Source organism: Ovis canadensis, chromosome 1 (genome assembly GCF_042477335.2).
Source record: "Ovis canadensis isolate MfBH-ARS-UI-01 breed Bighorn chromosome 1, ARS-UI_OviCan_v2, whole genome shotgun sequence".
Classification (NCBI taxonomy): domain Eukaryota; kingdom Metazoa; phylum Chordata; class Mammalia; order Artiodactyla; family Bovidae; genus Ovis; species Ovis canadensis.
In genome coordinates, this window is record NC_091245.1 from 89,072,545 (window position 1) to 89,194,440 (window position 121,896).

The 121,896-nt window shown below is 40.0% G+C and overlaps 3 protein-coding genes across 17 annotated transcripts; 1 reads left to right on the forward strand and 2 right to left on the reverse strand.

Moving 5' to 3' along the window:
- Positions 1-29,095: 29,095 nt before the first annotated feature.
- DRAM2 (DNA damage regulated autophagy modulator 2) lies at positions 29,096-59,257 on the reverse strand. Of its 7 annotated transcripts, none has more exons than XM_069599788.1 (9): positions 58,613-58,779; positions 58,176-58,232; positions 49,865-50,009; positions 45,757-45,824; positions 43,039-43,178; positions 33,680-33,857; positions 32,958-33,040; positions 32,251-32,343; positions 29,096-31,730 (listed from the first exon to the last, which is right to left on the reverse strand). In XM_069599788.1, exons 3-9 carry the CDS (start codon positions 49,993-49,995, stop codon positions 31,623-31,625), a joined length of 801 nt encoding a protein of 266 aa, XP_069455889.1. In that variant the 5' UTR covers positions 49,996-50,009; positions 58,176-58,232; positions 58,613-58,779; the 3' UTR covers positions 29,096-31,622. The 7 variants fall into 7 exon arrangements, 6 of the variants coding, with proteins under 6 accessions (XP_069455889.1, XP_069455899.1, XP_069455880.1 ...); XM_069599798.1 differs by having other exon boundaries at positions 57,851-58,232; positions 58,613-58,689; XM_069599779.1 differs by lacking the exon at positions 58,176-58,232 and having other exon boundaries at positions 58,613-59,257.
- Positions 58,459-96,627, forward strand: CEPT1 (choline/ethanolamine phosphotransferase 1). 4 transcript variants are annotated; one of them, XM_069599743.1, is made up of 10 exons: positions 58,786-58,889; positions 63,476-63,531; positions 65,316-65,725; positions 70,913-71,060; positions 73,892-74,033; positions 79,214-79,298; positions 93,595-93,726; positions 94,245-94,403; positions 94,895-95,020; positions 95,848-96,627. In XM_069599743.1, exons 3-10 carry the CDS (start codon positions 65,387-65,389, stop codon positions 95,965-95,967), a joined length of 1,251 nt encoding a protein of 416 aa, XP_069455844.1. In that variant the 5' UTR covers positions 58,786-58,889; positions 63,476-63,531; positions 65,316-65,386; the 3' UTR covers positions 95,968-96,627. The 4 variants fall into 4 exon arrangements, with proteins under 4 accessions (XP_069455834.1, XP_069455824.1, XP_069455844.1 ...); XM_069599753.1 differs by lacking the exon at positions 79,214-79,298 and adding an exon at positions 86,296-86,380; XM_069599733.1 differs by lacking the exons at positions 63,476-63,531; positions 79,214-79,298 and adding an exon at positions 86,296-86,380 and having other exon boundaries at positions 58,459-58,889.
- Positions 96,628-99,158: 2,531 nt separating this feature from the next.
- Positions 99,159-119,193, reverse strand: DENND2D (DENN domain containing 2D). Of its 6 annotated transcripts, none has more exons than XM_069599653.1 (12): positions 118,937-119,193; positions 113,900-114,075; positions 112,939-113,051; positions 112,191-112,260; positions 111,432-111,509; positions 109,963-110,103; positions 107,704-107,852; positions 104,285-104,462; positions 101,159-101,200; positions 100,712-100,796; positions 100,135-100,374; positions 99,159-99,681 (listed from the first exon to the last, which is right to left on the reverse strand). In XM_069599653.1, exons 1-12 carry the CDS (start codon positions 118,992-118,994, stop codon positions 99,605-99,607), a joined length of 1,407 nt encoding a protein of 468 aa, XP_069455754.1. In that variant the 5' UTR covers positions 118,995-119,193; the 3' UTR covers positions 99,159-99,604. The 6 variants fall into 6 exon arrangements, with proteins under 6 accessions (XP_069455754.1, XP_069455785.1, XP_069455734.1 ...); XM_069599684.1 differs by having other exon boundaries at positions 100,135-100,377; positions 118,937-119,184; XM_069599633.1 differs by lacking the exon at positions 118,937-119,193 and adding an exon at positions 114,650-115,188 and having other exon boundaries at positions 100,135-100,377.
- Positions 119,194-121,896: the final 2,703 nt, after the last annotated feature.

The following is a 121,896-nucleotide window of genomic DNA, read 5'->3' on the forward strand; positions in this document are numbered from 1 at the left end:
AACAAGGACACATCTAGATTAAAATGTAACTGAAATGAGAGTCCTGAAATAACCCCACACATCTAAAGACAACAGATTTTTAAACAAAGATACCAAGCCCATGAAATAATGCTTCTATAAATAAATTATAATAGGCAACTGGATAGCCACATGCAAAAGAATAAAGTGGAATTATTTCTTAATATCATATACAACAATTAACTCAAAATGGGCAAACACCTAAATGTAAGAGTAAAAACTATAACACTCTTAGAGGAAAACATAGGAGTAAGCCTTTGATACCTTGGAATTGGTGAAAGAGTCTTACATATGCCAGCAAAAGCACAATCAACACCAACAAAATAAGATAAATTGGGTTTCATTAAAGTGAAAAGCTTTGTACGTGAAAGAATATCATCAAGGAAGTAAAAAAGACAATTATAAAATGAAGAAAATATTTGCAAATCATATATCTCAGAGTAAATTTATATTGAAGAAAGCTGAGCACTGAAGAATTGATTATTTTTAACTGTGGTGTTGGAGAAGACTCTTGAAAGTCCCTTGGACTGCAAGGAGATCCAACCAGTCCATTCTGAAGCAGATCAGTCCTGGGTGTTCTCTGGAAGTACTGATGCTAAAGCTGAAACTCCAATACTCTGGTCACCTCATGCGAAGAGTTGAGTCATTGGAAAAGACTCTGATGCTGGGAGGGATTGGGGGCAGGAGGAGAAGGGGACGACAGGGAATGAGATGGCTGGATGGCATCATTGACTCAATGGACATGAGTTTGAGGGAACTCTGGGAGCTGGTGATGGACAGGGAGGCCTGGAGTGCTGTACTTCATGGGGTTGCAAAGAGTCGGACACGACTGAGCGACTGAACTGAACTGAACTGAACTGAAGTACTCTTCCTCGAGAAGGGCATGGAAACCCATTCCAGTATTCTTGTCTAAAGAATGTGGTTGAAAAGAGTTGGACATGACCAAAACGACTTAGCATACCAAATACTTTTCCAGCTCAATAATAAAGACAATAGAATGTTGTTAATGGGAAAATAATTTGAACAGGCAACTCTCATATGAAACTGTGATCTAATCATAGGACTATAGAAACTTTATTTCGGGTTTCTTTTACCTACTATGTCCATTTTTGGGGACAAATGTTACAAAACATTCTAAAAGAAAAAAAAATAGGTGAAGCAACATATTATCAAACCAGACTTAGATATGGCACAAATATTGGAATAATTAGACCAAGAATTTAAAGAAACAAGCAGCCGCAATGGCTGGCGCACTCCTCAGTGCGGCAGAAAGGAGCTATCCCACGTTCGAGGTCAGGGGCAGTGGCCGAGAGTGCCAGGCTGCGACGGCGCAGGAATGGCCAAGAGGAGCCACCCTGCGTCCGAGAACAGGGGCGGTGGCTGGGAGGAGCCACCCCAAGTCCGAGGTCAGGGGCAACGGTCTGGAGGAGCCACCTAGCATACGAGGCCAAGGTGGGGGGGTGGGAGGAGCCACCCCACGACCGAGGCCAGGGATGGCGGCTAGGAAGATCAACCAACATCCAAGGAGCGGTGGCTGCGCTGGCACAGGAGGGTCTAGAGGAGCTATCCCACGAAGGTCAGGAAGGGTGGTGGTGAGGAGATACCCTTTGTCCAAGGTAAGGAGCAGCCGTTACGCTTTGCTGAAGCAGCCGTGAAGAGATACCCCATGCCCAAGGTAAGAGAAACCCAAGTAAGATGGTAGGTGTTGCAAGAGGGCATCAGAGGGCAGACACACTGAAACCATACTCACAGAAAACTAGTCAATCTAATCACACTAAGACCACAGCCTTGCCTAACTCAATGAAACCAGGCCATGCCCGCAGGGCAATTGAAGACGGGCGGGTCATGGTGGAGAGGTCTGACAGAATGTGGTCCGCTGGAGAAGGGAATGGCAAACCACTTCAGTATTCTTGCCTTGAGAACCCCATGAACAGTATGAAAAGGCAAAATGATAGGATACTGAATGAGGAACTCCCCAGGTCAATAGGTGTCCAATATGCTACTGGAGATCAGTGGAGAAATAACTCCAGAAAGAAAGAACGGATGGAGCCAAAACAAAAACAATACCCAGCTGTGGATGTGACTGGTAATAGAAACAAAGTCCGAAGCTGTAAAGAGCAATATTGCATAGGAACCTGGAATGTCAGGTCCATGAATCAAGGCAAATTGGAAGTGGTCAAACAAGCGATGGCAAAAGTGAACGCCGACATTCTAGGAATCAGCGAACTAAAATGGACTGGAATGGGTGAATTCAACTCAGATGACCATTATATCTACTACTGTGGGCAGGAATCCCTCAGAAGAAATGGAGTAGCCATCATGGTCAGCAAAAGAGTCCAAAATGCAGTAGTTGGATGCAATCTCAAAAACAACAGAATGATCTCTGTTCGTTTCCAAGGCAAATGATTCAATATCACCATAATCCAAATCTATGCCCCAACCAGTAATGCTGAAGAAGCTGAAGGTGAATGGTTCTATGAAGACCTACAAGACCTTGTAGAACTAACACCCAAAAAAGATGTCTTTTTCATTATAGGGGACTGGAATGCAAAAGTAGGAAGTCAAGAAACACCTGGAGTAACAGGCAAATTTGGCCTTGGAATGCAGAATGAAGCAGGGCAAAGACAAATAGAGTTTTGCCAAGAAAATGCACTGGTCATAGCAAACACCCTCTTCCCACAACATAAGAGAAGACTCTACACATGGACATCACCAGATGGTCAACACCAAAATCAGACTGATTATATTCTTTGCATCCAAAGATGGAAAAGCTCTATACAGTCAGCAAAAACAAGACCAGGAGCTGACTGCAGCTCAGATCATGAACTCCTTATTGCCAAATTCAGACTTAAATTGAAGAAAGTAGGGAAAACCGCTAGACCATTCAGCTATGACCTAAATCAAATCCCTTATGATTATATAGCGGAAATGAGAAATAGACTTAAGGGCCTAGATCTGATAGATAGAGTGCCTGATGAACTATGGAATGAGGTTCGTGACATTGTACAGGAGACAGGGATCAAGACCATCCCCATGGAAAAGAAATGCAAAAAAGCAAAATGGCTGTCTGGGGAGGCCTTACAAATAGCTGTGAAAAGAAGAGAAGCAAAAAGCAAAGGACAAAAGGAAAGATATAAGCATCTGAATGCAGAGTTCCAAAGAATAGCAAGAAGATAAGAAAGCCTTCTTCAGTGATCAATGCAAAGAAATTGAGGAAAACAACATAATGGGAAAGACTAGAGATCTCTTCAAGAAAATTAGAGATACCAAGGGAACATTTCATGCAAAGATGGGCTCGATAAAGGACAGAAATGGTATGGACCCAACAAAAGCAGAAGACATTAAGAAGAGGTGGCAAGAATACACAGAACAACTGTACAAAAAAAGATCTTCACGACCCGGATAATCACGATGGTGTGATCACTCATCTAGAGCCAGACATCCTGGAATGTGAGGTCAAGTGGGCCTTAGAAAACATCACTACGAACAAACCTAGTGGAGGTGATGGAATTCCAGTGGAGCTCTTTCAAATCCTGAAAGATGATGCTGTGAAAGTGCTTCACTCAATATGCCAGAAAATTTGGAAAACTCAGCAGTGGCCACAGGACTGGAAAAGGTCAGCTTTCATTCCAATCCCAAAGAAAGGCAATGCCAAAGAATGCTCAAACTACCACACAATTGCACTCATTTCACACGCTAGTAAAGTAATGCTCAAAATTTTCCAAGCCTGACTTCAGCAATATGTGAACCGTGAACTCCCTGATGTTCAAGCTGGTTTTAGAAAAGGCAGAAGAACCAGAGATCAAATTGCCAACATCCGCTGGATCATGGAAAAAGCAAGAGAGTTCCAGAAAAACATCTATTTCTGCTTTATTGACTATGCCAAAGCCTTTGACTGTGTGGACCACAATAAACTGTGGAAAATCCTGAGAGAGATGGGAATACCAGACCACTTACCCTGAGGTCAGGAAACAACAGTTAGAACTGGACATGGAACAACAGACTGGTTCCAAATAGGAAAAGGAGTAGGTCAAGGCTGTATATTGTCACCCTGCTTATTTAATTTATATGCACAGTACATCATGAGAAACGCTGGACTGGAAGAAACAGAAGCTGGAATCAAGATTGCTGGGAGAAATATCAATAACCTCAGATGTGCAGATGACACCACCCTTATGGCAGAAAGTGAAGAGGAATGAAAAAGCCTCTTGATGAAAGTGAAAGAGGAGAGCGAAAAAGTTGGCTTAAAGCTCAAGATTCAGAAAACGAAGATCATGGCATCTGCTCCCATCACTTCATGGGAAATAGATGAGGAAACAGCGGAAACAGTGTCAGACTATTTTGGGGGGCTCCAAAATCACTGCAGATGGTGAGTGCAGCCATGAAATTAAAAGACGCTGACTCCTTGGAAGAAAGTTATGACCAACCTAGATAGCATATTCAAAAGCAGAGACATTACTTTGCCGACTAAGGTCCATCTAGTCAAGGCTATGGTTTATCCAGTGGTCATGTATGGATGTGAGAGTTGGACTGTGAAAAAGGCTGAGTGCCGAAGAATTGATGCTTTTGAACTGTGGTGTTGGAGAAGACTCTTGAGAGTCTGTTGGACTGCAAGGAGATCCAACCAGTCCATTCTGAAGGAGATCAGCCCTGGGTGTTCTTTGGAAGGAATGATGCTAAAGCTGAACCTCCAGTACTTTGGCCACCTCATGCGAAGAGTTGACTCATTGGAAAAGACTCTGATGCTGGGAGGGATTGGGGGCAGAAGGAGAAGGGTACGACAGAGGATGAGATGGCTGGATAGCATCACGGACTCGATGGACGTGATTCTGAGTGAACTCTGGGAGCTGGTGATGGACAGGGAGGCCTGGCATGCTGCAGTTCGTGGGGTTGCTAAGAGTCAGACACGACTGAGTGACTGAACTGAACTGAACTGATGTTAGAACTCTTATAGGATAATTTACAATAGGTTAGAACACATCGGTAACATAAGCATAGAAAGTGAAAGTGAGTGAAGTCGTTCAGTCCTGTCTGACTCTTTGCGACCCCATGGACTGTAGCCTACCCGGCTCCTGTGTTCACAGGATTTTCCAAGCTATAGTATAGTACTGGAGTGGATTGCCATTTCAAAGAAGTAACCAATGAGAAATGCTACAGATCAATATAACTGTAATGGTAACTTAACTTTGATAGTTTCCTTAGTAGATGAGACATGGCTGAAGAATACCTGATATTTAGAATGTATCAATAGAAACTTCCAAAAACTAAAAAAGCAAAAGAATACACCAGGAAAAATAACAGAATGTCCAAGAACTTTGGGAAAACCACAAAAATTGAAAGGTACACATGATAAAGGTACCAAAAGGAAAAGAAAGAAGAGAAAAGAAAAAATATTAGGAGCAATAATACAAGACAACTTCCCCAAATTAATGTTAGACAGTACATCATAGGTCCAGCAAGATTAGAAAACACAAAGCAAAATTAATGCCCAACTAAACATAAAACCCTACAGGCAGGCATCTTGTGTTCAAAGTGTAGAAACATGGATAAAGAAAAAAAAAAGTTGGAAAGAAAACACAGAAAAAATTACAACTTACTTTTCCTCAGAAACCTTACAAGCAAGAAATGAGTATTCTGTATCCTGAAAAATTATCCGTCACCATGAGGGAAATACAGTCTTCTAAGAAGATGGCAGAGCAGAGAACCAGAAAACTGTGTCTCCACCTAGCCAACTGCTTGGCAGAATGTATCTGGTTCATCTATGACTGAGTGAGTGAAGTCGCTCAGTCATGTTTGACTCTTTGCGACTATAACTATATTGGTACTATTTAACTATAGGTTTAACTATATTGGTACTCTGAAGTGTGTTGAAGACTCAATTTTCAAGAGAAGTCATGGATGAAAAACTGCAGTTAATATTAATTTCATTTATAACACAGCGGAATTTATCCATCACTCAACCATCAGCCAGTGAAAGGCAGTTGTGAAAGTGTTCCTGGAGGAACTTGCACAAAAATTTCAGGAGCCAAGGTCAGCAAAATGAAACATGTCCTCCAAACATTGGGCATCCGTGCTGTGATCACTGATTGCTGCTTCAATTCACAAAAATGTGAAGAAAAAGTCTGTAGTCATAGTTGTTGCAACTCTCTCTATTGTTGTAAGCCCCTCCTCTTTTGGCTGAATTGAACTAGAGGGGAATTAAAGGTCAGGATATTCCTATCCCTTTCTTTTTCTATTTTCCTATTTTGGCAGACATTAAAAACGTTAAAAGCAACCATATATGTGAGGAAATTAGAAAGTCACGATGTATGTTCAAAGGAAGGCACAGGCTCAGAAAAGACCTTAACTTTGCAACATAGAGACAGACTAAAGCAATAAAAACAAAAGCTAAAAAACTGTGGGGGAGAGGGAAATTTTGGTTTCCAGAGTTACCATATTTTCAGATTTAAATGTCTGCTTTTCAACAAGAAAATCATCAGTCATACAAAGAAGCAGGAAAATTCAAAGTAAAAAGAAAAACAGAAACTGTCCCTGAAAAAGATCTCATGGTGGACCTACTAGACAAAGATTTAAAACAATTATCATAAAAATACTAAAAGAACTAAAAGGAGACGTGAAGAAATTCAAGAAACAATGTAAGAGCAAAATAAAGTATCAATAGAGAAAAATCTTAAGCAGTAATTAAAAAGAAATGCAAGAGTTGAAAAGTAAAATAACAAAATTTAAAAAAAAATCACAGTGGAATCTGAAGGTCAATTGAATTATTCAGAAGAAAGGTGACCTTGATGATAAAACAATGGAAATTATCATATATGAGGAGGCAAGGAAAAAAAAAAAGAGATTGAAAAAAGTGAAGAAAACCAAAACCAAAACCAGTACAACACCAACAAGAAGACCAACATATGCACTTTGAGATTCCCGAAGAGAAAAGAGGAATCAATTCAAAGAAATTGACACTGAAACAAAATATAATCAATCTGTCAAAAGTCAAAGACATAGAGAATTTAGGAAATGCAACTCTTTACATGTAAGAGATCTTCAATAAGATTGCAGCAGATTTCTCAACAAAACTTTGGAGACTATAGCCTGGTATATCTAAAGAGCTAAAAGAAAAAAACATACCTGCCAAACAAGAAATCTAGATCTGGCAAAACTCTTTCAAAAGTAAAGAAGAAATTAATAAATTTCCAAATAAAAAAAGTTGAACAAGCTCAATTAGAATTGCCCTGAGAAATACTATAGAGAATCCTGAAGGCTGAAACAAAAGGAAATAGACAATAACTTAAAGCCATATTAAGAAAGAAAGATTTCAGTCAAATTAAATAAAGTGAAAGTGAAGTTGCTCAGTCATGTCTGACTCTTTGTGACCCCATGGACAGTAGCCTGCACCAGGCTCCGACCCCATGGACAGTAGCCTGCACCAGGCTCCTCCATCCATGGGATTTTCTAGGCAAGAGTACTGGAGTGGGTTGCCATTTCCTTCTCCAGGGAATCTTCCTGACCCAGGGATCGAACCCAGCTCTCCTGCATTGCAGACAGACACTTTACCATCTGAGCCACCAGGGAAGTTCAGTAAAACTAAATACATAGGCAATACAGTATTATAAAGCAAAATAAAGTAAAAATAAAATAAAAAAGTATTGGGATTTCCCTGTTGGTCCAGTGATTAAGAATCTATCTTCCAATTCAGGGGATGTGGGTTTGATCCCTGGTTGAGGAACTAAGATGCCACAGGTTGGGGAACTAAGATGATGTGGAGCAATCAAGCCTGTGTACTGCAACTAGAGAAACTTGTGCACTTCAAAGAGACACTTTGTGCCACAGCAAGAGAAGTGCACACACTGCAACTGAAGAGAAACCCTCACACTCTGCATCTAGAGAAAGCCTGTGTGCCACAAGGATCCAGTGTAGCTAAAAATAAAAAATAAATTAAATAAATAAACATTAGTATTATTGTAACAATGGTATATAACTCCACTTTTTATGGTAAACATGATTTAAAAGTCAATTGAAAATCATTGTCTAAAAGCTAGCTTTATCATAAATTTGGATTGTAACTCCACATTTTCTTTTCTACATAGTTAAAGGGACTACTGGATTTAAAAACTCTTTTGTTTTGGCTATACAATGTATAAAGTTGTAATTTTGTGACACTAACCAAAAGACGTGGGGACAAAGCTGTTAAAGAAGCAGAGTTTTTGCATGTTATTGAAGTTAAACTGGTATAAATTCAAATTAAGATAACTTTAGGATGTTAAATGTACTCCCCATGGTAATTACAAAGACAATGACCAAAGAATATACGTAAGAGGATATTATAAAATAATTTAGCAATTTCACTATAAAAAATCAACTAACCACTGAAACTGAAGAGTAGTACAGGAAATACGGGATAAAAGAGCCACAAGGACTATAGAAAACAAATAGGAAAAAGACAGAAGTAAGTACATCCTTAATTTTAATTTATACCTAATTAATTTAGGTATAAATGAATAAGCTTTGCAATCAAAAACCAGAGATTGGTGGATAGATTTTAAAAATACATAAATAGGTTAAAAGCAAAAGAACAGAAAAGGATATCCCATGTAAATAGTAACCAAAGGAGTTGGGGTGGATATATTAATATCAGACAAATAGAATTCAAATTAAAAGAGGTAACCTGAGATAAAGAAGTATATTATATATTAGTAAAAGTTTCAATACATCAGTAAAATAGACAATTATAAGCATTTACATATCTAATAACAGACTATCAAAATATCTGAAGCAAAAAGGCAGAACTGAATGGAAAATAGACAGCTGTACAATAATACTTAGAAATTTCAACATCTTATGTATATTAGAAAATCCAGACAGAAGTTAAAAAACAAAACATAGAGGACTTGAGCAATACAACAAACCAGCTAGATCTAAGAGACCTGTACAACACATATGATGCAATAAAAATGGAATATATATGCTTCTCAAGTATTTGGTACATTTCAACCAAGTATAGACCAAATGTTAGGCCATAAATTGTTTCTATTGATTCACGAATTAGTGGTAACTTAACAACATACTCTTCTAAAACAGATGGGTCAAAGATATAATCACAAGAGTAATTAGAAAGAATTAGAGATGAATGGAAACAAAACACAAGTTACCCAAATTTGTGTGGCATAGTAAAAGCAGTCTTAAGGGGAAATTTTATAGCCATAAATAATTATACTAGTGACAAATATCTCAAGACAACAAACTAACATCACAATTTAAGGAACTAGAAAAAGAAGAACAAATGAAACAAAGCTGCAGAAATTAGGTCAGAGATAAACATAAGAGAGTAGAAAAATAAGAGATAATAAACAAAACCCAAATAAGTTCTTTGAAAATTACAATAAAGAAAGGACAAATGTTTAGGTAGATGGGACTGAAAAAAAAAATTTCAAATTACTAAAGTCAGAAATGAAACTGGGGACATTATTACTGATTCTCCAGAAATAAAAAGAATCATAATAGAAGATTATTGGCAATCACATGGCAATAAATATGATAACCTAAATGAAATGTTCAAATTTCTAAAAACATAAAATCTACCCAAACTGAGTCATGAAGAAATAGAAAATTTAAACACATTGATAGTTAGGAGAGTAAGTCAGTAATCAAAAATCTCCTTACCAAGAAAAATCCTAGACTTGATGGCTTCACAGGTGATATCCACCAAACATTTAAAGACTTAACAATAATCACAGTGATACCAACAATTTGGTGAGAATATTCTCTAATTTTACAATATCGCCATTACAGTGATACTAAAGCCAGAGAAAAGCACTATCAGAAAACTATTGACCAATGGCCATTGTAAACACTGATGCAACAAGTCTTAACAAAATACTCACAAACAAAATTCAGCTACATATTTAAAAGATTACATGGCACAAGAAAATTAAGCTTATGCCTAGGACATAAGGATGGTTCAACAAACAAATATCAATGAATGTAATACAACACATTAACAGAATGAAGGGAAAAAGCATGATCACCTCATTCACTGATGCAAAAAATAATCTGATAGAATTGAACACACCCATTTATACTGAAACACTCAGCAAACTAGGAATAGAAGTAAACTACCTTAACATAATAAAAGCCATAAATAATAAACTCACAAAAAATATACTAAATGTTGAAACACTAAAATATTTTCACCTAAGACTGAAACAAATCAAGGATACCCACTTTTTGCACTTCTATTCAACACCATACTGGATGTTCTAGCCAGAGCAGTAAATAAATAAATAAATTTAAAGTATCTATATTGGAAAGGAAAAATTAAAATTATCTTTGCACACGTTATAATCTAATATATAGAAAACAGAAAATCCTAAAGACAGCAAAAAAAAAAAGCCCTTAGAATTGATAAATTAATTCAGCAAAGAAGCAGAATACAAACCCACACACAAAAATAAGTTGCATTTCTATTCAGTAACAATGAACAACCTGAAAACTCCAAAAATATTTCATTTGAAATGACATCAATTTAATAGAAATAATTAGCCAAGGAGATGAAAAACTTGTACAATGAAAACTACAAAATACTGCTGAAAGAAATTAAAGGAAACATCAATAAATAGAAACATATCCTATGTTCAAGAATTGGAAGACTTACTATTGTTAAAATGTGAATACTGTCCAAAATGATCTAGACTCAAAGTAGTCACTATCAAAACTCCAATGAAATTTTTTTCCAGAAGTCAAGAAACTCATCTGAAAATTCATATGAAATCTCAAGGAACCACAAATAGCTAAATGAACTCTGAAAAGTAAGAACATTGGACTACTCACATTACCTGAATTCAAAACTTAATACAACCTTACAATAATGAAAAGAGTGTTGCACTGGCACAAGGAAATACAGACTCACAGAAAAAAAGGGTCCAGAAATAGACCAGCATAAAAATAGTCAAGTGATTTTCAACAAGGATACCAAGACCTTTCAATCAAGAAAAGAAAATATTTTCAACAAATAGTACTGAGAGACACTGAGTATCCACAATGCAAACAAATGAAGTCAGATCCTTACCTATCACCATATATAAAAATTAACTCAAAATAGATCCATGACTGATCTAAATGAGACTTAAATCATAAAATTCTTAGAAGAAAACACTGGAAGACAACTTCATGGCATTGACTTTGGCAAAGATTTTTGGCATATGATACCAAAGGCACAGGTACCAAAAGAAACAACAGAAACAACAGAAAATTCAACATCCATTAATAATAAAAACTCTCATCAAAGTTTGTACAGAGGGAATATATCTCAACATAATACAGGCCAATTATGACAAAACCAAAGCTTACATCATATTCAGTAGTGAAAAGCTGGAAATCTTCCTCTAAAGTCAGGGACAAGACAAGGACGCCCACCCTTCCAACTTCTATTCAACACAGTCTTGAAGTCCTAGCCACAGCATTCAGACTGTGAAAGAAAATAATAAAAATATCTAAATTGGCAGAAAGGAAGGAAAACTGTCACTGTTTGCAGATAATATGGTATTATTTATAGAAAACCCTGAAGTCTCCACCAAAATACTAATAGAACAAATAAATGAATTCAGTAAAGTTTCAGGATACAAGATTAATATACAGAAATTTGTGGGTTTTTTTGTATACATTAATAATGAACCCGAAGAAAGAGAAAGCAAGAAAACAAGCGATTTAAAATCTCATCAAAAATAATAAAATGCCTAGGAACAAATTTAACCAAGGAAGTGAAAGACTTATACTCTGAAAACTATAAAACAATGATGAAGGAATTTGAAAATGATACAAAAAAGTAGAAAAATATTCCATGCTTTTGGATTGGAAGAATTAAAATTGTTAAAATGATCATACTACTCAAAGTGATCTATTGATTTAATGCAAATTTGGTCAAAATAACCATGAAATTTCTCACAGAACTAGAAGAATTCTAAAATTTATATGGAACCATGAAAGACCCCAGTCTGTCAAAGAAATCTTGAGAAAAAGAACAAAGCTGGCGGTATCATCCTCCCAGACTTCAGGCTACACTACAAAGCTACAGTAATTAAAACAGCATGGTAATGGTACACACACACAAAAAGACAGATCAATGAAGCAAAATAGAGACCTCAAAAATAAACTCGCTCAGTTATTAGCAATTAATATAGAACAAAAGTGGCAAAACTATACAAAGGAGAAAAGACAGTCTCTTTAATAAGTGGTTCTGGGGAAAGTGGACACTAACATGTAAAAGAAAAAAAAAAAAGAACATTTTCTTATATCATATACAAAAGTAAACTCAAAATGGATTAAAGACCTAAATATAAGACTGGAAATCACAAAGTTCTTAGGAAAAAACACAGGAAGAACACCATTTGAAATAAACTCCAGCAATATTTTATTCTGGGATCTGGCTCCTAGGGCAAAAGAAAAAACAACAACAAAAATGAGACTTAGTTAAAATTGAAAGCTTTTCACAACAACAAATATAACCATCAATAAAACAAAGAGACAACTTACACAAAGGAAGAATATATTTCAAGTGATATGAACAATACGGGGTTAATATCCAAAATATATTGTTTAGATCAAATAACTTTATATCAAAGAAACAATCAAATTAAAAAATAAAAACTGGGCAAAGAGTTGAATAGACAATTTCCAAAGAAGACATACAGATAGCCAACAGGCATGTGAAAACATTCCTGATACTACTATTCATCAAAGAAATTGAATCAAAACAACAAAAAGGTTATCACCTCACACTTGTCAGAATGGCTATAATCACTGTGTCCACAAATACCAAGTGTTGGTGAGGGTATGGAGAATATGGAAAACTTTTTACACTCTTAGTGGAAATGTAAGTTGGTGTAACCACTATGAAGAATAGCACAGAAGTTCCTCAAGATACTAAACATAAAGCATACTTTATGATACTAAACATAAAAACATTATATGACCCAGAATTCTACTCTGGGGTATTCATCTGAAAAAAAGATGAAAACAGTAATTTGAAAAGATACATGCACCCCCATATTCATAACAGTATTATTTATAAAATATGGAAGCAATCTAAATGTGCAAAAAATACAAGTCTAAAGAAGATGTGTTTACATATATGTCAGTTCAGTTCAATCACTCAGTCGTGTCAGACTCGTTGCAACCCCATGAATTGCAGCACGCCAAGGCCTCCCTTTCCATCACCAACTCCCAGAGTTCACTAAGACTCACGTCCATCGAGTCAGTGATGCCATCCAGCCATCTCATCCTCTGTCGTACCCTTCTCCTTCTGCCCCCAATCCTTCCCAGCATCAGAGTCTTTTCCAATGAGTCAACTCTTCGCGTGAGGTGGCCAAAGTACTGGAGGCTCAGCTTTAGCATCATTCCTTCCAAAGAAATCCCAGGGCTGATCTGCTTCAGAATGGACTGGTTGGATCTCCTTGCAGTCCAAGGGATTCTCAAGAGTCTTCTCCAAAACCACAGTTCAAAAGCATCAATTCTTCAGCATTCAGCTTTCTTCACAGTCCAACTCTCACATCCATACATGACCACTGGATAAACCATAGCCTTGATTAGACGGACCTTTGTTGGCAAAGTAATGTCTCTGCTTTTCAATATGCTGTCTAGGTTGGTCATAACTTTCCTTCCAAGGAGTCAGCGTCTTTTAATTTCATGGCTGCACTCACCATCTGCAGTGATTTTGGCACCCAAAAAAATAGAGTCTGTCACTGTTTCCACTGTTTCCCCATCTATTTCCCATAAAGTGATGGGACCAGATGCCATGATCTTTGTTTTCTGAATGTTGAGCTTTAAGCCAACTTCTTCACTTTCCTCTTTCACTTTCATCAAGAGGCTTTTTAGTTCCTCTTCACTTTCTGCCATAAGGGTGGTGTCATCTGCATATCTGAGGTTCTTGATATTTTTCCCAGCAATCTTGATTTCAGCTTGTGTTTCTTCCAGCCCAGCGTTTCTCATGATGTACTCTGCATATAAGTTAAATAAACACAGTGATACTATATGGCCTTGACGTATACCTTTTCCTATTTGGAACCTGTCTGCTATTCCATGTCCAGTTCTAAATGTTGCTTCCTGACCTGTATACAGATTTCTCAAGAGGCAGCTCAGGTGGTCTGGTATGCCCATCTCTTTCAGAATTTTCCACAGTTTATTGTGATCCACACAGTCAAAGTCTTTGGCATAGTCAATAAAGCAGAAATAGATGTTTTTCTTGAATTCTCTTGCTTTTTCCATGATCAGGTGGATGTTGGCAATTTGATCTCTGGTTCCTCTGCCTTTTCTAAAACCAGCTTGAACATCTGGAATTTCATGGTTCACGTATTGCTAAAGCCTGGCTTGGATAATTTTGAGCATTACCTTACTAGCATGTGAGATGAGTGCAATTGTGTGGTAGTTTGAGCATTCCTTAGCATCTCCTTTCTTTGGAATTGGAATGAAAACTGACCTTTTCCAGTCCTGTGGCCACTGCTGAGTTTTCCAAATTTGCTGGCATATTGAGTGCAGCACTTTCACAGCATCATCTTTCAAGAGTTGAAATAGCTCAACTGGAATTCCATAACCTCCACTAGCTTTGTTTGCAGTGATGCTTTCTAAGGCCCACTTGACTTCACATTCCCAAGACGGGCAGTTCATGGTGAAGAGGTCTGACAGAACGTGGTCCACTGGAGAAGGGAATGGCAAACCACTTCAGTATTCTTGCCTTGAGAACACCATGAACAGTATGAAAAGGCAAAATGATAGGATACTGAAAGAGGAACTCCGCAGGTCAGTAGGTGCCCAATATGCTACTGGAGATCAGTGGAGAAATAACTCCAGAAAAAATGAAGGGATGGAGCCAAAGCAAAAACAATACCCAGTTGTGGATGTGACTGGTGATAAAAGCAAGGTCCGATGCTGTAAAGAGCAATATTGCACAGGAAGGAATGTTAGGTCCATGAATCAAAGCAAATTGGAAGTGGTCAAACAGGAGATGCCAAAAGAGAATGTCGACATTCCAGGAATCAGCAAACTAAAATGGACTGGAATGGGTGAATTTAACTCAGATGACCATTGTATCTACTACTGTGGGCAGGAATCCCTCAGAAGAAATGGAGCAGCCATCATCGATAATAAAAGAGTCTAAAATGCAGTACTTGGGTGCAATCTCAAAAACGACAGAATGATCTCTTTTCATTTCCAAGGCAACCCATTCAATATCACAGTAATGCAAGTCTATGCCCCAACCAGTAATGCTGAAGAAGCTGAGTTGAATGGTTCTATGAAGATCAATAAGACCCTTTAGAACTAACACACAAAAAAGATGTCCTTTTCATTATAGGGGACTGGCATGCAAAAGAAGGAAGTCAAGAAACACCAGGAGTAACAGGCAAATTTGGCCTTGGAATGCAGAATGAAGCAGGGCAAAGACAAATAGAGTTTTGCCAAGAAACTGCACTGGTCATAGCAAACACCCTCTTCCCACAACACAAGAGAAGCCTCTACACATGGACATCACCAGATGGTCAACACCGAAATCAGATTGATTATATTCTTGGCAGCCAAAGATGGAGAAGCTCTATACAGTCAGCAAAAACAAGACCGGGAGCTGACTGTGTCTCAGATCATGAACTCCTTATTGCCAAATTCAGACTTAAATTGAAGAAAGTAGAGAAAAACACTAGACCATTCAGGTATGACCTAAATCAAATCCCTTATGATTATTCAGTGGAAGTGAGAAATAGATTTAAGGGACTAGATCTGATAGATAGAGTGCCTGGTGAACTATGGATGGAGGTTCGTGACACTGCACAGGAGACAGGGATCAAAACTATCCCCATGGAAAAGAAATGCAAAAAAGCAAAATGGCTGTCTGGGGAGGCCTTACAAATAGCTGTGAAAAGAAGAGAAGCAAAAAGAAAGGACAAAAGGAAAGATATAAGCATCTGAATGCAGAGTTCCAAAGAACAGCATAAAGAGGTGAGAAAGCCTTCTTCAGCGATCAATGCAAAGAAATAGAGGAAAACAACAGAATGGGAAAGACTAGAGATCTCTTCAAGAAAATTAGAGATACCAAGGGAACATTCCATGCAAAGATGGGCTCGATAAAGGACAGAAATGGTATGGACCTAACAGAAGCAGAAGATATTAAGTAGAGGTGGCAAGAATACAGAGGAACTGTACAAAAATGATCTTCACAACCAAGATAATCACGATGGTATGATCACTCACCTAGAGCATATGTAACAGAATATTATTCAACCACAAAAAGGAATAAAATTCTGCCATTTGCAACAACATGGATGGATCTGGGGGGTATTATGCTTAATGAAATAGAGAAAGAGAAATACTATAATTTGTACTAGGTGTAGCTGTTAGGCTCCTCTGTCCAGGGAATTCTCCAGACAAGAATACTGGATTGCATAGCCGTACCCTTCTCCAGGTGATCTTCCTGATCCAGGGATCAAACCTGGGTCTCCCACATTGCAGGCAGATTCTTTATTGTCTGAGTCACCAGGGAAGCCCAACTCAAAGGACATGAATTTGAGCAAACTCTGAGAGATAGTGAAGGACAGAGGAGCCTGGCTTACTGCAGCCCATGGGGTCACACCGATTCAGACATGACTTAGCAGCTGAACAACTACAGATTAGTGCTGTTGAGCACTTTCTCATGGTTTATTGAATATACCATATATCTTCTTTTTAGAAATGGTTGTTCATTCCTTTTCTCATTTTTGAATGGAAAATTGGGCTTTTGTTATTGTTTTAGGAGTTTTCTATATATCCTGTATATTAACCCCTTATCAGATATATGACTTCCAAGTGTCTTCTGATACTATGTGGGTTGCCTTTCTACTCCATTGGCAGTGTCTTCTAATGTATCACTTTTTAAAATAATTTTTTTAAGAAACACAACTTGCCTATTTTTTTCTTTTGATATCTGTATCTTTGCTATCACGTTCTGGAAACCATTGCTAAAACCAATGTTTTAAAGGTTTTGTCCTGTTTCTTCTAAGAATTTCATACTTTAGGTCTTACATTTAGGTTCCTGATACTTAATAATTTTTGGATATATTGTTAAGGGTCTAACTTTTTTCTTTTACATAGGGATACCCAGTTTTCCCAGAACCATTCATTGAAAAGACTGGCCTTTACCCATTGGATGACCATAGCACCTTGTCAAAAATCATTTGACCATATATGTAAGGATTTATTTCTGGGCTCTCTCTTCTACTCTATCAGTCTATATAAGTCTGTCCTTATGCCAACACAACACTTTTGGATTACTGCTACTTTGTAATAAGTTTTGGAAACTCTGACTTTTTTATTTTTCATGACTGTTTTGGCTTCTCAGGTTCCTTGAGATATATGATTTTTAGGTTTTTCTATTTCTGCAAAAGAAAAAAATACAATGCCATTTGCATTATGGTAGGGATTACATTGAATCTGTAGATCACTTTCAGTAGTATCAACAATTCAAAGTAGTAAGTCTTCCTTCCAATCCATCAATATAGATGTGTTTCCATTTATTGACATTTCCTTTAATTTCTTTCAGCAGTATTTTGTAGTTTCAGTATACAAGTCTTTCATCTTTTTTTGCTACATTAATTACTAAGTAATTTTTTGTCCTCTAAATTTTTTATTAGTAAACTTTAATTTTTAGAACAATTTCAGATTTACAGAAAAATTGAGCAGATAGTACAGAGTTTCCATATGTCCTATCCTGTGTATTATATTTTCAAATTAATTACTAAGTATTTTAAAATTCAACTTCAAACTGCTTTTATAATATCCCTTTCAGATTGTTCATTGTTAGTGTAAAGAAATGCAACTGGCTTTTGGGTGTTGCTTAGCATCCTGTTCCTTTGCTGAATTAATTTATTAGTTCTGAGTTTCTGTTGAATGTTTAGGGTCATTTACATATACATTAAATCATATAATATGCAAAGCCATTATTTTACTTCCTTCTTTCCAATTTGGATATCTCTTATGTTTGTTTGTTTGTTATCTTGCCTAATTACTCTGGCTAGAACTGCCAGTACTGTTTTGAATAAGATATGTTAAAAGGGCATCCTTGCCTTGGGCCTGGTCTTATAGGAAATGCTTCTCTTCTCTCACCAACAATTTTCACAGTGAATTTTTCATAAATGGCTTCCACTTTGTTAAGGTAGCTTTCTTCTGGGCTTCCCAGGTGGTGCTGGTGGTAAAGAGCCCACCTACCAATGCAGGAGACATAAAAGACTCAGGTTTGATCCCTGGGTTGGGAAGATCCCCTGGAGGAGGGCATGGCAACCTACTCCAATATTTTTGCCTGAAGAATCCCCATGGACAGAGGTGCCTAGGGGGTCACAAAGAGTTGGACATGACTAAAGCAACTTAGTAGGCATGCACACAGCTTCTTTTTACTCCTAGTTTGTTGAGAGGTTTTATCATGAAAGGGTGTGGAATTTTGTCAAGTTCTTTTCTTGCATCAAATGAGATATTCATGTGGGATTTTCCCCTTTCTGCCTATTGATATGGTGTGTTACATTGATCAGTTTTCATATGTTGAACCATCCTTGCTTTCCAGGAGTAAATTCCACTTATGATGTCCAATCCTTTAAATATGTAGCCAAATTCTGTTTCTTTGTATTTTGCTGAGAATTTCTGTGTCAGTGTTCACAATGAATATTGGTCTGGTTTTCTTATATAGAGTTTGTCTTGGATATAAGAGGGATGGGGGCACAGAATAAGTTAGGAACTGTACTCTTCTATTCAATTTTATTTATAAGTCTGAGAATTGCTGTTAGTTCTTCTTTAAGTGTTTGGTAGAATTCACCAGTAAAGCAAACCATCAGGTCTAGGGTGTTTCTTTGTTGGGAGATTTTGATTACTGATTCAATCTACTTAATACTTTTAGGTCTATTCAGATTTCTTATTTCTTCATGGTTTAGTCCTGGTAGATTTTGTGTTTCTATGAATTTGTCCATTTCTTTTCAAAAAAATTTAATTGGATTTTAGTTGATTTACAATATTGTTAGTTTCAGGTATATAGCAAAGTAAATCAGTCATACATATAAATATATGCACACCTTTTTTAGGCCATTACAGAGTATTGAGTAGAGTTCCCTGAGTAAGTGATGAACTTGGATATTTAACTGAGATTTCTACTCAAAGTGTTGAAGTGGGCTGGTTCCTCTTTATAGCTTATGGTAAAACATGAAGAAAGGGATAAAGTGAAGATGAAGCTGATAAGCAAAAAGTAGCCAGGACTTGATAATTTTGAATAGTCTCAGCTCATCCATAATTTAAAAAAGCAAAAACAAAAAAAGCAAACATGCTTTGACAGAACATTAAGAGTGTGGCTGAACAATTATTTGATAAAGAGGCTACATGTGTGCTATAGACTAAGTGTTTGTGTCATTCCAACTCATATGTTGACTTCACATGATATTTGGAGATACAGCCTAAAGGAGGTGATTAGGTGATGTGGATGGAGCCTTCATAATGGGGTTGGTGTCCTAAAGAAGACACTCCAGAGAGACCCCCTTCATTTTTCTGCCATGTCAAAGTGTCAGTTGCTCAGTCGTGTCTGACTCTTTGCAACTCCATGGACTGTAGCCCACCAGACTCCTCTGTCCATAGGACTGTCAAGGCAACAGTGGAGTGGGTTGCCATTTCCTGCTACAGGGGATCCCTACCACACAGGGTTCGAACTCTGGTCTTCTGTATTGCAGGCAGATTCTTTACTGTCTGAGCTACCGGGGAAGCCATGTGAGGACACAACAAAAAGACAATTATTAATCAGGAAAAGGATCCTTGCATGCACATGTGCTAAGTTACTTCGATTGTGTCCAACTCTCTGCGACCCTATGGATTGTAGCCCATAAGGCTCCTCTGTCTATGGATTATCCAAGCAGGAATACTGCAGTGGGTTGCTATACCCTTCTCCAGGGGATCTTCCCGACCCAGGGATCACACCCATATCTCGCATAGTCTCCTGCATTAGCAGGTGGGTTCTTGACCACTAGTGCCACCTGGGAAGCCCAAAGATGTCCTTCAGTTCAGTTCAGTCACTCAGTCGTGTCCGACTCTTTCCAATCCCATGAATTGCAGCACACCAGGCCTCCCCGTCCATCACCAACTCCTGGAGTTTACCCACTCATGTCCATCGAGTTGGTGATGCCATCCAGCCGTCTCATTCTCCTGTCCCCTTCTCCTCCTGCCCCCAATCCCTCCCGGCATCAGAGTCTTTTCCAATGGGTTAACTCTTGGCACGAGGTGGCCAAAGTACTGAAGTTTCAGCTTTAGCATCAGTCCTTCCAATGAACACCCAGGACTGATCTCCTTTAGAATGGACCGGGTGGATCTCTTTGCAGTCCAAGGGACTCTCAAGAGTCTTCTCCAACACCACAGTTCAAAGGCATCAGTTCTTCAGTGCTCAGCTTTCCTCACAGTCCAACTCTCACATCCATACATGACCACTGGATAAACCATAGCTTTGATTAGACGGACCTTTGTTGGCAAAGTAATGTCTCTGCTATTCAACATGCTATCTAGGTTGGTCATAACTTTCTTTGCAAGGAGTAAGCATCTTTTAATTTCATGGCTGCAGTCACCATCTGCAGTGATTTTGGAGCCCCCAAAAATAAAGTCTGATACTATTTCCACTGTTTCCCCATCTATTTCCCATGAAGTGATGGGACCAGATGCCATGATCTTTGTTTTCTGAATGCTGAGCTTTAAGCCAACTTTTTCACTCTCCTCTTTCACTTTCATCAAGAGGCTTTTTAGTTCCTTTTCACTTTCTGCCATAAGGGTGGTGTCATCTGCATATCTGAGGTTATTGACTATTTCTCCCAGCAATCTTGATTCCAGCTTGTGCTTCTTCCAGCCCAGTGTTTCTCATGATGTACTCTGCCTATAAGTTAAACAAGCAGGGTGACAATATACAGCCTTGACGTACTCCTTTTCCTATTTGGAACCTGTCTGTTGTTCCATGTCCAGTTCTAAATGTTGCTTCCTGACCTGCATATAGGTTTCTCAAGAGGCAGGTCAGGTGGTCTGGTATTCCCATCTCTTTTAGAATTTTCCACAGTTTATTGTGACCCATGCAGTCAAAGTCTTTGGCATAGTCAATAAAGCAGAAATAGATGTTTTTCTGGAACTCTCTTGCTTTTTCCATGATCCAGCAGATGTTGGCAATTTGATCTCTGGTTCCTCTGCCTTTTCTAAAACCAGCTTGAACATCTGGAAGTTCATGGTTCACATATTGCTGAAGCCTGGCTTAGAGAATCTTGAGCATTACTTTACTAGCATGTGAGATGCGTGCAATTGTGTGGTAGTTTGAGCATTCTTTGGCATTGCCTTTCTTTGGGATTGGAATGAAAGCTGACCTTTTCCAGTCCTGTGGCCACTGCTGAGTTTCCCAAATTTGCTGGCATATTGAGTGCAGCACTTTCACAGCATCAGATACCAAAAATGCTGGTCCTTTGATTTTGGATGTCCCACCCTCCAAAATTGTGAGAATTATGGTATTTTTATAGCAGCCAAAATGGACTAAGAACACCAGTATTATTCATGGAAGTAATTAGCTGTCTCAGCTTAAGTCAGGAATAGAGATGGATTATACTCATTACTGCTAGCGTGGACTAAGGGGAGACAGAGATGAGACAAAATGAAAGCAGGCTATTAGACTTCTGTTCTGGGGTACTATAGAGTTGAATGGCAGAGTTGTATATCTGTCAACATGATTTATCCTTCAAGAAAATGGAAGAATTACTTAGAAGATAATTCAGAGATCAGTACAGGGCTGCCTGACACTGCCACTGTTGTATCATAGGGCACAGGTCCAGGTGTCAAGATTGTTTCTTCTTTGATTCCAAATGGCATAGCCACCTCCATGGTTTCTGCAGGCCAGATTGCTGCCCAAGGTTGTAAGGAGAAGACTGACATCTAGGCGTCAGGCTGGACAACCTCCCCAATGGGCTCGGAAGACAGAGTACTGAGCCAAACAGAATTATTCTCCAGTCTTAAAAAAATCTAATGGAATGTTACTTGCTAGGTTTTCATCTCATTTGGAAGCAGTGACTCCTGTCTTCTGATTTCTCCTTTTTAGAATAGAAATGTCTATCCGATGTCTGTTCCACCATTGCATTTTGGAAGCAGATCTTATCTGATTTCACAGGCTGACAGTTGGATAAGAACTTTGATTCAGAGTGAATTAGACTTTGAGTCTTGCTAATCTGATTTAGATGGTATTTAGTTAAGATTTGAGATTTAGAGTTGATGATGGAATGGTTAAGATGTTTGGCTGTTGTGATGTGGACACATGTATTTTGCATATGAGAACGTGAATTTCAGAGGTCTAGAAAGTGGAGTGCTATGAGCTGGACTGTGTATCCTCAAACTTCATATGAGCTTCCTAGGTGGCAACAGTGGTAAAGAACTCGCCTGCCAGGGCAGGAGACATGAGACACAGATTCGATTCCTGGGTTGGAAAGATCCCCTGGAGAAGAAAATGGCAACCCACTCCAGTGTTGTTGCCTGGTGAAGCCCAGGGACAGAGAAGCCCGGTGGGCTACAGTCTATAGGGTCACAAAGAATCAGACATGACTGAAGTAACTTAGCAGGCAAACCGTATGAAATCCTAGTCCCGTTCCACAAAACATGACTGCTGTTGTTGTTATTCAGTCACTCAATTGTGTCTTGGAGAAGGAAACATCAACCCACTCCAGTATTCTTGCCTGGAGAATCCCATGGACAGAGGAGTCTGGCATGGGGTTGCCAATAAACCACCAGTTGTGTCTGACTCTTTGCAACCCCATGGACTGCAGCACACCAGGCATCCCTGTCCTTCACTACTTTCCAGAGGTTGGTAAAACTCATGTCCATTGAGTCACTGATGCCATCCAACCATCTAATCCTCTGTCATCCCCTTCTTCTCACACCCTCAAACTTTTCCAGCATCAGGGTCTTTTCTGATGAATAGAATCTTTACAAGAGGTGGCCAAATTATTGGAGCTTCAGCTTCAGCATCAGTCCTTCCAATGAATTTTCAGGGTTAATTTCCTTTAGGATTGACTGGTTTGATCTCCTTACTGTCCAAGAGACTCTCAAGAGTCTTCTCCAGCACCACAGTTCGAAAGCATCAATTCTTCAGTGCTCAGTCTTCTTTATGGTCCAGTTCTCACATCCACACATGACTATTGGAAAAACCATAGCTATGACTATATGGACCTTTGTCAGCAAAGAGATGTCGTTGTTTTTTAATATGTTGTTTAGGTTTGTCATAGCTTTCCTTTCGAAGAGTAAGCATCTTCTAATTACATGGCTGGAGACAGCAACCACAGTGATTTTGGAGCCCAAGAAAATTAAGTCTGTCACTGCTTCCATTTTTTCCCCATGTATTTGCCATGAAGTGATGGGACCAGATGCCATGATCTTAGATTTTTGAATGTTGAGTTTTAAGCCAGCTTTTTCACTCTCCTCTTCACTTTCGTCAATAGGCTCCTCAGTTCCTCTTCTCTTTCTACCATAAGGGTGTTGTCATCTGCCTGTCTGTGGTGGTTGTTATTTCTCTTAGAATTGTTGACTCCAGCTTCTGATACACCAGCCGGCATTCAGCATGATGTACTCTATGTAGAAGTTAAATAAGCAGGCTGACAATATTCAGCCTTGTTATACAGCTTTCCCAAACTTGAACCAGTTCATTGTTCCATGTCCAGTTTTAACTGCTGCTTCTTGACCTGCATACAGGTTTCTCAGGAAGCAGGTAAGATGGTCTGGTATTTCCATCTCTTGGAGAATTTTCCACTTTGTTGTGAACCACACAGTCAAAGGCTTCAGTGTAGCCAATGAAGCAGAAGTAGATTTTCTGGAATTCTTTTGCTTTTTCTATGATCCAACGAATGTTGGCAATTTGATCTCTGGTTCCCCTGCCTTTTCTAAATCCAGCGTGTACATCTGGAAGTTCTTGGTTCACATACTGTCAAAGCCTAGCTTGAAGGATTTTGTGCATTACCTTGCTAGCATGTGAAATAAGCATAGTTGTGTCATAGTTTGAACATTCTTTGGCATTGCCCTTCTTTGGAATTGGAATGTAAATTGACCTTTTCTAGTCCTGTGGACACTGCTGAGCTTTCCAAATTTGCTGGCATGTTGAGTGCAGCATTTTCACAGCATCATCTTTTAGGATATGAAACAGCTTGGCTGGAATTCTGTCACCTCCAATAGCTTTGCTCATCATAATGCTTCCTAAGGTCCACTTGACTTTGCTTTCCAGGATGTCTGGCTCTAGGTGAGTGATCACATCATCGTGGTTACCTGGGTCATTAAGACGTTTTTGACACAGTTCTGTGTATTCTTGCCACCTCTCAATCTCTTCCGCTTTCATTATGACCTTACCATTTCTGTTTTATTGTGCCCATCTTTGCATGAAATATTCCCTTGGTATCTCTAATTTTCTTGAAGAGACCTCTAGTCTTTGACATTCTATTGTTTTCCTCTATTTCTTTGTTCACTTTAGAAGGGTTTCTTATCTCTCCTTGCTATTCTTCAGAGCTCTGCACTCAGTTGGGTATACCTTCCCCTTTCTCCTTTATGTTCTGCTTCTCTTCTTTTCTCAGCTATTTCTAAGGCCTCCTCAGACAATCAATTTGCCTTCTTGCATTTCTTTTTCTTGGGCATGGTTTTGGTCATCACCTCACATACAATGTTATGAAACTCCATCCATAGTTCTTCAGGTACTCTATCAGATCTACTCCCTTGAATCTGTGTCACTTCTGCTGTATAATCATAATAAGGGATTTGATTTAGATACCTGAATGGCCTAGTGGCTTCCCTAGTTTCTTCAATTTAAGTCTGAATTTTGCAGTAAGGAGCTCATGATCTGACCCACAGTCAGCTCTTGGTTTTGTTTTTATTGACTGTATACAGCTTCTCCATCTTCAACTGCAAAGAATATTATAAATCTGATTTCAGTACTGACCATTTGGTGACATCCAACTGTAGAGTCATCTTTTGTGTTGTTGCAAGATGGTTTTGCTATGACCAGTGTGTTCTCTTGGGAAAACTGTTAGTCTTTGCCCTGCTTCATTTTGTACTCCAAGGCCTAACTTGGCTCCAGCTGTCTCTTGACTTCCCACTTTCACATTCCAATCCCCATGATGAAAAGGACATCTTTTTTTTTTTTTTTTTTTTGGTGTTAGTTCTAGGTCTTATTGGTCTTCATAGAACTGTTTGACTTCAGCTTCTTCATCATTAGTGGTTGGGGCATAGACTTGGATTACTGTGATGCTGAATGACTGTAGATCATATTAATTAAAATGAGGCTGTTAGATTGTGACCTAATCTGAATGGTGTCGTTATAACGAAATTTGGACACATTAAGATATGCCAGTGATGTAAATGCACAGAGACTATGGGTGAAGACATAGCAAGAAGGCACCGAACTAGAAGCTAAGCAGAGGACTCAGAAGAAATCAAACCTGCTGACACTTTCAACATGAAATTCCAGCCTCCAGAATTGTTAAAAAAAAATAATAAATTTGCTATTCAAGCCACCTAGTCCATGGTATTTTGTTGCGAAAGTATTGGTAAAGTAATACAGATGTACACCTCACACACAATTTTAGTTATTTTGTTTTCCTACCAATTTATACATAATGTTAACATTCTCTATTCTATGGAAATTGGTTGCTTTAAAATTTCTATTTCAGATTAAATCAATTTTGATAAATTACATATTCTTGAGAACTGTTGAAAATATCAAATTTATTTCTATAAATTCATGCAAAGTATTCTCATTAACATTTTTGCTTTTTCAATTATTTTTCCTGAACAGTTCTCATTTTGTACGTTTTAATATTTTTAAAAAGGTTAGCTAAAATTTTATGTATTTTACTAATTTCTCCCCACAGCACCAGCTAATTGTCTGTTCTTCTATTTTCTTCTTTTATCTTTTCTTACTAGAAATAATAGCTCAGTATGAGGAACTGATAACTGTATACACCTATCATACCATCTACTTCAAGATGGAGAATGTTTGCATCATCCCCAGTAAAAAAATTTATATTAGTTTACTGGGATTGCCATAACAAAATATCACAGACTAGGCAGCTTCAACAAATTTATTTTTTCAGTCGTGGACACTAGCAGTGTGAGACCAAGGTGTTGGTAGGGTTGGTTTCTCCTAAAACCTCTATCTTTGGCTTGTGGATGGCCATATTCCCCCTGTGCCATCCTATGGTCTTCTCTCTGTATATGTCTTTGTTCTAATTTCTTCTTATAAAAATGTTAGTCATATTGGATTAGGCACACCTTAATGACCTTCACTTAATTATCTCTTTAAAGACATTCTCCACATAGATTATCAAGTCTGAGGACTTCAAAGTTAAAAATAGAAATTGTGGAGAGACACAATCAATCTACAACAATCTCCTAAACCTCTTTCTAGTAAATTTTTCCCATAAGGATCACTTTCTGACTTCTGTTTACCATAATTTCACCTGCTATTTTGCTTCAAATAAATATAATTATACATATTTGTGTCTGTGTGTAGTTTTTCTCCATACAATGCTTTTGTGATTCATACATGTCATTGTACATATCTGTAGCTTATCTCTTTTTACTGCCAAGCAGTATGCCATTGCATAAATATACCTCAACTTATTTATCCATTTTCTTACTGATGGTCATTAAAGTTATTGTCACTCTTTAATTATTATTGATTGGTGGGAAGATCCTTGTTGGTTTTCTTGTGAACATGTTTTCATTTAAGTAAATTCCTATGAATGGATTTTTCAGGGTCACTAAGTAGATATAGTTTAACTTTAGAAGAAACTACCAAAGCATTCTCCCAATTGGTTTACCAGCAAGACAAGAGGTCCAGTTTCTCAGTCTTACCAAGATATGGTGCTGTCAGTCTTTTTTATTGTAACCATACTAGCGGGTCTATAGCAGTTGTGACATTTATTTTCATTACTCTGATGTGTGCATCCTTTTCTTGTGTATTCATGTCCTTTATTTCATGAAGTATCTTTCTGTCCTTTGCACATTTTAAAAAAACTGAACATGCACTTTTTATGTTCTCTATACATTCTGCATACAAGTTCTTTGTAAACTGTAGATATTGTGAATATGCTCACCCAATCTGTGGTTTGCCTCTTCAGATTCTAAGTGGTATCATTTAAAAATATTTATTTTGGGTTGTGTCGGGTCTTTGTTGCAATAAGTGGGATCTTTTGTTGTAGTGGGTGGGCTCTGCTGTGGCGTGCGGGCTCCAGAATCCTTGGGATCTGTAGTTTCTGGCATGTGGACTCTCTAGTTGAGGTGCCTGGGCTTAGTGACTGTGATGCATGGGCTAAGTTGCCCTGCAGCATGTGTGATCTTAGTTCCCTGATCCAGAATTGAACTCTCATCCTCCGCAATGGAAGGCAGGTTCTTAACCACTTGACCACCAGGGAAGTCCCCAGGGGGTATGTTTTGATAAACAGAAATCTTAAATTTTGAAAAACATCCTTCATATAATTTTCTTTTGTGTTGCTAAGAAAGCTTTGCCTCCCCTGTGTCACCAAGATATTTTCCTAAATTATCATCTAGAAGCTATACAGTTTGGACTCTTTCTTGTAGGCCTGAGATAAACCTTGATATGTCTATACAGGACCAAGAAAAATGTTGCAGCTCACTGTTTTCTACTTGGATATTCTGGTGTAAGATCATCAGTTGTTGAAGACTTTTTTCTCATTACCTTTTCTGGGACTCCATCTGAAAATAAACTGACTATGTAGGTATGGTCTATTTTAGGATGCTATCCCATTTTACTGGTGTATTGGTCTATCTTTATGTCAATAACTATACTGTTCTATTTAACATTATAATACATTTTGAAACCAGACAGCCCAAGACATGCAATTTTTTCAAGATTGTTTTGACTATTTTAGACGCTGTGAATTTCAAAATTTCACAATCACCTTGTCAATTTCATCATAACTTATTACATCTGAAATATCCTATTTCCAAATAAGGTCATATTCTGAAGTTCTGGATGGACGTGACTTTGCGAGAAATATCATTCAATACAGTGTATCAGTCGGCCTAGGTGTTTATCAATTTTATAATTTCCAAAGTCTCACTTTTGATTTTGTTGATTTTCTGTTAATTTCCATTAACTTTGCAAATGTCCTCAGTCAATACCTTTCAAACATTTCTTCAGTACCATTTTTATCTTCTGAAACCCAATTATAAGATTAAGATCATATAAGTTTGCCTTCAAAACTCAGACATTCAATTCTTTTTATTTTTGCTTTTTTCTTTGGTTTCCAGGTTTTATACTTTCAACTGCCCTATCTTTTAGTTTACATCCTTTCCTCTGCATAGTCATATCATACTCTAGAATTATTTTGCTTTCCAAATGAACATTTCTCTGCTGAAATCCCCCCTTTTCATGCATGTTTTCTACTCTTTTTACTAGCTCCTTCAGCACTTTTATCATAGTTATCTCCCTCTGATAACTGCAACACCTGAGCAATCTCTGAGTTTGCTTCTGTTGACAATTTCCTGTCTGTATCAAATTTTTCTGCTCCTTTGAATGATTGTGTAAGTTCTGACTATATGCTGTATATATTCTGTAAAAGAACAGTAAGTATTAAAAATGGCAGTTGCCTCCCAAAAGGGGAATGCCTATTTTGTCAGGTATATAGAATGGAAGGTTAGTTAACATGATTTACAGTTGAGGCGGAGATGAGCTTTGTTACTGCTAGTTTGATTCACATGATTCTACTGGAATCTTTGTGCTTTTCATTTGAGCTGCCAGTTATCCAAACATGGGGAATTTCTCTCTGCCCTACATTCTGACTATATTTTAGAATTTCTGAGGCATTCTCTTTATATTCTGTTCAAGCCTTCTGAGTAGGTGAATTCTCAGGTAAACTGTATTTCAAATTACCATGCCTTGTGGAGGATACAACTGTTTACGTTGCTAAGACCAATAATGCCTCAGAAAGACCTTTCCTTTGTCTTAGATCTATTCTACATTCTTACCTTTCTAATAAATACACTGTTTTAAAAACCAGCACTCTGGCTGGTTGAAAAAAAGACAATATTAGGGCAGTAATCCAACATTTATTCAATTTCATTTCATGGCAAGTCTGTATAGAACACTGCACAAGAAAAGTTGTCTTTCTCTTTCATAAAGCCACTGAGTATTTACAGCATGACACTATTCTAGAAATAGATAATCTTGGTAAGCAGGATAATTAAAAAGAGTTCTTACATTATATTAGATATCTAGGTTGATATTCTAAAATCTGATTAAAAGAGAATTAGTTCAGGCTCCTACATGTTAGTCTGCCATCTCCTAAAACCCTGTTCTCATCAATAAACAACTGATGTAAGGAGAAAAAACTGGGAAACAGCATTCTCGTTTTTTAAAATCACAATGCTGAAATAGACACATCCATTTCATTTACATTTCATGACTAAAATTCATTCTTCTGCCTATACTTAACTAAAAGGGAAATGTTGTCTTGCGTGTCTTTAAAAACACAGGAAACAGTATCTGTGGATTTTGTCAGCTTAACCTCCTATTCTCAAAAGTCTACATGCAAAACAAAATTCATTGAACTACCTTACCCATTCATTCAAGTTATTAATACTACTATCTAACAGTGTTGGCAAGGCACACTTTGAAGGAGGGTATGGTTAGCTTCCATTACTTCAGGCTTAAGATAAGGGATGAAGGCAAATTCAAAAATTTCTATTTATAATCTCTTTTAAAACATTCATATTTTCAGCCCATGTTATTTCTAAGGGTAAAAGTTAAATAATGAAATTAAAATACTATTCAAGTAATATTTTTTGTTTTTAAAATAATTTAAAGTTGTTAATGTACCTGTAAGTTCTAATATGGAAGCACAAGTCCATGTTCTTCCTTGTGCCATCTTGCCCCCACATAAACTATAATTTTATTAACTTTATCTGTTTCCTTCTTACCATTCTGTGGTCCTTCACAACTTAGATTACAGCCTCCTTGAGGAACAGCAGTCAGGACTAGATACTGTTTCACAGATATGGTTGCATATGATGTGGTTGCACATGATGAAAATCAAGATTTTCAGAGGCATGAAAAAGATGTTTTATGGTTTGTACTGAAAATTTTTTTCAGTGATGTCAGATTTCAATCAGTGTTTACTGAAATGTTTCCCATGTTCACTGTTGCTTTATATAGCTAAACAGTATTGTATTCCATTTTCTACAAGTATAGAAGTCTTCAGAAACATTTACCTTTTTACAACCAGAAAGCTTTTCATAATTGAGATCTATGGTTCTACTATATAACCATCTTCCCTTAATTGCTCCCTCTTACACTTTAAACTTTTCCTTACCATCTTTTATTCTGGCTATGGACCCACTTCTTCTAAAAAGAAAAACCTTGTTAATTTTCTTCAGAGATTCTTTTGCAAATCAGCTGATCACTGGGCACCTTCCAGATGAGTGTTTTCTTCTTCTGAATTTTATCTGGGATCTGTAAACCATTCTTTATCTGCACAGATAAGGATTCAAGTAGAAGTACTCCAATTACTTGCATGTCCAGAGAGAAAATAATTTTGGTGGGTACATGTATCATAATTACTCTACACCTAGTTTTTCCGGATTGCTGTTTCTATCCTTTAGAATTGGGGTTCTACAAAGATTACATCCCATTAAAAAAGGTCCAACATCTGTTCAAGGTTTCTTTTTCAAATAATTATAATTTGCTATAAATGAAATCTTATGAAATTCTTGAGTGCAGTTTGAGGTGACTTTTATATTAATTATACTTGCTGTTATTCACAAACTTCTCAGCCTTGTGTAGGAACATTGACCACTGTTCTATACAAAATGCAACTGGAGTACATTTACCTATAGCTATTTTTTCTCATTCACTAGTAATTAAAATTTCACATCAGAGACTAAGCTTCATGAAACAAGTGTGAGCGAGCATGTGTGATAGACCATTTAGCGTAGTATCTGGCCTTGTGGCAGGAATCAAATCAATATCCACAGAATATCTTGTGCAAAGCTTATGCAATTAAAGTGCTCATGTGAATTCAGGTCTACTTCCCTTTAAAGTTGGATTCCAGAAGAAATAAATTTTATAAAGACTGTATGAAATGTATTAATATGGTAAACCTATTACTTCAAAACCCAATTCTAAAGGAGCTGTTGAGCATTGCTGATTATTTGGGGTCCTGAAACATTTCTCTTATGTAAGTGCTCCAAACAAAACACGAGTTTTAATGGTTTTAAAAATGTGAAAAATTGGATTTTGCAGACTGCTTGGTGCAGTTCTGGTTGCTTCTCTTTAAAAAAAAAAAGTAGAAAAAAAATATACAATTTTGTAGTCCTTTGGTTTTACTTTCTGGGCTAAAAAAGTATAGGCATAAATGTTTTTACATGATCCTCTTGAAGATGTCCTTTAAAATAACATCAAATGTCTTAATTCACATCTCTTGATTATCAGGATTCTTTCATGTCATAGTCAGCCTTGATTAAATGGTTGAAAACTTCAGAGCAGAATAAGTAACTTTCACGAATATCTCCCCAATCCCTGAGAATCATAATCACCAAAGGTATATTTTCTCGTTTCATCATACATCTCTGGAAAGTAGCCATGTTCGCTCATTGTTAACAGGGCAAGGAGCAGTGTCATAAAGGGTTAATCCATGTAAAGTGGCTTCAACCCGTAAAGAAATTTTCTGGAACAGAAAAGAAAATTACATATAGAAGTTTGTTCCTTAAAGACAGATCACATGTTCAGTATATTCTGGGAATATCTTGGGATCCGGAATGTAAACCAATTCTAATGAAGAACAAGAGAAAGATGGCTGCTGTACTGCCAAAAGTATCGTCCGTAGTACAAACAGAATTGTGAAAAATAAGCTTCTTTCCTCAGAAGTTCCTTGGTTTTCTCTGGTTTCTACGAAGAATCAATAAAACTAAATGTTGAGGATGGCCTATATAAATGTAGCCTGAGTTGATAAAAACTCTGAGAGAATATCTGCAAATTTAATTGTTTTACAACCCTATTTTCAAGGCTTAACCTTGCTAAAAGAACACTATTTCTCAAAGCACAGAAACAAATCACGTTAGAAGCTCCTCTTCTGGCTCACTCCTTAAGAAGTTAATTTTTGAAAAGGCGAGAGAGTTGCCTATAGAAAGTTTCTTATTCCACCAAAGGAAGTCTGACAGCATATATCTAATTCTATATTTTCTTACCTGAAAATCACGAATGTAAGTCAGGAAAAAACCAAAGAAGGAAAGTGACATAGACCATTCTGCTGCCGTAGTAATCATGTGAAGCACATAACCCTTAAGTGACAACAACAACAAAAAACAGTTCTGTGAAATTTCATTCATATGACCTCAAATAAAAAACCTGTAATATTTATAAACCAATCAGTATTCTGAAATATCAACCCTTGATTTATTTGACATATCTCTAGAATTAAAGGTGGACATTAAAGACATCCTAAATGACCTATTACATTTTCATTTATAGCAAGTGAAATTTTCATTCAAATAACTAGGAACAGGAGAACTTAACTCTACAACCAAGAAGTTACTGCCTTTTCCAAAGTCATGAGCCATTAAATGCCACTAAAAAAGTTTAAGTAAACAATGCTCAGGTTAATAGGTTGCTCAGTGGTATAAAGAATCCGCTTGCAATGCAGGAGATGCAGATTCAATCCCTGGGTCAGGAAGATCCCCTGCAGAAGGGAATGGCAACCCACTCCAGTATTCTTGCCTGGAAAATTCCATGGACGGAGAAGCTACAGTCGACAGAATCCCAAAAAGTTGGATATGACTGAGCAACTGAACATGAACACATGCAAAAAATGCTCATGACAAACTTGATACTACATTTTGAGCATTAAAATATGGATTCTGATTAGAAGTATCTAGTAAATTATTTCAGTTCTTACTTTGTCCTCAGGGTTCCAATGGAGTTTCTGAACTATATCAGCACCAAAACTGCCATTGTACAAAAGTGATGAGCAAGTCAGCACTATTAAAAAGAAATAAGTCAAGGAAGAATCTCAAGGAAGACCTGTAAGTTTAAGTTAAACTCAAAATTAAAAACAAGGGGAGGGAGGTGGGAGGGGGGTTCATGTTTGGGAATGCATGTAGGAATTAAAGATTTTAAAATTTAAAAAATAAAAAACTAAAATTAAAAAAAAAAAACAAAAACAAAAACAAATATCTTCAAAGATCTGAAAGGATCACACATGTATTTGTTTCCAAGGCTCAAAACCATTTTCTTAAAGACTTCATATTACATGGCATTAGTAAAATTTAAAATGTGCCCAGATTATTATCAAATGCTTTGCAGAGTCAGTTTCTCTTTGCTCAATAAAGTCTTAGTTCTATCATAAGCTTTTGCTACACAATTGTTCTTAAGGAGGGAATCAACTCATCTTTCCTATCTTTGAAGTGAGTATGATTAGGCTAGACATTATCTTTGTTTCTCACTCAGTTACCATGTCCCAAGTAAAAATTTGAATTTCATGATTCAAATTAATTTAGGATTCAGTAAACCAAGAAGCTCACCCACAAAAGGCCTGTTTACAACATGTCAACAGTGTTCACTTAAATGTTGTTGTTCAATTCCCTTTCAAGGATAGCCACATTTTACAGCAAAGGATACTGCTAAATGCACTTACTCCACACCAGATAACCAATAACAGTCTGATCCAAAAGACTTGTTTGCCATGAATTTTGGGCTGCATTTGGTAGGAAAGGATAGTCTGAACAAACATATATAACGAGCCCATACCAAATGTGAGCACAGCTCCACACACATGTACAGCAAAAAAGGTGGTTTTCTGAGAGGTAAAAGGAAGAAATAAGTCAATAAAAGAAACTACAAAATCACAAACACAATATTTAAAAACACAAGTCCAGCAAATTCAACAGGACATTCACTGAGTAGGAAAGCTATGTAGAATCTACAGATTATTTCCTGAGATAATTTTCTCTCAGTACTCAGCATAAACCTGAAAATTAGTCATCCAAATTACTTCATATGCCACTAGTGAAAACATGACAGTAATTACTCATTTACTCATGCTTATTTGGGTGCCACTTATGTGTCAAGCTACTGTTCTAAGCATTCAGATATATGAGTGAACAAATTAGATAAAAATTTGGCCCTCACAGCTTACGTTCAAGTGAAGGAAAACAAACAATAAAAAATAAACTTTAGAAATAATTCCATATATGTTAAATAGTGATATGGGTTATAGAAAAAGAGTAGAACAAAGTAAAGAGAACTAGGATGGCTGGGAATGCAGGAGGCAAGGAGTATCAACTTAAATTTAAATAAAATCTAAATACAATTTAAAGGTTCAAGAAATTAAAACATTCTTCCTTGTTTCTAGTTTGACTTGTTTTGATAAATTATACACTAAGGGATTAGCATAAATTGCAAATTTTTTCTCTGTTGCCTTACTCTTTGTTTTTGAATTAATTTATTGTTTTCCTTTGCCTTACTCTCATTAATATCCCCTTACATTTTACTTTTTACTATATATGCCCCCACTTAAAAGTGATGACAGTAACTCCCCAAAAATTCTATTATCAAAACCTTTGGTTGAAGTATTAGGTTGGTGAAAAAGTAATTATGGTTTTGGACCACTGCAACTAGGCTCAAACATATCTTTATTAATCAAAATAAGAACCATCACAATGATACATTTTTACCAATGAGAAATAAGTTTGTTTATTCCTGTAGCATAAAAATTCTTGCCGTGAGATTCAGTGAACTCTTGGAAAGCATTTTCTGCTTCCTGCTAGTTGTGGAAGCATTTTCCCTGCAAAAAGTTGTTGAGATGCTTAAAGAAGTTGTAGTCAGTTGGCAAGAGGTCAGGTGAATATGGCGGATGAGGCAAAACCTCACAGCTCAATTTGTTCAACTTTTGAAGTGTTGGTTATGCAATGTGCAGTTGGATGCTGTAGTGGAGCAGAACTGGACCCTATCTGTTGACCAATGCCAGCTGTAGGCACTGCAGTTTTCAGTGCATCTCATCTATTTGCTGAACATACTTCTCAGATGTAATGGTTTCGCTGGGATTCAGAAAGCTGAAGAGGATCAGCCAGGCAGCAAGCAGACCACCAAACAGTGACCATGACCAAGTCTGGCTTTGGGAAGTGCTAGAGCTTCCTTTCAGTCCAGCCACTGCACTGGTCATTTCCCATTGCTGTATGAAACCCACTTGTCATCGCACATCACAATCCAATTGAGAAACGGTTTACTGTTACATAGAATAAGAGAAGACAACACTTCAAAATGATGACTTTTTTTTTTTTTCAGTCAGCTCATGAGATACCTTACTTACTGAGCTTTTTCACTTTTCCAATTTGCTTCACATGCTGAATGACAATAGAATGGTTGGCACTGAGTTCTTCGGCAACTTCTCGTGTTGTTTTAAGAGGATCAACTTCAGTGATCCTCTCAATTGGTTGTTGTCAACTTCCAACAGCCAGTCACAGTGCTCCCCATCTTCAAGGCTCTCGTCTCCTTTGCAAAATTTCTTGAACCACCATTGCAATGTATGTTCCTTAGCAGTTCCTGGGTGAAATGCGCTGATGTTGCAAGTTGTCTCCACTGCTTTACAACCCACTTTGAACTTGAATAAGAAAATTGTTCATATTTGCTTCATCTAACATAATTTCCCTAGTCTAAAATAAATATAAAAACAGCAAGTACTAAGTCATTAGCAAAAAAAAAAAAAAAAGTGTATAACATAATCACATTTACTTAAGAATGTATTTCAATATCAAACAGCAAAGTTCAACAATGCAAAATCACAATTACTTTTGTACCAACCTAATACAGTTTTCTAAACTGATGCTGCCTGTGTCAGTTGGTTGACAAGATACCACACAGCAGGTGGTATGAGGGTATGACTCCCCAGTATTCACTGCAGCACTATTTTCAATAGCCAGGACATGGAAACAACCTAAATGTCCACTGACAGATGAATGGATAAAATATGACACATATACACAATGGAATATTACTCAGCCACTAAAAGGAATGAAACAGGGTCATCTGTAGAGACGTAGATGGAATGAGAGTCTGTCATACCAAGTGAAGTAAGTCAGAAAGAGAAAAACAAATATCATATAGTAACACATATATGTGGAATCTAGAATGGACATGTAGACACAATGGGGAAGAGGAAGGTAGGACAACTGGGACAAAATGGGATTGACATATATACACTACCATGTGTAAAACAGACAGTAAATAGGAACCTGCTGTATAGCACCGGGAGCTCAGCTTGGTGCTGTGATGACCTAAATGGGAGGGATGCGGGGTGGCGGGGGCGGGGAGGAGAGGTGGGAGTGCGGTCCAAGAGAGAGGGGATATGTTCCCTGGTGGCTCAGATGGTAAAGAACTTACCAGCAATGCGGGAGACCTGGGTTTGATCCCCAAGTTGGGAAGATGTCCTGGAGAAGGGAATGGCAACTCACTCCCATATTCTTGCCTGGAAAATTCCATGGACAGAGGAGCCTGGTGGACTACATACAGTCCATGGGGTCACAAAGAGTGGGACATGACTGAGCGACTACACTTTCATAGCTAATTCACTTCATTGTACAGCAGAAACTAACACAGCATTGTAAATCAATTACATTACAATTGAAAAAGTAAAATTTACATTAAAAGAAAAAAGAGGGTATGACTAAGGTAATAGAAGAGAGATTAGGTTAGGGGTTGGTTCTCTCCTATAAACAACTATGCTAATTCACATACAGTCTTTTTTAAGCTGAAGGTGTAAGAAGTCTCAAGTATAAAGAAATAAAGAAAACAAGTTATTTGGATTCCTTTGGAGAAAGTGCTACTTTGATAAGGTTTGGGATGTTTTAACTGGCAGTAAGTTACGGGCACTGGGAAGGGAAAAAAATCGTTACTATCACCTTGGGTCACAAAGGAAAAAAAAATTCAGCACCCATAAAACAATACAAAATGGTAATACAAAATGGTATCTTCTTGGTTCATATGAATTTACCAGTATATACGGATACAGGCTGCAAAAATGAAATTGATTTAGGGCTAAGAGCAGGATTTTTCTCCTTAAAAATATTCTCACATATATTTGTTGACTGAAAAACATGCACAAGATAAAAGTTGAGTGTGTGCTGTGTTTAGTTGTTCAGTCATGTCCAACTCTCTGTAACCCCGTGGACTGTAGCCCACAAGGCTCCTTGTCCATGGGGATTCTCCACGAAAGAATACTGGAGTGCCACACCCTCCTCCAGCATCTTCCCAACCCAGGGATCGAACCCAGGTCTTACTGCAGGCAGATTCTTTACCATCTAAGCTACCTTGAGAGTTACATTTTATTTGGAAGACTTTCTGAAGACTTCAAGTCCAGGAGGTAGCCTCTCAGATAGCTCTAAGAAACTGTCCTGAAGAGATAAGGAAGGAGCCAGATACATGTAAGTTTTGCAACAAAGATGACTACTATTAATTAAAGAAAACCAGATATCTCAACTTAGTTTTGTGCTTTTCTGTATATGGAAAGATGCAAGAGCCTGGGCTCACTGAAATCATTCCTTTGATAAGCACCTTAACTATCTATGTCCAGTATCCAGTCCCCATCCTGAGTCCCCTCAGGGTACACCGCTGGGCGGTGGCTGCAGTGGCTGAAGGCTTGGCAGCTGGGAGCCCATTTGTCTCCATCCTGAGTTTTCTCAAGGCTCACTGTTGGGGACGGCTGTAGTGGCTTGATGACTGTGATATCCTTTGTTTACTGACGTGGCAGGCAACATTTTTCATTCACATATTGGTGAAGCTAAATACAGATAAGTCTGATCAATGCCCACATGTGATCAGCACACAGTTCCATCAACAAAATCCCACAGTTATAAGAAAAAGAATGGAGAGCATTCACTACTATGTTTATAATCAGAATGGAGGTGTATAAAGCTGATTTTAACTGATAGTACTTCAGCTTAATCCATTTAATTTTGTCATTTAGAGACTAGGGAAACAGCAAAAGATCTTGAAATGGGCAACAGATACCCTTTCAATAGAATGCTAGAGCCTGTGGGAATGATTCTATAGAAATGTTAATTGTTCTTGGCTTTGATTAGGCTATTTTGCAGAGAGAACTGGTACAATGATAGATATTATGTGTAGAGATAAAAGTTAACTTATTGAAAATGCATAGTAACACAAGTAATCAATGTGAATAGAAAGGCGTACTGTGTCCCACTGAATGCAACTGACTTTCATTTTGTGAATAATGACCAGTTTTGTTAGTTTAGAATCTATTTGTAAATTCATTTGAGCATTTCTTTTCTGACTTATAACTGTATGGCACTTTGACTTCTTTTTGAAGTGGTTTGCAATATCGACTATTCCTCTCATTAATTAATAAATTAAATGCAATCTTTGACACATGTACCACAACAGTCTCAATTTTATCTTCTTTAAAAATATATTTAGGACTTCCCTGGTGCTCCAGTGGTTAAGAATCTGCTTGCAATGCAAGGGATACTGGTTTAACCCCTGATCCAGAAAGATCCCACATGCCACAGAGCAACTGATTCCATTGGCCACAACTACTGAGCCTACATGCACCCTATAGCCCATGCTCCACAACAGGAGAAGCCACTGCAATGAGAAGCCTGTGCACTGCAACTAAACAGCAGCCCTCGATCACTGCAAGTAGAGAAAGCCCTCACACAGCAACAAAGACCCAGCACGGCCAAAAAATATATCAATCAATCTTAAAAAATATATATATATATATATATATATATATATCAGAGAAGGCAATGGCACACCACTCCAGTACTCTTGCCTGGAAAATATATAAAATTTAACAAAAACAAAAACATACTCCTCGACAAAGACAAGACAAATTATAGAGGTATGTGTGTGATCAGGGGCAAATGTTTGCTACAGAAATTATAAACCCTGTAATCTTCACCTAAAAATTTTAATGAAACTTAAAAACTAGTCATGTATGGATGTGACAGTTGGACTATAAAGAAAGCTGAGTGCCAAAGAATTGATGCTTTTGAACTGTGGTGTTGCAAAAGACTCTTGAGAGTCCCTTGGACTGCAAGGAGACTCAACCAGTCCATCCTAAAGGAGATCAGTCCTGAGTATTCATTGGAAGGACTGATGTTAAAGCTGAAACTCTAATACTTTGGCCACCTGCTGTGAAGAGCTGACTCATTTGAAAAGACCCTGACGCTGGGAAGGCAGGATGACGAAGGCAGGAGGGGAAGGGGACGACAGAGGATGAGATGGTTGGATGGCATCCCTGATTCAATGGACATGAGTCTGAGTAAACTCCGGGAGTTGGTGATGGATAGGGAGGCCTAGCGTACAGCAGTCCATGGTGTCACAAAGAGTTGGACACGACTGAGTAACTGAACTGAATGATATTCCTTCCAAAGTCTCCTTGAAGATAAATTTTCTAGGAAATAAGAATGCCATGTGATAACAGAGGCATAAATTACAGTTATGCTGCCACAAGCCAAGAAAGGCCAAGAATTACTAAAAGCTGAGAGAGAGGCATGAAATAGATTCTCCCTCTGAGCCCCCAAAAGGGAACCAACTCTACTAACATCTTGATTTCAGGTTTCTGGCCTCCTGAACCCTGAGAGAATAAATTTCTCTCATTTTTAATATCCAGCTTCTGGTATTTTGTTATGACAGCTCTAGAAAATCAATATAGATTCCTGCCTAGTTATCCCTTCCAAGTTTTCCTGAGGATAAATTTTTCTAGGGTCAACTAAAGAATGTCACTCACCATCTGGACCTATGGGGATTAGCCCTGGTAATCACTCATCTTCAACACACTCTGAACAGAGCTTAGGGCAGAGATCTGTAATGAGGCACTCTGTGTGCTGGGAAAAACTGGCACAACAGGCCTTCAGAGATAATTTTCAAGAGATAATTTTATGAACCCAAATTCTTGTATCCTCTCATACTTAGAAAAGCACTAACTTAGATAGTCCTGCCTTATGACTAGCAGCAACTTTCTATGAGACGTGTGTTTGACTGAATATACTCTTTTTCCAGTATCACATATATGCTGATGGGAGTCCCCTTAACTTCTCTGGAGCAGTTCCCCATAGCTATCTCAGAGGATGCCTCCAGGCTATCGTCCTCAGTGAAAGTCGCTCAGTTGTGTCCAACTCTTTGCAACTCCGTGGACTGTATAGTCCGTGGAATTCTCCAGGCCAGAACACGAGTGGGTAGCCTTTCCCTTCTCCAGGGGATCTTCCCAACCCAGGATTGAACCCAGGTCTCTCGCATTGCAGGCAGATTCTTTACCAGCTGAGCCACAAGGGAAGCCCTCATAAGTCCCCAAATAAAACTGCAATTCACATCTCTCACATCTCTCACATGGTATATTTTTATTTCAGTCGACACACTAGGATGGGAAAAATTCCTAAACACTGAGGACACATATTTGTTTCGCTGCATTTTTTTTTAATTGTTTGGCTGTACGCTTGCAGGATTTTACTTCAACCAGGAACTGACCTCAAGCCCTCTGAAAGAGAATCTGTCTGCCAATGCAGGAGACGCAAGAGACGTGAGTTCAATCTCTGGTTCGGGAAGATCCCCTGGAGCAGACAGTGGCAACTCACTCCAGTATTCTTGCCTAGAAAATTCCATGGACAGAGAAGCCTGGCTGGCTACAGTCCATGGGAGCGCAGAGAGTCAGACATGACTGAGTGACTGAGCACACACATACAAAAACTTTGGCAGTGAAAGCACAGAGTCCTAACCACTAGACCACTAGGGAATTCCCTTGCTGGATCCTTTCATACACACTTGTTTTCAGAGAAATTAAATAATGTATTTTTTTAAGTCAGAGTTTTCAAAGGCCATATTGTAATTATTAGGTCTCTTTAAATGCAGACGATCACAGTAATCACAGGGAATTTTTTATCTATCCTGCTTAGTTCCTTTAGCCTCTCTCAGTAAGTTACTAAATATTAATACTTAATATGAAAGCATGTCTGTGCTAAGCACTATGTTAGGTGCTGGGTATACAATGGTGAATGAAACCACTGAGCTATACTTAATGGAGAAATATATCAACTTAAAAATTAAAAATAAATTTTAAAAAACATAAATAAGAGATTATACTACCAGAAGTACTGCAAAGAATTAGTTTCCAGAGGATTAGAAAACACAAAGAAAGAAAACCTGAAATTTACAAGAGGAAATCTACTGACAAAAAAAGACTGCCCTGAGGAAATAAAGTCTGCCTACATCTATCTAGGCTTGGTTTGTACTATGTGCAACAGAAGAAACAATGCATGAAACAGTTAAGTAAACCTTATTCAAGGAACACAGAAAGATCCCTGCTATGTATAATATAAGGACGGGCAATGATGCAGCATGAGGCTATACAGGTAGGCAGCAGTCAGATCTCACAGCACCTTTACGCAGCTTGGTAGTTTAACAAATTATTTTTTTTTCCCTCTCTTGATTTCATCTCTTTTCACGTGACCTTGGACCTGTGAGCTTTAAGCAGGGGTACAAGGAAACAGGAATGAGGTATATATATATTTCTAAAAGATTACTTTGGCTGCAGCATCAAATTAAAGGGATGTAACACTGAATGCAGAACTATTAGGGAGACTATGGCAGTAATCCAGAGGAGAGGTGGTAAAATCTAAACTGGCTGAGAAGGAGATGTAGAGACAGTTGGGGAAAAAAATGGAGAAGCAGATGATTTCAAGAAATATTTAAGAGATAAAACCAACAAGTCCCTATTTTAAAATAAAGTGCTTGTCTCTCTTCCAATTTAAGCTCTGCACCTATAAATCCTTTGTAGACCTGGTTTGTGTACAATTTTTCCTATATGAATCAACTAGAGTTTGTCTCTGCAAGAGAGAAGTGGGGAGAAGAGAAAGAGGCATTTAACTCACCATTTTAAATAAGCAGTGAAAGTTTACATTAGAAAGGAAGGAAGGAGAACTGTTTGCTATGTGAGTAATGCTACAGGGTTTGCTTATAAACAGGCAATGAAGCCATAAGTAAAAGATGTAGAGCATATTCATTCAACAGGTCCAAAGCTGCATGAAAATAGATATTATCAGGAGAAAAAGTAATTTGATTCAAAATTATAAGGTCAAAGAGACCCTTGTGATGAATGTGAATTAGAATGGAAGCTGAAAATAAAGAATGTATACAAATATAAACTGTTTTAATGGCTGAATGAGATTAAGGGAGAAAGGCAGTTTTGCATGGATGCTATTAGGAACTCCCACTGGAATTCACTGGGCTGTGTATAAAAGTATCAGCTACTAATAGAAGTAGCTATGTTAAATGTAAAGGTCACTTTGCAATCCATTTTTACTAAACAGTGATTAGAGAAATATTGTTAAATTGATCAAGGGATAACTGGAGCAAAGAATCACTATCCAAATACTAAAAACCTCCAAACACATTTTTAAACACTGAGCTATACAAACCAACTACAGAAGGCATGACCCTATTTGTGGTAGACAGCTAGCTAGCTGTCCACACAAATTTCTGTATCCCTTCCATAGTACAGAGTTGCCCTGGGAACTGCTGCCCAGCAAGATTTTATTTTCCAGCCTTTCTTGTATCTAGCAAAAATGAATGTGAATAGAACCATGTGAGTCACTGCCAGGTCAAAGTTTTTAAGAAGCAGGTGTGAATTTTGCATGTTCTCTTTGTTTCAGGCAGCTAGATGCAGAAGACAAAAGAGTCTTAAGGATTTGCAAGGCCCAAAGATTGGCAGTGTGTGGACTTTAAATCACTGTGGAGGATAAGCCATCTACCAACCAAAAATACCAGCATGTGATGCATCTATGTAAAAAATAAACTTTAATTGTGTTAGGACACTTAAATTTTGGACTTTGTTACAGCAGCAAGCATTACTCTAATATCTGCTTATGTATTATGCATTATGTAACTGGATGTTTAGGTTTCCTTTTTTAGCATGTATTTTTCTGTACTTCAGGAAAATACTTATGCTAGGCTAAAACACAAACCTGGAAGTTTGCCACAAGAGAAAGTCCTAAACAACTCAGTAATCCAAGTACAAGGCCAGCCTTGTTTAATCTGATGATTCGATTCTCTTCCGGATTCAGAGCATGAACTTGCTTATAACGAACATAAATGGTCGCAACACCTGGGAAAAGACAATCGGAAAAACAAAAAAGTAATAAATAACTAAGGAATAAAGTTGCCAATAAAGAGCTCACAAAAGTCAGTGGTATCTAGAAACATGGAGTTACCCCCCCCCCCCACTCCACCCCTTGACCCCACTGCACGTGGGATCTTAGTTCCCTGACCAGGGATCAATCCCATGCCCCCTGCATTGGAAGCTCAGTCTTAACCACTAGACTACCAGGGAAGTCTCAAGAAGCATAGTTTCCTTTTAAAGATAATCTGAAAGAAGAAAAAACAAAACAAGCAAAGAACCAGCTGTAGTTTCTAAAGAACTTTTAAGATTGTACTGTAGAGAAACGCAAATCAAAACCACAATGAGGTACCATTTCATACCAGTCAGAATGGCTGCGATCCAAAAGTCTACAAGCAATAAATGCTGGAGAGGGTGTGGAGAAAAGGGAACCCTCTTACACTGTTGGTGGGAATACAAACTAGTACAGCCACTATGGAGAACAGTGTGGAGATTCCTTAGAAAATTGCAAATAGAACTGCCTTATGACCCAGCAATCCCACTGCTGGGCATACACACCGAGGAAACCAGAACTGAAAGAGACACGTGTACCCCAATGTTCATCGCAGCACTGTTTATAATAGCCAAGACATGGAAGCAATCTAGATGTCCATCAGCAGATGAATGGATAAGAAAGCTGTGGTACATATACACAATGGAGTATTACTCAGCCATTAAAAAGAATACATTTGAATCAGTTCTAATGAGGTGGATGAAAACTGGAGCCGATTATACAGAGTGAAGTAAGCCAGAAAAAAAAACACCAATACAGTATACCAACACATATATGTGGAATTTAGAAAGATGGTAACAATAACCCTGTATGCGAGACACGAAAAGAGACACAGATGTATAGAACAGTATTTTGGACTCTGTGGGAGAGGGAGAGGGTAGGATGATTTGGGAGAATGGCATTGAAACATGTATAATATCATATAAAAAATGAATCGCCAGGCTAGGTTCGATGCAGGATACAGGATGCTTGGGGCTGGTGCACTGGGATGACCCAGAGAGATGGTATGGGGAGGAAGGTGGGAGGGGGGATCAGGATTGGGAACACTGTGGTGGATTCATTTTGATGTATGGCAAAACCAATACAGTACTGTAAAGTAAATTTAAAAAAAATTAAAAAATAAAACCAAAAAAAAAAAAAACAACCTTTCAGCAAATGAAAAGACTGCCTCAAAATTAATTTAAAAAATTGGGAAATGTTAAAAAAAAAGATTGTACTGTAAAACTACTATTATCTCTGTGTGACTGAGCAAGTTCTTTGCTTCCTGTGGGCCTCATGGTAAAAATATTTTGGAAAAATTTAGGAGGTGAGTTTGATGTTTTCTGAAAATCTCTAATAATACATGTTATATAAAGCACCAACTGGGGGTTTCCCAGGTGGGGCTAGTGGTAAAGAACACACCTGCCAATGCAGGAGATATGAGAGACATGGATCCCTGTGTCAGGAAGATTCTTTGGAGGAGGGGATGGCAACCATGTCAATATTCTTGCCTGGAGAATCCCATGGAAAGAGGAGCCTGGCAGGCTACAGTCCTTGGGGTCCCAAAGAGTCAGATATAAGTAAAGCAACTTCACACAAACTATTACATATGATTAGCATTAAAGTCTAAAGTAATTAGTTTGAAGAATATGGATAAGATAGAAATAGGCAAAAAATACCAAAGGATTATTTGCCTCACTCTCATTTCATTTCAAATTGCTACAACTTGGCTCAATCAGATACAGTAGTCAGTAACACAGGAAAAAAAAACAAAACCCCACTTGACTGTCCTTACTGGTTAAGAAAAGGCCAAATTAAACCTTCCATTGCAAAAATATTGCCAAAGAACTAAAAGTGTAGGAAACATAACAGAGATATACTCTTGTAGAGACATATTTCTGAAAACTTTAGTTCTAAGATGAACTTCTATACACAGAAATAATTTTTTTAACTTTAGTGTTTGCCCTGAGCAAATAATAAACATGATATGGAAAAATGCAAATATTTAAAACAATCACAATCGGTGGAAAAAGCATTATTTTAGTAAACCATTAATTAAAAAATTAACTCAAAAAATAATGAAAGGAATGTAAAATAGTATGGTAGAACTCCATTTCTATGGCATTAGAATATCACTCAAAAATCAAAACAGAGTTTCATAGCTATTCTCAAACTGCTCAATTGTTTATCTTAAAGGAATTCTGTTGAGGTTAATTGTGGTCAGTGTGTTGATAGCTCTTTGTCCTCTACTGGTTGCTTAAGAAATCCCCTTAGGACCTCAAGGAATATTTGGTTATACTTTACAGCTTCTATTTGCATGAGTAGTCAAGTAGCTCCATAGATATTTTTAAAAGATATATTTCCATAATTTAGCATTTCTAGACATTGTTTTTACTTTAAAAGAAACATATCTGTCACAATAATTTAGTGATGATAACCTTCCTTCAATGTAACTAGCAAGTAAAACAAGGAACCCAACAGCAAAGGGCAATTCAGCTATAAATTTTGATTCCCAAAATCATTCTTACTACTTACATAAAACTGCGGCGATATTTAACATTGCCCCAAACAAGCATTTTTCTGGAGCCACTGTACCAGTGTCACTAGAAAAAGAAAAAAGAAAAAAAAAATAGGTATGAGGATTTCTCATATTAGATTTAGATATACACGTGTATTTCTTCTAATGGATAAGAAACAAAAGAGGTTATTTCAAATCCTTTATCTTTTTATAAATTCCATGACTCAACCCTTAATTTTATAATGAGAACATGACAATTTCAGCTCTCAATATATGATGTTCACTTTTTTCTCACATCACTTAAGGTTATTTCTTTTTCATATAATAGAATTCACTATAAATTGATAAAATAGCTATCGTTGTCATGTTGAGGTTGCATCTGCATTACTAACTTACACCAGTCAGGCACCATGTTTATCTGTCTCACCTGAATATTTCCTAAATACCAAAGATCCTTTCAGATCCTTTGGGCATCTGTTGTTCTCTGCCTATAATTAACACCTAACATGTTTTTCCATGTATTATTCTTGATTACTTTTTAAAAATATTTATCAAGCACCTAACAGGATTGTCAGACAGCATTTTAGGGACAAAAACACTGTGGAAATAAAAGAGACAAAGCCCTTGCCTTTGCCCTTCTGGAGATTCCACTCAAGGCCAACTCAGTTGAGTTCTCTCCTCTCTACAGCCTAGGTGACTCACACAGCTTCCACTCCAGACTTCTATTAAAATCACAGACCACACTGTATTGCAATGTGTCTGTTTACAGGCCCATCTTTCAGTGCAGGATGAAATGCATAGATCCTGATTAACACCCTACCATTTACTAACTGGGGAACCTTGAGTATGTTCTATGTATACCCACGGTTGCCCCCTATCTAAAAAACGAAGCTAGCAATTCCTTCCCAGACTCATCAGATCAACATAAGGAAATGAAACTGTGGTCATGCATGCAAAGTATCATGCAGCATAGCTGCAGGCACACAGAAGACACTCTGTGAATGTTAGTTCCTTCCCATTTCCTCAAACTACTGAAAAGATTAAAAAGACAAAGTTTTTATCCTCAAATTGAAGTAATATAGGAAGGAGATAAGAAGGATCTCAACCCTGATAATGGTAATCAAAAAAAAGAGGAAAGTCATATCCGCTAAGGAATCAATAATAAATATCTGGTGAATATTTGGATCAGGTTTAGGAAAGTAAAGTATCAAATACTGATTCAAAGGACTGCTCCTTCCAGCTCTAAAATGTTTCTTAAGACACAAAAGATTTTGTTACTCTTTGATCATCTTCAGAGAGTGGGGATTGTCTTTGCTTCTACCTTTCAATTTTTCAAGAATAAATGCATATGTATTATTCTTATAATCAGAAAAAAATTCATGGAACTTCCCTGGTGGTCCAATGATTAAAACTCTGTGCTTCCAAGGCAGGGGGCATGGGTTTGATCCGTGGTTGTGGAACTAAGATCCCACAAGCTGCATGGTATCACCAAAAAATAAAAGTAAATTAGAAAAAAAAAATCCATAATTTTAACTGTGGTATTCCAAATGATGCTCCTGTTTTAGATTACCCATAAGTAAGTAACTTATGGGGCTTCCCAGGTGGCTCAGATGGTAAGGAATCTGCCTGCATTGCAGGAGACATGGGTTCAATCCCTGGGTCAGGAAGATCCCTCGGAGAAGGGCATAGCAAACCACTCCAGTATTCTTGCCTGGAGTATTCTATGGACAGAGGAGCCCGGCAGGCTACAGTCCATGGGGTTGCATAGAGTCAGACACAACTGAGTGACTAACACTTTCACTTTCAAGTAAATAATAGCATGCACTTCCAAGATGGCTGGCTAAGTGTGCTCTGGATCAGAATGACAAACTGGCCTACAAATAAAAATAGCCAAGCCCATCACCTCATCAGCATCGCATTTCAACCTAGTGGTCATTATGCATCATTAAAAAAAATTATCTGATCACTATTATATGTTATTTATATTATTATACATATATTAAATACAAGTTCTTTTCTTTTTTTGGCCACGTAGCGTGGTTTGTGGGATTTCAGTTCCCCAACCAGGAATCAAACCCAGGCCCTTGGTAGTGAAGTGAGGAGTTCTGACCACTGGACCACCAGGGAATTCCCAAATAAAAGTTTAAATATTTTGAAATATAAAATACATAGACATTCTAACAATTTCTTCTTATACCCCAGTGGCTAGTCTCATGCACCCTACCTACACATTCATAACTTGAACCAAGAGAACACCTGAAGCACACCTGCAGAATTGTCTCTGAACTGTGAATTATCCCTGAGGTGAAATTTATATTTGGTTGTATGTCGTTTGGGGAGTTTAACAGTGAAGTCTTGCAGGTAGGGTCTATGAGCTGAAAGGAACTTTGCAGAGTATCTAGTCTAACTCTATCATTTTTCAGATGAAGACAATGAGCCTAGGAGAAGTAAACTTAAGTACCACAGAGTTTACACACATTAAAATGTCGGAGGAAATTCTCCAGATAATACTACCAAGTTCATTAGCAAAAAAGAATTAAAAGGCAGCAGAACAGAGACAGAAAAGGAAGTGTCTAGTGTTCTATCAGAAAATCACACGCAGTACCATCAGAGAACTGAAACTCATAAAGAACTCAATGGCCTCAAATTATAAAGAGCTCTTTGAAATGAAAAGCAAATTCTCTAAGGGGAAATAAAAATGACGGAAGACTCTCACGAATATGTACGCTCTCTTGGGGTTACTAGAAAATGAACTGGCTCTTTAAGCTACAGGTCCTTAGATCAGAGTGGTGAACACTGGTGACTTATCAAAATTATTCCTAGAACTGGAAACTTTATTCTTTGGATTTTATAAATCTTCTTAAAGTAGACTCAATCTGTTGGTGACCTGTGTGCTACACCATACCATTGTGGAAACAATAAATGAAATGGCACTGCCCTGATCTCTTCTTGACATTTAAAACAGATGAATTTAGCCTTTAAGTCTATCACCTTTAAGAAGTGCTCTATTTTCTGTGTTGGAAAGGTTATTTTTCAGAGGGTACACAAACAAATGAAACAACTACAACAACCAACCAAACTGAGAGGAAATCAACCAAGTCGTTAATCACTCCTGGAGGAGCAGAAACTAGAGGGAGGCTGGAAAAGACTTTGAATTTCACTTTTATAATCACTCTAGTACTGTTTAAAATGTGTTATAATAAAAACGTATTGCCTTTATAACTGGAAAAAAAAAAGATTATGGACATAGCACATGTAATCAAGTACCCATATTGAAATCACAAGTAGTTTTGATATTTCAAAAACATTATCAACAAATGTAGATACTTAGTGTGTCAGAAAAATCTAGGCAACATGTCATAAAGAGTAAGATCATAGTCTCTAGAATCAAATGGCTCGCCTGGTCAAACTGAATCTTGGTTCCATCAATTACTGAGTCATATGCCCTTGAACAAACAACCTCCTTGGACCTCTTTTCTTCCTCTATCAAATGGGGGTAATAGTTCCTAACTCAAAGGGTGGCTGTAAAGATTCAATTATTTAAGACCTATTTAAGAAGAATGCTTAGAACATTACCTTATACACAGTAAGCAAATCAATTGATGTTTGCCATTACCGTTATCTTTGAAAGAAAGTGAAACTGTCAGTCACTCAGTCGTGTCCGACTTTTTGAGACTCCACGGACTGTAGCCCGCCAGGCTCCTCTGTCCATGGAATTCTCCAGGCAAGAATACTGGAGTGGGTTGCCATGCCCTTCTCCAGGGGATCTTCCTGATCCAGAGATAGATCTCGAGTCCCCCACATTGTAGGCAGATGCTTATTACTGTTTTTCTAGTATTGTTGAATTGTAAAGGGAAAACAATTCCAACTCTATCTCCTGAAACCTTGAATACTTATTTGGAAAACAGGCATTGAGGTGTCACAATTCACTAAATAAACCTTAATCATCTGTCTCCATATTTCTCTATGACACAGAAAGAACCAAATACAACTTCCTTTTTCTGCTTTTATTATTGTAATATCAAACATAAAATTTGAATTTCAAAATGTTAAAATTAAATGTTGCATTCAATATTAAAACATGAATGATACATACCATTCGCCACAAGAATACATTTCACTGACCTGATATAAGGCAAAACAGGGTCAACATGGTGAAGTGTGATAGCAGTGATATATGAAAATATGAAAGCAGCCGCCGTCCAAATTACAAGGGCTGAAGGAAGGAAACTGAGGCCTTGCTGAAACCACCACATCTCAAACAGGTCTCCTGAGGCAGAAAAAAAAAACAAATTAGGTAAGATTATTCAAGAGTATCTCATCTATTCTACTTCAGTCATCCCATCCCACAAAATTGTACTTTTCATCCTCAGCTGTTTCACTTCTGATCAGTTCCCACACCATCTACTGACACCTATTCTCCTTCAGTTTCGTAGTAAATGGAACCAGAAATCAACCACTTTCTGCATCCAGACACTATCTCTCTACCCCATCTTTCCACACATAATCAATTACTAAGGACTATTAATTTCACCTCTTGGATTTCCTCAAATCTGCCCCTTCTCTCCATCTTCACTGCTACTACTCTACCTAAACCACCATCATTTCTTGACCAGATTATTATTATAACCTTCTAAATGGTCCTCCCTTAGTCTGGACCACAACCAACCCAGACTCTACTATATTTTTAAAAAAGCATTCTAATTCTTAAATACCAATCTGACCACTTTATTCTCCTCCAGAGAACCTTTCAGTGCCTCCCCCCATGCCCTTACAAGTTTTCTTTCCTTCTTAACATGGCCTATGGTCTTTTTATTGCCTGATCTCTATTTATTCAATACATTCCTCTCTGGCCACTTCTCTGTCCGCTCCCAGTTCCCTGCCCTAGCTACCATCATCTTCACCATCTATACAAAAACAGTGCTTACTGTGTCAGCAAGCCTACTAAGTACCTTAAACATATGATCTCCTTTATTCCTCTGAACAGAATCATAGAAGTTAAGAGAACTGCCCAAGGTCATAGGGCTGCAGTAGAGACAGTATTCAAACTCAGGCAGTTCCATTCTAACACCAATCATGATGCAAATCTCTTTCAGGTTGCCAACTGTGTCATGCCCTCTTGCACACCTTTGAACCTTTGTTTTGTCTGGCTACAAACAGTGTCACACCTCCTCCTCCACTACCACACATTAATTGCTATACATTTCAACTCTCAACTCTTCTAGCTTCATCTGAGTATTCCTGTTTTGTTTCCAACAGCACCCTTACTTTCTCAACAAGGACACTGCTTGTTTGGTTTTCTTTCTCACTTAACTTTAGAAGGCCTATCTATACTTATACCATACATCACCACTTTCTCCCTTAAATTCCAGACTGAGGATGTTGGTGAGTAATAAGGTGTCAATAATATGAATTAGGAAATATTAATTTATCTCCATGCATTTAATTTTTAAAAATATAGAAATACTTTCAAATTATAAGAAATTACTATTACACATGTGAAAATAATTTCATATTTGAAGGAGTATCTTCTCATAGTGTGACAGACTGCAATTCAGTATTTCCCATGAACTCTGTAAAAACTTACACTCTTATCTCCACGATCCTTGAACATGCTCAGCTTCCTCATCTCTGACTGACCTTCCAAACAATGAAACATCAGCCATTTTTGACTTGTACTTCTCCTTAACTCTGATCATCTGACTTGCTACTAAATATGTACATCTAAACCTTGCTAAATAAGTTTCTTTTCCTTTATCCCTAGAGTCACCATTGTACACCCAATTTGAGTAATTTCCTGTCTGAATCATCATAATCTCCTCTTTTCTGTTCTTTCTTCCTGTCATCCCTTAACATTCCATCAATTTTACTCCTCTATTTAGTTAATCATGCTAGTTCCCTGGGGCTTCCCTCGTGGCTCAGGTGGTAAAGAATCTTCTTGCAAAGCAGGAGACCCAGGTTCAATCCTTGGTTCAGAAAGATCCCTGGGAAAAGGAAATGGCAACCCACTCCAGTATCCCTGCCTGGAGAAATTCCATGGACAGAGGAGCCTGGTGGGCTACAGTCCATGGGGTCGCAAAGAGTCGGACATGATTGAGCAACTAACACTTTCACACTGGGTGTCTTGCTTGGGAACTCTCCCTAGGCAGTAAATTGGAGCCATTGTTTCCCATCTCTCAGGGATCACTCCCAGTCCTTCTTCACCTGATGCCAATTCCTTGCGAAGTTCCTATAGGACTTTCCCCAGCATGTTTCTGGACAATAATTCTTAATTTCTATAAATTTTCAGTAACTTCTAAAAATCTGAATTTTAAATCTTTAGGAGTCTAGTTTCGAATTTGTTGGTTCTGATAGCCCTTGCACACATTTTTTTTTCCAATTTTTGACTATGAGCTCCTGTTTGAAGTGAAAGTGAAATCGCTCAGTCCTGTCCGACTCTTTGCGACCCCATAGACTGTAGCCCGCCAGGCTCCTCTGTCCATGGAATTCTCCAGGCAAGAATACTGGAGTGGGTTGCCATTTCCTTCTCCAGGGGATCTTCCTGACCCAGGGATCGGACCCAGGGATTGAACCCGGGTCTCCCGCATTGCGGGCAGAGGCTTTAACCTCTGAGCCACCAAAGAACCTGTTTAGATGATCTTAATTGGGAGTATTCTAAAAGGTTTAGATTAAGGGTGAATCATTCCAGAGAGTCTGTATTTTTTCCAGGTACTCTGGCACATTATGAACCTGGGTTGACTTTAATTTCTTGGCTTCCCAGTTTTTCAGATCATGTATACAAGTAAATTTAAACTTTGAATCTGAGTGATGACAGGCCCTATAGTTTTCAGTTCTTATGTGGTATCTTTATTCCCCCACCTGGAGCTGTGATAAAAGGAACAAATTTGTGATTCCTCTCTGCCAGGAAGGAGATATTTCTTCCTAGCCCATCTTTCATTGAATATGTAGATTTTTGAGGCTCCTGGTTGATTTGAGGGAAGAGGTGGTTCTCCAAGGCCACGAGTTGTACAACTGCAAATGGGAATATTTACACTTTTTTTATGAAAAAGTCATCCCCTGACACACAGGCATCACCTACACAAATTATGTAACATGAATGGTGTCTCTGGAAGTTATACATCCGGGAGGTCAAAGGGTTATGAATTCTCTCTAACTTGGGTGGTAACAGGGGTATCATTTATCTGTAATTGTACTTTATTTCAAAGCCCCCTCAAAAGACACACTACTAGTTTACGACCCTGGTGTCAACTCTTCGACTTTTTAGCCCTGGGAATTTTCCCTTCTTTCCTATGAGGACTGCTATACATTTACAAGGCTAATATAATTTATTCAGCATTTGGGTATTTTGGCAAAAGGGATTTTCAAAAGATTTTGTCCACCCTATTGCTAGAAGCATGACCTCTTAAAAAACAAACAAACAAACAAACACCAAAACTCCCAGAATCCCAAGGGCTGTGTTAATCTCAGGTATGTTGGAGGCTGTGGTCCCAGTCAAGTTCCAGAATATGGGATAAAGTCAGAGAAGAGAGTAGGAGTGCTGGAGATAGATGATTCATTTTGTTCAAAGTTAGGGAAAGCACTGTCTTTGTCCAGGGAGAATGGGAAAGCCTATTTTATTTTACTTTTTCGGCCTTGCCACGCAGCTTGCACGATCTCAGTTCCTGGACCAGGGAGTGAACCCAGGCCATGGCAGTGAAAGCCTGGTACTCTTAACTACTGGGCCACCAGAGAATTCCCACATGACCTCTTCCTTTAATTGTTTGTACATGTCCAGATCTTTCCTGTTCTTCAAAATCGGGCTGAGATACCATATCCATACAACCTTCCCTAATCCATTTGTATCTGGAAATAAACATTCCTTCTTCTGAGAACACCTGACTTGCACATCTCTTACAGCTCATTTTTTTGACAGTATAAAAATTGGGGAGGGTGTCTGAAGTGGATAAAATCCTTGATGAGGAATTCCCCTTCTCTACTCACAGAATAGGGACTTGCCCATAAAAAAGTACTCAATAACCCAAACCAGATGCTCATAAACCCCAAAAAGGTTCATGAATTTTCTATTTCAGTTAACAGTACAAGCGATCCCCAACTTACAGTAGTTCATCTTTACGATGGTGCAAAAGCAATTTACATTCAGTAGAAATCACATTTCAAATTTTGCCCTTTTCCTAGCCTAGTGATATTCAGTACAATATTCTTGTGACAAGATGCAGCTCCTGGTCATTTGCAACCATTCTTATTCCTAGCTACCACTGCTGCTGCTAAATCACTTCAGTTGTGTCCGACTCTGTGCGACCCCATAGATGGCAGCCCACCAGGCTCGCCCACCCCTGGGATTCTCCAGGCAAGAACAGTGCAATGGGTTGCCATTTCCTCAATGCATGAAAGTAAAAAGTGAAAGTGAAGTCACTCAGTTGTGTCTGACTCTTAGCAACCCCATGGACTGCAGCCTACCAGGCTCCTCTGTCCATGGGATTTTCCAGGCAAGAGTACTGGAGTCGGGTGCCATTGTGCCTTCTCCACTAGCTACCACTTTAAACACTCAAGTACGATTCTCATTTCTTTTGGCCTGTGTTTTTCCTTCCCCTCCATCCATTCTACATGCGCTGCCAAATTAACTTTCCTAAAACATATTTCTGCTCAAAAACTTCTTTAAATAAAATCGTGTGAACTTGGGCAAGCTCCATTAATTTCTCTGAATCAGTTGCTCCTTTGAAAAATGACAATAATATTATCGGCAAAGGCTGTACTGTCCAATACAGTCAGTACCAGCCACAGGCGAAGAGCTGACTCACTGGAAAAGATACTGATGCTGGGAAAGACTGAAGACAAAAGGAGAAGGAGGCGGCAGAGGAGATAGCATCAGAGACTCAATGAACAAACTCGGGGAGACAGTCGAGGACAGACGAGCCTGGCTTGCTGCAGTCCATGGGGTCACAAAGAATGGAATAACTTAGTGACTGAATAACAACAACAAAGCCACATGTGACTATTTAAATTAAAAATTGCAATTCCTCAGTTGTACTAGATGCATTTCAAGTGCTCAGAAGCCACAGCTGTAGCTACCATACAGGATGGTGAAAACATGGAACATTTCCATTATCATGGAAAAGTTCTGTTGGACAGTGCTGGATTACTATTACAGGGATTACACTGACATAGCACAAGTAAAGAACCTAAACACTTACTGATACTGGTACCTTTTAGTATTAACTGTTAAATGCTCTAAAAGAATGCCTGCTTCAGAGAGGTTTCCTCAAGAAGTAAATGAGATAATATATGTAAAGATGCTCTCACGGGTGGTCAGTAAACATTTGTTCCTCTTTTAGAATGAAAAAGATGAAAGTTCACAAAATACCAGTCTTCAAATATGCCCAAACTTGCACCTTTTTGTAAGTCCTGAAACTCACATATAAACAAAATAGAGGCTGTTTCAACCCACGTCTTTAAAACATGTAAAATTTCAAGTCAATGCACCAATATTGCTCAAGGGTAGAGCACTATGCTATTAATTTTTTCTTTAAAGAGATATGTGTGTATTTTATAATAATATAATATATAGAATTAAATAATATTTTAAATCTGGGATTTCAATTTTCTCATTCTTTCTCACATTAGACACCTTTCACTGATCTCAAAAAGGATAAAATTAAATGAAGAACACTGAGTTCCCTTCCACAGAAGGAAAAACAATAACGAGGAAAAAAATGATAGCTTATTATTAAGCCAAATACAGCATTGACCAGTCCCTGAGATGCAATGGGAAGAACACAGTTGTAAGATCAGATTTACGTAAGTGCAAATCTCAGCTTTATCACATCCAAGCTGTACAATTTCAGGCAAGTTACTTAGCTTCTCTGAGTTTCAGTATTCTGATTTGTAAAGTAGCTATTCCTTAGAGTAGTACAGAGTAAACATACAAATAATCATGATGCTCCTGCTCAATCACTAAGTCATGTCCAACTCTTTCTGACCCTATGGACTGTAGACCACTGGCTCCTCTGTCCATGGGAATTTCCAGGCAAGGATACTGGAGTAGGCTGCCATTTCCTCCTCCAGGGGATCTTCCTCACCCAGGGATGGAACTTGTTATCTCCAGGGTTCCCTGCACTGGCAGGTGGATTCTTCACCACTGAGCCACCTGTGAAGCCCCATAATAATGATAGGTGATTTATCAACTCTGTACAACCACAATTAGCCACAGGGATGGGGAATGACAATTCTTAATTCCTTGTACATGTGAATCATCTTAGATTCCTATCTCCTTAGGTTTTGAGAGTTCTAGTTATCTAAATTGACAATTGAGAGGAAAAGCAGCAGCAAATGGTTGTTGTTCAGCTGCTCAGTCATATCCAACTGTTTGGGAGCCCACGGCAGTATGCCAGGCTTCCAGGTATTTCACTATCTCCTGAAGTTTGCTCAGCTCATGTTCACTGAGTCGGTGATGCCATACAACCATCCCATCCTCTGTCACCCCCTTCTCCTGCCCTCAATCTTTCCCAGCATCAGGGTCTTTTCCAATGAGTCAGCTCTTCGAATCAGCTGGCCAAAGTATGAGAGCTTCAGCTTCAGCATCAGTCTTTCCAATGAACACTCAGGTTTGATTTCCTTTAGGACTAACTGGTTTGATCTCCTTGCTGTCCAAAAGGCTCTCAAGAGTCTTCTCCAGCACCACAGTTTGAAAGCATCAATTCCTTGGCACTCAGCCTTCTTAATGGTCCAATTCTCATATCCATACATAACTACTGGAAAAACCATAGCTTTGACTATACCAACCTTTGTTGGCAAGGTGATGTCTCTGATTTTTAATACTCTAAGTTTGTCATAGCTTTTCTTCCAAGGAGCAAGCATCTTTCAATTTCATGGCTACAGTCACCGTCCACAGTGATTTTGGAGCCCAAGAAAATGAAGTCTTTCATTGTTTCCATTTTTTCCCCATCTATTTGCCATGAAGTGATGGGACCAGATGCCATGTTAGTTTTTTGAATGTTGAGTTTGAAGCCGGTTTTTTCACTGTCCTCTTGTACCTTCATCAAGAGGCTCTTTAGTTCCTCTTGGCTTTCTGCCATTAGGCTAGTCTTATCTGCATATCTGAGGTTATTGGGCAAATGGTTTACCAGTTTGCAAAGGTCCACTGAGAAATTTAAGTGCACCGAGGTGAGGAAGACTACTGTTGCCTGTGTATTATCACACTGAAAAGCTGGAAGCACTGCCAACCAAGCAAACTTGTAATTTTAATGCTTAATAATTTAAGAAACCTTTCAAGATTCTTGAAAATATGCAGGAATAACCTTCACATAGCAATGACAGAAACATTCAACAAAATGTTCTTGCATTTCTCATCTATCTTATCTCTGCTTTCCTTGAAGACCCCTGAATCAGAACTGCATCTACAAGTTTTAAATTCTGCAATATTTAAATGCCACCGGTAAAAAGATGAATTCTTTATGCTGTCTCCTCTAAGTGGTGACTGCTTAGGGACAATAAAAAAGTAAATTCTGGATATTCCAAGTGAAGAAAGAAAGCCACGGGTACACAGAATTATGCCCAAAGCAAAGCATAATAGTAAATGGTTATTTTTCTAAACTCTAATTTGGCCTTCTGATAAACATACTATTCTCGTAATGATTAAAAATTAAATAGTTTAGAAATTTAAGTAACACTTTTACAAGTCAGATCAAACATTACAGGGAGAGAAGTCGAGGGAGAATCTGATGGTGCATGGCAAATTAGAGCTGTATTTAGTATTGGTTTATAAATTTAAATTCGGGAGAACTGGAAAAATGTGGAGTTTTACAAATGTATCCTAATGTAAGCACAGTTGTGAGGATACAAAGGACTAGGTATTTACCTTTCTATACTGGACTTTCCTGGTGGCTCAGACGGTAAAGAATCTGCCTGCAATGCAGGAGACCCAGGTTCGATCCTTGGGTGGGGGAGATCCCCTGGAGAAGGGAATGGCTACCCACCCGTATTATTGCCTGAAGAAGTCTATAGACAGAGGAACCTGGCGGGCCCCGGTCCAGGAATCCCAGAGTGGGGCACGACTGAGCGACTAACATACACACCACACACAACACACACACACACACACACTACTCTGCTCACCCTAAGGCAGACAGGAGCTTCGGGTAAACACAAAATGAAAGTGAAAGTGAAGTTGCTCAGTCGTGTCCGACTCTGCGACCCCATGGACTGTAGCCCCCAGGCTCCTCGGTTCATGGGATTTTCCAGGCGTGAATACTGGAGCGGGTTGCTGTTTCCTTAACAAGTCACCACAAAAACCTTCCTCCCCTACCCCACCCTTCCAAGGAATCCAAGCCCGGGAGTGACAAAGGGAAGGTGTACTCAATCACATTTTTTTGTGGGACTGGGGCAAAGGTTCTCGATAACCGCTTAAAACAAATAAAACCAAGGAATTATTTACACCCACCGCTGCCTTCTTCCGGAGGCACAAAGAACTGGGACGAAGAGCTCGATTAATCCGTGCCTGAGGCAAAGAAAAGATGTGGAAGGCGGAGGCTTGGTAGGGCTTGAGGCAAGCGAGGCGTGGAGGAGTGCGGGGGAGGGGGAAAGACCAAGAACTCACACAGAAAGGTGAGGCGCGGAGACCTGAACCCAGCCTGCACCCACTCAAGACCCCTCCTCCCCACTCGGACTCCCAGCAGTCCGTCCGCGCTCCGGCTGCCATCTGGTCCCTCTCCCGCAAGTCGCACAGCGTGGTCCCTGGAAGCTGGACGCCTCGCACGCCCGCCACGGGGTTGTGGGGCTCCTGGCAGCATCCCCCTCTCTGACCCGCCAGATCCCACTCTCTAATACACCCCTACTTAGCTGGGGCTGGAGCCGGCTCTCATCCCCTATTTGGCCTACCTCGCTCAGACGACCCTGCCAGTACGGGCCGCCGGGTCTGGAGGCGTCCGGCTGAACCGAGATGGGGCAGGGCCCCGAAGCGCGCTCCCGAGCAGCCAAGCCGGTCCCGGGGCACGCTCACTACTCGGAGGTGCGCGCTCGCGCCGCCGCCTGCTCCGACACTGTATCCCTTTACGGCAATCGCGAAAGTGTCGTGAACGTGCTGCCGCGGATCAGAGTCACCCAGTCGGCTGGAGTCGCAGGTCTTAATTCTAGCGGTGTGCTTTTGCGGGCCGTGGTAAGGTTGCGAGGCTCGGTCCTGGGGAAGCAGCCAGAGTATAAAGAATGTGTCGGGGGCCACGATTCTCAAAAGGGGCGGAGAGAGGGCTGCAAGTTGTGGGGTGGGGCATTGGAATATATCTCTGTATGGACTCGCGCGAGGTGAACGCAGTTTCTTCCTCGCGCAGTTAGCCTCGCGCGCGGGCTTGTGGGGAGGGCGAGGGGCTAGTGCTCCTCTGACCCTGGATGGAGAGATTGAAGTGGCGCATTGCCAGCGCGAGAGCTCGGGGGCTGCTGTGCTGGGTGTAAGGCTGGAGAAAACCTCGGCGGCCCGGGCTGGGCGGGCCGAGGGCTAGGGGCGCTGCCTGCGCGGAACCGACCTTGCCTGTCAGGTCCACACCCTCCTGCTCAGGTGTTGCTAAGTCCACAAACCGTGTTGAATCCTGTGCCGAATTTGCCTTCCGCTTGGAATACGGTGCTGGTGATTCGTGGCTAGGGCCACACTTCTTGGTCAGCAACTTTTCTAGAAATCTCAGAGTATACTGACGATCTCTAAGGTTGCCACCTAGGATTTATTTCAGAAGTATTCTTGGAAGGACGGAAGGGTTTGCTTGCTAGTCTTTGCCGGTGTCCCTAGAACACTAGATGAATGGGATCTTTAAATGTTGCTGTGTTTAACTTGTTTTTACTCCAGTTCGGTGATTGGCGTTTTTGTGTCATTTATGACATTTTTCATCATTGGTATTAACATATATGTATGATTTTGCTTTAAGTCTCTTAGTTCATTGATGAATCCCTGTTAACGGTAATAGGCAAGTTCATAATTATCTTTAAACAAACGTTAGGGTCGTGTGTGTAAACAAGGAATAAAGATTCTGTTTCTAGTCTCGTACTGCTGGGCATGTGTTCAGTGGAGGTGTTGAATTGAGAGCATTTGGACCATAAGAACTTAAGAACCATTGGCTTTCACGTAAAATTCCAGATATTCACGTTCTAAAGGCATTTTGCTACCTATTCATTTCGTGCTGAACAAAAACTATTTGGAAGCCCCTTGTGCAACTTGTCTTTACAACCCTTGCATTTAGGAAAAAAGCCAGATAAAGCTGCCTCTTGTATTAACCTGTTCTGACAGAGGTACCTTCATTTGTTGTCCAGCTATTAGATTATTATTGAATATTTACAATTATGGTTTCATAAATGCATTCTTCTTCCTCTCCCATACCCAATCTCTTAAAAATTTACTTTATAAACACTATTATATGTTTGATATTTAAATATAAACTTGTTTTATAACCCCCGTTAGATATTACTGCATAGTCAGTGTGTTTTCTAGGCAGCAGTAGACTTGATAAGGCTAAAAGTACCGGTGACATTCTTTTTGAGGGTCATGCTATGCTGTCTCTTTTAAGGGAATAGGAAAATAATCCACCAAATGTTAAGCTTTGGCTTTTTTTGCTTGTTTGTTTGTTTCTGAAAGAAATTGTTTCCTTTTTTTTTTAAGGAATGCAAGGTTTCACTTCAGCAAAGCAGTAGATCTAAATTGTGTTACACAGTACTGTTTTAGCTTCCAAGTCTTCTGAAAAGGCTTTTGTTTTTGGTAACTTGTTCTGTGTATCACTTGTTAAATAATGCTGAATGTAATCCTGTGATCCTTTTAATTTTTTTAAGCTTGATTTTTTTATAGTTTGCTCTGCCTCCCAAATATTGTTCACCATTGGTATTTTCCTTTAATAGTGCCATAGAAGTGGAAAGAGCTGTGTAGTCACCAATTCCTGTGAAAGGGTTGTAAACATACTGCTGAATCAGTGCAGCTCAAAACTTGGCACTCTTAGACAGAGGGGGGATGGGAATTCTGGAATTTCACACTACAGGTTGGATATTGTGTAAGCTTACCTTATGCTCTGCTGAGCGGTTGGAGATTCCTTTTTTAGTGTGATACTTGTCAGATTTTCACCAGTGCTGAACACTGGAATATTGTAGGCAGCATGTTATTATCTGTAGAGCTATAAGCACAGATGTTTTGCATCACAGACTTAAATATTAAGGTCTACAAATTGTGTATAATTTTAGTAAAGATACTTATTAAATGTCTATGATTTTATTTTTGTACCTTCATTGGACTTTTCACATAAGTACATGTCTATGCAAAGAGGAATTTTGTTAGACCATATGTGCACCCTTCCCTGAATTCCCACAGCAGTTTGTTCATAATATGTTATAGCTTAGTTATTTACAAGACTCCCCACCACCACTTTGAGCTTGAGGGCATGGATGGCATATTTCAGTCTTTCTGTTCCCTCTAAGATCTAGAACAATCCGGTGCTATTAAATAACTAGATGAATCACATTTGTTCATTGTCCCACAAATAAGTACAGATCACCCACCTAGTGTTAGGTATGGTATAAGATTTTGGGAAAAGAATGTTAAGACATGCATGGCTCCTGCACTCCTGTGTCTTACATATCAGTGTGGGGAAAAGACCAAAAAAACCCAACAATTAACAAAAAAAACTTCAAAATGTGTTAAGTGCTATGAAAGAAGTATCATGTTCAAGCCAAGTTATAGCAGAGGAGGGAAATTTGCTGATTACAACTGGAGAGGTTACATAGGACAGTGATCAGTATTATTGTAATCTGAATTCCAGGTAATGAGGATTTTAAAACATTTAAAATGTTCACTTTTATTGTTATAATTTGTTAAAACACTTTCTCAGTTAATAAACTGGCTGTGCTGCAAAATTATAGATTCCTTTATAGGTTAATTGATGGCTTTCTATAAGATCAGAATAAAATATTAACTCCTTGCCACAATCTATAAACCTCTGCATTGTTGGGCTTTTCATACTCTCCTTTATCTCACTCTTTCATATGGTTTACTGTGGTCCAGCTATAGTGATCCCACAGATATGAATAAGAAAGATAAGCTGGATTTTGCCTCAGGGTCTGTTTTCCTTTCTTGAACTGTTCTCTTGCTCTTGGAATGGCTCTCTCCTTTTCCTCTGAATTTAGTATGTGAAGTGAAAGTGAAGTTGCTCAGTCGTGTCCTACTCTTTGCTACCCCATGGGCTGTAGCCTATCAGGCTCCTCGGTCCATGGGATTTTCCAGGCAAGAGTACTGGAGTGGGCTGCCATTTCCTTCTCCAGGGGATCTTCCCAGCACAGGGGTCAAACCTGGGCCTCCTTCATTGCAGACAGACACTTCACTATCTGAGCCACCAGGTATAAATGCTTCTTTTTCATGGTCTTCAACCACCTTATCTACAATGTTCGTCTTCAACTATTTTCTGACTCCACATCTTGTTTTCTTCATACTGCCCACCACATTGTGTAAGTGTGTAATGTCATTTGCTTATTTGCCTTTTTTTACTTATTTTTCCATTGGACTTGGGAACTGGGATCATGTCTGTCTTGTTTACTGCACTCAGATATTGGCTGAATGCATTTGAAACTTGGAATCCATTTTCTCATAAAAACTTGTCACTGGTGGCTGGGTTTCTAAGCTAACCAGCACTAGTTTTCATTTCTTGCATTAATTTTTTAGTTCCTTGTAGTGTGGGTAGAAAATGATGTTTTCTCCTCAACCTTTTGGTCATAGGCTTGACTCTAGATAAAAATCTCAGGTAGCTAAAATAATTTTTGTAATGTTTGTACCTCCTTTCCATACTCCTATCTCAGATCCTTTCCCCTTTCTCTCCATGGAGTCTCCTCTTCTATTGTAGCAACCTTCTCTGTCTTGCTCCCTTGATATGCTTGCTTTTCACTTGCTGAAATTCAGAAACTCCTCTTTCTTTTTTCCTGAGATGGTTTTCCTGGAAGTTGCCTCCTGGTTTCAGGTGTGATGGGAGGAGGGAAGAGTGGAGCTGGATCTGTGGCAGTGTCAGCAGCCTCTTTGGCTACCTGTGTGGAAAGCAAAGGGCAGCGTGCATCTGAATTTTTATTTGCAATCTTGTTGCTAGTAAGCTTCACAGAGATAGTGTTGCTAAATTGAAATATCCTTTTTACATGTATGTATTATATAATAAGTAGGTCTAGGAAGGTTGGTCAAAATGTAGATTTTTCTTAAATAGAAGGACAAAAATCTAGGTCAGAAGGGGAAAACACTTAAAAGGAAAAGTATCCAGTTTATCATATAGTCCTGCCAGATGCTCAAACATAAAACCATTAGGATCAGAAACTTGTAGCTGTTTAGTGCCAAAAGCAGGCCAGCATCCTCAATGTGTCACTTTTTTTTTTCAAACTATGGGAGAATGGGTCACTACAATAATAAAATATAAATTGAGTTGGCCAAACTTTTTATTCCCATTTAAGTGGAAATCTGTAAGAGCTGATTGATTATAGCTCGCCAAATATGAAAATACATCATTCAGTTTGACTTCTGAAAATTTGGCCGCTTGATAGTACAGTATTTTGGTGGTCATTGGTCTGTTATTTCATCATCTAAAATGATTTTGTAACCAGATGTTTGACATTATATAGATATTACTTTAAAACACTTTAAATCAGTTTCTTTATGATACAATTGAGTGTGTGAAAGAATTCTTTGAATAGTAGAAAATTAACTTTGGTTTGTCTTGGCTTGAAATTATTTTGTTATTTTTATTTCAGAGCACTTGAGTTAGTTAAACTGGGCTACCAGTGATTCTTTCGAAATTTCTGAAAATGTAAGTCAGTTAATAACTACAGTAACTATTCTCTAAACCAATTATTGAGATACAGGATTAACTGAGGTTTGGGATGCCACTTTAGATCATTAGTGACACTGGAATTTATTTATGGGAATAGAGAGAAGTTGTGGGCATATTTTGATACTAAGTTCGTTGCTGAGTTGTCCTAGACCCTGTATCACATTCTGTATTCCCATAGTGCAGCATTTCTGGGAATTTCGTACTGTGTTCTGGATAGCTTTATGCCAGATCAAAGTACACCTGTGTTGGTCAAATGCCACTATCCTTTTAGTTCTGTTAAGATTTTTTTTTTTCTTTCTTAATCCTTTAATGGTTTCTCTTCCTGCTCACTAACCATGAGTTTCTTTTTCTCTTCATACTTAATCCTTCTAAGAAATTTTCTGCTTTCCAATCTTCAGCTAGGCGTTAGCTTCCAAGTTAAAAAATTGAAATTTTGATATCTCACCCAAACTCCAGTCATTTGATTTTTGTCTAAAACCTCTCTACGTAAAAGTTGCATGTATGTCTTTCCTACTTTCATTCCGAGATCCCCTCTCGTCTCATACCTCCCAAAAGCCAAAATAACTGATTTTCCTTCTAAACTCTCCTAAGTATTTCCTCTTGATTCCTCCTCCTAATTACTTACAGATTTGACTGTCTTCATATTTCCATTTTTACCACCCTACTATAGGCCCTCACCACTTCAAACCTTTGGTGTCACCATACTAATTTTTATGTTATCAGCTTCTCATTGTTTTCTTACATTGGTTAATAACTTACGGTAATTATATTATTTCTGATCCTTTCTAAGTCAGGTACAAGTACTTCGTGGGTTTAAATTTAAGGTTTACAAAAAACCTTATGAGGGACAGGGAGGCCTGGCCTGCTGCAGTGCATGGGGTCGCGAAGAGTCGGACATGGGTTTGTGACTGAACAACAACAGCATAAACAGTCGTCACTGAATGCACTTATAAATGTTTTTTACTGCCTCAGTTTATCAGTTCACTCTGCTAACACATAAATACTGTCTTCTTAAAGTTAATTTTTTTCATTGTTGTTTATTCCCTCATGGAATATTATCTATGTCCCTTTCTGCTAAAAAGTTCTGTCTTTTAATTTAAACAGAAACCCTGTTTATATGAACCTCATTTAACAGCTGTGTGAACTTGGACAAGTTAATTAGCCTCTCTGTGCCTTAGTTTAATTTTCTGTAAAAAGTGGAGTAATTAATAGTATTTAGCATCTATGGTGGTTGTGAAGATTAAATGAGTAAATATATAAAACTTGCTTAAAGTGTTTAGTACATAGTAAGTGCTCAATAAGTATTAGCTATTCACATTAAATAAAAATCTAGTTTAAGACCCATTCTATTTAAGTCATTTATCCAATATTAAGACTGGTTTACTAGTTGTCTTTGAGTGTGTCTTGGACCTCAGTTTCTGCATATGTGAAATGATCAGGTCATTATTAGATTTTTTCCAATTTATACTGTGATAGTAGTGTGAAACTGAAAAAAAAAAATCATGAGCTTTGAAGTCAGGTAAGCTATAAGGTAACAGGAAGCATATTATTATTAAAATTCTTAATATTTTTCACATAAAGATGAGGTTATGTGACTTCTTTTGGCTTTACACCAGTAAGAATTAGAACTAAAAGCAGATCCCTGTTTTTCTGATCCCTGTTTAATGTGTATTATTTTATTGCCAGTTCGATTTTTAAAAATGTACTGACATTGATATAAATAGTGGCTGACAAATATATCTTTTTTTTCCTACCCCCAGGGAAAGACCATCCACCAAAAGCTATAAAACAAGATAAAGTATTCTCCTCAAATAAAAGAAAGCCAAGATCCATGAGTGGGCATCGGTCGACAAGGAAACGATGTGGAGATTCTCACCCGGAGTCCCCTTTGGGCTTCGGGCATATGAGTACTCCTGGGTGTGTATTAAATAAGTTGTTCCAGTTACCTACACCACCATTGTCAAGACATCAACTTAAGCGGCTAGAAGAACACAGGTATCAGAGTGCCGGACGGTCCTTGCTTGAGCCTTTGATGCAGGGGTATTGGGAATGGCTCGTTGGCAGAGTTCCCTCCTGGATTGCTCCAAATCTGATCACGATCATTGGATTGTCAATAAACATCTGTACAACTGTTTTATTAGTCTTCTACTGCCCTACAGCTACAGAGCAGGTAAGAGGAATTTCTTTTATAACAGATATAAACATTTATTACATGCCGGAAACACTATAATTGGGATTTTTAGGTTATTTTAGCTAAAGGTAAGATAATGTAACAGCTATTTGTCAGCTGTTTTAAAGTATCCTGTCATATATACTATTAATAACTCTCATAACTACAACCTACTTTACATACACTATGCTTATGAGAAACCAGAAGCAAAGTGTGGACTCTGATGCCAGTGGATAAATTAATGTTAGTTGAGATTAACATGTAAAGTGTTCCTTTAAAATCAGTAAATCTCAATGCTTTACAAAAACAATTTTATCCCCCTTTATTATGGCTAATAAAGTCTTAAAGTCAAGTCAAGTCAAGTCGCTCAGTCGTGTCCAACTCTTTGCGACCCCATGGACTATAGCCCACCAGGCTTCTCCGTCCATGGGATTTTCCAGGCAAGAATACTGGAGTGGGTTGCCATTTCCTTCTCCAGTAAAGTCTTAGCAAGGTTTAAAATGATCAGAGAGGAAAGTCTCTGGTAGGAAGATGGCACAGCTATAAATTAGTCATATTGAAAGTGTTCTCTTGATTTCCAGTGAGAGTTGTTGAATATCCCTTTTCTCTTCCTGTAAACATATGTGGCTGATAACCCCAGGTGTATCTCTGTTGTTCTGTTATTTTAACACAGCAAAAGAAAATAGAAGAAAGAAACGTAATGTATTTCCTGCTCTGTATCTTGCTGTGGCTGCTGTTAAAAAAAGGAAATATGGTATTGCTGGGCATTCTCAAATATAAATGTCTCTGCTGCTCTTTCACTTTTACCTTCCCTCTGCTGCTAAGTCGCTTCAGTCGTGTCCGACTTTGTGTGACCCCATAGACAGCAGCCCATCAGGCTCCCCCGTCCCTGGGATTCTCCAGGCAAGAACACTGGAGTGGGTTGCCATTTCCTTCTCCAATGTGTGAAAGTGAAAAGTGAAAGTGAAGTTGCTCAGTCGTGTCTGACTCTTAGCGACCCCATGGACTGCAGCCTACCAGGCTCCTCCGTCCATGGGATTTTCCAGGCAAGAGTACTGGAGTGGGGTGCCATTACCTTCTCCCTACCTTCCCTCTACTCACTACTTAAAACCAAAACTGAAACTCAGTGGGTAAATTGAAGTTTATTTGGCTTCAAAATGTCCTTCAGTTCAGTTCAGTCGCTCAGTCATGTCCGACTCTTTGCGACCCCATGAATCGCAGCATGCCAGGCCTCCCTGTCCTTGTCAAAAAGTTAACCAAGGTAGTTAGGTAGATGAAAGAGAATCAAAACATTTACTGTGCCAGAATGATCAATACAGATAAGCCAAGAAGATAGAAGGTTATCCTCAAGTAAAGCTGTTGAAAGTGACTGTGTAAATCATAATGGCTACAATGCTCCTTGTCTTGTTTTAAACTTGAAGTAATTTTTTCAATGTAGTCTTTTTCAGCTGATTTTTTTTTTTTTGAGGTAAAATTATCACCATTTAATCCCTTATCCCTTTCTGTTTTCATTAATTCGTTTCCACATATAGCTCTTAATGTAAACAGGTATTGAGGGTCACAGTTACATATAAAACATATTTTTGTCTTTTGTCTTTTTCCAAATACTTTCCCCTCCCCCTTGATTACCTTTAATTCCTCTTTTACTATGCAGATATAATTCATACAGATTATATGGATATATTTCTGGTTTCCCCTCTTTTTTAACTATCTTGCTTTACGTCAATCTGGAAACAAAAATAAACACCAGTACAATTGTTTAAATATATCTTGGGATTCTTTATCACATTTCCTTGGCACTGTTTTTCCTGTGGATCACTTGAGGCTCTGACATCTCCTTTCAGAGGAATCTGGTCCAGATCTCACACATCCTTAGAGATACAACAGGGAAGTGGGTTGGTTCCATTTGAAACCTAAGTTCTAAACTAATTCCAGGAGAAAGATCAGGGAATGAGAACAAGTTCAAGATTAGCTTGGCCACTAATAGTCATTTTTTGAACACCTAGATGGCAACCCATTCCAGTATTCTTGCCTAGAGAATCCCGTGGACAGAGGAGCCTGGTGGGCTGCTGTCCATAGGGTTGCACAGAGTCGGACATGACTGAAGCGACTTAGCATGCGTGCATGCATTGGAGAAGGAAATGGCAACCCACTCCAATATTCTTGCCTAGAGAATCTCAGGGACAGAGGAGCCTGGTAGGCTGCCGTCTATGGGGTCACACAGAGTTGGGCACGACTGAAGCAACTTAGCAGCAGCAGCAGACTGTACCAGACACCATGTTCCCTGTAACACTTTTCTTCAGCCTCTTTTCTTAAGTGATTTGGAATTATTAGAGTAACCCTGGCATTAGTTAAATCTTTGGGAAACTTCCAGAATAGGAACTACGCTCATTTTAGAATGCTACTGGGAGAAATCAAGGTAGATTATGACTATAATAGTTTCCTGACTTACACATTCAGTGTATCAGACTCTTAACCCAGCTGAGACCGTACTTGCTCCTGAATGAGAAGGCTTTCTTCTTAAAACAACTCTGTGAGTTGTGAAATAATGGAAACAAAGAAGAAATAGATAAATATTAAAATGTTCTACATATTCACAAGAAAAAAGAAAAGTCCAAAGATAAGAAGGCTTTGCTTCTCTCTCTTATATATGTAATTACCATCTTGCTGTTTTCTAGGAGGTTGTTATTTAGTCACTAAGTTGTATCCAATTCTGTTCCAGGGTAACACATTTCCCCATTAAAATCCTAAACCGCCCCTTCCCCCAAGAAGTTCCTTGTTTTTCTAGTCCCCTTAAGCAGTAGTGTTCAGTAGAATTTTCTGTGATGATGATAGTGTTCTGTGTCTGTGTGATCTGATATGGAGGCCATAGGTACTTATGGCTATTGAATATTTGAAATGTACCTAGCAGCTGAGGAACTGAATTTTTGGTTTCTTATAATGAATTTACACTAAAATAGTCACAGATGGCTGGCTAATTGCCATTGTATAAGACAGTGAAGCTCTAGAGAATTACTGGATTCCTCTAGAAATAAGCAGTAAACCCAAGTTTAGAAGGGAGAGTTCTTAGTCACATAAGAGTAATCACTTAGTGGACTTTCCTGGTGGCTCAATGGATAAGAATCCCCCTGCCCATGCAGGGGACATGGATTTGATCCCTGGTCCGGGAAGATTCCACATGCCTTGGAACAACTAAGCCTTTGCGCCACAGTTGCTGAGCCCACTCTCTAGAGCCCATGGGCTGCACCCGCTGAGCCTCCATGCTGCAGCGACTGACACATGCACACTCCAGAGCCAGTGAGCCACAGCTCCTAAGTGCACATGCTGCCGCTGCTAAGCCTGGGCTCCTAGTGCCTGTGCCCTGAAATCGAAGACACTGCAGTGAGAAGCCTATGCAACACAACTGGAGAGGAGCCCCTACTCTCCACCACTAGAGAAAGCCTGTGTACAGCAGTGAAGACCCAGCACAACCAAAAGTAATAATAAAAACTTTAAGAAACAAATACGTTTAAAAAAAAAGATGAACCACTTAGTCCAGTGCTGCCATGTAAACGTGGTTATGAAATCACAGTTATTCTTTTCCAGGTTTGTAACTCGAGCTTGGGGGAGGTATATATGGTGATCTTTTTATCAGCCTCAGTGTTTTAAAGTATGAGATGCCAAAAAAAAACATTTAAGAGAAGATCTTTACCTTTAGTAACTGAGTCTATATAGGTCTCTGGGCTTTCCAGGTAGCTCAGTGATAAAGAATCTGCCTGTCAATGCAGGAGATGTGAGTGGGTTTGATCCCTGTATTAGGAAGATCCCCTGAAGAAGGAATTGGCAACCCACTCCAGTATTCTTACCTGAAAATTCCCATGGACAGAGGAGCCTGGCAAGCTACAGTCCATTGGGCTGCAAGAGTTGGACATGGCTGAACACCCACTCACAAATCGATCTCTCTCAGGGAGATACCTCTTTGTAGTGCAGCATATACTGAATATTTTTGGCAGCTCTGAGTAGTTTACTTTGCAGCTCTGAGCATTTAGTACAGTTAACTTGAAAACCAATATCTGAGAAAATATCTTGTGGTTATAAAATTGTTTTCATGGCCTAAGCATAGGAAAATAGGAAAAAATGATGCAAAAAACTCTTTTACTTTCTTACAGAGAACAGACCAAATAGAAGCTCCCTTTTTTAATGCATCGCATTTAAATTCAGTGTTAGTGGTTTAGTTTCTGTCTGACAAAAGAGAAATTGTTTCGTGAAAATGTGACCATAATAAGTATTTGGAAAGTAATGTAAGCACTCTGTCTAGTAAGTAGATCATTATTTCCATAGTGTTGCTTCATGAAACAGTGAAAAAAATAAGTCACGTGCTCAAATACATTTGGGAAATGGCAGCATGTTGCATCCTCCTTGAACATGCACAATACGCGTTAGCAGTCTTAAGGCCTGGAAGCAGTCCTGCAGTGGAAAAATCGCTTTAACATTGTTTAATCCGGTGTTTTCCAACTGAGTTTAACATGGAAATTTTCTTTTTGTGTAATACCTATGCTGCTGCTGCTGCTGCTAAGTCACTTCAGTCGTGTCTGACTCTGTGTGACCCCATAGACGGCCGCCCACCAGGCTCCCCCGTCTCGGGGATTCTCCAGGCAAGAACACTGAAGTGGGTTGCCATTTCCTTCTCCAATGCATGAAAGTGAAAAGTGAAAGTGAAGTCGCTCAGTTGTGTCCGACTGTTTGCGACCCCATGGACTGCAGCCTACCAGGCCGTCCATGGGATTTTCCAGGCAAGAGTACTGGAGTGGGGTGCCATTGCCTTCTCCAGTAATACCTATAAACATCTTCAAAAATACAACTTAGGAAAAACCTTATTAGCTATTCATTAATTGATTCTTAGAGTCTAAATGTTAGGAGGAATCTTACACAAGTTGTCTAATCTAATCTCAAATGGCATTTCTGTATTACCCCTGTGAAGTAGTTACCCAGCATCTGCTTGAGTATCCCTGCAAAACAGGAAATTTAATCCTCTCATAATTCTGATTGTTTTGAAAAGATTTTCATTATGTAGCACCTGGATCTTCTCTCCCATAGCTTCCAGCTTCTCTGGAGAATGAATATAACATATCTGCAAGTAAAAATATATTCGCCAAACATAATATTAATATGTTTTGTTACTCTTGTTTTTTAAATTTTATTTCACAGGCACCCCTGTGGGCGTATATTGCTTGTGCATGCGGCCTTTTCATTTACCAGTCTTTGGATGCTATTGATGGAAAACAGGCAAGAAGAACTAATAGTAGTTCTCCATTGGGAGAACTTTTTGATCATGGGTGTGATTCACTATCGACAGGTATTATTGATTTTTTAAATGTTAATGATTAATAGTATTAAAAGAAATATGAAAACAATGATAAAAGGCTTGTGATATTATAGTAGTTATCAGAAGTGATTTTATATTAAGTTTTAATATTGTCAAAAAATAAAAGCTGGTTAATACTTGTTCATTATTTGATGATATCAGGAAATTTAGAAATTAATTTCTACCTAAGTTATTTTTAACCCTAAATGTTATTGTTTTGGCACCTGTTGTTTTTAAATTCTTAGGGCATAATTGTTATCATGAAAAAATTCTCATAAATTATAGATGAGAGTTCAGTAATGGGAGACTAAGAAATTCATAGTCTTTGTATTTTTGTTTTTGCCTTTTTAAAGTTTTTATTAAGATATAATTCACTTACTATAAAATTCATCCTTTTAAAGTGTACAGTTTAGTGACTTTTAGTGTAGTCACAAAATTATGCAACCATTACCATTATCTAATTCCAAAGTGAAAAGTGAAAGTCGCTCAGTCGTGTCTGACTCTTTGTGACCCCATACAGTCCATGGAATTCTCCAGGTCAGAATACTGGAGTGGGTAGCAGTTCCCTTCTCAAGGGGATCATCCCAACCCAAGGGTTGAACTCAGGTCTCCCATCTTGCAAGCGGATTCTTTACCAGCTGAGCCACCAGGGAAGCCCTCTAATTCCAAAACATTTTGTCAGATGTCAGTTTTTTCCTTTCCACTCCAAAAGGGAATCATTTGCTAGTAGTCACTCTGCATTCCCTACTTCCCCCAGGCCCTGGTAACCACCAAGTTACTATCTCTATGAATTTGCCTGTTTTAGACATCTCGTATGAACACTTAGTAAATTCAGCCATTATTTTAACTCTACAGATATTTCTGAATTCTGATTCTACTCCAGGTTATATTAGCTATTAATTTTGTACTGGTAGATAAATGTTGATCAGTTTTACAAGATAGTCTTTAATTTAAATGGATATTATACAGACATTTAAAATTTCATTGTAGACTTGGACTGTAACTGTGATAGTGGGCTTTGATGAAAAGACTAAAAAAAAAGTACACTAAGGTGCTAGCAAAAGATATTACTATAATTAGATTATATGTGGTATGTCTTTATTTGTACCATTTAAAGAATAATAATTTAGTACTTCTTTAGAGGGGAAAAAAGAGGTTTAGAAATTAAATGACAGTTTCTAACTAGTCTTCTTTTCAAGAACTCTGTTCCCCCTGACTCCCCACCTTGCCACATACTCCTCCCAACACACTTACTTTTTTATTTAGTTCTTCAGTTGGTTTCTTGTCATTTGGCACAGCGTTTAAAATATTTTTAAAGAGGCAAACAAAAACCCTTGATGGTTTTACTTTGTGAACTCAGATTCACAAATGTGAGCATATGTTAAAATCATTGTTTGATTGTATCCTGATAGCAGCTTGCTTAGCAGAGGGGAAGGAACTGATAAGTTCATGTAAATCTTAAGAAAAAGCTTCTACTGAAGATGCTAGTTGGGCAGCTTGAAAAACTATTATAATTTAATTTGGTAACAGCAGAATGATAGTTCTGGATTTTTTTCTAACTGATAGTCATTTTTGCATTGTAGTTTGAGTTCGAAACTTTTATAGGCAGTCCTTTTTTTGTTTTTAATGTATATTACCCATAGTGAAATCTGCTAAATAAAAAAGATTGCTATCTAAAGCCAGTGAATTATCTAGGCTTTTGTCTTTCTTTCTTTTTGACTTTCTGCCTTGTAATTTTTCACTGCTCACTAGTACTGTATCATTGAGTTGAGGGAATACAGACATACCTCAGATGCATTGCGGATTCAGTTTCAGACCACTGCAATACAGCGAATATTGCAATAAAGTGAGACACACAAGTTTTTTTGATTTCCCAGTGTATGTAAAACTTATTTTTACACTACGGTTTAGTCTGTTAACTGTGCAATAACATTATTTCTGAAAAATGTACGTTATTTAATTAAAAAATGTTGATTTAAAAAAATGCTATCATCTGAGCCTTCAGCAAGTTGTGATCTTTTTTGCAGTAGTAACATCAAAGATCACTGATCAGAAATCATGACAAATGTAATAATGGAAAAAAATTGGAAGTATTTTAACAATGACCAAAATGTGACACAGAGATACTAAGTGAGCTAAAACTGTTGAAAAGAAAGTGGCACTGATAGACATGCAATGCAAGGCTGCCACAAACCTTTAACTGAAAAAAAAAAAAAAAGCAATATCTGGAAGCACAGTATCTGTAAAGTGTAATAAAACGAGATATGCATGTACTCCAAAAAAATGCTAAAATATTTTAGTTGCTTTCAAGTTTGTTTTCACCTAGTGGTATAGTGAAATAACAGATTGAAGGTACAGGGTAAATGTTAATATAAAAGACTATAGCCTGCTTTCCTATTTGCGTAGATGACTGAAAAAAGATTAAACATTCATATCTTTTTGCCTCATCTAAAATCATTATGGAAATCAGTCCTGGGTGTTCTTTGGAAGGACTGATGCTAAAGCTGAAACTACAGTACTTTGGCCACCTCATGCGAAGAGTTGACTCATTGGAAAATACTCTGATGCTGGGAGTGATTGGGGGCAGGAGGAGAAGGGGACGACAGAGGATGAGATGGCTGGATGGCATCACCGACTCAATGGACATGAGTTTGAGTGAACTCCGGGAGATGGTGATGGACAGGGAGGCCTGGTGTACTGCAATTCATGGGGTCGCAAAGAGTCGGACACGCCTGAGCGACTGAGCTGAAAATCATTACCAGCTTAGTTAATGTTTGTTAATCAGATTGTTTAGTTTTTTCACTGTAATCTTTCTTTTTCAGTTTTTGTGGTTCTTGGAACTTGTATTGCAGTGCAACTGGGGACAAACCCTGATTGGATGTTTTTTTGTTGTTTTGCTGGGACATTCATGTTCTATTGTGCACACTGGCAAACATACGTTTCTGGAACATTACGATTTGGAATGTAAGTAACAGTTAATGATGTGTGTTTTTTCTCTCTCAGATATGAAGAATGTTGCTCATAGATGTTTAAGTATTAGAAATTGGTCAAATCACTAGTTTAGTAAATAAAAGAAACTTTCATTATTTTATCATGTGTCCTTCTGTCACACTGTTTAAAAGGAAATATTAGAATAGCCCCTTCACTCATATCCAACTGTTTTTCCCTCAAATTCATTTTTCTTTTTCCCCACTGTTATTCATCTTAATACTGTGTTTTATTTTGACCTATGAAGTTGTATTTTCAGGAAAGAAAAGATAGTTTATGAAAGCTAAGAGCAACTCTTTAAATATCATAGCTTAATTAGATTTTTCTCTCTTCATGTTATTTTTATTTATGAATCTATAAATATCTAAACTCATGATACTTCAGAGGATATGAGCACAACATATAGATTATTACTGCTAACAAAATGCCTAAGAATTAAAAAAATTTGGAGTTCTTTAAACTCCAAAATGAATAGTTCCTACTTGATAATTAGTGCTTTTCTGTAAATATTTTGTGTGTGTTTGTGTAAATATTCATGAGTAAGCCAGTCTTGGAAAGGTTAAGGATGGAATTCACCAACTGGTGTTTAATTAAGTATCACAGATCTGATTTACAGTACTGTAGTTAGTCTTTTATTTTCCTGGTGTAGGTTAAATGAAAAAGAGCGTGAGAAAAGACTCTGAAAACTTCATGGAATATCATAATAAAAATCTCTGATGTGAAGTGATAGGACCAAGTCTTCCATTAAGACAAATCATTAACGGATTTTAAAATTATAGGTCACTGATAAACTTAGTTTTCTAGTCCTTGAAAAAGCCAGAATGCATAGAAATTTAGCTGTCCCCTACAAGTTCTCTTCAGGTGATTTTTGCTAACCTTATTTAAATAGGATTTAAGATGTTCTGATAACAGTAAATGAATAATTAATAATAATTTGAATGTTAACTGAAGGACATGTCTTGGAATGACTTAAAAATAGAGGGATTTAGAGAATGTGTTTAAGGCACAGCTTAAGTGACAATAGTTGTCATGAGTTTCTAATTGAAAACTGTTCTGTGCATTTATCAGCAGTTTATAAAATGATCTATGCTCAGAAAATATGGAAGATATCAAATACTTTAAAAAAAGCAGTAATCAAAAATATTGTGTACAGATTTTTTTTCAATATTTTCATAGTTTCATTGTAATCTCAGTAATGTTTTTATAGTCTTTATCTGCATTAGGTAAAAACCACAAAATATAAAGGACTTCTAAGATCACTTGATTTGCCCTAATTCAGTTTTAATTGTTAGTGATGTTATTGTTTTCAAAAATAGCAGAATTTGTAGTACTTGGGTTTCACAGAGTTTATGTTTCATTGGTTATTATGTTAGGGTTAACTTTCAAACCCTTATTTTGAAAGCTTATTTATCACTTAGCCCTAATTTATTTTCTTTCCCTTTCAAGTAAAGCAGCACCAGTCTTATGGTGTGGGAAGTGAAGAAAGGAAAGCAAATGAACCATGGAACAGGGGAAGAGTTAAATAGACAGTACTTTTAGGGGTGATTTGCTGTGACTGCTTTCTTTTTGCCAGTCTTGAAATTTCCCATGTGGTATATTCCTTTGATGAAATACATACTTGGAGAATTGCAAGCAGTTCTATATTGTTAAATCATAAGATGCCTGTAGGGGTGTGGTAGGAGATAGGCTGGAGAAGATCCAGAAAATCACAGGCCTTCTGTATTCTGCCAATAACTGAGGCCTTTTCATCCTCAATCAATGGAGAATCTTTGCAGGAAGTGAGAAAAGATCAGTCTGGCAACAGTTTGGAGGGTGAATTGGAGTGGGCTATGACAGAAGTTAGATCCTTTAGGAGACATTAACATAATTAAATATGAGGAATGATGAAATCTGAACTAGCAGTCACAGTGCTATTGTAGAGAAAGGGGGAACTTCTCTGACCATCCAGTGTTTGGTACTTTGCCTTCCAGTGCAGGGAGTGTGGGTTCAGTCCCTGTTAGGGAGCTAACATGCCACATGCCTTGTGTCCAAAGAACCAAAACATGAAACAGAAGCAGTATCATAACAAATTCAATAAAGACTTTAGAAATGGTCCACATAAAAAAATTTTAAAAAAAAAGACAAGAAAGGGATATGTTAGAGAGAAACTTAACAGGTAGAAACTATAGGCCATAGTCTGTATTTGAATATGGAGAATGAATGAGAGAGCAGAGGTTGGAATGAGCCCCATTTCCCCTTCTAGGGTAGCTTAATGAAAGATGGGAAAAGGAACCTATTTGAAGGAATAGTTTTCTCTAGAACACGTATGTGACGGATTTTAGACATCTAAACAGAATGAGAATAGCAGAAAATGTAGAGAGCAAGCCTAGAAAGAAGCCTGTGAAAATTATTGAACAGCCAGAGTAGGAAGAGGCATACCAGAAAGAAAAGCCAGAAGAGGGATGAATTTCAAAAGAGAACAATGCTAAATGCTGCCAAGACTCAAAATGAGGCCATACCGTAGGGAATAGAAGTAAATGGAATTATGAGCTGTATCTTTGCTCTGATCACTGAAATCTGATTTGCTGAAAGCTGCCTTGCACAGAGTATCAATACCTTTCACATCTAGACAGACCTCAGTCCTTTAGTGCTTCTGGACTAAGCAAGTAGAGATCTGATGGAGATAAGTACTGCTAATTGGGACCCTTCTTGACCCAGTTTATACCTTTGGAACTTATCCTAGCCCTGGATATGAAAAACTGAGGGAGGGATGTGGCCTTAGATGTTAGAACTTCATAGAAGCATAGGTTAGGAGGAAAAGAAAAATTATGAATTGAAGCTCATGGGTAAACATTTGTAAAATAGTCTTTTAATTGTTCATGGATCATATTAAATGAAGGAGTTCATATTTCTTAAGGCCTAAGCCTTCTATATCTAGATACTTTTAAATATAACTTGTATGTATAGAAACATTTTTATAAATTAAATGCTTAGAAACCCTAAACAATCTTTAATAAAACTATATTTATATAAAATGAAGGCCTTAAAAAATCTTACACATTGTAAAAGGTAAAACCATTAAATTACTATTTCAGGAAAAAAAATGACTCAAGTTTTCTTTCCAGAAGAGAACAAAAGAAAGAAATTGTAATAGATTGAACTCATGCCAGTGTCTTTCCTCAGGTGTTATCTCCATATTATCTGCATATCAGCTTTGGCAAGGCCCATGACTTTCGTGGGCCTCATTTCCCAACTTGTAAGAGTTTGATATCTAAGGTTCCTTCTGTGAGTCTGTTACTTTTACAGATATTATTTCAGCTCATGGCATTTTTCAGTTCATATATCTAGGGTTTCACATTTACATTAACCAAAAACCTGGCCACCAGCATTTATTCCTATGTAAATAAATAACTTATGACTTTTTCCTTTTCTGTAGTTAATTGAAAAAAGGTAATAGGCTGTGTATTTACTGGTAGTCTGACAAATCAAGTTCATCTTCTTATCCTGATAACCTCTAAAGAATAAGTGCTCAGAGACCTCCTGCCTCCAAGTAATTAAAAATTGTTGTCTGTTGATACATAATCTACTTTCTGTGGACTAAGAATTAGGAAATTTCCTATGTATAAAATAGATAAACAAGATCCTACTGTATAGCACAGGGAACTATATTCAATACCCTGTAATAAACCATAATAGAAAAGAATATAAAAAAGAATATATGTATTATGTATATAACATATATTTTATATATATATAATGTTATATCTTGTATAACTGAATCACTTTGCTATGCAGTAGAAACTAACACAACATTGTAAATCAACTATACTTCAATAAAAAATAAAAGAAGGAAATTTCCTATTGAATGCCTGTATAGGATCTACCTGTCTTTAAATGTTTAAGATTTATCACAGTAATTATTTAGTACCAGAGATTTTCCTTTTAGTTTCTAGTTCCTGGTTTTTTTCCCCTCAGTAATAATTAATTCAGTTGGACTTGCCCATTTAAATTTTATCAAATTATTATAGGTAATACTTTCTGGTGGCTCAGACGGTAAAGGGTCTGCCTACAATGCGGGAGACCCGGGCTCAGTCCCTGGGTTGGGAAGATCTCCTGGAGAAGGAAATGGCAACCCACTCCAGTATTCTTGCCTGGAAAATCCCATGGACGGAGGATTCCGTTAGGCTGTAGTCTATGAGGTCGCAGAGAGTCAGACAAGACTGAGCGACTTCACTTTTATACTAAAATAACTATCTATATTAGTGTAAAACCTAGACTGTAGTTTGACTCTCAGATCATCAGGTAAAATCACAGACTTCTTTCTTATTCTCATTTCCTCAGTTCTTGATTTTTATTGTGTAGTTTTTATTGAAGTCTCTTCTATACTGCCTCTTCTTTTTCTGTCACCATGTGTTCCAAAACTTCTTTAGTGATTATATTGGATGTTTTAATGATTTTTATGACTAATAAAGTAATCCCATACTGTAGAGAGATATAATGCTTATGAGGAATTAAGGGAAGAGAGAGGAAGAAGAATAAGATTCTAGACTAGAGATTATCGGGAAGCAAGATAGATAAATGGCCAATTTGATTTTTGCTCTGACTATATTAAAAGAGGTCACACATTCACTCTGCTACTTGCCCTTTCTACATCCATGTGAGAATTTTACTGAGCTTGCAAAGGCAGGAGCAGGATGAGGTATGGAGAAGTAAAGGGGTGTCAGATGATGAGTGGTTTTGCAGACACATAGATGACTGTCCACTGAGGCTCCTGAGAAGTATTTTTATCCACCGGGAAGTCTGGGTAGGTTCTGGCACTGAAGGGACCTATGTCACAGACAATGTGATTATTTTTGGCAAGCAGTATTCAACATTCCTAGGTAACTGAGCATTGACTGTGTTTTTAGTTCCATTGTTTCCAACTGCCTATTTGTAAGTCATTTGTTCAGTGTATTAGTTTTGATTTTTAAACTTCTATACTATTTTGATTTGGGTAAGAATACCTGTATGCATAAGGATAATAATAGTGCCGTATAAATTGTATCATTGAATCTTTAGATGTCTTTATAAGGAGAATGCTACATTTTAAATCTGTTTTTGCTCCCTTGTTTTCGTAGGGCTATTTAGCAAAAGTTCTGAGTAAAGTTGCTTTGAAATGTTTGTTTCCTTATGCATAGATTCGATGTTACAGAGTCCCAGATCATAATTATAATATGCCAGCTTCTCACAGGAACCCTGGGACCTTGGTTCTGGAACTTCACGGTAACTGCTAGAATATTCATGCTGTCCAATGAACAATGGCATAAACTCAATAAAGACAGCACCTTTGTCATGCACAGAGTAATTAAAAAACAAAAATTCAAAAGTCTTCCTGGTAGTATTTCACAGACAAACAGGTCATTAGAAAACAAATAATTTTAATATATAATAGGGCAATAAAAATCCACCCTATTAAACAAAATTTTTTGAAATTAATATTTCTGGTGATTTGATGCTAAAAACAGTTCTTTCCCATTTACCTGATATACCTTATATTATTTTTGCTCTATGTAATATTTTTGAAACAAATACCTTTCCACCATTAAACAGAACTTTTTGGTATTTATATTTTGGAAAAAATAAGCCAAGCAGAGTTTTCCTTAGATAGGTAATTTGAGAAGCTTCTTTATAATTATATAGAAAAGATTCTGTTTATTCTCTTAATATTCTTTAAGATACCTGGTACTAGTTCTTCTGCTTCTATTAAATGATCTTGGTTTAAAAAAAATAATGCTAGAAGCTATTGTCACTTCTATTTGTTTTGCTTACTGTTTTCCTCTCTTAGTTGTGCTTTAAAAACTAAGTATTCTTAGCTTTTCATGTTACTATCGGTCGTTCTTTGAATACCTTCTTTTTTCTATTTTGTTTTGGTAAATATTATTTCCTTAATGCTAACAGAGTAAGAATGATCTTTTGCCCCCCTTCATATTAGAATTATAATTTTGGCCTTATAACTTTTAAATGTTCAAAAAAACTTATTAGGAAATGGTTTCCCAGTGAAATTTTCCAGAATCCTTTACACTTTAGTCTGAAAGATTTTATTTATAAGAAAAACAGTTTTCAAAAAATTTTTTACAGTTTAAATAGTATTGGGAAAAAAATAATATTGGGGAACTGTTCATATTATAGATCATTCTGGCAATACACGGCTGCTGCCGCTGCTAAGTCACTTGAGTCGTGTCCGACTCTGTGCGACCCCATAGACGGCAGCCCACCAGGCTCCCCCATCCCTGGGATTCTCCAGGCAAGAACACTGGAGTGGGTTGCCATTTCCTCCTCCAATGCATCAAAGTGAAAAGTGGAAGTGAAGTTGCTCAGTCGTGTCCGACTCGTAGTGACGCCATGGACTGCAGCCCACCAGGCTCCTCCATAATACAAGGCTAGAAGGCTGCATTAGGTTTTGTGCATTGAGTCCCCGTATCCAAAAATGCTTCAGTAATATGATAGAAATAGTGAGTCTCTGATAGCAGAGTGCTTTCTGAAAAGTATCTTGCAGCATTGTAAATCCATTTATTCAGTGGTGGTAGTGGTGGCTGTGGGGACAAATTAATAGTGAAGGATATCCTACACCATTTTTTCAAATTAACTTGGAATATGGAATATATTAAGAAGTACGATAGGCATGTTTTAGAAGCAAAACTGAAGCCATTTTCAGTTGAATTACAACATACTGGCATAGTTATTTGTGAGATTCCCTCCCCGAGCAGAACAATGTGCATAGTTCAGGATGTGTCATTCTATAGCTCTCCTTTGCCTTTAGCCTGTTTCTAGTACTTTCTCCAAAGACCTGAAGCTTTGTTCTCACTGCAGTTGTCTAGATTTATAATTTTTGATAGCTCATTTATTAATATTAAACTTACCAAAAGTTTTTTCCACTAGTGTTCTTAATTAAATTAATAGGATATTAACTCTTTTACCTTCACTTTGTCTGTCTATAACAAAGTACCTTCTGTTTATAGAGCGCTTCCTATTAAAATGTTTTTTAAAATGCATTTTAATTTTACCATCATGAAAAATGTTTTAGAAATACATTTTTTTCTCCAGATATATTGTCTTCACTTTTATCAATTGCTAACTTGCATAGGTTTTCCTTTGCTTTTAATGTGTATTGCTTTAACTGATTTGATCATAGAAATGAAATTGTCAGATGTACTTTCTTTTTTATTTACAAAGTTCAGAGGAAGTTCTAAGCTTCAGAAAGAGTTGTTCTTTCTAATTTATTTCCAACTTATTTCAGTTTATTAGTGTCTAAACCTGTGTGTGTTAGCTGTTGCCTCTTCTATTCTGCCATTTTAGGGAAAATTGTGTTAGAATGTGAGAAGTGTCATGCTAAAACATACAGACATCTTAAAGACAGCAAGTTAAAAGCATATGTCAAATGTTTGTCCCAGATGATTAGTAGACTGAAAATTAGAAGAGTTTCAGCACTCTTCTAATATGGAGGAACAACATTAATTTCTTTTAAGACTCTTCCACTTATCATTCTATAACCTTGAAAAGTCACTTACCGTATCTGACCAGATTTCCTCATCTATAAATGGTGGTAATATTTCCTACCTCCTAGGATAGTTGTGAAGGTTAAAAAAGTAAAAAACATGCTGTGTGCTGACTACAGTGCTTATCATATATAGTAAGTGTTCATTTTCATTATAAGACCTGTGTTAATAACTCCCACTAATTTCCAGGTTTCTTCCAAAATTGATATTGCTATTTTGAAAGGAAGAATATGTCTATGACCTCTTTATTTAACTCTGAGATTATTACTAAATGAAAGAAGAGTCCTCTCTTCTAATTTTTCTATTTCCAAAGGTGATAGGGATAGGCTGCCCCTTAAATTTGAGACCTAAACTTTCGTTCCTCTTAGAGGACTTGTTCTGCTCTAGCCTTTGCCTAATTTTCTCTTATTTGAAGTCACTGAATGGGTTTTTTTTTTTTTAGTTTTCTCAGATACTCTTAAAGATCCCTATAGTTGTTCATGTGGTAGATAGTATTGTTTTAAATATTTCAAAGATAGAGGCTTAGGCTTTATATATAACACTTGACTTTAAAATACTCTTAGTTGTCTCTTAGCTGTATGTTTAATGTTATTAACATTAAATTTGTCATGCCCAATTTTCCCCTTATCAAGGGTAGAAAGTAAAATATTGGAAGGCAATATGTTGAATTTCTAGGTCAGTCCTCAGTCTACCAATACCAATAAAGCCACTAAGTCGAATCTGACTCTTTGCAACCCCATGGGCTGCAGCACACTAGGCTCCCTGTCCTTCACCATCTCCTGAAGTTTGCTCAAATTTATATCCATTGTCGATGATGCCATCCAATTCTGCTTATGTATAAGTTCCCTAGAACACCAGATTCATTTACAAATAATTGCAAGTCTGTAATTAATAACAATCTAATCCTTAACTAGGACTCCAGCCCGCTTCAGTGACTTCTAAGAAGAATACTTCTTTTAAAATAACTGACAAGTCAGATTATACAAATCAGAATTTCTGTGACATTGTGAATTTAACCCTAGTGCACCTTCTCTGTTAACTAAGTTAATAGCCAACCCAGTTAAAACAAAATCATATTTATTATATGTAGTTTAACAGAAAAATTAACTTCCAAATTAACTGCAAGTAATACATATGTTATAGGTAGAAAAAAACTAGATTAAATTGTCTTATTTCTAATATTAAAAATTCTAGGAAATGATGATTAACATACTTATCGATGTTCACAGAATGTCAGTTAAATCCCTTCACATCCCTCAGTTAATGCTGAGTCTTGTTGGAATTCAAACCAAATGGATAAAATGAAACATTCAGAATAGAAATTTTCTTTACAATTAGGTAACTTAAATAATTCAGAGTTGTTATATCCCTTAAACGCTTTTAAAAGCTGTACTTCTCATGTAATAATTGTCCTGATCAGGGAACTTTCTAAGCTGCCTTTCTCTGGTGATGAATGCTCCCTAAGATCGTCACTACAACTAGAAAATTTCTGTTTCCTGTTCAGAAGTTTAAATTACTCATATTTATTTAGGACACCCTGATATCTTTACCTCTTAATCAATAGATCACTAGGATGCTGTAAGGAGTGATGGACTAAGGGATTTGCTATGAGTCTCTAAGGTTACTTTGACTCAGGACTGCCACACTTGCAGCCTCCCAATCAGAAAAATGAGAGAGCTGTCTCCACAACTAGTTTGCTTTTTTCCATCTTTCTTCTGTGACAACCACCAGGATATTGTTTGGTTGGCTTGTTGTAGTAATTTTTTGTGTTCTGACCAGAGCACTCATAGATTTATCCATAGCATTTGGGGAGTTTTCTTTTGTTCTTTGACAAAACCTATTCCGTAGAAGTAAGAAATTATTAAGCAATCCCAGTCAAGATATTTAAATACTTTCATGGTTATAGAAAATTGTATTTACTATCATCTAGTTCCCCCCTCTCTGAAACTCTTAGGCTGTGGAACTCTAATCCTACAGATATGAGATTTGTTTTCCCATGTCTTTTGAAAAAACCGCTGTGGTGTTTTAGGTGGTTTTCTACCCCATAGCCCTTGTACTCTGAAGGGTTTATTTTTTGCTGTGGTTGTGGAGATTGATTTTTTTTGTTGTTGTTTGCTTTTGTTTTAGAGAAATAGTTCCAGCACTTGGAAATATTATCACCCGTGTTGTCATTTTGAAGAAAAAATAATAAGCAAGTGGCTATAGAAATGCCAAATTCCTGCCTTTATATAGAATTTTCCCTCTAGATAATTATGTCTTTCCTGTATAGCCAAAAAAACTTAAGATGAGCCCCCTCCTAATATGTGTCACAGTAAATTCAGCCCATACTGAGAGACTTCCTAGTGGAGGATGAAAAAATGGACTGTCAGGTAACCAATTCTCTTCTAAACGGAATTATTAATTCTTGTTCACTGTTAATTGTTTCTGCCCCGTGTCCCTCTTAGCTTGCTTTTTCTGTCTTTGGGGATAGCCTCACACTGCACCCTTTTTCATGAACAGTCAATGATTGGACTGATACTCATTAGAATGATTAGAGCCACACATCCAGGAGTGGTAATAGGCAGTTCTCATGATTGAGAGTAGGAGGGAGTACAGAGTATTCCTCTAAATCATATAATCACATGGGAAAAAATATTCTTAACTAATTACCAACTGGTAAGTAAGTTTTCCTTGACTCTCCTTCCTAACATTAAGACATGGTTGATCTAAATTCAGTGATATTATCTGAATGTTTTACAAAATTCTGTCTTCCAAAGTTTCCAAACAGGTTATAAAATCCATTAAAATTTCCCTAGGAATCCCAGTTTGGGGCTTTGTAAAGATCATTCATGTTTCCTAATCTCTTACATTCATCCAAGGTACATAGATTAATTGCATGAGGTTCCCTCCATTTTTATTTTGTAATTCTATACTTCTGGCCCTTCCCCTCCCAGAAGGCTACTTCATATATCCAGCAAAATGTTGTAAGATGTCTGCCCTCCTCCACCCAAGACAGAATCGATCATCTTTGACACCTGCTCAGTCTCCTGAGTCTGCTACTGAGTGTAATTCCCCTTATTGGCAACATCACTCACCAGGTCAGCTCTACAGATTCTTTTTAGCCTAATTCAGTCCATTTTTCTTTCCAATAAATGTGTGTATCAAGATAACTACATCACTATGTTTGCAGCTTAATACGCTTCTGTTTAAAAAACATTCTTGAGCAATCAAAGATCAGTTTCTTCAGTTTTGAGAGACTGGCTTCAGTCTAGTTGTTTATTATGAGCATAAAACTCACGTTTCTTAAGCTCACATTATAGATTGTCTGCTTGAAGTATCAATTTTAGAAATGGGGACTCTGTCTTGCTCTAGAATTTGAACCCCCTTGCTGTTGTTGCTGTCCACTTTCTTAGACTAATTTTTTTTTTTTTAGTTTATCTTAAAAGATAAATTATTCACTTTGTTTAAAAACTAACATTATAAAAAAGTTATGCAGTGAATAGTCTCTTCTCATCCTCACTTCCCAGCTGTCCAGTTCTCACACTGCCCTCTCCAGTAGGTACCCACTGTTCTTAGTTTGTAAGGTATCCTTCCAGAAATTTGTTATGTAATTATTGGCAAAAATTAAAATGGAATATTATTTTTCTCCTTTTTTTTTAATACAAAAAGTAGCATATACTTTTCTGCAACTTTTTTTTTTCACCTAATATAACTGATATTTTTCCATATCACCAGATAGAGAGCTGTCCCACTCTTTTTTAAAAAAACTACCCAATAGTCCCTTGTATGGAAGTACAATACCATACTTTCTATAACTATTCCCTCATTGAGAGATATTTTTAAAGCTTTGCTACCATGAATAATGCTGTGATAAATCACCTTGTACAGACATTCTGTGTGAGCATACCGTAGGGTAAATCATCGAAACTGAAAGGCATTTGGACCCAATAATCTGAGAAGGACAGTCTCAAGATTATATAAAGTGCTGGTTTATAGAGGGAAAGGAACACCAGTTTATGCTTTACTTCTCAGTCTTTTTGCCCATATTCTTTTATCAGACTCTCAGACTTCTGATTTCTACTGCCCTGTTTTTGTACCAGGTTTGTCTCTTCTTAACTGTAAAGATCATTTTCAACAACCTCAAAGCTAATTCTTGACTGCTTTCAGTATCTTCTTTCTGGATGTCTTAGAGTAATTGACCTAATAAGCATAAGAATTTGAAAATTGGGTGAATTTTTTTCCACACCCATACCATGGAAGGCATTAAATGAATAAAAAGGACAGTAAGTTTTGCATCTGTGATTTAGGTTACTTTAGTAAAAGCTCACCATTTCTTCCATTTGATACTACAAAGCACTTAATTTCAAGATCTCATATACCAGTGCAGTGTAGTCCTCTGCTTGACATTCAAAATTTAATACACACACTTATTTTTTTTCTTTTTTTCTTTTTTTTTTTTTTTTGGTGAGAAAGGTTAAGCTATAGTTTCAACCCAACTTCAGAAATTTTCTTTAGAAAGGAGGGGTTTTTATTGCTCTGTGAAATTGATTAAATTAAATGAAAATGCCCTGGATTTTATTTGATTTTGCTCATAACAAATTTTTGACACCTCCTCTTCCCCTTTCCTCAATATTTGAGATTTTTTTTCTATTGTGCATGATAGAGGAATGCTGCTAAGCTTGCAAGTAATTAACTTGAAATTGTTTTGAGTAATTCTGCTTTTTTGGCTTTTTGTACCTAATCAGAATTGATGTGACTGAAGTGCAAATCTTCATAATAATCATGCATTTGCTGGCAGTGATTGGAGGACCACCTTTTTGGCAATCTATGGTAACTCTTCACATTGTGTATCCCACGTAATGCATGTTGTCTTTTGCTTGCATTTTTCTAATCCAGTATAATCCAGTTAAAAGGTGATATGTCAAATTATTTTGTTCTCTCCGAAAACAAAAAGTCACAGCAATGTTAAGACACAGGCTTCTCTTTAGGGCATAGTGAATTTTACTATTTGGAGTTATGTGGTTCAGTAGGTCCATTTCAAGGGTATTTTTAAAGGCTTTCAGAATTATTATTTGTTATCCCATTGTATAAGTGAGGGAACAGCAGGTAGTGTATCAAGTTAACCAATGACAAGACTAAGTCAGACCTTTTATTCTCCAGCTGAACTACATGAGTCTACTAGTTTCTCCACTGTATGCTTAAAGCTGAATAATGAATTTTGGTAGTAAATTAATTCTGACCCCAGAACAGAATAAATGCTTATTGAAATAAATGCTGTAGGATTGTTTCAACAAGCTGAGACCCTGATTTTCAGCCTGACCTGAAATATAGTCATCCCCAAGAAACACAAGTTCTTTGCCACAAACTTCTGGAGAAAGAATATAATATATATAATACAGGGGGGTCAAGAACACAGGCTAAGGAACCAGACTGCCTGAGTTTGGTACTGGCTTCACTGCCTACTGAGTGAACTTGATCTGTTATTCAACTCTCTGTGGCTTAGTTTTCTCCTCTTATAAAATGAGGACAATAATAGTACCTGTCTGATAAGGTTATTTTGTGGATTAAATGAGTATGTGTAAAGCACTCAGGAACAGTCTCCATCAAATGATAAGCCCTCAAGAGAAGTTGTGGCTGGTCTTAAATTTGGAATTTTTCCTACTCCTAAACAAACACAGGATGAGATGGCTGGATGGCATCACGGACTCGATGGACGTGAGTCTGAGTGAACTCCGGGAGATGGTGGTGGACAGGGAGGTCTGGCGTGCTGCGATTCATGGGGTCGCAAAGGGTCGAACACGACTGAGCGACTGAACTGAACTGAACTGAAACAAACACAGTTCTTAAAAGTCAGATTAATATTTAAGTATAAGGGAAATTTACTCAGCAAAATTTTCCCTTTACCTAACTCATTTAATGATGGTGAATTTGATACTAAAGGAAGTATAATTAACATGTTTCCCTAAGTATTAATTACCAGAAATTGCGTAATGGCTTTTGTTGACAGGATAGCCTTGTGAGGAGGGAAATGAAGGAATAAAAATAATCGTTAGTCAACCAGGAAAATTCTGAAACCGTTCATGCATAGTATCATTCAAAATCACATCTTTTTTACACATTAGTCTCAAATGCCAGTACTGTCTCTAGTGAAATCCAAGATCTATAGATATATAAACATGTCCTATATATATGTATCTCTCTGTAGATCTTGGATTTCATATAATGTTATTTCTTTTGCTCTCTTGTAGGCTAAATAGTAAATAGTTATAAGTAGCTATAAAAATGTTAAATAGGTAATAGTTTTAAACAATTTGGCTGTAGAAGGGAAGAAAAAGTAGTCTTCTCCTGAAACTATTTTATAAAGCCTAAAGCTTGTCTCTCACTTAATTTTTTTTTTATCTCTTGACTATATTATTTTTTTCATAGGCTTTGTGTTTTATACCAAAATATCTCCCCCTCCAAATTTACTTTGCATCTCGTATATACATATAAATTACCTGTAGTGTTTCAACATATCAATAGCAAAAAATAGAATTTCTGGCTTAATTGTCTAGAAACAAGTCAACATCAAGTATATATACCTAATTATCCATATCAGCATGGAAGTACGGAAAGCATTGTTGTCAGTGTAGTTGTGTATTCACGCAGGCTATACACATATCCTTAATTTTTAGGTGATACCTGGCAGTAAATTTGCTTCAAGTAAACATGTTCCCATTATTAGGATTTATATACAGAATCTGTACATGTGCATAACAGAAATTATTTTTCTTTAAAAGGATCGAATATTTTGTCCTGTCTTTATTGACAAGATATATACAATCATTCTTTTTTATTATATGTTTAAAGAAGTAATCTGAGGAACTCTCAGACCCAAGACTGAATTGGAGGTCCCAGACCCAGCAATTCAATTCCAGGATTAGTGAGGTTAGGTTGCAATAAGGAAACAGATTCCCAGACCCATGTCTTATCATTTGTATCATTGGCTCTACTGTTACCATCATTAAACTAAAAGGAAAGGACTTGTCCTCTCTGGTGATATTCAGAGGCTTAGAGAAATATTTGTGTTCTTTGAGCAGTTTTCAGTACAGATTCCCATAATTGATTTCAACCACTCTATTTCTTTTTTCTTTATACATGACCCCATGAGCTCATGGCTGAATAAGGTGTTTTGAAATGCATTGTCTTAGTTCAGGGAAGACTGTACTTCCAGTGCCCTGATTTATTTGTGTGCCAAAGTGGAGAGGAGATATTTATTTAGGGCCCAGGAATGAATTTTTTGTCTCTTGAGCCTGAGGACATAAAATGGAAATTGCCTTCCAAATCCTCATTTAAAGACTTTGATTGGTATTTAAGAAAGCAGCTTTATGGTGAAAACAAATAAAAACAGTGCAAATGTCTTCTTAAAGCTGATTTTAGAAGATCAGCTGTTTTGCAAAGGTAAGTGATTTCCATCTACTGCTTATTGATCACCTACTTTTTGCTTTTTTTTTTTTTTCCTTCAAAGAGATTCTGTTTGTTTGTTTTACCAGAGGTTGTAGTTAGTTTTTGTTTGTTTAGGTTGGTTAGGATTTGTGTGTGTGTGGTTTGTGTTTCTTTTCCCCTGTGTTTTAAGAAAAGAAATTATTCTCATACACAAAAGTTACTACATAGTTTATACATTGCAAGAAACAAGACATTTTTTGGTGTATTGCTTCTCCAAAAGAATATATCCTTTTGGGATGTCTTGGAACTATCTTCTATCATATATATCACTCTTGAAAAAAGGAATATTACTTTGGAAGGGATCCACATAAAATCCCCTGCTGGTTACTTTCACTGACATGCGATTATTTAAGTAGCAGTTGATGTGTGTTAAGTAAATGTGTGTTAAAACAGGAGACACCTTCTAGAATCCAGTTTAGGCAAATGGTGGGTTTATTACAGGTGAGGGGTTTTACAGGAGAAGAGCTTCCCAAGTGGCGCAGTTGGTAAAGAATCCACCTACCAATGCAGGAGACACAAGAGATAGAGGATTCATCCCTGGGTCAGGAAGATTTCCCTGAGAGGAGGAAATGGCAACACACTTCAGTATTCTTGCCTGGAAAATTGCCATGGACAGAGGAGTCTGGCGGTCCACAGCCCATGGGGTCACAGAGTCAGACATGACTGAGCGTACACACAAACATTACAGGTGAAGTTTCAGAATTCATTAGGTAGAATTCATGAGATATCTTACTGATAAACTGAAAGACTTCAAGAGTGCCTTTATACTTAAGTAAATCAGACATTCAGTTCAGTCACTCAGTCGTGTCCGACTCTTTGCAGCCCCACGGACTGCTGTGCGCCAGTCCATCACCAGCTCCCGGAGTTTACTCAGACTCATCTCCATTGAATCTGTGATGTCATCCAACCATCTCATCCTCTGTAGTCCCCTTCTCCTCCTGCTTTCAGTCTTTCCCAGCATGAGGCTCTTTTCAAGTGAGTCAGCTCTTTGCATCAGGTGGCCAAAGTATTAGAGTTTCAGCTTCAACATCAGTCCCTCCAATGAACACTCGGGACCGATGATCTTTAGGATGGACTTGTTGGATCTCTTTGCAGTCCAAGGGACTCTCAAGAGTCTTCTCCAATACCACAGTTCAAAAGCATCAATTCTTTGGCACTCAGCTTTCTTTATAGTCCAACTCTCACAGCCATACATGACTACTGGAAAAACCATAGCTTTGACTAGGTGGGCCTTTGTTGGCAAAGTAATGTCTCTGCTTATAAAATGCTGTCTAGGTTGGTCATAACTTAAAAACAGACATATCCACATTCTTTGGAAGAAAGTATCTAATCTCAAAATTATACTTTCTGCTGAAATTTATAAAGCCTATAAGAATATTTTATTAGTAACTGATGTTTTGCTTTAATCTGAGCAATCCAACCAAAACCTGTGTCTGTTTTAATCTGTAAACCTGAGAGTTTAAGATTTTTTTCATCTCTGGAAAATGAGTTACATTAGATTGGTATTATTTGGTTGTATAATTTATGGCATGAGTCCAAAGGATTTTGGGCTTCCCAGGTGGCTCAGTGGTAAAGAATTTGCCTGCCAAGCAGGAGTCAGGGGTTAGATCCCTGGGTCAGGAAGACCCTTTGGAGAAGGAAGTGGCAACCCACTCCACTAGTCTTGCCTGGAGAATCCCATGGACAGAGGAGCCTGGTGGGCCACAGTCCATGGGGTTACAGAGTCAGACACAACAACAACCAGACTAAGCAATAACTTGAGGATTTCACCCTAGCTATAGAGCAGACACTGTGACCCAAGTGAGTTTGTATTCTTTCCAGCCTCAGACTGAGGACACTCTTAGTAGGCCTGAGATGAAGGTGTCTTTAATACAGCTTTCTGTCAGTGTCTATAAAGTGGATGCACTTTGATCACCTTGAACACGTTCCAGGAAGATGAGGACAGAAGGAGAAGGGTTGAGAAAGACAGAATGTGTCCACCCTCCTTGATCTTGAGTGAGGTGAAAGTGACAACTCTTTTAGTAGTTTTTATAGGTGCTTCAGTTGGGCTGATCTTTAAGGAATCACATGGTAGGACTTGGGATTCCTTTGACTTCAGCTTTTCCTTCACGTTGCCTCATTTTCTTGTAGCTAACTTCCTTTTCCCTTCTTAATGAGGGGGCAAGATGTGTCTGCATAGCATCTCAAAAAAGTTCTACATGGAGAGTAAGAGAAAGGGAGGACATCTTAATCTATTTGACAAGTTTATATTGAACACCTACAATATCCAGGGTTCTAGAGAATATAAAAATCAATTTAAGCATAAACCTACATTCAGGAGTGAATGTTTTGGTGTATATAGGTATCATATATGACAGAGGTGAAGAGGGCCCTAAGAATGTTTATGATTCTTTGCCCCTAAGTCTGTAGCTTGGTTTGTGGCCCAAGCTTTGGCTGGCTTTTGTAATATTACTGTTTGTTCTTTCAAAGAGCAAAAATTTCCATGATCCTAAACCATTTTCACCAAATTTTAAATACAGTTGTGATGCTATTCTGGAGAAGGCAATGGCAACCACTCCAGTACTCTTGCCTGGAAAATCTCATGGATGGAGGAGCCTGGTGGTCTGCAGTCCATGGGGTCGCATAGAGTCAGACACGACTAAAGCGACTTAGCAGCAGTGATGCTATTCAGTTCAGTTGTGGCACAAATTACTGCTACACTCTCATTTAGTTGTGGCACTAAGTCACTGGCACTCATTTAGTACCCTGGCCCTAATAAAGGCATGCCGCTGTAATGGATTAATGCTTTGCTTCCTTTGAAATCTGAAAGAGTGTAGTATTTCCTCCTTTGCCAGGCAGGCCCTTTGTCTGGAGGGAAAGGGGAACTAGCCAGAGTATTGAATTTCAGCCAGGTGCATCAGATTTAGATTGTGATATCTTTAGTTTTCTGAATGAGAGCAAAAAAAAAAAAGAAGAAGAAATCTCTTGGAGTTCAGAGCAACCTGTGGTGTTGATTTTCTCCTTTATTGGAAACAAACTTTGAATTTGTACTGTAAGAGTTTGGAGATCAATTAGAGAAAAAAGGGGACAATTTAAGATGCTCCATAAAGTTCTGGACTTAATTTTTTAAGTTGACCTATTTCATTTTAGAAAATTAAACACTGCCACAGTACAACTTGAAATTTGAATAGTTAATTTTCCCCTGTTTTTTAGACTACAGTTTTGCAAGAGGTCATAGAGTTGTGTAAATAAACTGAGTTCTGAGAGTTTTAAAGAAACAGTATCTAAATGTTTAATTTTGTATCTGTCAATCTTCATGGGGTTTTAAACACAAAAAGAATGGACAATTTCACATTTATTTGATTTTTAAAATATGGGCAGATGGCAGCCCTGAAAAGTATAAATAGCCCTGATTAAAATGTCTTCATTGTAAGAACTCATTACCTATTAAACCATTGTTTTGGAATGATTACTGTTGGAAAACCATAGCTTTTGGGGTCTTATTTCTAGAGCCATTCTGTTTCTCTTAATAGAATTTATCATTTTACTGTTGCTTTCTTTTCCTTCCATACTGGACAAAATTGGAGACTTCAGAAAAGCTAAAAACAGAAGTGTAAAAAGGAAATTTAAAATGATTTTTAAGATTTAGTACAAGTGAGTTTTGTTTTAAATGAGGTTATTGTGTTTGCAAGGTTAGATATGTGATCTCAATCTACTGATGACCACCCCCCCCCCCGCCCGCCCTTACCTTAGGTAAATTGATTCATATTTTCCATACACTATAAAAATTTATTACTTACTTCTTCTGAAAAGTAAACTTGTATGTTAAAATTTTGGATACACAATTATAGAGCTGTACCTGCTTGGGTGTGTGTCATAAATTTTTCCTCCTGTCCCTGAGTTTTCTGTCCTCCAATGAGAACCTCTTAACATCAATATGGGAGCTGTTTTTACTTTTATGTGAAGCTACAATTTGAGATTATCAGAAGCTTCTTGAATATGAATGCTTTCTTAGTTGCTCTCTGCTTTTGCTAGCAGCTTATATTCCAACAGTTTGGAACTGGGACCTCTTTTCAGTAGAACTTTTGTCTTCCATTCTCAAGTTTGGAGATTTTTTTAAATCTTGTTGCACATACTTCTAGTTCTTTATCCTCTATGCTTTTCTCATAACAATTAATAACTAGTTACAGATTTATCAGTAGAGTTCAAAAAATGCACAAAGGAAAAGGCAAAGCATACTTCTTTTATAAAAAGGCTAGAGGATAACCTGATTCAGTGTTGCCAGACTTCTGGGATGTGTTAGGTGAACTTAGCTATGACACAGACTAATAAAGTTGAATCAGTTTTTTTTTATGTTGTATCAGAAGTAAGATTAATTTTTATGTAGTCTCTCATTTGTTGAGACTTGTTATGTTGTTTATAATGGAAAGGCTAGGGAAACTTCCATCAGTTTGAGTATTTACAAACTATAGAAGGAATGGAGAATATATCAGAATGTGAATCAAATATATGTTTTGTTATTTTAATCTGTATATATGTATATATATATATTAATTGCTCTCTCTCTCTACCTGTTAAAGATTCCAGTGCTGAATATTCAAATGAAAATTTTTCCTGCGCTTTGTACTGTAGCAGGGACCATATTTTCCTGTACAAATTACTTCCGTGTAATCTTCACAGGTGGTGTTGGAAAAAATGGATCAACGATAGCAGTAAGTATTTCTTAAGATTTCCAGTGATTGTGCTCAAACTTAGTTTTGTAATCTCTGTGCTCGGACTTAGTTTTGTAATTGCTTTTTCATTTGAGTTGTTATTTGAATTAATTAAAAATCACTTGTTAATTGAGAATTTGCAGTTAGCGTTAAAGAAAAAAGTAGTGTCTGAAACTTGTTTTATTTACACATGTAAAGATTTATATGCTCATATTTGCATATTTTTGTGCACGCACATATACTTACACACACACACTTTTAAAAACGTGTATCTTTTTTAGAGTGCAATCTGCTTTGTAAAATATGTCTGGCCTCTTTACGTAAAATCAGTTTGTGTGTAACCAGTCCACGCTGCTACTTTTCCCTAGTAGTTCTGGTATTCAGTTATGAAAATTGCTGGCTTTCAGACACCATGAGGTTCTTAGAAGTTTCGTTGCTGTCTTACATCAAGCAGACCCATACAGTATCTTATCAGTATAGAATACCACTAATTCCTCACTTCTTTTTATTCTAAACAGGGAACAAGTGTCCTTTCTCCTTTCCTCCATATTGGATCAGTAATTACTTTAGCTGCAATGATTTATAAGAAATCAGCAGTTCAGCTTTTCGAAAAGCATCCCTGTCTTTATATATTGACATTTGGTTTTGTATCTGCCAAAATCACCAATAAGCTTGTGGTAAGCACCAGTTTTGTTTTTAACTTTCTTATTTTGGTTTTATGACCAGAGTGTTTTATTTCACAGTTTCTTAAGCAATTCTAGAGTTTGCTTTCCTCCAGTCAAAATCTCTTGACATCAACATAGGAACTGTTTTTACTGTTACATGAAGCTACAATTTGAGATTAACAGAAGCTCCTAAAACCTCTGCAACTCTTCTATCCACAGTTTAATTTGATCATTTAGTTTGTGTCTATTCTTCATTCTCATTCTGTACACTTAAGGCTCTTTGTGAAGAGCTTTTGGGGGGGATTTAGTTGTCATGGTACATACCTTCAGTGTATAGCTCTCAAACCCACTCTGTGTTGTCATCTTAGTTTTGAACATTCAGTAGATACTGCTAAAGGATTCTTGAAACATGATATTTGATCACAATACTCTTTACTGTGTAGCTCACAATTGCTGTAAAATGAAAATGGCTGCCGACATCACTGATTCTCTTTTATTCATAGGTGGCACACATGACTAAAAGTGAGATGCACTTACATGACACAGCATTCATAGGTCCAGCACTTTTGTTTCTGGACCAGTATTTTAACAGCTTTATTGATGAATATATTGTACTTTGGATAGCCCTGGTAAGTTTTGTACTGTGTTCTGTTTCATGATTTGGAGGCTGCTTGTTTTCTTGTTTCAGTGGGCCAGTCCTGAGAGATAGATCATATAATGATTTAGGGACTTCCCTGGTTATCCAGTGGTTAAAACTCCACCTGCCAAAATGAGGAACTTGGGTTCTATTCCTGATCAGGGAACTAAGATCCCACATGCCATGGGTGTGGCCAAAAAATTTTTTTTAATTGTAATGATTTAGAATACCAGAAAACATTTATGGGACTTCACGAGAGTTCCTTGTGACTTTGTCTTTAGTCATTCTTTTGTATTCTTATTAGTCCTGCCTACATCCTGGCTCATAAATTCCGTATTTCCGACTATAAAGCAGTAGTTGGCAGACTATACTGTGTGGGCCAGTGGTCAGGTTTTGTAAATAAAGTTTTCTTAAAACATAGTTATGCCCTGTCATTTATGTCTTATCTGTGGTTGCTTTTATGCTTCAGAGGCAGAGTTGAACAGTGTGACAAAGTATGGTCCACAAAGCATAAAATATTCACTAAGTTTGTTGCTCTTTGGTATAAAGGAGATCTGTGGGGAAATTGAGTTATTAAATTGTATGGATGGGAACGCATGTACACCCATGGTGGATTCATGTCAATGTATGGCAAAACCAATACAGTATTGTAAAGTAAAGTAAAAAATAAATAAATAAATAAATAGATTAGAAAAAAAAATTGTATGGAATTGAAGATGGATTTCAGGAGAAGAGAAAGTCAGAAGCCTCTCTGGCTTTAGGGATGGCCTGAGCAGGTGCTGAGAATCTAATAATCTCTCTTTTTTTTGTATTTTCCAGGTCTTCTCTTTCTTTGATTTGATTCGCTACTGTGTCAGTGTTTGCAATCAGATTGCATCTCACCTGCATATACATGTCTTCAGAATCAAGGTCTCCACAGCTCATTCTAATCATCATTAATGATGTAACTGATGTTACATAGGAAGCTCATGTTTTCTGCAGGAAAGAATCCGAACATATTAAGGAGAATGGGGCGGTTAAGAACAAGAATAATTTATAATAATCAATGTTGTATAACTTTTATTCTTTGTTATTGATAACACTTCTTAACTATCCCTGTGTGAGAATGGGAATTTCAAGTTCCATCCTGTAAATGTACGTGTTGTCATGCAGGGTTGGCCCAAGAAAGCATGCAAGAAAAAAATACCATGTGTTTGTAATTATCCTGGATTCAGAGTAAAATTGTCATGGGGGGCAGATCCCCAGTGGTGGAGATTTCTAATGTAGAATATTTCCAGGCCAAAATTCGTTGCTTTATAATTTTAACAAATCATCATCTTTTTAGTGACATCCTTGTTTAGTATCTTCTCAAGCTTTCTTTACTAAGAAGCTCAGCTTGTGGCACAGATATATTCTACTAGCTTATGAGGTGGAACTTGATAAAGATTTTGAATTTGGATTGAAAAGTTTCCTATCTTTACATTGTTGAGGAAGTCATTTTTTTATTGCTCAAGATATGGTATCTCATGGGCTTGGGAAATCCTGTTAGCATGCATAATAATGTGGTAAGTTTGTCGATCCATTTTATTTTTTTAAATAAACATATGATCTGAAAGCCAATCTTTTTTCCTCAGTTTTATTCAGTGGGAAGATAAACTAAGTTTTAATGTCACTTTTTAAATTTTTAAGCAAAATTTATTTTTGTTCTTTAGTAAATAAGATTAAGTCAGCTACATCATCAACATGTGTCCTGTGACCTTTCTATTTTGTATAAAACTGTTTAACTTAAAACATGGGAGTGCTATGTTCATTTTCCCTCTTGGAAGGTTTTTTGTTGTGATAGTTGTCGCCCTTGAGATTATAAGTCTTTTTTCCCTTTGTAAAAAGAGAACCATAATCTTAAAAGTCCAGAGGAGTTTAATAGGTCTTTGTTGTTGTTCCTCAGCTGCTAAGTCGTGTCTGACTCTGTGACCCCATGGACTGCAGCACACCAGGCTTGCCTGTACTTCACTGTCTCCTGAAGTTTTCTCAGACTCATGCCCATTGAGTTGGTGATACCATCCAACCATCTCACGCTCTGTCATCTCCTTCTCCTCCTGCCTTCAGTCTTTCCCAGGATTAGGGTCTTTTCCAGTGAGTCAGCTCTTTGTATCACATGGCCAAGCTATTAGAGCTTCAGCATCAGTCCTTCCAATGAAAATTCAGGTTTCCTTTAGGATTGACTGGTTAGTAGCTCTCAGAATCTCAAGCCCTTGCCCCAGATTTAAAATAAGAGAGGCTTGTGCCTCTCTTGGCAATTATTGAATATTTCCACTCTCCTTTTCTGGCTCCAAGTTTGAAACAAAAAACAGGTGTCCTCAGTAACTATAAACCAGATCTGTTTCTGTTGTGTGTAGTTCAGTTGCTTGAATGAAGAGGCAAACAGCAAAAGTTTAAACTATTGACTAAAATGAGGTATCTTACTATTGATTCTTATTTATACCATTTCCATAATCATGGATACACAATAGCTGTGCTGCTTTGCCTGGCAACCAGAACTCTTTCTTGCACTTCTAATGATTCCATCAATTCCATGTAATCTTGATTAGCAGTGGTAGTGAAACCTTTCATTTCTTTGCTAAAATGTAGCAGGAAAGGGAAGTTTTCACTATCTTTGCTTGCTAGCAACTGCTCCAGCATCTGGGGTAGAGAAGTTCATACAAGAAAATGCTAGGGTAGATCAGGTGTCACAAGGTAGGACAAAGGAAAAAAGAAGGAAAGATAATTAAATTTGGCAGAGTTACATCATCGTCTTATGAGATAGACAGAGCAGATGTTAACTGCCTACAGTGGAAACTGAGGTTTGGAGAAGCTGAATGGCATACCAGTGTCACAACAGTTGTTCCTTTTCCAAATGGAGACTAGAATCCATATCTTCTGAATCCTGGTCCAGCGTTATCTTCTATTCTATACTAGGTTTTAGTGAGCTGAAGCTACAGACTCAGGTGCTAGAATCTTTTTCAGCATAATGGAAATCTGGAAGACATCAAGGTCAACTCTACGTAACCATCAACATGAGATCAAGTTATGTTTATAGTAAACCTCAGTTGGTCCTGATTCTTGTGAGCATATTATATACCTGGTTAGGTGTCAGAATCAGCAGAAGAAGTTTTTAAAATATAGGTTCTCGGGTCCTATCTTTAGGTTAAAGATGGAGCCTTATATTTTCATAAGCTCCCCAGGATTCCAGTCCTGAGATACAACTAGGATTAGGAACCACTGGCATAAACTACCTAACAAAGTGCACTAACTCTTGAAAGCTGTGAAGAGTAGCAGCCTAGTTTGGGGTGGCATGTGGACAGTAGAGCATGCGCCACCTGCAGTAGGTCTGTGTGCCCTGAAATGAAAGTATATTGACTTTAACTTCAATTCGGTAACCCCAGCCTCCTATTCCATCCTGCAACAACATTTGTGTTCTCTGTGCAGAATCCAGGGGCCTCTGAGGGCCACGCGCACATACACACATTAAAAAGATAGGATTTTTGAAAAACAGGATGCTTCTAGAAGTTTCCATGTCCCTTACAGTATTTAAACAGAAGCTGTCAGTAGAGATACAGAGGGAAGAGGGACCAGGTGACTACTAAACTTTGGACTTTTAAGATGATGATTCTCTTTTCTTCCCAGAGAAAAAATGTCAATGTGGAGATCCCTCTGCCCTTAGCCAAAGAGTTGAACTGGCTTCTCAAAATAATGAAGTTGGAAGTAGGATGTCTAAAACGGAAAGCTCCAAACTGGAAGTGATGGGCAGACAGACCTATTGATGGAAACAGTGTAGTGTTCTTCACTGACTTCTTCAGCTGAGATTCCTACTGTCAAGTCACTCTCAACTTCAGATATTTCAGGAAAGGCTAGCAGCCTTTCGTCCCAGGATTCTGGAAAGCACACCTAACTTGAACCAAGAACCACTGCTGTATCCTCAGTACAGCTGCTGTTGTTACCAGTATCCCTCACCTCTTCTAGTAGAAGGCTCTCCTGGTGCCCAAGATTGCCAGACACAGCACCAGAGTTCTGGGCACTGTTGCCAGTCCTCCACATCTAGCCCAGTTTATTCTCACATCTCTCGCCTTGTTTTGCTGGTTACCTCTCCATAGTGGAAGCCAGAGATACACATGTAAACAGCAAGAAGGTTTTCGTCTTTATTCTTACCCTCACATGTCCACAGACCTCTGTTTATATGTGAAGAGACTGAGTATTTGGGCGACAACTTGTTTCTCTGTAGAGGATTTTGTAATAGTGCTTCCTGGGAGAGGGCAGTTCCAGAAACTTCTGGGGCTCTACACCACCTCTACTACTGTTTCTTGCCCTGTGTCACCTCTGCAGAAAAGGCAGCTATGTGCCCAGCTCTGTGAGCACAGAGGTCTGAGCCTTCCAAAGTCTTGAGAAAGCTGATTTCAGGAATCCCAAACTCAAGACACCAACTTGAAGCAAGACCTGGTTACCAGGACTCGGAAGAAGGCTGTGGATTCTATTGACTGAGAGCTTCACATCATACCATGCTGGCAGGGGTCAAAGTCCACTACTGGCCTATAGGTCTAGGCACTCCTGTTCACCACAACTCTTATTTCACAGTCTTTTCCTTTGGTTTCTTCTGTTTCTTCTGTTCCTCATATTCAAGTATTTTCTTTTGGAAATAATCTGTGGTGTTAGAGATACAGGTATTAGAGGCAGCTAATCTGGCCAGGCAGACTAAGATGAGCTCAAGAACAAGGGTCAGAGATACTCTCAATGTCTCCTGCCCATGCTCACCCACTATACCCACATTCCCACCAGGATTTCCCATGCCATCCTAGGCCTTTGTAGATCTAGGTATTTGATTAGGCTCCTAAGGGGTCCTAAAACAGAATAATTAGTAGGAATTAGCTCTAGACTAAAACAGAAAGCAAAGGTCCTCCTACTGGCTGGTGAAACAGAGCAACATCTACAAAACGTCAGCCTTGGAGGCATTTTCTTAGGCTTCAGGACCTTTCTTTCCAACCCCATTTGATAAGATCACAGCTGTTTTTGTGAACCTCTCAGAAGTGCTCTTCCCTCCCCTCCTAGGACCACACCTGACTTGGAGGCGGTTGATAGGAAGCTTTCACTGCATACCTGCAGGAGGGTTCTTGCTCTTTTCGGCTTCCTGGATGAAAAGGGAGAAGAGCTGTGTCTTCACAAATTTCTTCACAAACCGGCGGTTGGCCTTGGAGGTCAGAGCCTTGTAGAAGGCCCGTTCTTGGAAGCGGCCTTGCCCATTCGCCTCCCGCTTGATGTAGGAAGCATAGTGGCCCACGGTCTTGACAAAGAACTGTACAAAAGGCCTTGAAACATGCTCATTGATTTGTTCAGAAGCTGCTGGGGATATAAAGAGACCATCTCAGAGGTAGCAGAAGGATGAAAACTACCCACCCTTACCTCCAAGTGGCTTTCATTGCAGGCTGAAAATTCTTGGGCAAGGGGTGGGGTGAGGCAGGGTTCATAATTACTGGTTGATGAAAATGTGAGACTGGAGATGGGTTCGCCATTGCTTAGGAAGAGTAAAATCTCATACTTGCCCTTTAGGATCAAGGCCTCTGGGACTAGCCCAGGACTGTGGAGTGAATTCCTTTTAGTTCTAGAAGGGAATTGTTGGGAATCATGCCCTTAAACTCTTTGGAGAAAGCCAGAATAAGAGGGACCTGGGACTTACTCTGTGACTCCTTGATGCCCTGACTAAGAGATTCTAAGATGTCATCCTGAAGTTTGGGTGGTAGGATGTCTTTTTCATCACCAACCTAGGAGAGGACAGAGTCAGCTCAGAGGTCAAGCAGTCAGGAAGGAGGTGTGAAGTGTTGGCAGAGAATGTGAGGCATGAATTCTACACCCCATTCCACACCCAAATAATTGGCCACATACAACAGAGAAACAACAGAAGCTTCAACTCTAAACACCAGGAAGTCTCTGTCCCTCTGGTACTTGGTCTATGTCCTTGCTCTAAAAGCACTAACACCAACTGCCTTGTGAAGTCACACTCTCCTTGAGAGAGGTGAAGTCTTGTTGGCATACTTAGAAGTTTGTTAAAGTAGTGGAACTTGGATGAGCCAAGAACAATTGAGTTGGTTGCGGGTCTGCAAGGGATCTGAACCCAGACACTTACTGACATTAAGAAGGTTCCTTCACAAAGATCCACCAACAGGACCTGAAATAAAAACAGGACAGCTTGGTTTCTTCCCTTTTCTCTGTTTCTGCCTGTTGCTGTACCTTTCAGCCCAAGTAGCAACAAAATCAGCATCTTCAGTTCTCATTTCCTGTCTGGTACACTCCTTTCTCACCACCCACTCTTTCCTGAGAAAAGGGTATGAGGGTATAGGAAGCAGGAAATGGGAGAGAGCTAAGGAAGATGTGGTATACAATATGGGTAAATTGAAGCCAGTCACTCTCTTAAAAAAGCATTGATCGTAGTAATAACTTCTATGTACGAAGCATTACATGGCATACACTGTGCTTTGCACATCTTATCTCATTTAATCTTCCCCCATGCTCCTGTAGAGGCAGATACTGCGTCTGCTAAGGTGAGGAAATACCCAAAAAGTTAAACTGCCTGAGGTGATACTGCTATCAAAGAGTAGAGCCCGTTTCCAAGCCTGGGTTGTGCTGTCCTTGCTAGTGTATCATTCTTCCTACAGTTCCTCAGTTCCCTTCCCTCTGGTGAGCTTTACGACAGGGATGGGCATCTTTTGATTTTTTTTTTTTTTAATGCTTACAACAACTTTATGTACAATTGCCTAGAATTCCATTTTTAAAACTCCCACAGGCTTCCCTGGTGGCTCCGTGGTAAAGAATCTGCCTGCCAGCACAGGCGACACGGGTTCGGTCCCTGATTCAGGGAAGATCCCCCATGCCACACAGCAACTGAGCCCATGTGCCACACTACTGAACCCAGGTGTTGTAACTACTGAAGCCTGCACGCCCTGGGGCCTGTGCTCTGCAACAAGAGAAGCCGCCACAGTGAGAAACCCATGCATCACAACTATGGAGTAGCCCCCTCTCTGCAACCACAAGAGAAAAGCCCACACAGGAATGAAGACCCAGCACAGCCAAGAATATATAAATAAAAACTATTAAAACTCCCACAAGAGCTTTGGACCTTCCAGCAGGGAAGAGCGAGAGGAGAAAATAAGCCTGGGGACAAAAGGAGGAGGGACGGAAAGGCAGTGATCACACGTTTGCAGGGTGCAGGTAGGACAAGCACAGGGCTGGAACTTGGGGGACCCGAGTTCTAGCATCAGCTCCATCACTGCCTAAGGCGCCTGCAGTCTAGACTGCAGATGACCAATACGCATCCTGCCGGTTAGATTCCAACCTACAGACCTGTTTCTTTGAGACTCAGAGGATTTTCAAATCACTGAATTAGCTTCCAATATTTAAATTAAAAAATTTCACACAGAATTTGGATCTAGGGCTTCTCTGGAAAAGTCAGGAGCTCTAACAGTGATCCACATTCAGAGGGAACTGAGTTACAGCTGCCTCCTTTAGGCAAAGCAGGTGCTCAGCAGTTTATCATAATCCCCCAAAGCCTGTGTTGGCCATTTAAATGCCTGCTGGGTCCCTCTTTTCAGTTTGTGACCTTGGTCTCGACAAGAGGGTGAGTGATCCCTCCATGCACCCTTCTCCCAAATAAAAAGAAGAGAGAAATTGGAATGTGTGCCAAAAGACAGAGCAGGCACTGTAATTATCCATCATCAGGGGAGAAAAGTTGAACTAGTTCAGGCGTGAAACCACTTGTATACATAGGCTCAGATGCCTTCATTTAGGGCAGGCTGTTCACTTTGTGGGCTGAGAGGTAAGACTGTGTGTAAAGAATTTCTTTCTGAAGTTGTTCCCAGAAATCTTTCTAGTACTTGAGTATATTACTGTCTGTCCAAGGAGCCCTTCCAAAGAGCTGACCTGGGAGTCAAGGAATGCCCCATCTCTCTTCCTGACCCCTAGCCCTCTCCCATCCCTATCCCCTGCCCATTTCATCAGCTGGGGCTCTTGGACAACACAAGCTGGAGTCTGACTAGCCTTGGGGTGTCTTCCCACCAGGCCACTGGGGGAGGAATCACAGCGTCCAAGAAGATGGCGCTGCAGCATCAGGAAGTTTCATAACTTCTGGGACTGGGACACTTATTGAGTCGTATTACTAAACATGGGGCTGATACTCTGTCCCAGTTAGTCACAAGGCAGAGGTTGGCTCAAAGGGCATGTGTACTCAGCAGTTCTGAGGAGGGCAGGGCTGGGGAAACAAGGAAGAGAAACAGCCTGCTTCTTTACTTCCCAGAAGCACTCTGCGGAAGAGGTGCTTTCCTTCTATCTCTGCTAGATTCCGGGATTGCCTGTGTGGCCTTGATAAGTGGATTGAGCTCTCTGGACCTTGGTTATTTCTTATGTAAATGGAGGAAGTCCTCCCACTAGGGCTGGTCACGTGCCTCCAGTAGCTTACTCTGCCTCTTCCCTTTCTGTCTACACAGAGGGAGTCGATGGTTAGCCAGACCAACCCAAGTAGCTCTTTTGGCTTGAGATTATAGTAATGTGCTATTTCTTGAAAGTTTCTATTGACAACTCAAGCAAAGCAGAAGTCATTCTTCCAACACTGGAGGTAGGTTTATGTTATTAACACCCATTCTCACCACTGAGCTCTTTGGTGTATCTGGGGGTACTGCCAAGTCACAAGAGGGTGACAAAATCAAAGGGGATTTGAACCAATATCCTCATTAACCAACTGAGCTCTAAGCTAATTGGAAGGATGACCTCTACTACCAAAAAAAATCTGCATTTTCAAGACTCATTGTTTCCAGGAAGACTGTTAGTTCAGTTCCAAGCAATGTGAATAAATTCCAGTGGGGTGTGTGTTGTACAGACCAGCTGTGCTTGTCCATTCAGAAGAAAAATGGGACACCCAGGGCCTGCTCACTAGGACTAGCTGGCCTAGTACAGTTGGGTGAAGCCCAAATAAGCCATGTGTTGCCCCTTAAGTCCAAAGGGAAATCATTCAGAGAAGGGAGCAGACACTTACTGAGTATCAGCTATATGTCAGGCACCAGGCTAGGTGCTTTATGCTGATTTTTTCCCCTAGGATCCTTAGGGTCTAAACGTTGCCATTCCAGTTTTACAGATGAGGAAGCTGAGGCTTAAAGAGGTTAAGCAACTTGCCACAAAATCACACAGCTAGTAGCAGCAGAGGTGGGATCCGAATCCAGGTCTGCCTGGCTCCAAATCAGGCCCCCTTCTTGCTGCATCGTACCTCTTCCATGGGGCTGTCCAAAACCTCCTGCCGGAAGCGCATTTGGACTCCAACCATGAAGGGAGTGGGGCAGCAGACAGTTCCCAGCAGGCTCTCGGGGACCACGGGGATGTAGGTGTGGGCCCAGCTGAAGGGGTAGAGCAGCGCAGCAGTAGCATGGATGCACTGAGACAGGGTGCTGGGGACAGGGCACAGAAAGTGAGTCAGAGGAGCCTGCCCAGGCCCCCAGCCCCACGCCACCTCCCCACCGCCCGCCATTGACAGCAGCTGCTCATGCTGGCTGTGCCGGAGCTATAGCAAGTCTGGGAGCCATGCCGGTCACAGAGCTTCTGGCTACCCGAAGCTGGGAGGGGAGGGGTAGAAACCAGAAGGGGCTGAGGCTCCTCTCGTCAAGTATGGGGCCTCTATGTGATTCTTCTTTTCCACTGGGGGTGGGGGTGGAGTGGAGGGAGTATCTTTAAAGAGAGGAGGAGGAAGAAGAAATGTTTTCCATCTATGAGGTCATTGATCATTGATGGAGTCTCTTCTCTATGCTCACTACTGGGCTAGGGATGTGGATACCAGGAAGCAAAAGACCAGCCTTGCTTTTAAGGCACTCAGTGTAGTTAAGGAGACAAGCATGTAAACACTGGGGTGCAGCAGAGAGGTCAAGTCTATTTCCTCCTTATCTCTCATCCCCAGGCTTTAACTCTCAGGGCTCCCTCTGACCACTCATGGTTATTTAAACTTATCAGGTTGGTGCCTGAGCTTGCTTGGGAAATTCCTGGATTCCAGGAACCTCTGACCAGCAATTCCCACCCGGAAAGTCCCCCCGAGAGGACTCCTCCACCCTTTCCAAGGAAGCATTCCCTGTGTAATTACTGCCTAAGTCACAACTCAGACCCAAGTCCCCTCATGCCCCCCTCCCCCTAACCCCCTCAACACACACACCCTCCCTGTCTTCTCTATTCTCCACTAGCTTTAGTGGCTCTTCATTTCTCCAAACTGCCCCAAAGCCAAGGCCAACAAAAACACAGATGCGGAAACCTTGTTTCAATTCTTGGTATCAAGCTAGCACTTCCTGAGTTAGAAAGATGGAGTCTCTGAGAGTCTAGCCAAGGCTTAGGCTGACTGGAAGTCCCTTTCCTGGCTGAGCGGCAAAGATCTGAAATACTCAGTGTAGGAAGGAAGTGGGGAGTGGTGGGGTTTCCCTGAAGAAAGTTAAATGCCTGAGAGGTGAGTGCTGCCAACCTTTGCCTGTATCCAGGCCAGCTGACACCTGGAGTCCCCTTCACTTTCTGAACATTGATCCTAGGCGGCAAAAGCCAGAATCCCAGCTCTAGCCACAACAGAAACTTCTCAATTCCCTACAGCAGCTGTCCCCAAACTTTTTGGTACCAGTAACCAGTTTCATGGAAGACATTTTTTCCACAGACTGAGGGCTGGGGTTGCGAGGGAGGGGTGGGATGGTTTCAAGATGATTCAAGCACATTACATTTATTGTGCTAATGATAATCTGTATTTGCAGCAGGTCCCCAGCATTGGCATCACTGCCTCAGTTCCACCTCAGATCATCAGGCATTAAATTCTCATGAGGAGCATTCAACCTAGACCCTTTGCCTGTACAGTTCACAGTAGGGTTTGTTCTCCCGAGAATCTAATGCTGCCGCTGCTCTAATGCCACCTGAGCTCTGAGGCAGAGCTCAAGCGGTGACGGGAGTTGATGGGGAGCGGCTGTAAATACAGATGAAGCTTTACTCCGCTGCTCACCTCCTGTTGCGTGGCCCAGTTCCTACCAGGCCATGGACCAGTGCCAGGGGGTTGGGGATCCCTGCCCTACAGGGCCAAGAGTGGAAGAGCTATGTCTAAAGCAAGAGATTTACACTGCTTCCCACAAGGATTAGGCCACAACTGGTGCCTTCTGGGGCTTCCCAGGTGGCGCTAGTGGTAAAGAACCCACCTGCCAATGAAGGAGACAAGAGATGCAGGTTCTATCCCTGGGTTGTGAGGATCCCCTGGGGGAAGGCCTGGCAACCCGTTCCAGTATTCTTGCCTGGAGAAGCCCATGGACAGACAAGCCTGGCAGGTTACAGCCCATAGGGTTGCAAAGAGTTGGACATGACTGAAGCAACTTTGCATGCACACACGGTGCCTTTTTGGTTATCACTGATTCTTACAGGATTTTCAACCCACAGACCCCACTGCCTGCCCAAACTTCCTTTCCTTTAAAACCCATGACATTCACCTGACCCTCTGGTCTAACATTCGGGCCCCTAAAGTCCTTTCCTTCTTCTTTCCTAAAAGATAAAACCAGGATTGTCAGCTCAATATAAGCAGTTTTCTCCATCCCCAGACATAAATGAGTCAACCTTCTACTGTCTTAAAATTTTTCTCCTGTCTCCATCTGTCACACATCTCCCCATGTCTCAACCAGATTTGAAGCCTCTAAGAGGCAGAGACCAAGACATGATAGTATTCTGCCTCAACTATGCACTATACAGGGATATACTCAACTATGAAACTATTAGTAAGAAAAACAACTGGCACTTACCAGTGCGGGCCTGGCAGGGTGCTAGGTACCTAAAGTGCATTACTTCATTTAATCCTTACCATGCTCTTATGAGGTAGGTACAGTTGATCTGTCCAATTACAGATAAGGAGATCACAACTTCAAAAAGTTAAGAAACTAGGGACTTCCCTGGTGATTCAGTGGTTAAGACTCTGCACTTCCAATGCAAAGGGTACAGGTTCGATCCCTGGTTGGGGGACTAAAGATCCCACATGCCCATGCCTCCAAAAAATTTAAAAAAATAAAAGTTAAGAAACTAACCTAAGGAACACCATGTTGCTAAAGGTAGAAGAAGAGAACTTGAATTGTTCTGCTGATTTCAACACCTATGCTTCCTTTCAATCAGGAGTTAAGTCTATATCCCCTTTAGGTCTAGGATCATCTTTTGTTTGTATCTCCCTGAGACTTGGCATCTGGTTAACAGTTGACACACAATAAGTGTTTGTTGAATGAGTAAATAAATGGACAAATGAGGTGTGTTTGTCACTAGGATAATGGGTTTGACCTCCATACCTTTATACATACACCTTCCTGCCCTGTCCTCCCTTAGCCTTTCAGGAGCAGAATCCTCTCTGCATCCACCCTAACTGGTTTTCTCCTAGGCTGACACAAGAATGCTTCATGCCCTTCTCAGAGCTAAATCACAAACCTCCTTCAGGCTTAGGCGGCGATCAAGTTTGGAGGCAAGAACGGAATTACAACAGCTATTACAGCAGCTATTTTCTAGGCTTTAGTGCAGATCAAGATAGTGTGGAGGAAAGGTGAACACACAGGTCCTACAGCCTAAGTTCCTTGGAGAACCGTCCTGTCTGTCTCCTGGAACCTAGGGATGCCGGTCAGTTCAGGTGACCTGCTCAGTGACTGCACCAACCTGAGACCTTCTGCCAAGAAGATGATTCTTCTTTCCAGCACTGCAGAGGCAAAGATCTGAAGAATCTGCTCAAAACTGAGGCAACACATGAGAGAACTAAAATCCACGTGCTCTAGGTGGGAATCCAGGGGCCGCGTCAGGGAAATGAACTGTCGGGAAACCAGAGAGAGAGGGTGTTACCACACTGAAAAATCACACAAGCCCCAGAAAGCTCTACCTACCTCTACGCTATCCTCCCCAAAAGAGTATATCTGATCCTACCTCCCCGCTACTAAAAATCCACCTGTGGTTTCCATCTGCTCGGAGGGTGATGTTGCTGTAAATCTCTGTGTGGCTCACAGCACCCTGCCTCCCTCACCACCTCCACCACCTTGCTTCCCCACATCAGCTCCCTTCTGTTCCTTCAGCGTGCCTTCCTTGTTTCCTGCCTGAGGTACTTCCCTCCTCTAGGTTGCCTTTCATTTTAAAAAGTATTTATTTTGTTTTATGTATTTATTTGGCTGCCCTGAGTTTAAGTTGCAGCATGTGGAATCTAGTTCCCCGTCCAGGGAATGAACCTGGACCCCCTGCATTGGAAGCATGGAATTTTAGCCACTGGACCACCAGGGAAGTTCCTCATTCTTTTTTTTTTTTAATTAGTTAAGTAGTTTTTCATTGAAATGTAGTTGTCTTACAGTATTTTCTCTCTTCATTCTTATCCTCCTTTATCTCTCAGAAGCCTTCCTTAGCCACCTAATACAACACATGTTTCTCATCATCATCTCATGGAGCATCCTGTTTTCTTTTCCTTCTATCAACATACTTTTCAATGATCTATTTATTTGTGTGTTTATTTATTTAAGTCTGTCTTCCCCACTAGACTTTTAGCTCCATGAGGTCAGGGACCACATTCGTTTTATTTACCATTTTGTAGCCAGAAAACAGCTGGCTCAAAACTCAACAGTTTTTGAAAAACTGAGATTGTGGCATCCAGTCCCATCACTTCATGGCACATAGAGGGGGAAAAAAATGGAAACAGTGACAGACTTTATTTTCTTGCACTTCAAAATCACTGTGGATAGTGACTGCATCCATGAAATTAAAAGACGCTTACTCCTTGGAAGGAAAGCTATGACAAACCTAGACAGTGTACTAAAAAGCAGAGATATCACTTTGCTGACAAAGGTCTGTATAGTCAAAGCTAGTAGTCATGTATGGATGTGAGAGTTGGACCATAAAGAAGGCTGAACACCAAACAATTGATGCTTTCGAACTGTGGTGTTGGAGAAGACTCTTGAGAGTCCCTTGGACTGCAAGGAGATCAAGCCAGTCAATCCTAAAGGAAATCAGTCCTGAATATCCACTGGAAGGACTGATGCTGAAGCTGAAACTCCAATACTTTGGCCACCTGATGGGAAGAGCTAAGTCACTGGAAAAGAGCCCAATGCTGGGAAAGATTGAGGCCAGGAGGAAAAGCGGGTGACAGAGGATGAGATGGTTGGATGGCATCACCAACTCAATGGATGTGACTTTGAGCAAACTCAGGGAGATAGTGAAGGACAGGGAAGTCTGGCGTGCTGCAATCCATGGGCTCGCAAAGAGTTGGACATGACTTAGTGACTGAACAACAACAACAAGCCAGAAAATAGTACAACTTGGGGCCTAGCAAGCCTTTCACACTTATTTTTTGAGTAAGTGAAGACGTCTAACCCCTCCCCTTATTCTGATATGGGAAAGCCGAAGTTCAGAGGGACACACAGAATATCCAGAATACCAGGGGTCAAGACTGGGATTCTTAAAACAATTTTCTGCTTGCTACTTTGTCTGTTTAGTGTCTTAAAGCAATAGCATCCCCAGTATCGAATGGGTGGGGACTCAGGGGTGGGGATGGGTGATAAGAAAAAGGCAGGTGGAAGCCATAGGGAGAGATAAAGGACAGACACAGGAAGATAAGGGAGGTAATGGTGAAGAGCGGCAGTTTGGGAACTGGAGGCAAAGGCCATTCTAGTACTGGGAGCCTCCACTTACATAGTTTATTATATTAAAAAAAAAAAAAGAAGATCTCGGTTACTTGAACAGTAACTAGGTCTTTGTGAGTATCAGGTTGAGGAAATTAGAGAACTGGGGTTTAAGTTCTGCCAATAATTTTAGCCAAGTGCCAGTCCCTGCCTAGCTCAGTTTCTTGGAATGTTAACCTGGTAAATGGGCACACTGATGGGAGGTGCTGCTGGAACCCGCCTCCTCCACCCAGGGAGGGTCTCCCCCATTTTGCTCACCCACCTCAGTGCCTGAGTCAGGGATGAAGCTCTTGAGGGTGACAGTCTTCCCAGGAGCGGGGAAAGCTGCCTCTCGGAGGCCCTGCATGAATGGGTAGATGATGGCCGTGGAGATTTGATGCCTCTTTTCCACTTCATCCAGGATCTGTATGGAAAGAACCACAGGAGACATGACTCGAGGGACGCTCCCGGGCTGCCAGCCAAGATCACATGTGTAAGGTTGCTCCAGCCAATCCTCAACTGGGTTCTTTCCTCTTGGCAGAAACCAGTCTACTGTTTTTCTCCTGCACAAGACCTGATGTTTTTCCTAGCCTTCTTCTTTTCATCCTCTTTCTACCACATCATATTCCTCCCTTCTCCTAACATCAACCTGAACTACCTTCCCCAGGAAGTCATCCTAGAGTAAATTCCTCATTCATGATGGTACCATGTTCATTTGTGCTAGCTGAGGCCTAGAAGCTGGGCCTTTTGGGTGCCACTCTGACCTCCAACTTCCACTGGAGATGCCCCAGGGCCAGGGACGGCCTCCATCTGCAGAACCCTACACAGATGAACCACCTGCCCAAGCAAAGGCTGATGGAGTTTATTGCCTTCATCCCCCAAGGGGTCTGTCTGGGGCAGAGCACACTGATGCCCTTTCTTGGCTACTAAGACATGCCCCATGGGCTTCCCTGGTCACTCAGCTGTAAAGAATCCACCTGCCAATGCAGAAGATGCGAGTTCGGTCTTTGGGTCGGGAAGATCCCCTGAAGAAGGAATGACAACCCACTCAGTATTCTTGCCTGGAAAATCCCATGGATAGAGGAGCCTGGAGGGCTACAGTCCATGGAGTTACAAGACAGTTGGACACAACTTAGCAACTAAAACAACAACAAAGAAGAAAGACACGCCCCATCCATCCTGAAGGACTCCTTTCTAACTCCGGGTCAGGTGTCCTGGCACAAGAAGACCTCAACTTCCCCAAACCCCAACTCAAGTGTCCTGGCACAAGAAGACCTCAACTTCCCCTTTATCCTGGAAGGAATCAGAGGGAGTCCCCCAAGCTCCGTTGTATAATTGTCTTTATAGTTGTTTAGCATTCTGTCTTCTCCATATATCATGTCATCTGCAGCTCACATCAGCCCATGAGACAGGAAGATGAGGCATCATTACCTGCATTTGACAGAGGAAGCTAAAGCTCCCAGTTTCTAACCTGTAGCTCTTCTCATGTCCTACTTCAGCTGCTTTCTTACCTTGCCTAGGCTTGGGGGCAGTGAACTCTCTGCAGGGGAGACAGTCAACTAGGTTCAGTTCCTACTTTTCTCTAAAGCCAGGTGAAGCCCACGCCCCTCTCTGCCTGAGTGTCTCCAGAATGCCTCGCCTGACCCCGACTGTGGGGGAGGAGCGCCAGGAGTCCAGGCAGGGCAGGCAGCCAGGGCAGAGCTGGAGGCCAAACAGGCCTGACAGGCTGGAGGAATCCCGTTCCGCCCCTACCTTGGAGAACAAGCCGAAGCAGCCGATGCAGCTGACGATGCAGTACACCCTGGGGAGGCGAGGACCACGGCCGGCGGGCTGCGGAGGGGCAGACAGGCTCCTTCAGCGTCGCAGCCTCTCCAGGGCCTCTGCCCAGCTGGGGTTGATGGGGCACAGGGCTGGGGGCTGTGCTGGGGGATCCCACTCCTGGGACAGGCAGCTGGGAAGGCCAAAGCAGTCACAGAAACCAAAAGACCATGGCCTTGAGGGGGCTGGTTGGCTTACGGGCAAGCACTGCCTCTGTTAGCATCAACACCCTCTGGGGTTGACAAGGAGGGAGCAAGTGTGTTGTAGAGACATGAAACAGCTAGGAAGGGTGTGCTATAAAAGTGACTTGGGGAGACCCAAGGATTGAACCTCATGGTCCCAATCCCAAGCTAGGCTCTGGGAGGGCCCAGGGGCCAAGGCAACAAGGCCTAGATAGAGATGATGGAGAGCAGATTAGAATGAAGCATCCCACAGAAGGGAATGGTTGAAAGCTAGGCAGAGTAAAGACCCAACCCCAGAAGCAAAGGTGTCCTGTAGGTGAGGAGGGGTGTGTGTCTCCGTTCTTGTGAGGTTGCACAGGGCACTAACATGGCAGCAGATGCTGGGGTGTGCTCTCTCTTTATAACCACCTCTGCCAAGGAGCCTTGGCTTTTGCAACTGAGGGTGGAGCAAACCCAGCTGTGGGGCAAAATAGGATGCAGAGAGGAGGGGGCGGTTCTGAGCTGTACAGACCAAGAGGCGCCTGCAGTATCCAATCTTCCTGCTCCCGTCCACATTGGTCAGAACAAACGAGAAGGTCTCCCTGAGGAAGAGCAAACAAAGACCCGGTTTGCACTAGGTTCTAAAGCAGGAAGGTGGTCGGCATCAGGGGCTGAGTGGAGAGCAGGGCCAAGGGAGCTGCTGATGGATCCTGAGAGTAATCATAACACCAGTCAGTTTATGTAAAGTGCTTACTGCTGTCAAGCTCTAAATGCATCACCTCATTTAATTCTCAAAACAACTCTTTGAGGAAGGTTCAATTACTAACCCTACTTCAGAGATGAAGAAACTGAAACTCTAAGGGAGTATTTCTTATCCAAGGTCACTTAACTCATAGTGGTAAAGCCAAAATTTGAGCTCAGGCAGTCACATTCCAGGACTCAAAGAGCTTTGCCATGTAAGGATCTCATTAGTGGCCAAAGGACTTCTTTGGTGTTCCTCTTCTGCCAGAGGCAATCAAAACACAGTGACAATCACTTCTAGGACAGGAAGGAGAACCTCACCCTTCTCTGGACAGAAGGGACTGGTTAATCTGTTTAGTTAACCTCTCTTGCCTTGAGAGACCCCAGGCAAGATATTAAAAAACAAATCAACTCCAGTCCCTCCACAACAGGAAGAAAGCTGGTGAGAAATCCAGATGAAGGGGGCACAGGAATCACGTGGTTCACACCGTTCCCTTCTCCTCCAATCTCAGCCCCCTGTCCCAGAGCCAAGCCATTACCTGGGACACTCTGTGAGTGGGGCCCGCTCATTCCCATCTGGGAAGCAAAACAAGGGGATGGCTCCAAGCAACCGCTCCTCCTCCTCTTGTTGACCCCGAAGCAAGTTCTCTCGCTACAAAGAATAGAAAAAGAGACAGGTTGGTGTGGAGTAGGAGCAGGTGGAGAGGGCTCAGGGTCTGGCGAGCTTCTTTGGAGGCTCCTAAGCAGTCTGAGAAGCTTTTCCACTGGTGTGGGACTTAAAGCTTGCCTCTGTGCCTATCACTGCACGCAGACTGCATTCGTGGAACAATCCCACGGCTGAAACAGCCACTCCTGGGCCAAGTCTACATGAACCTGAGTTGGACTTCAGTATCCTTGATGGTGTTAATGGTCAGGAAGGGGGCCAGGACCACACTGAATACAGAAAGGCCCAGAGACCGCCCAGCTTCCTGGAAGGACCACATCAGAGAGATACCACATCTGAGAAGAGAAGCGGCCAGCTCAGTTGCCTCACCGTCAGAGTTAATGAGAAGGGTGCCCTGACCCCACCCCTTCACCTGCCGCAGGACCAGACAAGAAGGAGCCTGATGCTTGGGCTGGGGCCTGCCTGCCCTTCCCTTCCCCTCCCACTCACCCCAGGGAGGGGATTCCTGCAAGGACCTCCGGCAGAAGGTAAGCTTCTCAACAGGGTGGCTGAGGATGAAATTGGGAAATACTAGAAGGACCCCCAAAGGAAGAAGAACTAACCTAGTTTCCGGGCTAGGGAACCTAGGTCTGTTCCCCACAAAGAGGCCAGACCTAGATTCTGTGGATGATAATGGAAAACAGGGCTGGGTCTGAAGGAAATGGGAACAGTGAGTTCAGGGCAGCTCCAGCGGAGCCCAGGCAGGGTGGGTAGGGGAGGGAGAGGGCACACCCCTCCCCATTGCCCCTCAAACATCTGAACCCTTGGCCCCCGTTGCCCCTTCCTTCAGTCCTTACCTTGGGAAACTGGTAGATGATCCTGGGCTCATAATCTTCCCCTGAGTGCTTTTTTTTGAGAGAAACCACGAGGAGGTATTCAAAGAAGTGCTGCCCTCCAGCAAAGTTGGGTAGACAGTGCTCCAGGGCTCTTTCGGGTTCCTTCACTACTTCTCCCAGATTCTCCTGGGAAGGTCCTAAAATCAAGACAGCAGGGCCCATGGGTATCTCACTGATCCGGGGTCCCAGTGGAGGCTGTGGGGTTCTGGCAACTTCCACACCTCCAGGCGGCCATGTCCACGCCGAGGTCTCTGGAGCCGGCCCAGCGCCTCACATCCCAGCATGAGCTCAGAGCTAACTGGGCAGTTTCTGTGCCTCCCTGTGACATGTGGAACCACCAGGAGTCAAGAGAAGGAAAGAAACCACTGATTCAGAAGCCAAGGAAATGTACCGGGGAGGCCATCTGGGAGGCCTGCAGGCCCAGGGTAGTAGAGATTCTGCCTACCTTAAGCAATACATCCCCCAAGTCAACCTGGACTCAAGCAATCAGAACAGGCCAAGGGCCACGTGGCTGTGACCACACCAACCCCCACAGAGGGCATGACCGGCTCTAAAAACCAACAAGGGAAACCTCCCAGCTCAGTCACATGGGAGAACCGAGTGGAGGATGAGATATAAAAGGAAGAAGAAAAAGAAGTATTTCAAGGGAAGAAACAGCCCAGCGAAGAGGGCCATCCTGGAAAAAAAGGAAGTAGGTAATCTAGTCCAGACCTGCTCGGTGTAGAGGCAGTCGTTTGCGGAAGCGACTGAGGATCCCGCCTCCCGCTTGTCTTTCCATCTTCTTGGGCCGGTCAGGCATGGAGTGCCCCCTTTCCTCCAATACAGACAGGCTAGAGAAAGCCTGAGAAACCCCCTGCTGTTTCAGTCTCCAGAAATGACTCTATGCAGCAAAGCCACGCGCTGTCTTCCAAATAGGGGAGCGCTGTTTCCATCCTGTGCACCCAACGGTTGAGCAAGAAGACTGCGGCGGGACCCAGGAAGGCAGCAGAACGCCTGCACTGACAGAGGCAGCATCCTGGCACTGCAGCTCAGACCTCAGCTCCTCCCAAGAGCCCCAGGGTGTGGTGAGAGAAAAGGTCATAGGCAAACACCCCCAGAGCCCAGCTGCTTCTGGGCTAAGGGCTTTTAATTCTGGACTGAAGGTTGTGCAATGTATTTATGTACAACCTCTGGACAAAGAAGAATGCCTGATAACATCAGACTGTGAGCACCGGACCTCACCAGCCCCAGGACCAGGACCATAAATCTCCAAAACTGATCCCTGATCCTTCGCTTCTTAACCTCTGCACTGCCCCCTGCTGCACCCTGGGACATCTAGGACTTCAAGACTGCAAGCAAGAGCACAGACCAAAGACTCCTCGCAGCAAGGTTGCCACGGCCTCCCCTGATTAACATCAATAGACTTGACCTCATCCATTATCTAGGTGGAGAAATTGTTCAAGCAAGAGCAATCTCTAGATATTAGCACACACCTAAAAGTCTCCTCTCCTGGTGGGGAAATAGAGAACAAAGTCCATCTCTGGGCTGGAGAGTTCCTGATATCTCAGCAGGATCTTCCATAGTGCATCTCTTACCCCCTGCCATATGTCCTAAGGCAGACTTGTCTCACTGGGACCTGTGCCAGGGATCCAGCAGAGAACCCCTCCCCCAGATAGAAAGCACTGACTTAGGACATTCTCCCTGGCCTAAAGTCTCCCTGGAGGGGACTGGTTGCATCAGCAGCCTGAGGGGCACTCGGTGGAATGGAAAGCATCTGGGTGCTGTCCTCCCCACCCCTACTCCTGCTACTGCTGCTGCTAAGTCTCTTCAGTCGTGTCCGACTCTGTGCGACCCCATAGACGGCAGCCCACCAGCCTCCGCTGCCTGGGATTCTCCAGGTAAGAACACTGGAGTGGGTTGCTATTTCCTTCTCCAATGCATGAAAGTGAAAAGTGAAAGTGAAGTCGCTCAGTCGTGTCCAACTCTTCGAGACCCCATGGACTGCAGCCTACCAGGCTCCTCCGTCCATGGGATTTTCCAGGCAAGAGTACTAGAGTGGGGTGCCATTGCTCCTACTCCCTACTCCCGCTGTTTTTTTTTTGTTTTTTTTTGTTTTTTTCCCAGATGGGCCAGGTCAACAGTTCTACACAAGCTAAAAGCAGAACAGCTGGCCCCTGGGGCTCCAGTGATGCTGTGTCTGGAGGTTGGGGAAGAGAGACAGAATAGCAATCCATCACCTGGGATTCTCACATAACCCTTGAGTGTGTAAATATACATGGTAAGAGAGAAGGACTTTTGCCAAGATGCTGTCCCTAAGAGAAGCCTGGCAGCAAAAGGGTTTGATCCCAGTGTCTGCCACTCCTGCAAAGAATCAATAGCCTTCTGGGAGAAAAGTGGGATGCTGAAATAAGGGAGACAGCTGCTTGCTCTTAATAGCTCCAGACGTGACTTGTGTGGACTAGTAAAATCTGGTGTTCAGTGGCCCAGCCATAACTGCAGGGGAGAACGACAGTCACAGTAAATAAGAATGTTACAGTCACTGCAATGGTGAGAACAGTGACCCAGAACACTCAGATCTGTCACCACACATTACTTGCAATCTGTACAGACAGGCTGCACAATACTCACCACCAATCTGAGGAACAGGCATCTCCAGATCAGATGGGGAAACTGAGGCACAGACTAATTCAGGGACTACTTGGGGGAATACAACAGAATCTCTTGGGGGTGGGACTTATGAGAGTTTCATGTTCATGCTCCTACCTTCTGGATGCAGCACACACCAAGCATCTCACAGATGTGGGATGCCTCCTGTTTGCAAAAGACCTTGGGAAGCAAACTCTTCTCACTGATCATTCTGGAACCTAAGGAAATTATTTCTTTCCCTAAATCGTTTGGGTTGCATTTTCAGCCCATTTCTTCCTGCTTTATCGGAAAAGCCAAGAGAACAGCAAAACTCACGAACTCAAACAGAAAAAGGATTCTTGGGCTGCAGACCAAGAAATCCAGGAAAAAAAAAAAAAAGATTGCTTCCTTCTCCCTTTCAAAGGGAGTTAACAACAGAAGAGAAAAGGTCCATCAAATACAGGTTTATAATGGGTCATCTCATTTAAGGGCTTCTCACTAAACAACAAAATCTCATTTAATCCCCAGTGCCCTGGAAAGGAATTATTATCCTGAATTTTAAGTACAGGAGGGAGCCACCCTTTCTAGAGAAGTCAGGAGTCTGGTTACACTTGTTCCTCCACCAGGAAGCCCCTCCCACAGCCCTCTAAGGAAAAGTCCCAGAACCAGCTGGAATATAGGTGAGGAGACTTTCTGGGACCTCAGTCTTGAAAGCTTCCTCTTCTAGCTCAGCTGCTCTCAACCCAGGACCACTGCCACTCTTCCCCAGAGGATGATTTATACTTGCACCTGTGTGCGCACGCACACACACACATATGCACAATCCTCCTACCACACAGTTGCCTTGGGACCAAAAGAGGGAGGGGAAACTGCAGGGAAGGTGGAAAATAGTACAGAAGATGAAAGGGGCACACTCTCCTGCAGGATGCACGCCAGACCTCAGAACAGGTAATACTGGCTGTGCATCTTACAGTTCCTCACTGTCCAGGAAGCTGCTCCAGTCACAATTATCAGCCTTGTTCTGGAAACAACTGGAATGTTTCCTCTGGGTTGCAGAAGTAGCCATTCACACAGGTCTCTCTCGACCCTTCCATTCACACAGGTGTCTGAGGATTGAGAGAGACCAAGGAGACACCAAGACAGTGTTCTGCAGAGTAGAGAGGCCACCAGCCCCACCCTGCCTCTGCTCCTGCCACCACTCACACCCAGGGCTCTGCCCCTCCTATGGTCTCTGACCTCTCTGCCTCAGCACAGGTGGAATGACCAGACAGATAATGGAAACCTGTGTTCAGTGAGAACAGCCAGGGCTGGGGGTGGGGGGCAGGGGTAACGGCAGATGGAGCACTGATTTCCCCCTCCAGGTCTCCCCAGCTCTGGGGCTTGGAGTAGAAGGAGGTCTCACTCACTCTTTTCACTGCAAATGTTAGAAGGGGTGGGCTGTCTGGGAATGACCCCTACTTTTCCATTGCTTCCCTGCTTCTCAAAAGGTGGGGCCTCTGGACAAAGTAAGTTGTGGCTGCGGAGCCATAGGACCGGCTAGTGGTAAGCAGCAAAAAAAAAAAAAAAAAAGTTTGCCGAATGTTTAAAAAAAGAAAATGAATTCTGAATTCCCTTCCTTCCAAAACCCAGCGCTCCAGCTGAGAAGAAAGGAAACGAATATTGACTTCTAATTTAATCCCTACAACCCTGGACGGAGGAATCCTTCTCCCTTCTCTAATGGGGGATCAGGGATAAGGGAGGTTTGACTTGTCAGGTTCCCAGGCTCTATGGAAGCAGCTGAGCAGACTCTACCCCGGCTCTGCTCGAGGTCACACTCTACAGGTTTCCTCGTCGCCCTTGGGTGCGGGTGGGGGGGCGGAGCGGGGGTGACGTAGCCGGGAAGAGCGGTTTTGTAGCCGCGGCTCTGCGCGGGGCAGAATCGCGGGCTCCCACGAGGGGAGTCCAGGGTTGGGGAGAGGCGGGGCGGGGCGGTGGGCGGCCCGGGGCAGAGGCAGGGTCTTCCCGTGAGGGCGCCGCGGCCCCGGCGCTGCAGGCACCCTGCGGTTCCCCCACCAGCTTCCTGGCTGGAAGGACACGTGGCCCCGGGGCCCCACAGCGGTTTCCTTTGGCTGACAGCCTCCGCTTCACCCCCGCTGGCGTGGCTTCTCCTCTGACCTCCTACCCCTTCCTTCCCCATCCGCCCGTTTCCACCTCTACCTGCGCCCCTTCCCTCTAGCTCGCCTGACCCCTGTCCAAGCCCCCGGAATGCCCCCCCGACTGCTCCCCGATCGATCGCGACCCTCTGCAACCCCTGCCCGGGCCCCCCGCCCCCGTCGCCTCCCGTCCTGGTCTGCAGTCCCCCGGCCGTCCCCGCGCCCTCGCCCTCGCCCGGACGCGCCCCGGCCCGGCACTAACCCCAGCGGCCGCGCTTCAGCCTCAGGCTGGCTCGGAGGCGGCGGCCGAGCCCATCCATGGCCCCTCGGGTGCCGGGCGCCCGCTCCCAGGTCCGTGGCGGCCCCGCCCCCCAACGCGCGACCTCCGCCGGCGCGACACTTTCACTTTCCCGCGGGGGGAGGCCGGGGGGACCGGCCCGGGGCGGGGCGGCGCACCTTCCGGACTCCGGCCCAACCCCCGGCGCACCTGGGCGGGCCCGCTCTTCCCTGGGCCCCAGTCGGGGCGGCGTGCGGTGACAGAGGGCACCCGAGGGGCGGCACCCCCTCGCCCCCACCCTTCGTGGGGCGCCCCGGAAGGTTTGACTTTCCCAGCCCCGCGTCTCCACGAAGTCTCCCTCCACCTCCGCGGCAAGCGCTGGGAGTGCCCACTCGGTGAGCGTTGGTGCACCTTCCAGGTGGCTCGGGCACGTACCCCAGAAGGAGTTTTCAGCGACCGCACACCTCTCCAACCCCTTCACCTCTACCGCCTGCAAGGGCTTTAGCCTCTGTGCAGTTCCAGATCTCTCGCTGTGTTTGTCTTCCGTGGGGCACGTATCCCTGCGTTGCTCTTTTCCCTATTCCACTTCTCCAATTAAAGGACCGGAGCCCTGTGGGCTCCTGAGGAGGGGCTGGAGAAGAGGCTTAGGGCCTGGACCCTGCCCTCCATCCCGCCTGTTCTTGGGCAGTTCAAAGGAGGGCAATCCCCACCCTGCCACGTGAAAGTCAAGAATAGAACGCTCTTTGTAAACTCTTCTGTGATGTGAATTTAAGGGATGGTGATAATAAAATTATGCTAGTGATGATGACAGCTGCAGCTAGCCACACTCCCCTTCTAATCCCACGTCCGAATACAGCCTTTCAGCTCCTCCTCTGTGCTGCTCATCTTTGTTAGGTTCCATACACACCTGGAAAAGTGTGTAGAAAATCCCCTGATGCTGGGAAAGATGGAAGGCAGGAGGAGAAGGGGACGACAGAGGACGAGATGATTGGATAGTATCCCGGACTCAATGGACATGAGTTTGAGCAAGCTCCAGGAGATGGTGAAGGACAGGGAAGCCTGGCATGCTGTGGTCCATGGGGTCACAAGGAGTTGGACACAACTGAGCGACTGAGCAACAACATACACACCCAGATTTCAAGCTTCTGCTGTCAGAAATGAAAATTTGCATTTGATAAGCTCCACTTGCTCCCAGAGGGGTCTGCTCTGGTTCCCCTCTGCTTCCCAGGATCTTTAGAGAAAAGATAGAGAACAGAGTCCATCTGAAATTTCTCCATTCACAGAGGTTTTAGCCTCATTTTAAGGTATGGGAGATGGGGGGAAGAGGACACTGTGCAAGAAATATGTCTGGGATCTATAGCAATGACTCCCAGACCCATAGCCCCTATCCTTTTCATGCATGGCCTCCAGGTGACTCTTCTGTCACAGACTGTGGGTGAGCAGGAGTGAGCCCTGGTATTAAACTGTCTAGCCTTAACCCGGAGGTTCTAAAAGTTGCCTCTTCTCTGGGCCTATACAATTTTGTACTTAATTACATAGCCTGTTTCTGTTCCCTATTCTCTGGGAATTCCCACACACAAGGACACATGTCTTCATCAAGTACCTTCTCTTGGCTGCATTTGTGACTTAGGCCTCTCTGTGTAAGTACAGTAGTTGTTAATGATAAACTTGTCCAGTTGGTTGAACATAACTGTGCCTCAGTTTTCCCAATCTATGTTATGGTGGTCTTACCCAAACTACTCCCTTCCTTTAAAAACAGATGAAGAAATTTGTGTGTAAGTATACCATAAAGTTGGAGAAGGCAATGGCACCCCACTCCAGTACTCTTGCCTGGAAAATCCCATGGAAGGAGGAGCCTAGTGGGCTGCAGTCCATGGGATTACTAAGAGTCGGACATGACTAAGCGGCTTCACTTTCACTTTTCACTTTCATGCATTGGAGAAGGAAATGGCAACCCACTCCAGTGTTCTGGCCTGGAGAATCCCAGGGATGGGGGAGCCTGGTGGGCTGCTGTCTATGGGGTCACACAGAGTTGGACACGACTGAAGTGACTTAGCAGTAGCAGCAGCATACCATAAAGTTATGTACAAGGATGTTCATGTCGAATCTTTTTTGAAATATCCTTGAACTAGAAATAACATCACACACCCATAAGTAGTGACATGGATGAATCACAACATAGTCATACAGCAGTAAGAATGGATAAACCACTACTGCATGCAATAGCATGGCTATGTCATACAAATATAATGATGAGCAGAACAGCCAGATACGATAGAAGACATATTTTAAGTTTCCATTTATGTAAAGCTAAAAGCAAGCAAAATTAATATATGGAAAGAGAAGTCAGGAGGATGCTACATTAGGGAGGAAGGAGGAAGTAATAATTGAGAACATCATAGGGCTTCTGTGGTGCTAGTAATGTCTTACTTCTTAACCTGGCGGCAGATCCATAGGTGTGCTCACCTTTGCACGTGGTCATTCTTTGCAGCATGTACTTCTTTCTGTGCATGTGAAACTAAAAAGTTGTTTTTTAAAAGTATACATTAGGATGTTTGGGTGATATAAATGGAAGCTGAATCCCAGGAACGGGGGAGCCTGGTGAGCTGCCGTCTATGTGGTCGCACAGAGTCGGACACGAATGAAGCGACTTAGCAGCAGCAGCGAGCAAGTTGAGAATACTCTTGAGAGTCCCTTGACCTGCAAGATCAAACCAGTTAATCCTAAAGGTAGACAACCCTGAATATTCATTCATTGGAAGGACGGATGCTGAAGCTGAAGCTCCAATACTTTGGCCACTTGATGTGAAGAGTCAACTTATTGGAAAAGACCCTGATACCAGGAAAGATTAAAGGCAGGAGAAGGGCGTGGCAGAGGACGAGATGGTTAGCTAGCATCACTGACTCAACGGACATGAATATGAGCAAACTTCGGGAGATGGAGGA

Excerpts from the sequence above, each read along its gene's own strand:
- DRAM2 (XM_069599779.1), bottom strand. The coding sequence starts at position 49,995 with ATGTGGTGGTTTCAGCAAGGCCTCAGTTTCCTTCCTTCAGCCCTTGTA. Across the intron at positions 33,041-33,679 it reads TGGAGTAAGTGCATTTAGCA|TGCTGACTTGCTCATCACTT; the intron begins GTATCCTTTGCT and ends TCTTTTTAATAG. Across the intron at positions 32,344-32,957 it reads ATTGGAACCCTGAGGACAAA|GGTTATGTGCTTCACATGAT; the intron begins GTAAGAACTGAA and ends TTGTCACTTAAG.
- CEPT1 (XM_069599733.1), top strand. The coding sequence starts at position 65,387 with ATGAGTGGGCATCGGTCGACAAGGAAACGATGTGGAGATTCTCACCCG. Across the intron at positions 65,726-70,912 it reads GCCCTACAGCTACAGAGCAG|GCACCCCTGTGGGCGTATAT; the intron begins GTAAGAGGAATT and ends TTTATTTCACAG. Across the intron at positions 93,727-94,244 it reads AAAATGGATCAACGATAGCA|GGAACAAGTGTCCTTTCTCC; the intron begins GTAAGTATTTCT and ends TATTCTAAACAG.
- DENND2D (XM_069599633.1), bottom strand. The coding sequence starts at position 114,737 with ATGCCTGACCGGCCCAAGAAGATGGAAAGACAAGCGGGAGGCGGGATC. Across the intron at positions 110,104-111,431 it reads GCTTCGGCTTGTTCTCCAAG|ATCCTGGATGAAGTGGAAAA; the intron begins GTAGGGGCGGAA and ends CTTTCCATACAG. Across the intron at positions 100,378-100,711 it reads GGGCATCAAGGAGTCACAGA|CAGCTTCTGAACAAATCAAT; the intron begins GTAAGTCCCAGG and ends TTATATCCCCAG.